At 37.4% G+C, this 121,120-nt stretch overlaps 1 protein-coding gene across 1 annotated transcript; it reads left to right on the plus strand.

The window, feature by feature from the left end:
• The first annotated feature begins 15,770 nt into the window (after window positions 1-15,770).
• LOC149829662 (actin-interacting protein 1-2-like) lies at window positions 15,771-91,625 on the plus strand. Its single transcript, XM_090015225.1, has 8 exons — window positions 15,771-15,818; window positions 24,286-24,693; window positions 27,871-28,124; window positions 58,456-58,617; window positions 62,687-62,870; window positions 74,465-74,887; window positions 87,712-88,119; window positions 91,368-91,625. Exons 1-8 carry the CDS (start codon window positions 15,771-15,773, stop codon window positions 91,623-91,625), a joined length of 2,145 nt encoding a protein of 714 aa, XP_089871351.1.
• Window positions 91,626-121,120: the final 29,495 nt, after the last annotated feature.

Genomic DNA, 121,120 nt, shown 5'->3' on the forward strand with positions numbered 1-121,120 from the left:
ATATCTGAATCTGTTTATATGTAACATATAGCGATTACGTAATGATTTATTGTGATAGGTATTATTATGTACAGTGATTACTGTGATAGCGATTACTATGCATAGTGATTATTGTGACCTATGTATAACGATTAGTACGTATAGCGATTACTTTGATATTGATTATTGTGTATATGATTACAGTGATAGCAAGTGTGCAACGATTATTATATATAGGAATTACTGTGTATAGCGACATGTAAAAGTACAAATGAGAGTAATTTTGATTTGATACAAATAATATGTTATTTTGTGCAACACAGAGGTCAGAAGATAAGTAGAGCGCCAGGTGAAAAGCTCAAAGGGCGGTGTCAGTGGCCTGCAGTTCTGTCGTAATATGGACATCTGAGTGAATATCAGAATGATCAATTATGAAATATGCACTTCAGTGGCTTTCTCGTGTTGGAACACTATGACCCACCCGGTCAATAAGTGAAATCATAAGATGAACACATTCCAGTTTGATTCTTTTGAGATCACCATGACCCTAGAAGATGTGCCACAAATTACGGGTCTTAAGTGCCATAGAATTGTTGTCCTAGCATGAGATTCAAACTATAATGCAAGGGACAAGTGCACGACCCTTCTAGGAATGTCGATGGAGGATTGGGGTCAATGTATTTTTGGTGAAAGCAATTTCACATTAATGAAAGTTTCTTCTTTTCGTAATAAATGGGAAGGCCGGTCTGCTACATGTGCATCTGAAAGAGCTGACCAAGAGTTGCGCAACTTCCTTCTTTATTTTTTTGGACTTACTCTATTTTCGGATTTGTCTGGTTCGAGGTTAAGTTACCTGTGGCTGCAGTTCTTGAAAGACTTTGATGAAGTAGACAACTATGCATGGGGTGCTACTATTCTTGCATTCTTATGCAGTCAACTTTACCGTGTGAGTAAGGGTACAAAAACCGTCGAAGGGTTTTAGCCATTTGTTAAGGTAATTATTTATTACATATTTGGTAGTTATAGACTAATGTTGTTGAAGGTTATAGTCTTACTAATATATTATTTTTGTAGGCCTGAGCATGAGAGCATATTGTCGCCTTTTGTCCAAAGTGTGGCCCTGCGATTTATGGTTTTTCCAAGATCGACCGATAGGCTACAATAAATGTCAAGGAGGATAATGCTAAGGTAAATGGTTTAAAATCGTTTATAATCGTTTCAGCATTTATCATTCATTAGTATAAATTGTTGAAATGTTTAGCATTCTTAAGTAATCATCGCTGCAAGAATTTGTCTTCGTTAGTACAAATCATTATCGCATTAGCATTTAGCATTCATATATTTGGAAGAAAATTTATATATTTAGAAGGAAATTTGTATATTTAAGAGAAAAATATCATATATATAAGAGGAAATTCATATGTTTAGAAGGAAATTTACATATTTAGGATGAAATTCGCATATTCACATATTTTTTGTAGAATAATTTTTGTTCTCAAATCTTTATTTCTCATATCCGAAGTTGAAAACCTATATTTTTATAATAGTTGGAAAGCGGAAACACAAGACTGTAACTTTTATGTTTTAAGTCAGAACCGAAAAGCCCTTTAGGGTTCCCCTTTCTCAGTTTCAAAATCAGAACAGAAATATATTCTGCAGACTGAAACAACCAAACAATCTATCTTCTAGTGGATATTTTTCTCCAACCTTTCATCAGATTAAGGTGATCTTGGTGGTGTTGGAAAGCTAAGGCCTCAATCTGTCTCTTTTCTTTTTATTATTTTTTTGGATTTTTGATGCAGGTGGGCAGAAAATAATATAGAATAATCTGGATAAACACAATCACACCTATTCATCTCTTATTTTAGGAATCGTGTCAGGGTTGTTTCTCAATGCTTGTTCATTGTTTTTTAGCGAATTAGGAATCGTTCAAAATGTGTTTTGTCAAGTTTCTTTGGTTTTTTATGTATTTTTCAAAAATCCTTCATTTTCTAAGTAAAAAATTAATGGCAAATTCTAACACATATCTTAAATGCAATACTTTGACACATATTTAGAAAAAAAATCACATATGTAGGAGAAAATCACATATTTAGGAGGAAATTCATATATTTGAGAGAAAATTCACATATTTTAAATAAAATTTGCATATTTTTTGCATGACAGTCTTTGTTCTCTGATATGTATCTCTCTGATATGATGTTGAAAATTTACATTTTTATAGTTGTTGAAAATGAGATACATGCATGTAACTTTCTTGTTTTGTGTAACAACTAAAACCCCTTTAGGATTCTCGTTTTTGAGTTCTAAAACTGAAACAAAAACATGCTCTGCAGACTAGAATAACCAAACAGTCTATCTTTCAAAGGATATTTCTCCCCAACCACTCATTAGATTAAGGTGATCTTTATGGTATTGGAAAGTTAATGCCTCGATTTGTCTTTGTCCCTTTTGTTGTTTTTTCAGATTTCTACTGCAGGTGGTCATTAGCATAGAATAATAAGGATAACCACAGTCGTGCCTTTTCATCTCCTGTTTAGAAATGTTGTAAGGGTTGTATCTCAACATTTGTTCACAATTTTTCAGCGAATTAGGTATCGTTGAAATGGTATTTATGTCTAATTTCTTTGTTCTTTTGTGTGTGTTTTTGAAATCATTTATTTTTTAGGTAAAAAATCAGTGATAAGGTCTGTCATAAATCTTTGATGCAATACTTGGGAACATATTTGGGGGAAAATTTGCATATCTGAAAGAAAACCACTCATGCAAAGGTTAAAATGGTCTTTTTAATGACAGATATTTGCAATTTTGGACATCAAACAAATTTTTGAAAATTATAAGGTTTTTCGTGAAATGCATCATTTTTGTCGTACAATACTTATGATAATTTTTCATACTTTTATTATCTCCCTTTCTGCCCCTCTTAAAACATATTGGCATCAATGCACTCTTAAAAAGTGTTTGCCATGTAGAACATTTGTCGGTCGAACAAGCAAAGCGACAAATGTTCTGGATATAAGAATCTTGAGTGAGAGACAAATGTTTTGGACTTTTGCATCCCCTCAATTAAATTGAGCACATAACACACATGATAGGTGAATCAAATGCGGGACAACACCTCAGCAGGGAGTGTGGTGTCCCTCCAAGAGATTCTTCGGTGAATCAAACACCCCCTTAACATGATTGCACATCCACAAAATCATTTTTCGAGTTGCTGGTCCATAATAATTCTACATCCACACACAAGGGCTAGTACCAAGATCTAATCAGTCACCAGCAAGGCACAATCTAATCGGTCAAACCCACCATTAGGTGTAAAAAAACTAATAAAAATATGTAAGTGTGCACAAGTCTCTTTGAGTTTGAGATTAAAGGAGCAGCTAACAACCATGACTATATGACACTAGCCAATCACACGACAGCATTGCATGGCGCCCACAACTACAAAGTTTAGACCCCACGTGAAATGTTGTCATGTGTTTGCCTGTGTCAAATAGCCATGGCACTTAGCCATTCTTTGAAATACTGCTCTAACATCTTATGAAATTGGGATCCTCAAAGGATTTTTAGCTTGACCCCCTTGCCAAAAAGCCTTGCATTTTTGGCAGTTTTGAAGATTTTAGATCCACGGATTTGAGATCTCTCATTTTAGTAATTGGAGGATTTGGCATGAGTTACCAATGGGGCTCGGCGTGGTTGGTAAGAGCTATCAGTGTACGTCTCCTTGTGGTGGGATGTTGCAGGTTAAAAAACCTTAGTGGTACATTGAACAATAACTGGTGGGGTTATGCCTAACCCCATCTTGCCTTTCTAAAAAAAAGGATTTGGCATCTGTCGAATTTGACTTCAATCCAGAGATCTGTAACAAACCAAACTCATCCCTATTGAAAAGTGGATTTTTTTTTTATAATTGTGGAAACTCTACCCAGAGATCCGGAGCCTTACAGATATAACACAATCCAAACCACAAGGGATCTTACATTAACCCAACAATCGACTAATTAACTTTATTCATCAATAATTAAAGTTTAAGAACATAATCAAATAAATGTCCTTAATTATAGAGCCACACTGTCCCAAACAAAATATCAGAAAGTAGTCATGAAGCCTCATAAGCCCCATATAGTACATGTCCTCATCATTGGGCTTCAGGACCTATGAAAAACATAAAGAGCACAGGGTCAAAATTAAAGATCCTGTGTACGAATTTTTCTAAAGATACAAATAGGCAAGAGAAGTATAAATCAATTCATATAACATTTTTAGAGGAACATGACTACAACTATCTCATAATCCAAACAACCAATCATGCATTTAATAACAATTAGCATGCAACAACAATATCTCACATGAAATGAAAATAGGTAAAGGTGCATAAACTAATTTCAGAATAGTAAATATGCATGATATCAATGCACATGCATGAATAGCTTACTAAATTCTTGTCAGAGTTTTCTTTTGTATGCATGTCGCTATTAAATGTACACAATTTTAGTTTCACTTTTCATTAAAACCTGCGGATATGAAAAAATGGGCACAACAATTCCCGAAGTTCAAGATATCCTAATTATAGCTTAACACATAATTTGTGTTTTATTAATGGGTTTCAGATTTGGCCCTCGACCGATATCAAAAATCAATGTCATACATCAGAACATTAGAAATCAACATTTAATGTCGGAACACCAGGAAAATCAACATCTACAGATATCACTTTCTTGGTATACCAATAATAACTATGTCTGCACACCACCCTCAGGCAAAGTGACAGAAACTCCCTAAATCGTGGCTGAGAGGTGAACCACCATATCATATTTAGGAGCACAATCGCACACAGAGTTTTAGTATCCTTACGGTTCTCCAAAACCGCCATCTAGGATTCCCATAATGTAAAAGGAACATTCAAGAAGAAACATTAATTACACTATTTTATCTTTTTTATCTTTTATCAAAAGACATTCTTTTCAAAAGATTTATTTTACAAATCAACATGCAAAATACAACATGTGACCTTGGCCCGTTACAAAATTTAACAGTGCAATTAATTCGGAAATCAATAGTTTCAAATGGATTTTTGCAATGCATAGAATAAACTTAGAGCAACACCTGCTCATGGTCCACATGGCCTATAGTGGATCACATCTGACCACTGGTGCATCTTATGCAAAGTGAACATGTGATCACATAATTATCCAAACATGTTCACAAATGCACATTCATTCACACACAATACGAATGTGCATGAATAAACAATTTACATATGCATATGAACACATGCTTTCAATATACATTTTTATTTTCATGATTCATCTCATGCATAATATACAGACGTACACATGATCATGCTGATGCAACAACAATGTAATTTCAGAATTCACGTGTTCACTATATGCATATTTAAGCCAACACAAAACTCAAGTTCATGAGCATATGTAAACAACCACATCTTTACCAAATTCGAGTATGCTCGGGTTACCAATCAAAACATACTGAGCCTGAAGGTATGTTAATCATACACGGCATAACACTAAGACCTCATTGGCAATCGGTTAGGCTTAGGCAAAACCATCACAGCCTCAACCGATAACCATATGCAGTCTCATATTAATTTCTCCACGTATGTGGTGTCTCTTTACGACACAACCATATAAAAATTTTGTGACATTTTTTGATACAAGAACAGTCACATAAAAGCATGCATAATCAGTCACATAACATATTTTTAGTAATATTCATAAGGCATGACAATCCTGTAAAAGTGTGCATAACAGTCATATAGAAGCACACATTATGTAACGTTTTATAAAGCATGAACAGTCTTATCATGACATACATGAACAGTCACATGATTATGTATTTAACCAGTCCGATAATTTGTCATGTAACCAGCTGAAAATCAACTATATGACAGGCTGAAATTTTTGTTATGAAACAAGCCATAAACTGACTATATAATAGGTTGAAATTTTTATTATGTAACAGGCCATAAATGAGCTATATGACAGGCTGAAAATATGTCATATATCAGGCCAAGAATTCGGTAATGTACATGCAAAAAATCAACTATATAATAGGCCAAAAAAAATCAGACTTACTACAGTTCATGTGGCAGCAACAAAACAAGCCATATTCAATCTAACAGTGGCAGCATACCTGATCTTAACTTAGAGTTCAAGATGAAACTTTAAAGGTTGTTTTGATGCTGGCCTAAATGGCAGCATCAAACAAAGTTGGATATGGGTCCTAGACGATGATAATCGACTGGGCTAAAACCCACTGACATCAGCTCCATTTCATCATTTTTTTTGTTTGAGTCTATCCCAGCTGACTGCAGTCAGCTGGAGTGCAACACATGAGATCTGCTCAGCTGACTACAGTCCGTTGGGCTTGACAGGCTTAGAAACTGCTCAGCCGACTACAGTTGGCTGGGCATAACAGATTATAAAATATGATCAGCCAACTGTAGTTGGTTGGGCACAGAAGTTTTTGAATTATACTTAGTCGACAACAGTTGGTTGGGCATATTAGTGTCTCGTATTATTTTTTGAACCCTGCTCAGCTAACAACACTTGGATGGGCCTGTGTACTAGAGAAACTGCTCAGCCGACTTTTGTCAGCTAGGTTGTTCACAGTTCATAAAAAAAATGAAATAAATTTGAAAATCAATACTAAAACCATAATTTACGAAATTTGGGTTTTGGTGACATAATGTAAAACATGAACAGTCTTATATAATGCATTAAACAATTATATTAGTATGTTATATAACCAGTCTGAACACTTATCATGCCACAGGCCGAGAACTGATCATGTACAGACCAAGAACCAGCCATATAATAGACCAATATCTTAATCATGTAACAGACCAAAAATCTAGTTATGTAACATGCTGAAAATCTATCGCATAACAAGCCAAAAAAAAAAAACAATCATTGACATCCGTAGATCCGGACCAAATTTGCACGTTTATGAGGCTTGTCAGATCTGTCCACCATTACAATAGGCAGATCTATCCACATTTGTCCATACACATGGTAGGACAGATTTATCCTTGTGAACAGTGGAACAAATCTAACTATATGCACCGAAAATCGAAACAGCATGCATAGGCTAAAAGAATAAAATTTATGAATGGTTATAATATATATATATATATATATATATATATATATATATTATAACCATATATATATATATATATAAAACTAATGTAATGTTATCTATCAATCTCTCTCTATATATATATACCTAGTAAAATCATATTCTCATTTTTTTCTTCTTTTTTCATTCCACCAAAAACATTACATAAACCTCATCTGTGCTATTTCTCTGCATTTGAATCAAGAAGGAAGCTTGTACCTTTTTTTGAAGCTCAAAAGAGACCAGAAGAAAGATCGAATGATCGGAGAGAAAAAGAGCCTTCTTCTCCTTCTTCTTTTCTTCTTATTTTTTCTTCTCTTTCTTTCTCTCCCACGGTTTCTCTCTCTCTCTCTCTTTGTTTCTTCTTTCTTTCTTTTTCAAGTTTTATATCAGAGGGGGCCTCTAGAGGGTGACGCCCCTCTAGGGCTTCCTCACATGGACAGGGGATAGAATTTTCCATATGGGATTCTATCTCCAACCTCCTTTCCTAATCTTTCTAGATTTTTTTTGTTGACTTTTCCAACTCCTTCCTCTTTCTAATTACTTACTTTTTTTTTAAAGCAACCAAAGGGGCTCTTATAGAGACTCCACTATTTGGTAACTACCATATCTAACTGAACTTTCAAATTAATTAATTTTTAATAGTTAATTAATTAATTAATAATTAATTAATAATTAATTAATTAATTAATAATTAATAATTAATAATTAATAATTATTCAAAAAATCTAGAGGGTGTCTTATCCCTCTAGGAGTCTTTTTAACCTTAAATTTTCTTAAATTAAACCTTTATACTAAATTTAAAGCTTTGATTTCGTTGGACCTAGATTTTGGATCTGAATTTGGATCCAAGATCCAAATCCATATTCAATATTCATATGGATCTTGAATTGAATCAGATCCTAATTAATATAGGTCTTCGACTGAGTCTAGATCTATATTAACTTGGATCATGCGGATCGGATCTAGTCTGATCCAACCCGAACCCGATCCTATCGAGATGGGCACTTTTTTAAAAAATGTAATTTTTGGGCGAACTATAGTTCGAATTCAGGAAAATAAAATATCATTGAATTCAATATTTCAAGGTGCATCCAATGATGCATAACTTGAATTTTGCCTCCAATTTTCACATGAATTTAACTCAATTTTTGCTTAAATTTTACTTGATTTTAAAGGTAAAAAATAAAAGTTTTTATCATATCTTGTTTAGCTCATTCAGGTCTTGTCAATGAGACTTGAGCCAAACCCAAACTCAATTGACACCACCTAAAATTGAGGATTTATCAATTTTTCTGCAACACAACCAAAATCTTTGAATTTGACTGTGTAAAAACACACGATATTACATCCCTACCTTCTTAAAAGAATTTCATTCACAAAATTAGAACGTACTGAATAGGTGTGGGTAGTGCTCATGCATATCAACCTTGGGCTCCCAAGTGCACTCGTCCAATCTGTGATGTTGCCAACACACCTTCACAAATAGAATCATCCTACTGTGCAGTGTCCTCTCCTGGCGATCCACAATTTTCATCAGCTTCTCCTATGTCATCAAGTCAGGTTGTACATCAACCGCCTCATAGTGGATCACATGTGAGGGGTCAGTCACATACTTCTTCAAGATCGAGACGTGAAAGACATTATGAATCTAAGAAAACTAAGGGAGAAGTGTCACACGGTATGCGGTCTACCCAACACTCTCAAGGATCTCTAAGGGTCCAACATATTGAGGACTCAACTTCCCCTTCTTCCCGAACCGGAAGACACTCTTCGTGGGCGAGATCTGTACAAACACGTGGTCACCCATGGCAAAGTTGAGCTTCCTACGCCGCTGATTGGCATAGCTCTTTTGCCTGCTTTGTGCTGCGACCAACCTCTGTCGGATCAACCGTATCTGGTCTGAGTAGTGCTTGATGGCCTCTGGTGACTCCACTGCTCTCACTCCAACCTTATTTCAGCACACTGGGGATCTACATGGTCTGCCATACAGAGCTTCGTATGAGGCCATACCAATGCTGGCAGGGTAACTATTGTTGTATGAAAACTCTACAAGCTTTACAGCCTATCTCACTCTCCTACCCAATCTAACGCGCATGCTCTAAGCATATCCTCTAGTATTTGTATCATGCGCTTTGTCTGACCATCAGTTTGTGGGTGAAAAGTCATGTTGAACTTCAATGTGGCACCAAGGGCCTTCTACAACTGGTGCCAAAAACGAGACATAAAATGAGGGTATCGATCTGACATGATCGAATGTGGCACCCCGTGAAGCCAGACTATCTCATCCACATAGAGGTCTGCTAGACTCTCCAAGCTTTGACTGATCCTGATCGGTAGAAAGTGGGCACTCTTCGTTAACATGTTCACTATCACCTAGATGGCATCGTGTTGACAATGGGTCCACGGCAACCCTATGATGAAGTCCATTAAGTTGTCATCCCACTTTCACTCTGGAATGTTTAATGACTGAGGAAGTCCACCAGGTCTCTAATGCTTGATCTTCACCTACTGGTAGGTAGACACCGAGACACAAACTCTGCTACGTCCTGCTTTATCTTGTTCCACCAATACATCCGTTGGAGGTCCTTGAACATCTTAGTAGAACTTGGGTGAACAAAATACCTCGACCGGTATGCCTCACTCATCAGCTCCTCCTGCAGTGCCTTTGGAACCCACCATCTGTCTTTGAACATGATGGTTTCATCCTCCTCACGACAAAACTATGCATCATGCTTATGGGCACTCATGCACAACCTCTCAAACTCTAGATCGATTGACTGAAGCTCCTCAATGTGGTCTATAATCTTAGGTTACGCCTGCATCCCCGCATAAAGGATGCATCCAGAATCATCTGCAAATGGTTGTCATCTCACAAACTCTTTGATCATATCCCAAATATGCCCTATTAAGCTAAGTATCATGACTAAAGCCTTCTGCTAAGCGTGTCTGCCACTACATTTGCCTTACCAGGGTGGTAGGTGATGGAGAACTTGTAGTCCTTCAGGAACTCCAAACACTTGTGTTGCCTCAAATTAAAATCACATTGTGTGAATATGTACTTGAGGCTCTTATGATCAGAGAGGATCTCAAACTATTTCGCATACATGTAGTGACACAAGATCTTCAGTGCAAAGACAATTGCCGCTAACTCCAAGTCATACATGGGGTAATTCTTCTCATGCACCTTTAGTTGTCAAGAAGCGTACGTGATCACCTTTCTGTGCTGCATCAAGACACAGTCCAGTCCGGTCCCTGAAGCATCATTGTACACAATGAATCTACCTGTCCCAAAAGGTAAAGTTAATATTGGGGCCGTGGTCAACCTCCTCTTCAGCTTCTGAAAGCTCTCCTCACATCGAGGTGACCAAACCAACTTTATCTTCTTCTATAAAAGTCGAGTCATTGGAGCCACTATACGAGAGAAGTTCTCAATGAATTGACAGTAGTAGCTCACCAATCCCAAGAAACTCTTGATCTCTAAAATTGTCTTCGGTTGCTTCCAAGACAACATTGCCTCCACCTTGGCTGGATCGACCTCAATGCCCTTCTTAGAGATCACGTGGCTGAGAAACATCACCCTGTGGAGCCAAAACTCACACTTCAAGAACTTAACATAAAGTTGATGTTCTCTCAGTGTCTGCAACACAATCCACAGATGCTCTCAGTGCTCCTCCACGCTCTCAGAGTAGATAAGAATGCCATCGGTGAATATAATGACAAAAGAATCCAACCATAAACTGAAGACCCGATTCATCAGGTCCATGAATGTTGTAGGGGCATTGGTAAGTCTAAAAGACATCACCAAAAACTTATAGTCCCCGTATCTGGACCTGAATGTGGTCTTTAGAACATCCTCTGCCCTGATTCACAACTGATGGTACCCGAAACAAAGATCTATCTTACAGAACCAACTCCTTCTTCAACTCAACCAGCTCTGCAAGTGCCATGTGATACGGTATTCAGGAAACTGGTGTCATGCCAGGCATTAGCTCGATTGAGAACTTGATCTTCCTGTGAGGTAGCAAACCTGACAAGTCCTCGGGAAAGACGTTCAAAAACTCATGAACCGCGTTCAACTGCTCCAAATGTGTCACCTAACTGTCTGTCGCAGACACACTGGCCAAGAACACCATACAACCTTGCTTATGGTACTTGGAGATCTTCAATGTCGAGACAATCTTCACCTCGCTCGTTGATCAAATCGCCTAAAACACCAATACAGACAAATCAGGGCGCTCTAACGGAACCTCATTTCTCCAACACTAAAGAGTAGCATTGTATTTAGACAACCAGTCTATACCCAAAATGACATCATAGAAAGTCATGTTCAGTATGATCAGGTCAGCAAACAACTCATGCCCCTCGATGATCACTCAGACTGTAGGAAAATATTTTTCGCAAGAAGAAGATATACCCATCGGAGACATCACGTAAAAAGCCTTCTCGAGGCTAGATGTAACAAGATCAAGCAAACTCGCAAAGGAGGAGGATATAAAGAATGGGTAGCACCCAAATCAAACATCACACGAGCATAGTGTTCAAAGACTACGAAAATACCTTCGAGCAGGTCATTTTGATTACCCTGTGTGGCAGTTGTTGCAGCGTACACTCTCCTGTTGGTCCTCTGTTGCGCCTATTGTTGAGGCCTATGTTGCTACTATTGTTGTCCTCCATGAGTCGTTGCCTTGTTCGGACAATAGATAACGATATGTTCGGGCTGTTGGCACTAGTAGCAGACTCCCTTAAAGAGTGGACAAGAGCCCTAATGATGACTCTTGTTGCACCTTTGACACATGAACAAAGTCTTCCCCTATTGCTTCCTCTGTTGGGGTCGATTCTTCTGATGCCCTTGTTGTGTCCTCTGCCTCTTTACCTTACCCCCTGCCACCCACAGGTGGGTTCTTCCTCGCTTCGCCACTGGTGATGCCCTGGTTACCCCCCACTCTTCTGTGATTCATCCTTGAACCTCTTCCACTCCTCATTCAAGATGGATGCAGACTTGATCACATCACTGAATATAGTAGGACAACTCGTCATCACACGAACCTGGAGTCCGTCTTTCAGCCCACGAACATACTTCGTTGCCCTTGCCTTATCATTAGTAAAAAGGTTCAAGTAGTAGAGCTCCAAACTCCTGAATTTGGTGGTATAGTTCACCAAACTAATGTTCCCCTGAACAAACCCAAAAAAATATTGCTACATACATTCTCGTGCATAAGCAGGGAACTAAGCATCTAAGAAATTCTCATTGAAAGTCACTCAAGGAATTACCTCCACTCTGTCGTATTTCACTCATCACAGGGTGTCCCACAATTTCTTGGCATCACCCTTCAATTGGAACATGCCAAAATTAGTCTGCCTATCCTCAGGCACAGGCAGGATACAAAACGCCCTTTTAGTCTCCTCAACCCAACTCTCAGCTGCCTCTGGGTCGGCCTTCACTGAGAAGGTTGGAGATTCAACCTAAGAAACTTCTTGAACATCACCACGGTGGGGTTTGGAGTGACCTCGGCAAGATAGACACACATGATCTGTTGCGCCACCTGTGCCTGGACGTATGTGGTCACTATCATTGTCAAGGTGTTCAGGGCATTCAACATGAAGTCCTTTTGCTCCTGTCAATCAGCGGGAGCACCAGAAGTCAAAGCTCGGGAGCGGGTATACATCTAAAACATGAAAAATAGTTAAAAAATTTGCACCCTTATCAAACCTACCCCCTTAGGATTGATCCCCTCAACAATCATAATTGCATATTCACATCAAATTCCTAATTCACATAAAAAGGAATTAAATTAAGCCATTCTCACAGTCTATCATATGAAATTTAAATAAATTGATATTAGCAAAAAAAAATACCAGGTAGCCCTTACTAGTGATGGAGACTGCTCTAGAATACAAGTCATGACTTTCTGATAAAATTTGGACATGGCTTGATTATCAAAAGAAAATTCTGGTACACAAAAATGATTAAAATATAATATTTTATGGTCGACTCTGATACCAAACCTGTAGCGACCCCAACTCATCCCTATTGAAAAATAATTTTTTTTAAAGCAATCAAAGGGACTCTTTTAGAGACTTCACTATTTGGTAACTACCATATATAACTAAAATTTGGAATTAATTAATAATTAATAATTAATAAATATCTAGAAAATTTCATAGAGTGCCTTATCCACCTTGGAGTCTTTTTAACCTTAAATTTCCTTAAATTAAACCTTTATACCGAATTGAAAGCTTTAATTTCGTTGGACCTAGATTTTAGATCTGGGTCCAGATCCAAGATGCAAATTCATATCCAATATTTATATGGATCTTGAACTGGATCAGATCCTAATTAATATGGGTTTTGGATTGAGTTCAGATCCATATTAACTTGGATCATACAGATTGGATTCAGTTTGATCCAATCTGGACCCGGTCCCATCGAGACAGACCCTTTTTTAAAAAATATGATTTTCGAGCAGACCATAGCCTGAGTTCAGAAAAATAAAATATAGTTGAATTCAACATTTTGAGGTATATCTAATGATGTATAACTTGAATTTAACCTGAATTTTGCTCAAATTTTGCTTGATTTTAAAGGTCAAAAATAAAAGTTTTTATCATATCTTGTTTGGCTCATTTAGGTCTTATCAATGACCCATGGGTCAAACCCAAACTCAATTGACGCTACCTAAAATCGAGGATTTATCGATTTTTTTATGGCACTTAGCCAAAACCTCAAATATCTCTAAATTTAATACACGATATTACAAGATCTCGGCACTCAAGCACACCCTCATAATTGTTAGGGAAAAGTAATATGTTTGACTCTATATAATTAGGGGTGTCAACGGGTTGGGTTTACTTCGACCAAACCCTATAGGGTTCGGGTTTGGTGACAAAAAAGAATACCCGATTAAGACTCATGTCCCGACTTGAAGAACCGATTAATATATGGACCCGAGTATAGTTTGTGAAATTTTATACCAGACCCAAGCTTGACTCAAGCTTTGATTAAGACCATAAATTTTTAATGTAAAAATGATAAAAAATTATTATTTTATCAGGTATGATCTGGGTCTGGTTCATGTAGTTCTTATTGGATCTAGGTATGATTTATCTTATAGTAGGCTCGATTAGACCTGGGTCTAGACCCAGTATCCTACCCAAAAATCTGATCCAAGTTTGGTTCCACCTAGGTCGAACCAAAGCCGACCTATTGACACCCTTACATACAATGTCGTAAGCTTAAAGTAAAAACAACCACGATCTAACATTAATGTAAAAGGCTGACATGATTCCTGAATGAGTAGATGCATCATTACGAAGGGCAATATAAGATGGGGAAAGCATTTGACCCTCTAATTGGAACTCACAGGAGAAGGTTGGTTTGAGCAAATGTATTCAACATGGTCGAATTCGTAAGAATGAACACTTAGATCATATTTTTTTATGTAAAAATATTATTTTTTGAAGGTACATTGTAGGCCGTTGATTTTTTAACCCTAAAAAAATCTCACATGCATGTTATAATAACATGTTTCAAAGGTCCTTTTCTACTAAACTAAACATGTAGATCGTGTCAAATGTGCAAAAAATAATAAAAATATTACAGTTTTTCACTGAGGGGTTCCTTACCCACGAGGGGTAGCAAATATTGTGCCATAAAACGGTCCTGGTTTTTTTGTGAGCAAACTTTCTTGGATGACATCCAATCACTAAAGTGTCATAGTGAGTTTCCACTTTCTCAGTAGGATAGAGTGTGCGCTTAATTGTTGGGTAGTTCTGGGGTAGGACCTTGTCTCTGTGTGCTGGAACAGGTCGCTAAGGACAAATTTCACCATTGTGCGCTCAAAAAGTGACTATTTAGAAAATATTTAAAAAATTTTAATGTTTAATTCTTTAGGATAATGACGGCATCTATTTTACAATTTAACAATATTTTAATCTAAACTTTATTTTTTAATGACAAGAAAACCCGTATCGAAGACCAGGTCGCTTAATGGGCTCGGCCCACTACGATATAAGACTCTCAAAGATTAAGACACAACCACCCTATTTTGTGGATTCTGATCGGGTGCAATCACATGGCACAAAATTTGTGCATTATGCACTTGACTGCCCTCCATCAGAACCTGGGCCCCACAACTGACAGGCTGTCCTCAAGATGGAGGGTGATGAGGTGCTTAATGTTGGTGCAATTATATTGTATCTGATATTTTCATTGTTTTTATGTCCCCCGTACACCTGACGCCCGAACCGGATAAGCAATTCAAATCTTGTGCAGGCCCCTGTCAATTCCTCTGAGTTTCGATCTCGCGACCCTATCGTTGAAGTAAACTTTTCAGTTCAAACTTGATAACTGACAAAATCAATATGCTTCCCAGAAAGTGAATCAACTCACCATGTCAACCAGCCATTAGAATAATTTGGCAATCAAATACTTAAATTGTAAACCATTTTAGATCTCGAATAATTTGGCAATCAAGTACTTAAATTGTAAACCATTTTAGATCTCTCTCTCTCTCTCTCTTGTAGGGGAGCAATTCTCGTGGTCAAATATGAGGTCTCGCCCTTGCTTGCGGATACTTGATCGCGTTTTTCTCTCCCCAGAACTATTTCACGCAGTTCCGGATGTCACTGCTTGTCTGTTGCCACGGACCATGTCCGATCATGGACAAATGACTGTTTCGTGGGGTGCAGGCTTCAAGGCATGTCGTAGGTTCTTCTTTGAGGAATGGTGGCTTCGGGTGCCAGACTTTCAGCAGTTGGTAGGTCAATCGTGGGCTCAACCTGCTACGGGATCTTGGGTGGCCATCCGCATCCATGTTAAGCTTCTTCGTCTTCGGAAACGTATTAAGGAATGGCTAAGTTTTAATAACCTGAACAAGTTTAGGTTCATCGGCCAGTGGGAAGCTGAGCTCTCCGATTTGGCCCAACGTCAGGTCGATCTTGTTGGTGTACCGAAGGGTCAAGTGCTTCAATTGCAGGAGCGTATCGTCGTACTCTCTACTCTCGTTGCAGAATGGAGAGCACGAGATGAGCTTAGATGGAAGTTGAGGGCTAGAGTTGCATGGTTGGCTAATAGCGATGATAATACACAATTTTTTCATATGAACGCATCAAATAAATACAGTAAGAACTGTATACTCTCGATCGAGATCGATGGATGCCAGTTTGGTCCGCATAATTGCCTGCCAGCTATTACTTCTTATTTCTCCAGGTTGTATTCGGCCGACTTAGGCGTCAGGGGGGTCATCGGCGATATGGGCTCTAAGCAGTTGGCGGCAAACCAATTTGTTTCTTTGCAGGTTAGATTCACTGAAGTGGAGATTTCGAATGCTATTAGCGAACTATCGGGATGGAAGGCACCAGGCCTTAATGGTTTTCACATTGACTTCTTTAAAGCATTTTGGTCAACTGTAAAAACTGACCTGCTCCACTTGTTCGATGAATTCTATCGTAATGCGAGGCTGTCTAAACCATATCATGTGGCAGTCATCTCTTTGATTTCTAAGAGGCAAGGGGCATCAGACATATCCAACTTTAGGCCGATTTCGGTGATGGGTGCTCTGTATCGCATTATATCTAAGGTGTTGGCTAATCGGTTGCGCGCTGTCATTGATCAACTTGTTTTGTTCGAACCAGGGTGCTTTTATTCCAGATCGAAGTTTGCAAGGATCCTTTATTTGTGCAACTGAGCTTCTTCACTCTTTACAGTCGACTGGATCACCGCACTTCATGCTAAAATTGGATTTTCACAAGACTTATGACAGAATGGCATGGGATTTTCTGATTGAATCTCTAACAAATATGGGGCTTGGCAGCCGATTTATAGCATGGGTTAAGGAGTTGGTCACAAAATCCGTATCATCAGTTTGCATCAATGGAATGAGAGGGGAAGAATTCAAGTTGGCTAGAGGTGTACGACAGGGTTGTCCTCTAGCACCTATCATTTTTAATATCGCGGTAGATGGTTTACCTATTCTCATGAAAAGGGCAGAAGAAACAGGCTTCTTGGAATCCTTGGGCATTCATGGTTTTGTTGGTCACACAATTCAATATGCAGACGATACTTTAATATTTGGACATGCGAATGTTAATCAAATGTCTAGGTTGTACTTCATTATTAAAGTCTTTGCTGCAATTTCAGACCTTCGCCTGAACGAGAGTAAGTGCGCTCTGGTCTTACTCAATGCTGACCTTCTTCTCCAATCGGCTGCTGCAAGGATCTTCAACTGCCCAATATCCGACTTCCTGTCAATTTCTTGGGTCCATCATTGCACTCTCTACAATCAGCGGGAGGCTTTGTAAAGAAGTCTGCTAACTGATATTCTGAAGTGACATATGGCAGATCAATTATCCCGTGTAGATATTCCTCTCTGACGTAGTGACAATCCATTTCGATGTGTTTGGTGCGTTCGTGGAATGTTCTGTTACTGGCAATGTAGATCGCACTTTTGTTGTCACAACACATTTGTGAAGCCTTTGTTGCTTCAGCTCCCATGTCAGCAAGCAGTCGTCGGAGCCAAACTACTTCCATGGTCATGGTTGCCATGGCTCTGTATTCAGCTTCGGTGGATGAGAGAGATACCTTCTGCTGCTTTTTACACCTCCACGAGATCAATGATTCCCCTAAAAAGACACAAAAGCCAGTGGTTGAGTGTCTGTTATTGGGATCACCTCCCCAATCAGCATCAGTATATGCAATTAAATCAAGAGAAGAGGAGGAAGATAAGAAAAGTCCTTGTGAAAGAGAGGACTTGATATATATGATAATACGCATGACTGCTCCCATATGAACAGAAGTAGGAGCATGTTGAAATTGACTTGCTGTATGAACAGCATGTGCTATATCTGGTCTGGTAATGGATAGATAGGAAAGTGCCCCGACAAGCTGTCTATAAGGAGTAGGGTCTGCAAGAAGTTCTCCCTCATCAATCTTCATTTTAACATTAACAACTTCTGGAGTGTCAACTTTCTTATCATCAGTAATACCAGACCTGAAAACAATATCAAAAGCAAATTTAGTCTGAGATAATAAATATCCTCTAGGAGAATAAGCAACTTCAATGCCTAAAAAGTATCTCAACAAGCCCAAATCAGTCATTTCAAAATGAGATTTAAGAAGTGTTTTGATTGTTTCAACTCCCTGTTTATCGCTTCCGGTGATGATCATATCATCCACATAGAGAAGAAGCACAATGATCCCTGCATCAGAATTCTTAATAAACAAAGCAGTGTCAGTTAAACAGAATTGAAAACCAATATCAATCATAACACGACTAAACCTATCATACCAAGCTTTTGGTGCTTGTTTAAGTCCGTAAAGAGTTTTTTCTAAGCGAAGGACTTTACCCTTAGGAATACTTAGACCAGAAGGGGGTTCCATGTATACTTCTTCAACTAGCTTTCCATTTAAAAAAACATTTTTGACATCCATTTGAAAAATAGACCATTTTTTGATAGAAGCTAAGGCAATTAAGGTTCGGACAGTAGTCATACGAGCCATCGGAGCAAAGGTTTCTTCATAATCAATCCCATATTCTTGGGCATAACCTTTGGCTACTAAACGGGCTTTATATCTTTCAAGAGTACCATCACTCTTGGTTTTAATTTTATAAACCCATCGACATCCTATAGTTTTCTTCCCTGAAGGAAGATCTTGAATATTCCATGTAGAAGCCTTTTCAAGTGCATCTAATTCAGTTTTCATGGCTTCTATCCATTTGATATCAGTTTTTGCTTGAAAATATGTGGATGGTTCTTCATATGAGTGAATTAATGCAATAACTGCCCTATATGTGGGTGAGAAAGACTCGTATGATACAAACCAGTGGCGTAGCTAGGATTGACGTGGGGGATGGGCAAACAGGGGTGTAGCAAAAAAAAAAATGGCGTGATAGTCGGGGGCTCGGGGGCAGCGCCCCCGAAAAAAAAAATTGAGATAAAATAAAAAATGGCTACAATTATTAATAAAAATCTATTTTATATGGACAAATCAAACTATTTGCTGCAGTCAGGGCTGAGCTGGGCTAGGACTGGGCTTTTAAAAAAAAAAAAAATTAACTGTTTCGAGAGGCAGGACTGGGCTACAGCCCATTCCTGCCCCCGCCCCCCCCAGCTCCGCCTCTGACCACCAAGATTGGCCGTAGAACCCCGAAAAAGCTTTAAGCTAAAAAATGAATACATTTTTTATGACACCGATGATGACCAACATGCACCATATGCAGAATTCAAGCAAAAAGAGTATAAAAATGCCTGTTAGACAAAAAATACAGACGCCCAATTATTAAAATCTGTCAATGGCCACAGTTACTCACTACAAGAATCCTAGACAATCGAGAACAAGCAATTCACTCACCAACTATCTGGTAGATAAAGATACGTTATCCGTTGCCTTCGTTACATTGATAGACATCCATACCTTGTTTTAGCAGCAGGCACAAAAGGAGAGTCCTATGCACGCACGATGACCAAGAAAGGATAGCAAGATTGACTCTTCCAATGAGGTTGCGCCCAAAAAGGAGGAAAGAAACTAGACCCACGTTCAGTTGTGCCCCAAAAAGAAAGGATCAAGAACCAAATTGAAGGATTGGCCTGTATTGCTCCTGTAGAATGGATAACTGGATACTGTATCACTAGAGCCACTGAACATGAACAAAACCCACCCTCAAATTTAGGAGATAAGAGGGTCTTCTTCAAACTGCTAGCGATGGTTGCCAGAGATTGGCAAAGGTCCGACTGACTGCGACACCGGTGCCTCGCGTCGCCGGAGATTGCAGCCGAGAGGGAGAAGCTCGGAGGGGGGCACCGCCACCGCGGGTTCACCGAAGGGAGGCCGGCGGCACTGCAGAGCACAAGGGTTGCTGGCGAATGGGGTTGCCGTCTTGCCTGTGACTGAAGGGGAACGCTGGAACGGAGGGGCAGAGCTTTAGAAAACTGGCTAGGGTTTTACCCCTCGCCTCTTTTGGCAGGCTCTAGACTCATCGAGAGCCCGGGTCTCGGTCGACTCGGTTTCACGAGTCCCGATTCGACTCGGTTTTCCGAGTCATGAGTCGACTCGATTTCAAATTTTAGGGTGGGCGGCCGCCCACCCATGCCCACCCCTGGCTCCGCCACTGATATAAACTTTCCTGGAGGCCTCGAGATTCGGGATGATTGTCTAGTTGGAATGTTAGAATATTTTTCAAGTGCACATGGAGGATTAGACTTTTGTCGCCTGGAATGTTGAATACTAGTATCTCTATGAACTTCTTCATTTTCAACATTAAGATCAATAATTCTTTGATCATCATCAAAGTTACAATCAAGGTCATATTCATCAGATGTTGATATTAGATCTAGCAAAAAGGAGTACTCAGTGACGTCTTTTAATTTTCTAAAATCAAAGAAGCTCTCCTTTTCAAGAAAGGAAACATTTCTAGACACATATAGTTTATTATTTTTGAAGTCAAAACATCTATAACCTTTCTGGTTTTCAGCATATCCTAAAAAGGCACAGGGAATCACACGAGGAGAAAGTTTATCATTTTTGTCAGTAAATATGAAACATTTGCACAATTTTACATTTTAACAGAGCAGTCATCTGGAATTGCCACAAGCACTTCTTGTGACAATGTAGAAGTGATATAGGCAACCAACGCCTGATCTCACTTCATCCAGGATACATACTCAGGATTTCTAACATAGGTAATAGAAAGATCTTTCTCACCATTCTTTTCTTCTTGTGGTATGAATTCTAGAGGAACAGGAACAGAAAACAGGCAAAACAGAGATGAAAATGAATTCGAAGATGAAATTATTTCAATCAAGATAGATCTGGGCGTGCAGATCACAATCTGATCTGACGTCAATATGCAAATGAGTTTGGAGTGATCCTTTTCAACTCTTGTAATCACACATAGATCAAAAAAATTGATCTTGCTTGATTATTTTGCTTATGGATGGGTAAGATCACGTGCAGCAATGTGAAAGAAGTAGTAGATATGACAGAAGAACAACAGGGAATGAAAGAAGGAGGAAATATGCCAACGTGACCAAATTTCAGTTTTGGATTTTGGAAATAAGAGAAACACGTTGGCTTAAATAAAAAAGGGGAATCAAAAGGAGGTACTTGAAGAAGACAATAAGCAGATTAATGATGTATTTCAAAAGAGCAAAAAGAAAGAGGAGAGTACGAAGAAGAGATTTCAGTCCAGACTGCAGATTTAAATACAAGAGAAATCGATAGGAAAAATGAGAAAACAGGTACCTTAGAAGGAGACAAATCAGTCATAGAAGGAACCGATCTTCAATATTGAACCTGCTGCTCTGATACCATGATAGAAATCATGGGTTCCTTTCTTCATCTACAAGCAACAACACAGCATGGGGAGAGAGAACGAGGCTGCAGCAAAAATCCCTAATCAGGGTATTCATTTTTGCTTCTCTGATTAAATACACACAGATACAATAGCTAGGGTACGAAAATACCCATTACATGTTATGATAAAATTATAGCATGTCATTAATGAAACATTAATGAGCATGTGTTTAAAATGAAAGGAATTGGGTCTGGATCCTGAGATCCAAACTTTATACTAAATGACAGTATCTTTTCATGCCTAACCCGTTTATTAAACGGGTCGGGTTCGTGTTAGGGGTATGCCAACCCAGCTGACCCGTTTAATAAACGGGTTAGGCGGGCGGGTCAACCTGCTAACCTGCCAATCCGTTTACCCGACCCAACCCGTTTATAAACGGGTTGGCGGGTCGTGTCGGGTTACCCGTTTAATAAACGGGTCGGGTTCGTGTTTGCCACAGCCGACCCGTTTAATAAACGGGTCGGGTTGAGGTATGCTGACCAGCCAACCCGCCGGGTCGACCTGCCAACCCGACCCGATTGCCACCCCTAATTGAGATAGGCAACAATGCTCCATCTTGAGGTGTTGCAAAGATATCTATCGAATTGATTTATGAAGTCAAGCCTTGAACTCTCTTGGAGAATTTGCAATTCTGTTCAGAAATTTTGAAGTGCTAAACATCTTGAATGCAACTCTTTCTTATTAAAGTGGCAGGTCACCAATATATGGTTGCTTCTTTTCATAGATATTATTTATCACCATAAAGCTTCCTAGAAGTTTCACCTGAATCTCTGCCTTTTGTAATATTGCTTTTACATGAATTCTTTTCAAATGGCCCAAAAGACATGGCTTTATAATGTGGCTTCAACATTTAAGCTTATGATCATTTGTCTCTTTTCTATTCAATGGTACGGAATTCACTCTCAAAGAAAATAAAACCAGAGGCGGTTCTTTTATGCACATACATGCAGGTCATCTATTTTGTACTTCAAAGGAATTGGCATAGAAGATTCCTTTTTGATGAGTAGCCTTCAATTTTTTGAATATTCATGGCCCATCTCAGTATCATTTCATTGTGCATGAATTGATTAATCAGGCTAATCGGATAACACATATGTTAGTTAATTCACAAGGCTCCAAACTGACTAATAACAGTATCTTCCAACATATTCTCTCTAAAAGATAAATATACTCTTTGTTGTTCTTGTAACTTCAATCTCTAAGAGGTACGTAAATGAGACCAATTTCTTGATGTCAAATTCTTGAATTAGAAACTTAAATAGCCTTTGAAATTCTATATAATATTCCATTGAAATAGTTTGACCAAAATATGCAAGTAATATCATTTTCAATACTCCTTGAGAAGAAATAAAAAATGAATTGAGATTTGTTCACGCCCATGCTTGAAATGAGCAGTACTACATCTTTTAAGCAAGTAATTCAACTTTATGTTCATGTGGTGAAGACGAAGAATAGAGAAGAGATAACAGGAGGTACCACAGGGCTGTAAAGTGCCTCATATGGTGGGTGATGTCGCAGTCAACTCTCTTGTATGTTATGTCTAACTTTAGGTTAACCTAATTACACATATACCTTTTGAAAGGTACACCTTGCCATGTAATGATATAATATGACGAGCAGTGCTTCATTGGCCTAATCATAGCACTATGGATATTGTTTTGTTCTGACATTGTTACCGTGCCAGTTGTAATTTTGACATATAAAATGTCATGAGCAGAAATTCTCTTGATCCAATGTTCACAGCATAAGGAATTGATTTGTATGTGACAGTTGACACTATTTGTTATTCATTATGTAAGTTGTACAAGTGGAATTTGATTTTCGCACGTGCATGGTATAGTCAACCTCTCTCACGCTCTCTATAAACAGGCAACTAACTACAATTTGTATTCATACATGTGCATATATGTATTGGATAAACTGGGAGCTATGTCACATAGGTACGGGTGCAGATGCGGGGGCGGCGATGTTGCACTTTAAAAGAACTTGGGTGTGGGGGTGCGGGAGGGTATATATATATATATATATATATATATATATATATATATATATATATATATATATATATATATATATATTTTAACACCACCCCTTTACCCTTTCTCGTGGTACCCCATTCTCAAGCCCCATCCCTCTTTACCCCTTCTCGAGGTACCCCTTTTTTTTTTAATTGGGGGGGGGGGAGGGGGGTGCTCGAGGTACCGTTACCCATTATCGAGCCCTGTCCCTTTTTTTAATGGACAAAGTTAACCAAGTCCATTTTGGACAATGATAACCTTGGGTGCGGGTTGACCGAATTGGGTGCCACACCCGCGTCGCGTCGACGTGGGTGCAGAGGCCTCTTTGGTGAGTCCCTGTGACATAGACTGGGAGCATGTCTGTGCTCGCTAGTATGTCTAATGGCAATAATATGTGAAAGATTTCCAAAGGCTATTCGGTTGGAGATTTTCTCCTCGTTTTTAAGTTATATTGTCCTAGTCCAATTTGATGATTTTATCAGGTGTTCTCCAAATATTTGGTCCTCTTCTTTGATGTTTGGATAGTAAATATCAGAGATAGTCCATATATTCTTGTCTGGAAAGCTTTCCAGCCAATTATAAAAGTTCAATACACGGTAGTATTGCTCACCAAGTCTGATGAATAGCATATTCCTTTAATAAGGAACAATTTCTTAATCTACCTGCCAAATTCCAATTGATGATATCCTGCTGTGGGGCTTATATTTTGCTGACTGTACAACAACTGTAGCTATGTACAATATGTTCAACTTGCTTTTGCTACAAGAGATGATCCTTTTCCCAAAATTTTACAGGTAAGGAGAATTCCGCTGCATGCTAATCAGTGTGGTGATGAAGAACAAATTGATATTGGTGCACAACCAAAGGACTTAAATATTGCACTTGATAAGCCCGAGCTGGCATTGCTTTCAACTGATTCCGAAGTAATCATGCTTCGTGGATCCAAAGTGTTGTCAACTCTGAATCTTGGGTTTGCTGTGACGGCATCTGCAATTTCACCTGATGGAAGTGAGGCCATTGTTGGTGGCCAAGATGGGAAACTCCACGTCTATTCTGTCAATGGGGACACTCTCACTGAAGAGTCAGTCCTTGAGAAGCATCGTGGTGCTATTAACGCCATTCGTTTCTCCCCAGATGCCTCTATGTTTATTTCTGGTGATCTCAATCGAGAAGCTGTTGTATGGGACCATGTCACTCGAGAGGTACCATCTCTCTCTCTCTCTCTCTCTCTCTCTCTATATATATATATATATATATATATGTGTGTGTGTGTGTGTGTGTGTGTGTGTGTGTGTGTGTGTGTGTGTGTATCAATCCTTGAACACAAGCACACACACATAACAAAAAGAAAACAAGAATTGGTGTATGTACAGAGTCTACAAACAGTATGTGAGGGAGATGCACATTATAACACTTTGCAAACCATGTAAATCCTTTTTTTTTGTCTAAGAGAAATAATTTAAGCCAGGGGATAAGAAATCTTTCAACAAGCTTACAGAATAGATCAAATTAAGATTCTTAACCACCAGTCCTATTCCGACCAATCCAAGCTAAATCCCCATCTGGCCATTTTATTGGCACAATCCAAAGCTTGTTTGAACAACCACTGAAATGCTGGATAAAACCAAAACAAATGCTCAATTGTTTCGTTCTCATCGAAACAGAAGTAGCAAGTACTTGCAAGCTGGAAACTTTTGTCTTTCAATTTGCACTGGTTATTAACCTTATCAAGTGCTAAGAGCCACACAAATATCTTGGCTGTAGGAGAGGGATGGAAACCCTGGACGGTGTCATTTGGAAAGTGGTCTACATCTTTACAGCCAAAAGCATGGCTAAATGAAGCTATAGAGAACATAACACATCCGTCACATTTCCATATAAGGAATTCTCGCTGTCGGAAATTTTCCATGGGCCTAAAAATCCAATAGCCATAACCAAAACCAATCTTCTACCTCTTGCTCCTTGAAATTCCTTCTGAATTCAGTGAACTAACTAGCTCTTCCTTTCCAACATTCACTTACAAGTATGCTGTTATCTCTGTTTATGTGAAAAAACGGTGGATATCTTTCAGCAAGAGTTACATCCCTGGACCATAAGTCAGTCTGGAACCTCAGCTTGACCCCTTTGCAAGCTTGATTTGAACCATAAACTTAATTACCAATTCAATCACCCCCCTTTGCAAGGTCGTACTCCCTTGAAGATTTGATTATTTGGTTCCAGCCAACCACACCACCAGCTGAGATAGAGCTACCATTTCCACGTACCAATCCATTTATCCCCTTCACCCAAGCCTATGGGACCAAAAAACAAGTTAGATTCCAGATTTGTTCAAAGCTAACAGTCAGATATGCCTATGATTCCAGTAAGTGTTTTAAAATTTAACATTCAAAACAAAGAAATCTTCTGAAAAATATTAAATCCATAGAGAAGAAAGAGGTTAGAAGATTAGAGGAAAAAGCATGAAGATGAGATTAATAGATCACTTCGTCATGGCTGCTCTAATTCTGTGTCAATTTTTGTCATTTCAATTTGACTCAATGAAATAAAAAAGAGAAAATGAATATTCCAACTACAACAGGTTGATGTCCCAACTCATTAATCACATGGGATGATCTCTCATAATAGATTAATCCTCACTAGGATTGAGTTAATTTTTTTTTATTAGTCAAGCTAGGTTTGCCTGAATATGGCCCGGTTGAGATAGTGTGACTCCAACTGGTACTACAAATCAATTACCCGAGCCATTGATGACAATGATACAATACTAATGCATGTTACGTAAAGCAAAAATAAAAACACATATTGAAGAAATGCCACGTATCCTTACATCTTGTCCTTAAGAGTTAATTAAACAGAAAGATGAGCACTGTCAGGGATAGAATGGGCATGTTACAAGCTGTCTGAAATTACAGAACACAAAAAATTTGACATGAAGCAAGTTGAAGGAACTGGGAAAAGGAGGAGCCCAGTAAAGATTGGAGATCAGCAATAAGCAGGAATATTACTATTGGGGACCATAAGTTTAGCTTTAAGCAACAATGGGATTACAAAGCAAATTGTGGTGCATAAGACAAATACCAGTTTTGATAATAATGGTGTACTTTGCTATTAATTGCATGTTCTGAATTTTCATGAGAAGGTGACAAAGCAATCAAGACCTAGAATGAATTGATTCGGCGCAATATCCCTGTTATGAAAAATGTAGTAGACATTCATTCTATTGTATGTCAATGGCATTCTAGATCCAAAAACCTTGAAAATTCTTAAGCATTTATGGCCTTGTGTGCGGTATTATAATTACCCTTGTTTTCCTAGACTACAAAATGCCTATGTCACACGGACTCGGCTAGGGAGGTGCCGCACCCGAGTCGACACGCCCCGACACGGGTGCGGACACGGGTGCGGCTTTGGACTCGGCCCGGACTCGGTCAATGCCGAGTCGGACTCGATCAACGAGTCCAGGCCGCGTCCGTCCACATTTTGGACTCGGTCAACTTTGACCGAGTCCAAAAATATCCATTTTTAAGACAAAAAACAAAAAAAAAAAAAATTTATATATCTTTTTTTTTAATATATAACCAGACTGTGCAATGCATGCAGTTGCACAGTCACAGACTGTGCAACTGCAACTGCACAGTCATTGCACACAGTCTGTGTGACTGTGCACAGTCTACACAGTCACAGTCTGCATTGCACAGACTGTGTGCACAGTCTGTGTGACTGTTTCACAAGTCACAACTTATGTAAAAATATGTATAAAACACGATAAAAGGTAACCCAACCATTTGAGATAGCTAAATAAATGCTTTTCCAGTTTAAAAAAATACTAGTTTCACAAGTATTAGAAAAGCTAGCTTAAGAACTACCATAAAGAAATGGGAATGCCAAATTGAAACTTTCGAAAAAATTAAGGTCATAGTTTTGGCTACTTAATTTTAATTGTTTACTAGAATTATATATATATATAGCCGAGTCCCCGTGTCCAAAATTTTTGAAATTGCGCCGCACCCGTGTCGCACCCGCACCCGCACCCATGTGACATAGCAAAATGCCATGGTTCAATTTATCAGGCACAATGTAAATCCTATATGGTTTTTTAATTTTCTTTTTGTTTCCTAAATTCTTTTTACACACATTAAAGTAGTGGAAGGCTGTCATGCTTCATCCATGTTTTTTTTTTCTTTATTTTTGATAGATTTTGTCACTATATTTAAGTTGTTCATACTTCTAACTTTTTGGTTCCCATTTGCATAGTCCATCTCTCTTTCTTCCTTTCCCTTCCGCATTAATCCTTTTTAGAAATGTAATGTTAATTACCAAGGTTTGATTTTTAACTTCCTGAACATTTGTCTCACTAACCAGTTGACTATCTTCTGCAGGTTAAGCTTAAGAACATGTTGTACCATACTGCTCGTATAAATTGTGTGGCTTGGTCTCCTGATAGCACAATGGTTGCTACGGGATCTCTAGACACAAGCATAATTATATATGAAGTTGATAAGCCAGCTTCAAGTCGTATAACCATAAAGGGTGCTCACTTGGGAGGTGTTTATGGATTAGTTTTCAATGATGATTGCACTATTGTAAGCTCTGGTGAAGATGCATGCATTCGTGTGTGGAGATTAGTGCAGCAGTAACGGGATCGTAACTGCAATTGATGGTTGATTTGGTTTTGGAAGCAAGTTGTGTGGCCTTACATTTCTTGCTCTGTGCAGTCTTCGTCAAAAGAATTCTCTGTTTTGTTTGTAGGAAAACCCTTTCCAGTTTGTCTTTGATTGAAGACTAGAAGAACATAGCAGAATGGCTCGTGTTTTGATATGATTTTGCTGATGTGAGTTTTTCGCCTTTTTTGGGTTATATTGGGTGTTTTTTTTTTTCCTTCTCCTTTTGTCGGTCTGATCAGCCATGCATACACCTAAATATTTTCCATGATCATATTTGTGTATGCAATGTTCATTGCTGGAATTGTGATGAAATAATAGAATGCTTAATCCCTTGGCCTATTCGCACTCTCTTCTTTGTTCAAGCATGGATATTGCTTTCTTTTCGGGAGGGGATTAAAGAGACACTCTTTCGTAGGAAAGAGAACTTTTACTAAGGGAGGTGAAACAAACATCTCCATGGAAAACATGTGGTGGTGTTTACATAATAAAGGCAAACAAGCATCTTTCCTGTCAAAATGGGTTCACACCACTGTTGTCTGTATCGGAATCGGACTTGTATCGTTTGGCCCAATGATTCAGGTGAATCCTCCAATATCCATTCTCAAGTGAATTATTCTGAATTGGCCAAAAAATAATTAAAAAATATTGTGTCAATCAGAACGTGACACATGTTAAAGCCATTAAAATAATATAAAAAATTAATTTTAATCTATTTTTTACATTTTATTAAAAAATAGCCAATTCAGGTCAGTATTTTCTGGTGCATCGACATTCAGGCCAATATCGACAACACTGGTTCACACCTTCCCCCCATGGGAAAGGACTTTTTCTCATGCGTCCCTTCAAGAAGTGGCTTCCCTTGGGTGGGGATGCAATAAATGCCCTCTTGATGATATTTCGATCTTAAGAATGTGAAATAAGTCTCCATATGGGAACTGGTAGTTGGAGGGAGTTTATGCATTTGACAAAGTGGCAGCAGTCCATTTCTGGATTTGGCATCTACCATTTTATGAGGTGGTAGTTGCTAAATCCAGTTTTCAATGCAAATACAAAGGCCGTCTCACCTCCTTTCTCAAATGCATAAAGTGCCTTAACATCATTCTCTGGCACAACTGCCACTCAGTGAATCATATTTTTGATCCTATATCCGACCAAATTTGATTGTTCAGTTGCATTTGATAAGCTAAAACTATTCGAGTATAATTCGATTCTGATTTTGCAATCAAATCTGATAAATATCCAAATTTGAAGGATATCTGAATCTGTTTATATGTAACATATAGCGATTACGTAATGATTTATTTTGATAGGTATTATTATGTACAGTGATTACTGTGATAGTGATTACTATGTATAGTGATTATTGTGACCTATGTATAGCGATTAGTACGTATAGCGATTACTTTGATATTGATTATTGTGTATATGATTACAGTGATAGCGAGTGTGCAACGATTATTATATATAGGAATTACTGTGTATAGCGACATGTAAAAGTACAAATGAGAGTAATTTTGATTTGATACAAATAATATGTTATTTTGTGCTACACAGAGGTCAGAAGATAAGTAGAGCGCCAGGTGAAAAGCTCAAAGGGCGGTGTCAGTGGCCTGCAGTTCTGTCGTAATATGGACATCTGAGTGAATATCAGAATGATCAATTATGAAATATGCACTTCAGTGGCTTTCTCGTGTTGGAACACTATGACCCACCCGGTCAATAAGTGAAATCATAAGATGAACACATTTCAGTTTGATTCTTTTGAGATCACCTTGACCCTAGAAGATGTGCCACAAATTACGGGTCTTAAGTGCCATAGAATTGTTGTCCTAGCATGAGATTCAAACTATAATGCAAGGGACAAGTGCACGACCCTTCTAGGAATGTCGATGGAGGATTGGGGTCAATGTATTTTTGGTGAAAGCAATTTCACATTAATGAAAGTTTCTTCTTTTCGTAATAAATGGGAAGGCCGGTCTGCTACATGTGCATCTGAAAGAGCTGACCAAGAGTTGCGCAGCTTCCTTCTTTATTTTTTTGGACTTACTCTATTTTCGGATTTGTCTGGTTCGAGGTTAAGTTACCTGTGGCTGCAGTTCTTGAAAGACTTCGATGAAGTAGACAACTATGCATGGGGTGCTACTATTCTTGCATTCTTATGCAGTCAACTTTACCGTGTGAGTAAGGGTACAAAAACCGTCGAAGGGTTTTAGCCATTTGTTAAGGTAATTATTTATTACATATTTGGTAGTTATAGACTAATGTCGTTGAAGGTTATAGTCTTACTAATATATTATTTTTGTAGGCCTGAGCATGAGAGCATATTGTCGCCTTTTGTCCTCAGTATGGCCCTGCGATTTATGGTTTTTCCAAGATCGACCGATAGGCTACAATACATGTCAAGGAGGATAATGTTAAGTTCATTTTAGATGGTCTGCAATTAAATGAGGTAAATGGTTTAAAATCGTTTATAATCGTTTCAGCATTTATCATTCATTAGTATAAATTGTTGAAATGTTTAGCATTCTTAAGTAATCATCGCTGCAAGAATTTGTCTTCGTTAGTACAAATCATTATCGCATTAGCATTTAGCATTCATTAGTATAAATCGTTCTAATGTTTAACATTCTAAAGTAATGATTGCTTATAAGATTTTGTATTCCTTAGTACAAATCGTTGTTGCTTTAGCATTTAACTTTTATTAGTGTAAATCTTTGAAATGTTTAGCATTTTTAAGTAATCATCGCTGTAGGATTTTGTCTTCGTTAGTACAAATCATTATCGTATTAGCATTTAGCATTCATTAGTATAAATCGTTCTAATGTTTAACATTATTAAGTAATGATCGTTGCAGGATTTTGTATTCCTTAGTATAAATCGTTATCGCTTTAGCATTTAACTTTTATTAGTGTAAATCGTTATAATCTTTAGCATTCTTAAGTAATGATCGTTGAATGATTTTGTCTTCGTTAGTACAAAGCGGTATCATTTTAACATTCATTATTGTAAATTGTTGTAATATGTAGCATTCATTAGTGTAAATCATTTTAATACAAAACATTCATTAGCAACAATCGTTGTAATATATTTAGCACTCGTTATTATAAATCATTTTAATATTTAGCATTCATTAGCATGAATAATTATGCCTATACCTAAACCATAATCTCCAATGTACTGGTTGTGTGGAGACTGTATGAAGATGGGGAGGACGAGGACCAAGAGGTTATTGCTGAGGCTGCGAGACTGTCTGGCTGCAATATTTGGCTATTTAGCAAATCTGAAGCCAAGTTGCAGCATGGTAGTCAAGTTCTCCTGTAAGCTGGCTTGGGACAGTCTACCCCAAAGCAGCTTGTGGAAGTGAGAAGGAAGATGAATAGTGGTGGGGTCAGGAACGAGAATTAGCACGAACGCTTTAGGAAACAATTGGATAGCTGGAACAAATGAGGTGTTTGTAACATAGCATATGATTATAAAGAACGACAATATGACCTCAACTTTTTAAAAAATATTAGGAACCCATGCATCAAAATCTGGAGATTGAGAAGAAGCAACGTGAAAATATTGGGAACCCATGCATCCCTCCCGTCCCCCAACATGTCATCTCCCAGCATAGAAAAAATGTTCATCGTGTCCCTCTACCTACAACAACGATTCCCTCAGTTGTAGTACACGGTGAGGAGCAAACACAACTCACAAAAAAGAAGGTAGTCTCTGTCACAAGGTTAGAGATGTTGGAGAGAGAGAATAAGGAGTTACGGAAGTAGGTGCAGAATTTGGAGAGATAAATGCGATCACAATATGGTACACTGGTAGAGATGATTACCAGTGGTTTGAATAAGTTCGAGGAAACCAAGAGGCCACCCAGAAAAGAGAGTCCACCAAGGAAAAGAAAGAGGCGATTTGTATATCATAGTCCATCTGAGTCGTCAAGTGCTACTGAATAAACATTATGTGATTTTTGTATCCCGATAATTATTTATTGTAATTCTATAATTCTTTGTTGTAATTCTATAATTCTTTTTTGTAATGTGACATTCTATAAATATATAATTCTTTTTTTAATAAGTTCAACACACAAGTGCTACTGAATAAATTGTTGTAATGTTCGGCCTTCATAAAAAAAAATTGAAGAAGCATTTAGCGTTGTGTACTACAGAAATTATGATTTACTTTTACGACCTTTCTTCCTATCGTGATTTACACAAAAAATGATAAAAGGCTGAAAGGATTTGTACGTATAAAGGCTACATGTTATCGCGATTTGCTTGATACCGATTGGCTTGCAATCAGTTCTATAAGAGATCGCGATTTATTTTTTATAGAAGAAGTGTTCTATCACGATCTGTACACCCATGAACATAAAGCAAAAATGATTTGTCCTATCGTGATTTGTGTTTACGAGCTTTGTCTATAAGAATGATATGCCCTATCACGATTAGGGTTTAGGTTTTTGTGTTTTAAGGGTTTAGGGTTTTAGAATTTAAGGTTTAGGGTTTAGGGTCTAGGGTTTAGGGTTTGGTGTTTAGTGTTTTATGGTTTAGGGTTTTAGGTTTTAGGGTTTGTAGTTTAGGATTTAGGGTTTGGGGTTTGGGGTTTGGGGTTTAGGGTTTAAGTTTTGGATCTATCTATATTTCAAATGGATCATCTTAAATAAAAAAAATTTGGGTTTCTTTGATACCCAAATAAATTTAATTAAAAAATATATATGTAAATGTGTATATATATATATATATATATATATATATATATATATATATATAATAGTTTAGATTGGGTTTGCCTTTACGAGCTTTGTCTAAGTGAACGACACGTCATATCGCGATTTACACAATGACTGATTCATAAAAGGTAAAAAAAGAAAAATAATAAACAAATCGAGACGATGTTTAGACTTAGTAAAGAACAAATCGAGTTAACTTCAATGATACAAATCAATGTAACTTTATAAATACAAATTGATTTCGTTCACAAAGACATATCATTGTCGCGGTAACTTCATAACTACAAATCGATGTGATTTACAACCACATTCATTTACAAAAAATATGAGTATTTAGTTATAATACATCATAATCAATGGTTTGGCTTAGATACAATACATGACCATCATGGATATGGAAATAGTTTAGACTCAGATCAGGGTTTGGACTGGACCTATAAGAGATTTGGATCCGTTTAAGACCCAAATAAATCTAATCTAATGTAAAAGTATTTTAGATCCATTTAGAGACCAAATTGGATCCTACTAAGAAAATAAGATATCGAATCTACTTAAAGTCTCAATTTGATCTCATTATGTATATTAACATTTAGACCCATTTGGAGATCCAATTGGATTCCAGTAAGTAAATAAGGCTTTTGGATCTACCTGAGACCTAAATGGTTTTCATGAAGGTAAAATGAATTTGTTTAAATCTGAATTCAATTCGAGGTCCAAATAACTCCTACTTAAGAAAAAAAGAATTGGATTCACTTATGATCTAAATGAATCATTTTAGTGTACTGTGAATTTTACTAAAATATAATAAGTTTTTGATCTATCTAAATTCCAAATGGATCATACTTAAATATAATAACTTTTGGGTTCATTTGAGACCCAAATAAATTTAATTAAAATATATATATGTAAATTTGTATCTCTCTCTATATATAATAGTTTAGATTGGGTTTAAATTTGATGAGAGCTAAATAGGTCTCACATCCAACCCAATCCAATCACTCCCCTACCTAAACCCATCTGACAATCAAATACATCTCATCCCACCAAATCCATTTGAATATCCTATTACGATTTGCCTTTACGAGCTTTGTCTATATGAATGATATGTCCTATCGCGATTTACAAAATGACTGATTCATAAAAGGCAGAAAAGAAAAACAACAAACAAATCGACACAATGTTTAGACTTAGTAAAGTATAAATTGAGGTAACTTCAGCGATACAAATCGAGGTAACTTCATAAATACAAATCGATTTCATTGAGAAAGACAAACAAAGGCATATTGTTGCTTGATATTGATTGACTTGCAATCAATTATAATTCATTTTTGCAAAAGGCAAATGAAATGATGTTTTTTAATTAATGTGCAATGCAATTTATTTGTGTGTGCTTTTTTAAAATGAGCGGTATGTGAAACGATGTTTCCTTTATAAATGAATGACAGGTCGCACAAGTTTAGGAGGGTGTCGCTTCGCTTTGCTTCGTCAGTAAAGAATAGACGAAGTGACATTTCCTTTATAAATGATGAGTTTGTGGTTTGAACATATAACAGACAAATTATGTAAATCTCTCTAGGTTGAAATAAAAATTAATTTACTAAACACGTCAATAAGTTGGACTGTTATTTGTAGCAAAGGTAAATCGTTGTCTCCGACATAGATGTCATTGTGTAAATCACTTAAGGACATTATCTGGTATAACGATTCAAATACAATATATGTACAACAATTTGAAGAATTTTGCAAAAGTTTTGAGAAGAAACTTGGAGAAAGAATGGCAATTTTTGTGTTTTGAGCCAAACTTGGAGTATTCGAGCTTGGAGGAACCGAGTAGGATGCCTTCCATCCTCATGGTATCGTGATGGACATGAAGGGCATCCACCATTGGTGTTTTAAGTGCATCTCTGCTACTGTTCGTGACCCATAATGTTGCATGTGTTCCTTGGTGGCAATTTTAGATTACACTTCTTATCTTGTGACCACTAGGATTGAAGAAGCATGTTTGTGGCTTGAACTGGCCAATTTTTGTCTCCATCAGTTTGGCTAAAACCCAATTGCTCTATTAAATTTGTGTTGTGGATGTTGTTATTGCTTCTTAAATCTGTCATCTCATTGTTAGAGTTGGATTGTGTTGCACCATATTTGAAACATGCATGTCTTTTGAATGAATACAGATTTGTTAAGTTATTTTCTTGAAAGCTTGTGTGGTTGATTATCTTTCGTGTTTGAGTTGAGCATTGTCTAACCGGAGTTGGGTTTCAGAGAAAGGGCAGTTGAAAATTTGATAAATCACCATTGGAAGTATATTTTTTGTGCAGGTCAAATTTTAACCACCAAAAAATTAAAATCGAAAATCAAAACTTGTGCATTTGTGCTTGATGTGTGTTTATGCATTTTGGTTTGTCTGACCCAGTCCTGATAATCAGAGTGTATCTTCGTAGATATAGGTCTATTTTGTGCTTACTTAGATTTGTTGAAAATCTAATGAACTCTCCTATATTTCCAGTGTTCAGTCCGCTGACAGATTTTGTATTTGCAGTCACCAAAAATAGATCTGAACAAAGAGTACAGTCATTCGAGTGACTGTATTTCTGGTGCATCATTCAGACCGGTTATTCATACCATATCATGGCACCCCGATATCAAAAAATTACAATTATTGATTCGTTGGAAAGATATTTTTGTTTTCTGTGTTTTCTCTGTTAATCAGTTTTTTCAAATTTAGTGACCTACTAAGTCAAATTCTAGTAGTATCAGTCATTGTCATATTCCATAAAATTTCACTTTGACTGCTTTTACAATAGAATTTTATTTTGATGTCTTGATCACGAACTGACTTATTGTCGGTGTGCACCATATTCCATAAAACTAAATAAAAGGATAAAGAAACTACACAAAAATACCTTTTCAACGATACCTGATTTGCAGAAAAACTACGAACGAGATACAACCCTGACAACATTCTTAAAACAAGAGCTGAACAAGCATGGTTATTCCTATCCCAATTATTCTATACTATTTTTTAGCCATTTATACTAGAAACCCAAAAACATAATAAAAAGAATAGAGGCATATCGAGGTGTTATATTTCCAATGCCACCAAGGTTACCATGATCTAATGAGTGGTTGGAGAGAAACATCCTTTAAAAGTTAGACTATTTGGTTGTTCCAGTCTACAAAGCATGTTTCGTTTCCAATTTTGTAACTCCAACGAGAACCTTAGAGGGGTTTTCAGTTCTGACTCAAAATAGAAAACTTATTGACATGTATCTTAACTTTCCAACAACTTAAAAATATATGTTTTCAACGTTGAATCAGAGAGATACATATCTGAGAACAATGAATGTTCAACAAAAATTTGTAAATATGCGAATATGCGAATTTTCTCCTAAATACACGATCTTCCTCTTAAATATGCAAAATTCCTCCTGAATATGTGATTTTTCTTTCAAATATTTAAATTTTCTCTTAAATATGTGTCTAAGTATTGCATCCAAGATTTGCTACAGACTTTACCACTTATTTTTTACCCAAAAAATGAAAGATTATGAAAAAATATAAAGAAGAACAAACAAACTAGGCATAAATACATTACCAACGATACTTGATTTGCTAGAAAATGATAAACGGATGCAGGGATACAACCCTGATAACATTTTTAAAATAAAAGATGAACAAATGTGATTGTGCCTATCCTGATTATTCTATGCTATTTTCTAGCCACGTGCCAAAAATCTAAAAAAATAATAAAAAGTGCAGAGAGATCATGTTGTTCGCTTTTTAATGCCACTAAGATCAGCTTGATCAGATTAGTGGTGGGGAAGAAACATTCTTTGAAAGATAGATTGTTCAATTATTCTAGTTTGTAGGGCATATTTCTGTTCTATTTTTTAAACTCAAAAACATAAACCTTAGAAGGGTTTTCAGTTCTTAATAAGAACAGGAAAGTTACAGGCCTATATCTTCTTCTAACGACTATAAAAATATAGGTTTTCATTATTAGATCAGAGAGATACAGATATGAAAAAAAAATGGTTTTGCAGAAAATACGTGAATATGCAAATTTCTCTTAAACATGTGAATTTTCTCCTATATATGTATTTTTTTCTCTCAAATATGAAAATATTCTCCTAAATATGTGAATTTCTTCTTAAATATGAGAAATTTCTCTTAAATATGTGAATTTTCTCTTATATATGCAATTTTTTTTCCAAATATATAAATTTTCTCCTAAATATTTATTTTTTCTCTCAAATATATGAATTTCTTCCTAAATATGCAAATTTCCTACCAAATATGTGAATGTCCTCTCAAATATATGATTTTCCTCCTAAATATGTGAATTTCTTCATAAATATGTGGGTTTCTTTCAAATATGCGATTTTTTGCTTAAATATATGATTTTCTTCTCAAATATTTAGGAGAAATCACATATTTAAGAGAAAATTCACATATTTGGAAAACAATTTGTATATTTGAGAAAAAATGCATATATTTGGAAGAAAATTTATATATTTAGAAGGAAATTTGTATATTTAAGAGAAAAATATCATATATATAAGAGGAAATTCATATATTTAGAAGGAAATTTACATATTTAGGATGAAATTCGCATATTCACATATTTTTTGCAGAATAATTTTTGTTCTCAAATCTTTATTTCTCATATCCGAAGTTGAAAACCTATATTTTTATAATAGTTGGAAAGCGGAAACACAAGACTGTAACTTTTCTGTTTTAAGTCAGAACCGAAAAGCCCTTTAGGGTTCCCCTTTCTCAGTTTCAAAATCAGAACAGAAATATATTCTGCAGACTGAAACAACCAAACAATCTATCTTCTAGTGGATATTTTTCTCCAACCTTTCATCAGATTAAGGTGATCTTGGTGGTGTTGGAAAGCTAAGGCCTCAATCTGTCTCTTTTCTTTTTATTATTTTTTTGGATTTTTGATGCAGGTGGGCAGAAAATAATATAGAATAATATGGATAAACACAATCACACCTATTCTTCTCTTATTTTAGGAATCATGTCAGGGTTGTTTCTCAATGCTTGTTCATTGTTTTTTAGCGAATTAGGAATCGTTGAAAATGTGTTTTGTCAAGTTTCTTTGTTTTTTTATGTATTTTTCAAAAATCCTTCATTTTCTAAGTAAAAAATTAATGGCAAATTCTAACACATATCTTAAATGCAATACTTTGACACATATTTAGAAAAAAAATCACATATGTAGGAGAAAATCACATATTTAGGAGGAAATTCATATATTTGGGAGAAAATTCACATATTTTAAAGAAAATTTGCATATTTTTTGCATGACAGTCTTTGTTCTCTGATATGTATCTCTCTGATATGATGTTGAAAATTTACATTTTTATAGTTGTTGAAAATGAGATACATGCATGTAACTTTCTTGTTTTGTGTAACAACTAAAAACCCCTTTAGGATTCTCGTTTTTGAGTTCTAAAACTGAAACAAAAACATGTTCTGCAGACTAGAATAACCAAACAGTCTATCTTTCAAAGGATATTTCTCCCCAACCACTCATTAGATTAAGGTGATCTTTATGGTATTGGAAAGTTAATGCCTCGATTTGTCTTTGTCCCTTTTGTTGTTTTTTCAGATTTCTACTGCAGGTGGTCATTAGCATAGAATAATAAGGATAACCACAGTCGTGCCTTTTCATCTCCTGTTTAGAAATGTTGTAAGGGTTGTATCTCAACATTTGTTCACAATTTTTCAGCGAATTAGGTATCGTTGAAATGGTATTTATGTCTAATTTCTTTGTTCTTTTGTGTGTGTTTTTGAAATCATTTATTTTTTAGGTAAAAAATCAGTGATAAGGTCTGTCATAAATCTTTGATGCAATACTTGGGAACATATTTGGGGGAAAATTTGCATATCTGAAAGAAAACCACTCATGCAAAGGTTAAAATGGTCTTTTTAATGACAGATATTTGCAATTTTGGACATCAAACAAATTTTTGAAAATTATAAGGTTTTTCGTGAAATGCATCATTTTTGTCGTACAATACTTATGATAATTTTTCATACTTTTATTATCTCCCTTTCTGCCCCTCTTAAAACATATTGGCATCAATGCACTCTTAAAAAGTGTTTCCCATGTAGAACATTTGTCGGTCGAACAAGCAAAGCGACAAATGTTCTGGATATAAGAATCTTGAGTGAGAGACAAATGTTTTGGACTTTTGCATCCCCTCAATTAAATTGAGCACATAACACACATGATAGGTGAATCAAATGCGGGACAACACCTCAGCAGGGAGTGTGGTGTCCCTCCAAGAGATTCTTCGGTGAATCAAACACCCCCTTAACATGATTGCACATCCACAAAATCATTTTTCGAGTTGCTGGTCCATAATAATTCTACATCCACACACAAGGGCTAGTACCAAGATCTAATCAGTCACCAGCAAGGCACAATCTAATCGGTCAAACCCACCATTAGGTGTAAAAAAACTAATAAAAATATGTAAGTGTGCACAAGTCTCTTTGAGTTTGAGATTAAAGGAGCAGCTAACAACCATGACTATATGACACTAGCCAATCACACGACAGCATTGCATGGGGCCCACAACTACAAAGTTTAGACCCCACGTGAAATGTTGTCATGTGTTTGCCTGTGTCAAATAGCCATGGCACTTAGCCATTCTTTGAAATACTGCTCTAACATCTTATGAAATTGGGATCCTCAAAGGATTTTTAGCTTGACCCCCTTGCCAAAAAGCCTTGCATTTTTGGCAGTTTTGAAGATTTTAGATCCACGGATTTGAGATCTCTCATTTTAGTAATTGGAGGATTTGGCATGAGTTACCAATGGGGCTCGGTGTGGTTGGTAAGAGCTATCAGTGTACGTCTCCTTGTGGTGGGATGTTGCAGGTTAAAAACCTTAGTGGTACATTAAACAATAACTGGTGGGGTTATGCCTAACCCCATCTTGCCTTTCTAAAAAAAAGGATTTGGCATCTGTCGAATTTGACTTCAATCCAGAGATCTGTAACAAACCAAACTCATCCCTATTGAAAAGTGGATTTTTTTTTTATAATTGTGGAAACTCTACCCAGAGATCCGGAGCCTTACAGATATAACACAATCCAAACCACAAGGGATCTTACATTAACCCAACAATCGACTAATTAACTTTATTCATCAATAATTAAAGTTTAAGAACATAATCAAATAAATGTCCTTAATTATAGAGCCACACTGTCCCAAACAAAATATCAGAAAGTAGTCATGAAGCCTCATAAGCCCCATATAGTAGATGTCCTCATCATTGGGCTTCAGGACCTATGAAAAACATAAAGAGCACAGGGTCAAAATTAAAGATCCTTTGTACGAATTTTTCTAAAGATACAAATAGGCAAGAGAAGTATAAATCAATTCATATAACATTTTTAGAGGAACATGACTACAACTATCTCATAATCCAAACAACCAATCATGCATTTAATAACAATTAGCATGCAACAACAATATCTCACATGAAATGAAAATAGGTAAAGGTGCATAAACTAATTTCAGAATAGTAAATATGCATGATATCAATGCACATGCATGAATAGCTTATTAAATTCTTGTCAGAGTTTTCTTTTGTATGCATGTCGCTATTAAATGTACACAATTTTAGTTTCACTTTTCATTAAAACCTGCGGATATGAAAAAATGGGCACAACAATTCCCGAAGTTCAAGATATCCTAGTTATAGCTTAACACATAATTTGTGTTTTATTAATGGGTTTCAGATTTGGCCCTCGACCGATATCAAAAATCAATGTCATACATCAGAACATTAGAAATCAACATTTAATGTCGGAACACCAGGAAAATCAACATCTACTGATATCACTTTCTTGGTATACCAATAATAACTATGTCTGCACACCACCCTCAGGCAAAGTGACAGAAACTCCCTAAATCGTGGCTGAGAGGTGAACCACCATATCATATTTAGGAGCACAATCGCACACAGAGTTTTAGTATCCTTACGGTTCTCCAAAACCGCCATCTAGGATTCCCATAATGTAAAAGGAACATTCAAGAAGAAACATTAATTACACTATTTTATCTTTTTTATCTTTTATCAAAAGACATTCTTTTCAAAAGATTTATTTTACAAATCAACATGCAAAATACAACATGTGACCTTGGCCCGTTACAAAATTTAACAGTGCAATTAATTCAGAAATCAATAGTTTCAAATGGATTTTTGCAATGCATAGAATAAACTTAGAGCAACACCTGCTCATGGTCCACATGGCCTACAGTGGATCACATCTGACCACTGGTGCATCTTATGCAAAGTGAACATGTGATCACATAATTATCCAAACATGTTCACAAATGCACATTCATTCACACACAATACGAATGTGCATGAATAAACAATTTACATATGCATATGAACACATGCTTTCAATATACATTTTTATTTTCATGATTCATCTCATGCATAATATACAGCCGTACACATGATCATGCTGATGCAACAACAATGTAATTTCAGAATTCACGTGTTCACTATATGCATATTTAAGCCAACACAAAACTCAAGTTCATGAGCATATGTAAACAACCACATCTTTACCAAATTCGAGTATGCTCGGGTTACCAATCAAAACATACTGAGCCCGAAGGTATGTTAATCATACACGGCATAACACTAAGACCTCATTGGCAATCGGTTAGGCTTAGGCAAAACCATCACAGCCTCAACCGATAACGATATGCAGTCTCATATTAATTTCTCCACGTATGTGGTGTCTCTTTACGACACAACCATATAAAAATTTTGTGACATTTTTTGATACAAGAACAGTCACATAAAAGCATGCATAATCAGTCACATAACATATTTTTAGTAATATTCATAAGGCATGACAATCCTGTAAAAGTGTGCATAACAGTCATATAGAAGCACACATTATGTAACGTTTTATAAAGCATGAACAGTCTTATCATGACATACATGAACAGTCACATGATTATGTATTTAACCAGTCCGATAATTTGTCATGTAACCAGCTGAAAATCAACTATATGACAGGCTGAAATTTTTGTTATGAAACAGGCTATAAACTGACTATATAATAGGTTGAAATTTTTATTATGTAACAGGCCATAAATTGGCTATATGACAGGCTGAAAATATGTCATATATCAGGCCAAGAATTTGGTAATGTACATGCAAAAAATCAACTATATAATAGGCCAAAAAAAATCAGACTTACTACAGTTCATGTGGCAGCAACAAAACAAGCCATATTCAATCTAACAGTGGCAGCATACCTGATCTTAACTTAGAGTTCAAGATGAAACTTTAAAGGTTGTTTTGATGCTGGCCTAAATGGCAGCATCAAACAAAGTTGGATATGGGTCCTAGACGATGATAATCGACTGGGCTAAAACCCACTGACATCAGCTCCATTTCATCATTTTTTTTGTTTGAGTCTATCCCAGCTGACTGCAGTCAGCTGGAGTGTAACACATGAGATCTGCTCAGCTGACTACAGTCAGTTGGGCTTGACAGACTTAGAAACTGCTCAGCCGACTACAGTTGGCTGGGCATGACAGATTATAAAATATGATCAGCCAACTGTAGTTGGTTGGGCACAGAAGTGTTTGAATTATATTTAGTCGACTGCAGTTGGTTGGGCATATTAGTGTCTCGTATTATTTTTTGAACCCTGCTCAGCTAACAACACTTGGATGGGCCTGTGTACTAGAGAAACTGCTCAGCCGACTTTTGTCAGCTAGGTTGTTCACAGTTCATAAAAAAAATGAAATAAATTTGAAAATCAATCCTAAAACCATAATTTACGAAATTTGGGTTTTGGTGACATAATGTAAAACATGAACAGTCTTATATAATGCATTAAACAATTATATTAGTATGTTATATGACCAGTCTGAACACTTATCATGCCACAGGCCGAGAACTGATCATGTACAGACCAAGAACCAGCCATATAATAGACCAATATCTTAATCATGTAACAGACCAAAAATCTAGTTATGTAACATGCTGAAAATCTATCGCAAAACAGGCCAAAAAAAAAAAAACAATCATTGACATCCGTAGATCCGGACGAAATTTGTACGTTTATGAGGCTTGTCAGATCTGTCCACCATTACAATAGGCAGATCTATCCACATTTGTCCATACACATGGTAGGACAGATTTATCCTTGTGAACAGTGGAACAAATCTAACTATATGCACCGAAAATCGAAACAGCATGCATAGGCTAAAAGAATAAAATTTATGGATGGTTATAATATATATATATATATATATATTATAACCATATATATATATATATATATAAAACTAATGTAATGTTATCTATCAATCTCTCTCTCTATATATATACCTAGTAAAATCATATTCTCGTTTTTTTCTTCTTTTTTCATTCCACCAAAAACATTACATAAACCTCATCTGTGCTATTTCTCTGCATTTGAATCAAGAAGGAAGCCTGTACCTTTTTTTGAAGCTCAAAAGAGACCAGGAGAAAGATCGAATGATCGGAGAGAAAAAGTGCCTTCTTCTCCTTCTTTTCTTCTTATTTTTTCTTCTCTTTCTTTCTCTCCCACGGTTTCTCTCTCTCTCTCTCTTTGTTTCTTCTTTCTTTCTTTTTCAAGTTTTATATCAGAGGGGGCCTCTAGAGGGTGACGCCCCTCTAGGGCTTCCTCACATGGACAGGAGATAGAATTTTCCATATGGGATTCTATCTCCAACCTCCTTTCCTAATCTTTCTAGATTTTTTTTGTTGACTTTTCCAACTCCTTCCTCTTTCTAATTACTTACTTTTTTTTTAAAGCAACCAAAGGGGCTCTTATAGAGACCCCACTATTTGGTAACTACCATATCTAACTGAAATTTCAAATTAATTAATTTTTCATAATTAATTAATTAATTAATAATTATTAATTATTAATTATTAAAAAAATCTAGAGGGTGTCTTATCCCTCTAGGAGTCTTTTTAACCTTAAATTTTCTTAAATTAAACCTTTATACTAAATTTAAAGCTTTGATTTCGTTGGACCTAGATTTTGGATCTGAATTTGGATCCAAGATCCAAATCCATATTCAATATTCATATGGATCTTGAATTGAATCAGATCCTAATTAATATAGGTCTTCGACTGAGTCTAGATCTATATTAACTTGGATCATGCGGATCGGATCTAGTCCGATCCAACCCGAACCCGATCCTATCGAGATGGGCACTTTTTAAAAAAATGTAATTTTTGGGCGAACTATAGTTCGAATTCAGGAAAATAAAATATCATTGAATTCAATATTTCAAGGTGCATCCAATGATGTATAACTTGAATTTTGCCTCCGATTTTCACATGAATTTAACTCAAATTTTGCTTAAATTTTACTTGATTTTAAAGGTAAAAAATAAAAGTTTTTATCATATCTTGTTTAGCTCGTTCAGGTCTTGTCAATGAGACTTGAGCCAAACCCAAACTCAATTGACACCACCTAAAATTAAGGATTTATCAATTTTCTGCAACACAACCAAAATCTTTGAATTTGACTGTGTAAAAACACACGATATTACATCCATACCTTCTTAAAAGAATTTCATTCACAAAATTAGAACGTACTGAATAGGTGTGGGTAGTGCTCACGCATATCGACCTTGGGCTCTCAAGTGCACTCGTCCAATCTGTGATGTTGCCAACACACCTTCACGAATAGAATCGTCCTACTGTGCAGTGTCCTCTCTTGGCGATCCACAGATTTCATCAGCTTCTCCTATGTCATCAAGTCAGGTTGTACATCAACCGCCTCATAGTGGATCACATGTGAGGGGTCAGTCACATACTTCTTCAAGATCGAGACGTGAAAGACATTATGAATCTAAGAAAACTAAGGGAGAAGTGTCACACGGTATGCGGTCTACCCAACACTCTCAAGGATCTCTAAGGGTCCAACATATTGAGGACTCAACTTCCCCTTCTTCCCGAACCGGAAGACACTCTTCGTGGGCGAGATCTGTACAAACACGTGGTCACCCATGGCAAAGTTGAGCTTCCTACGCCGCTGATTGGCATAGCTCTTCTGCCTGCTTTGTGCTGCGACCAACCTCTGTCGGATCAACCGTACCTGGTCTGAGTAGTGCTTGATGGCCTCTGGTGACTCCACTGCTCTCACTCCAACCTTATTTCAGCACACTGGGGATCTACATGGTCTGCCATACAGAGCTTCGTATGAGGCCATACCAATGCTGGCAGGGTAACTATTGTTGTATGAAAACTCTACAAGCTTTACAACCTATCTCACTCTCCTGCCCAATCTAACGCGCATGCTCTAAGCATATCCTCTAGTGTTTGTATCATGCGCTTTGTCTGACCATCAGTTTGTGGGTGAAAAGTCGTGTTGAACTTTAATGTGGCACCAAGGGTCTTCTACAACTGGTGCCAAAAACGAGACATAAAATGAGGGTATCGATCTGACATGATCGAATGTGGCACCCCGTGAAGCCAGACTATCTCATCCACATAGAGGTCTGCTAGACTCTCCAAGCTTTGACTGATCCTGATCGGTAGAAAGTGGGCACTCTTCGTTAACATGTTCACTATCACCTAGATGGCATCGTGTTGACAATGGGTCCACGGCAACCCTATGATGAAGTCCATTAAGTTGTCATCCCACTTTCACTCTGGAATGTTTAATGACTGAGGAAGTCCACCAGGTCTCTAATGCTTGATCTTCACCTACTGGTAGGTAGACACCGAGACACAAACTCTGCTATGTCCTGCTTTATCTTGTTCCACCAATACATCCGTTGGAGGTCCTTGAACATCTTAGTAGAACTTGGGTGAACAAAATACCTCGACCGGTATGCCTCACTCATCAGCTCCTCCTGCAGTGCCTTTGGAACCCACCATCTGTCTTTGAACATGATGGTTTCATCCTCCTCACGACAAAACTATGCATCATGCTTCTGGGCACTCATGCACAACCTCTTAAACTCTAGATCGATTGACTGAAGCTCCTCAATGTGGTCTATAATCTTAGGTTACGCCTGCATCCCCGCATAAAGGATGCATCCAGAATCATCTGCAAATGGTTGTCATCTCACAAACTCTTTGATCATATCCCAAATATGCCCTATTAAGCTAAGTATCATGACTAAAGCCTTCTGTCAAGCGTGTCTGCCACTACATTTGCCTTACCAGGGTGGTAGGTGATGGAGAACTTGTAGTCCTTCAGGAACTCCAAACACTTGTGTTGCCTCAAATTAAAATCACATTGTGTGAATATGTACTTGAGGCTCTTATGATCAGAGAGGACCTCAAACTATTTCGCATACATGTAGTGACACAAGATCTTCAGTGCAAAGACAATTGCCGCTAACTCCAAGTCATACGTGGGGTAATTCTTCTCATGCACCTTTAGTTGTCGAGAAGCATACGCGATCACCTTTCTGTGCTGCATCAAGACACAGTCCAGTCCGGTCCCTAAAGCATCATTGTACACAATGAATCTACCTGTCCCAAAAGGTAAAGTTAATATTGGGGCCGTGGTCAACCTCCTCTTCAGCTTCTGAAAGCTCTCCTCACATCGAGGTGACCAAACCAACTTTATCTTCTTCTATAAAAGTCGAGTCATTGGAGCCGCTATACGAGAGAAGTTCTCAATGAATTGACAGTAGTAGCTCACCAATCCCAAGAAACTCTTGATCTCTAAAATTGTCTTCGGTTGCTTCCAAGACAACATTGCCTCCACCTTGGCTGGATCGACCTCAATGCCCTTCTTAGAGATCACGTGGCTGAGAAACATCACCCTGTGGAGCCAAAACTCACACTTCAAGAACTTAACATAAAGTTGATGTTCTCTCAGTGTCTGCAACACAATCCACAGATGCTCTCAGTGCTCCTCCACGCTCTCAGAGTAGATAAGAATGCCATCGGTGAATATAATGACAAAAGAATCCAACCATAAACTGAAGACCCGATTGCTTTCGCACTTCCTTTGGTCTGGGAATGTGTCGCACAAAAAGTACCTGCTTGTTTCTTGTCAACAGATCGTGCTTCCGAGGCACCAAGGTGGCTTAGAGATTCCAACTATGAGAAAGAGGAGCATCGTTTTAGTCTTGAAGTGGGCTTGGGAAGCTTCCACATCTCAATCTTCTTGGGCTATGATTGTTAGGCAAAAATATGGTAGTCTACATGAATCCCTTCTTTCCACGCCCAGTTCAGTGTGTCATTCGTCCCTCTGGCTAGAGTGGCGGAAGACACTTCGATCCTTCAGTGGCAGAGATTTTAGGCCTGTCCATGGCATGACATGGCTTCACTGGGCCATGGCGAGCGGAGATAGGTTCTCCATTAAGCAAGTTTACCATTCCTTGTTGCCATCCGGGATGAACTGGTTTCCCAGTGATTGTATGTGGGGTAAGGGGCCAGCTCCAAGGGCAAAAGCTTTGGCGTGACTTGTGGCTCTGGATCGTGTTCAAACCCAAATTAATGTCAGGAAACGGGGGATTCAATTTCCAAGCATGTGTGTTCTTTACGAGAAGGTTGTAGAGGACACGACTCACCTATTTTGGCTCTGCCCGGTCATTCTAGACTTATTTTTTCAAACTTGGGGTGCGCCACTTGTTCAAACTCGTTCGTGCTCCGTTATTCGGGACCTCTTGCTTGGTCCCAGGATTGTACGACACAAAAAAAATGGAGATTACTGTGGCGGGTTTGGTTGCTTTCAGCATGGTGGGTCATATGGACTGAAAGAAACGACATCTTCTTCAGGGGCATCAAATTCGATTTCGGAAGGCTTCGACAATGGGTCATGTCTGATGTGTATCTGGCTCTTAAATTACATAGTAGGGGGGAGGGGCTGATCGGCTTGTACTCTGAACTATGTACAATCGCCATCTAGATTGTGGCTGTTTTGCTGTTATGTTTCTCTTTTGTCTCTCCCATCCAATATTCTGTTGGATGTATTTTGGTAATGTTGAATGGTGAATGTTCTCTCTCTTTCTCTCTCTCTTGTACATGCACTACAGAGTTTGTAACCCAAACTGAAACTACAACACCACACGTATATTTGTGCGGATGCATAAACATGAAATTTTGCCCATCCAAATGGATGGGTTTCATAGATTTAGGCGATGTTTGGAAACTAGTTGTCAGAAGTAGCCAGAGTGGGAATACCAACACCAGAATTGTTGGTGATGGATGGAGTTGTAAGAAATGATGCAAGTGAGATGGTATTTGACACGTCCAATTCCACATTTTACATCCCACTTACATGAGGTGGTAGTTACCAAATACTACACCAGATCTCACACAGGTGACTGCTTCAACAACCTTCCTAACGTTCTTTCAGTATTATTTCCAACTTTTTAGTTGCATTCCAAACAGATGCACATGTGGAAGTGGTAAATCTCCCGTAAAATCAAAGTGGGCGATAAAGTAGTCAGAAGTCATAGGAAAAAAGGTTTCATTTCAAAAAAATTGCCTAGACCGGATATGTCTTATTTGCAAAATGGGACACCAGTTGATATGGCATTCAATCCATTAAGAGTACCTTCACGAACGAATGTGGGACAAATATTTGAATGCTCACTCGAGTTAGCGGGAGACCTGTTGGGCAGATATTATAGAATAACACCCTTTGATGAGATATATGTTGGGTTTCCCTCCTTTGTGGGATCCATTGGTTCGATGCACATTCAGTATCACTGCAGAATTTCAAGCACGATGCTTGATCTTTTCGAAGATGATTTGGAGTATTTGATGGATAGCGATTTGTAGAAGTCCTCTCAGCTAAATGACTATTCAACTGTTCAGAGTTTGAGGTTCAGCGAGTTGTCGATGACGATTTGTGGTGAGTGCCTTCAGTTGCATAGCGATTTGTGGTTAGCGTTATGTGTTTCAGTCGGATGACGATTTGTGGTTATCGTTGGATAGCGATTTGTGGTATCGCTGGATAGCGATTTGTGATAAGGTGCATCGTAAGTTATGCAAGATATTTAGTCTTCCGCATTTAATGTGAGTCTTGTCTTCTATTTAGGGATGGATGAGAGAGCAAAAGCAATGGGAGAGAGCAAAAAAGGCAGAATATTAGGGAGAGAGTGTGAGAAACACTTTTAGTGCACCGAAAGGGTGCGGAGGAAAAAAAAAACAAGAAGTGTTGCGACACTTCTTTCAAGACAGCTTCGTCAAGCTAGTTCTTCAAATCATTCGTTCTTTGTTCCTCAGTGAGGCATATCCTCTTGTTCATTTCGTTACACCTTGTGTGTTTGTAAGGCTTATGCCTTTTGGCCACTTTGTAATCTTTGTTTGAAGATAGTGGAAGTTGTTGACCTATTGGTCGTCGTGGACATACCTCAGTTGAGAGGGAACCACGTAAATCGTTGTGTGCTATTTTTATTTTCGCAGCTAGTTTGTTTTGGTTTATTTTTCTACCACTATCATCATCGTATTGTTTTCATCAATTCACACTTGTGGGGAGACCCGGTACGTCCATTTTAACCCCAACATATGGTATCAGAGATTTGGTTAGTATATTTGTGTGTGAAGTCATGGAGAATAACATTGGGCGTATGATCAGTTTGAATGGCACAAACTGGATGGCATAGAAAACTAAAATAGAAGACCTCTTGGGTTATAAAGATTTGGATGGACCCATAGACGGTGTGAGAGGCAAACAAGAAGAGATAAAAGATGTCGAATAAAAAAAACTAGACCGAAAGGCGATCAGTTTCATTCGACAATGGATAGATGATAGTGTCTTTCATCATGTATCCATAGAAACTTTGACGCATGGTCTTTGAACCAAACTAGAGAGCCTTTATGATAGAAAGGCAGCAGTGAATAAGGCCTTTCTATTTCGAAAGCTTGTGAACCTCAAGTATAAAGAGGGCGGCTCTATTGCAGAGCATTTGAATGAGATCAAAAGCATTGTAAATCAGTTGGCCACAATGAAAATCACTTTTGATGATGAGTTACAAACTTTGTTGCTCTTATTTCCCTTCCTGAGAGTTGGGAAACCTTGGTGGTCACAGTCAGTAACTTTGCACCTGATGGAATGGTAACGATGAGCCAAGTTACCAGCAGTCTGTTGAATGAAGAGTCCAGGAGAAAGTCATTAGGTCCTTCTACCTCAAAGGCGCTTGTGATTGAAAACAGGGGGAGAAGCAGAAGTAAGAGCAGGGCTTTGCACTACCATGGCAAATCCAGAGGCCACTCACATTCGACCTCAAAGAAAGACGTCGAGTATTATTATTGCCACAAGAAGGGGCATATGAAGCGACAGTGCAGGAAGCTCAAGCTTAAGGAGTAGAACAGAGAGAAGAGCTCAGAAGAAAAATAAGGTGCCACAGTCACAGATGGAGAGCTCATGGTTGTCTGTGATGGCACTAGCATAAATTTGATCGATCAGGAGACCGATTGGGTGATTGACTCTGGAGCTTCATTTCATGTTACCTCACGGGTTGATTTCTTCACTTCCTACTCGCAAGGTGATTTCGGTAATGTCTGAATGGGAAATGAAGATGTGTCAAAGATTGTTGGCATGGACAACATTTGCTTGAAAACAAGTGTTGGCTGTAAGTTGTTGCTGAAAAATGTGAGGCATGTACCAGACATCCGACTGAATCTGATCTCTGCTGGAAAGTTAGATGATGAGGGCTATAACAACACCTAAAGTGATGGAAGGTGGAAGCTAACCAAAGGCTCATTGGTGATAGCCAGAGGAACAAAGGCTCGTTCCCTTTACACTTTGTAAGCGAAGATCTGGAAGAGTGTTGTGAATGTTGTGGAGACAGGGCTCGTCCACAAAATTATGGCATAGAAGGCTTGGGCATATAAGCAAGAAGGGGCTGCAAGTCGTAGTTAAGAAAGAGTTCCTGACAGGTGCAGTAGGTACATCTTTGGAACCTTGTGTTCATTGCTTCCATGGTAAACAAAATAGAGTTTCTTTCCATAGATGCATTGCATCTAGAAAATCTCATGTTCTAAATCTTGTACATTCTGATGTGTGTGGACCTTTAAAGGTCAAGACACTTGGTGGTGCATTGTACTTTATGACTTTCATTGATGATCACTCTAGGAAAGTCTGGGCTTATACACTGAGGACTAAAGACCAAGTTCTAGATGTATTCAAGCACTTTCAGGCCATGGCTAAATAAGAAACTGGCAGGCAGTTGAAGTGTGTTCGCTCGGATAATGGTGGCAAATACATTGGGCCATTTAATCAGTATTACACCAATCATGGCATCAAGCATGAAAGAACTATAAGGATGACACCTCAACAGAATGGGGTTGCTGAGAGGATGAAGCACATCATTCTTAAGAGAGTCAGATGTTTGCTGTCACACTCTAAATTGCCAAGATCTTTCTGGGGTGAGACAATGAGGACAACAATTGATCTTATCAACTTGTCTCCTTTTATTCCCTTGAAGGGAGATGTTCCAGAGAAAGTTTGGATAGGAAAAGAACCTTTCTATGGACACTTAAGAGTGTTCGGCTGTAGAACATTTATTCACATTCCGAAGGAAGAGAGGTCCAAGCTTGATCCAAAAGTCAAGCAATGCATATTCATTGGCTATGGACATGAAGAATTTGGCTACAGACTGTATGACCCTATTGATAAAAAGGAGGTCAGAAGTCAAGATGTTGTCTTATTGGAAGATTAGACCATTGAAGACATTGGTGGGTCTGAGCCATCAGAGTCCAGTACAGGTGATCTTATTGATTTAGATCCCCTAGATGCGCCGACTGTTCATGATTTCGTGGAGGAGATTCCACCTCCTCGCAATGATGCAAAGGAAGGAAGTGTTGAGTCAGAAATTGAGGGGGAGCCAACACCCCAAGAGTCACTTCCTCAGACTCCGATAAGGAGATCCACTAGAGAAAAACAGTCATCCAGAAAATACTCATCAAATGAGTATGTGATGATTACAGATCAAGGTGAGCCAGAAACTTTTGAAGAAGTTTTGGAGGATGAAAACAAGTCTGAGTGGTTTAAGGCAATGAAAGAAGAAATGGATTCATTGCATGCGAATCACACCTTTGATCTGGTAAAGACAACTAAAGGGAAGAAGGTGTTAAAGAACAAATGGGTCTTCAAGTAGAAGACTGATGAAAACAACTCTCAACCTAGATACAAGGCACGTCTTGTTGTGAAAGGTTTTGCTCAGAAGAAAAGAGTTGACTTTGATGAGATCTTCTCACCACTTGTGAAGATGCCCTCCATCTGAACTGTGCTCGATATAGCTGCAAGCATGAATTTGGAAGTTGAACAGCTTGATGTGAAGACTGCATTTCTATATGGTGACTTGGAAGAAGAAATTTATATGGAGCAACCTGAGAGTTTCATTGACAAGGGTAAAAAGCACCTAGTTTGCAAGTTGAAGAAGAGCTTGTATGGATTGAAGCAAGATCAAGGCAGTGGTATAAGAAATTTGATTTCTTTATGAATGAGCATGGATACTCAAGAACCTCCACAGACCATTGTGTGTTTGTGAAGAAATTTCCAGATGGTAATTTTATCATTCTCTTGCTTTATATGGATGATATACTGATTGTGAGCCAAGACATCAGCAAGATTAGCAAGTTAAAGTTGGAGCTAAGTGAGACATTTGCCATGAAGGATTTAGGTCCAGCAAAGCAGATTCTTGGGATGAGAATCGTTCATGACAGATCACATGAGATGATATGGTTATCTTAAGAAAAGTATATCAGAAAGGTTCTTGAGAGGTTCAACATGGACAAAGCAAAGCCTGTTAATTGTCCACTTGCAGGCCATTTCAAACTTAGCTCAAGACAATGTCCTACAAATGATGAAGAAGGAACAAAGATGCAGAAAATTCCCTATGCTTCGGCAGTAGGTTCGTTGATGTATGCTATGGTCTGTACTCGACCAGACATAGCTCATGCTGTTGGAGTTGTTAGTCGATTTCTGTCAAATTCAGGGAAAGAACATTGGGCAGCAGTGAAATGGATTCTAAGGTATCTTCAGGGCACATTAAAGATGAGTCTGTGTTTTGGAAAGGGTGAACCCATTCTTGATAGATTCACAGATTCTGATATGGCTGGTGATGTAGATAGTAGAAAGTCTACTTCTGGGTATTTGATTACTTTTGCAGGGGAGCAGTTGTATGGCAGTCAAAATTACAGAAATGTCTAGCTCTCTCCACTATAGAAGTTGAGTTCATTGCCATTATAGAAGCCAGTAAAGAATTGTTGTGGGTGAAGAAATTCTTGCAAGAGTTGGGCTTGAAGCAAGAAGAGTATGTTCTTCATTGTGATAGTCAAAGTGCTATTCATTTGAGTAAGAATTTCTCGTTTCATTCAAGATCGAAACATATTAATGTTTGATACCACTGGATTCGATATGTCTTGAATAAAAAATTGCTGCAACTAGAGAAAGTGCATACTGATGACAATACATCAGATATGCTGACCAAGGACAAGCATGAGAAGTGTCGATTCCTAGCAGGAATGGAAGAAGCTTCCACATAAGTCGGGAAGGGGGAGAATTGTTGGGGTTTCCTCCTTTGTGGGATCCATTGGTTCGATGCACATTCAGTATCGCTGCAGAATTCTAAGCACGATGCTTGATCTTTTCGAGGACGATTTGGAGTATTCGTTGGATAGTGATTTGTAGAAGTTCTGTCAGCTGAATGATGCTTTAGTTGTTCAGAGTTTGAGGTTCAGCGAGTTGTCGATGGCAATTTGTGGTGAGTGCCTTCAGCTGCATAGCGATTTGTGGTTAACGTTATGTGCTTCAGCTGGATGACGAATTGTGGTTATCACTGGATAGCGATTTGTGATAAGGCGCTTCAGGCACATCGTAAGTTATGCAGGACGTTTAGTCTTCCACATTTAATGCGAGTCTCGTCCTCTATTTAGGGGATGGATGAGAGAACAAAAGCAGCGGAAGAGAGCAAAAAAGGCAGAACATTAGGGAGAGAGTGTGAGAAACACTTTTAGGGCACCGAAAAGGTGCGGAGGGAACAAAAAGCAAGAAGTGCTACGATACTTCTTTCAGGACAACTTTGTCAAGCTGATTCTTCAGATCATTCGTTCTTTGTTCCTCAGTGAGGTATATCCTCTTGTTCATTTCGTTACACCTTGTGTATTTGTAAGGCTTATGCCTTTTGGCCACTCTGTAATCTTTGTTTGAAGATAGTAAAAGTTGTTGACCTATTGGTCGCTGTGGACGTACCTCAGTTGAGAGAGAACCATGTAAATCGTTGTGTGCTGTTTTTATTTTCGCTACTGGTTTGTTTTGGTTTATTTTTCTACCAGTGTCATCGTCGTATTGTTTCCATCAATTCACACTCGTGGGGAGACCCAGTACATCCGTTTTAACCCCAACAATATACACACAAAAATTTCCATTCCTGCCACATACTGACAGCTTCCAAACAGGGCCTTACTCAAGTTTATAGAAAAAAAAATCTACCAAATAGAGAGAGAGGCATGGAAATATAATATTAGTAAGAAAGTGAAAGAGGTCGATTTGACATACGCAGGCATGGCTTAGTGATGTATTGGGAGCAAAATTAAAGGCTGCCCTTTTGTATCATATATTAGAATTTTAGTAGGAAATTATCACTTTAAAGTGTAAACATAATGTATACATGTATGCCTTCAACCGTTTCTAATGTGATTGTGATTTTTTCCCATTAATTGCAAGTTACAACAACAATAAAACCCTATGATCTAGAGCTACGACCTTACTTTCTATGCCTCGGTTGTTTGACAATAGATTTCAGTGCACCAAACAGTAGGGGATAAATTGTGAAATTTAATCAAACAAGAATTACTTAAGCCAAAGCCCAGCATAGGCGCGACGGCGAAAGTCTTGACCTCAGAATTTTACCCCATTGGTGGTTGATCTATGATCTACCTGCGAATGGAACCAAGGTTATATATATATATATATTAATGAGTTTGTGCTAAACTCATTTGATGCTAAACCACATGCTAAATGGGTTTTTTTGTCCTTTTTTTCATTTTACTTTTAAATTCTGACCGTAATGTGATCTATGTACTTGATTTATAGGGATCAGCTCTTGAAGCATTTGATTCCAATATATGGGTGGGTTTTTATAAGGTTCAAAAAAACAACGGTCCAAAATCTTTGTAAAATTTTTAGGCTCCAAACATTATTGAAAACACAAGAGCCAGGTGTGGATCCTTAGTAAATCCACCATGCCCAACACATTTATAGAGCTAAAACTGCATAAAAAGCACCGAAGAAGCCCAAAAACCCATTTAGCATGCGGTTTAGCACCAAATGGGTTTAGCACGGACCCATCTTCCTATATATATATATATATATATAAAGTAATGCTAAGCTGCTTCGGGATTACCTACACACATAGTAAAATCATAGATGTAGTATCTTCTCAATCGGACTCCGTGTTCAACATAGTTATTTGATAAGAATCATGTCCGGATCATATTTTTGGACATAAAATAAGATTTTTTAAATCATGAAACTTTGCTACATTTTAGGCGGTTGATTTTTTTAAGGTCTTAAAAAACCTATACAATGATTACAATCGCATGATCTAAAACTTGTTTTCTGTTTAAAAATGCATATAGATCACATTTATAAGGTCTTATCAACAAAAAAAAAACTACAAGATTTGGAAAACCCAAACCTTTTACTAGATGGGAGTAGGTGCTCTATATATAGGAAGAGGGACCGTCCAACTAAAAGAAGGTCCAAAATCTACAACCCATGATAATCCACGGTGTTCTTTTTCTAACAACCGAGTTTTATATCGATCACATTTTTTCAACAAAAGAAACTTTTTTTAAGCTATGAAAAAATTGAGCATTTGTGACCATTGATTTTTGAATCACCAAAAAAAAACACTTGCATAAACTGGATTCCCATGAAACAAAAAATTTGATCCCAACCAAATAGACCATGTAGATCATATCTATAAAGATTCACATAAAATAACACGAGCTATGAGATATTGCTCATTTCAACTCATTAATATTGTATGCACATCCCCACTAACTAACTAACTAACTATGTATATATTGTATGCACATCTCCACTAACTAACTAACTAACTAACTATATATATATAAAAGGAAGACTCTATTAAACATCAAGAAGTCTTTTTTTTATGAGGAATGTTGAAACCACCTGCGAAATCAGACCCTGCGCTGGCTATGCATATCGCACATTCAGCCGTTGATACCACGGTGTAAACCCCCTGAGACACACCTTGTCTTTAGGGAGTCGTCTTGCTTCGGCACGAGCTAAAGGCATGATACCCTTACCCTTCATAATGCAAGGGGCTGACATTTGTGAGAAACTCTAACCACCCGCCTAGCAGCCAAGGGCCCTTCCATTACACAAAACCCTTTGGGGCTACCAATCCACGTCTCCATGACTTGCTACTTACTATATTTGTATCCATGACTTACCACCCAAGGAATTGGCATCCACGCCATCTTGTCCGTTGAAGGGCATGACCAGTCTCCCTAAGGTTATAAATTAATGAGACATGATCAACTATGCTAAGAGACTAATGGCTCTCACTTCTTTTTTTTGAAAGGCAAGGTGGGGTTTGGCCGACCCCATCAGTTATTCAACCTACCATTGGGTTTTGAACCTGCAACTTCCCACTACAAGGAGACATGCACTGACAGCTCCTACCAACAACACAACTTTGGCTACTAATGACTCACTTAATTAGGAGCAAATATGTATTTTGGCAACGTCTTAACATAATCTTACTTAGGACAAGAAATAAATAGGAAGAGTTTGACTAGCCCTGAACCCATCATCTAGCTTGACTTGACCCATTGCTTGGTTAACTTTGAGTTTCTCATAGCTACATTTACAAACATAAAAAATGAACCAGAAGAGACAAATAAGCTGTGTTGATTGAGGGAGAATTGTCTTTTTCTTTTTATTTTTTTTTGCTGTTTGATGAGCAAGTTGAGGGATAACGCCATGAACTTGAGACCCCAATTTGTATATATTACATAATAATATTTTGTCAAAAAATAATGTTTTTTATATTTCAAAGACCTGTTTGTTCCATTTTCATGGATGGGAATGATCTATCATACAAAAATAGGCATCGATTTTTAAAAGCTCTTGCCAGTTCAATTTAATTGAGAGAAGTATGAAAGGATTAATAAAAGGTAACCAACGGGGGCTCTGCTTGTTTGGTAGGAGCTGTTAGTGCAAGTCACCATGTGATGGAACGTTGCAAGTTCAAAACCCAATGGTATGTAGTGTAACGGGTGGAGTCGGCCTAACCCCATCTTGCTTATTAAAAATAAGAAAGAAAAGGTAACAAAAAAAAAACTGAGACTCACCGATGCCAACATGACAATTTTAACTGTGATGTTTAAGGGGGTGTTTGTGTGTCATGGAAAATTCAAGTTTTTTCGCAAAAAATGCATCGATGGGCGTGCGTTTCTGCAGAACTTACAATGCCAAAACAAACATGGCGTATGGAAAAATGCCTCGACGGGTGTGTCATTTTACACACTTAACTCTCATTTTTCTCGAAAAACTGTTCTCATGTGGGTCCCATTTAGTTTCCGCCGCAGAGGAATCCACTAAAGAAGTGCCGCAGAACCCTATTCCTTGACAAGAAAACGCCGCTAAATGTTTGTTTCATCGTAGCCAAAAGACTAGAAAAAGAGGCGTCACATTTTTTAAATGCGGCCCAACTTTGACAATCCATGCAGCAAACGTCTGGTCGACTCGGAATCGTAGCTTTCTCAAAAGCCAGTCTGGTAAAAGGTCCCTCAAGGACAGAGTAGGACGCCGGACCCACTTGAATCCAGACCGAGTTCGTCCTATCGTTTATGAATGCCAATGGATTCACATAAATGAATGCACCATCTAAATCTAACCCATGGCCTAGTCTCAGAGTGCAAGCAAAATATGAGGGACCGACAATCTGCCGTCGGTGATGATTTTTTATTCTTCTTTGGATTATAAAAAAATATAATAGAAAAAAAATAGATACCAACGGGAGATCCGCTTATCTGGCAAGAGCAGTTAGTGCATGTCACTTGTGTTGGTTGTAAGTTCGAATCCCAATGGTACTGTCGAAAAAAAGGGAAAAAAAAAGTAAATGCGTGTGACCCTGTCCACTAATAACCTAACAGGCTTACACGTTTGGCACTCAGAACCGAACAAACTTTTTTCTCTTAAACAGTTTAATGTTGCTAATTCCATTTAGTGCACGTCACATGTAGTTTTTTTATTATTTATAATTGAATCATTTGCACACAATTAAAAAATGACAAAGCAAGCATGCATAATGTTGCTAATTCCATTTTCTTTTGATACCTCAAAGAGTAAGGAAAGGGTGATTTTTTTGTCTTTCTATCATTGACATTCTGTTTATGATAGAGATAATATCTTTTTTTTTTCTAGCATTATTTACCATATGTGAAGTTTGATTGAGATTGCCTTGATATTTTACATTTAAATTTGTTTCGGTTGTATTTTGTGCTTTGCACAATTTATAGTTTAATCCATCTTTGTCATGGTGATCTCCTTCTCTTTGTTGTATTTTTTGTTTTTGTTTGTAGGTGGGATTCAGGATCAACTGTTGGTGAGTTTGACGGTCATTCAAGACGTGTCTTAAGTTGTGCATTCAAGCCTACAAGACCTTTTCGTATTGTTACATGTGGAGAAGATTACTTGGTGAATTTCTATGAGGGACCACCATTTAGGTTCAAACTGTCACAAAGGTTAGTCTTGTTTATGGTTTTAAGAGATTGATTTATACTATATTAGGTCAAGGATAGTGCAAATTTGCTAAAGGTTCAGCTGTTTTAACATAATTGTTTTGTATGAAGAATCCTTTGGTACATTGTCTTTCTTTTTTGGTAAAGGTATGAGGATGCAATGCAGGAACTGAAGCGTGACATGTTAGCCTGTCGAAGCAAATGAAATTCTAATAGCTATTCAGTATATGATGTGTTAGCTTTTAAGTAAATAATGACCATTCTCAAACTTTAGGAGTGCACTCTGGCTTGAAACATTACTATAACGTTTAACTTGCAATGGAATATAAAATCATGGTATAAATAAGTGTTCCTAGTATCTTCATGCTTGAATGACATTTTCCAAAAGCAATGCACATGATGTAAATAATATTTTCTCCAAATTGTAAGGAATTATGTGCTCTAGTGAGGGAGATGTATACCTGCCCTTTATCTGATGTGTAGTCTGTTTAAAACTAGTAAGAGAATTAACTAATAACATCCAAGGGGAATATATCAGGGTATTGAAGATAACATTTAAACTATTATTCCTAAAATGGCCAACACAGGTTTAAATTAACTGCACCGTCTAGGTAAATGTTTTAATATAATTGATCTTTGTTCTTGTAGGGACAGGACTACCACTTTTTCTACCAAAAATCTAAACAGATTTTTCAAGCCATAACTAGAGAGCTTTTCTGTCCTAGAGAATGGGCCCTGCTGGTTTCCAGATCACAGTTCATATCTTGATAATATTGCTTCAAAATACATTATAACTGCCAAGCCCCCTTCATGAGAGCGATATAGTTATGAATCTAGTCTGAGCACATCAGGAACACTTACTAATTTAGGTCTCTCTCCCTCTGTGTTTAAGGCTGGAAGGTTATAAAAATGGCAAAAAGCAGAAAATATGACAAGAACATGAGGGGCTTGGCAAACTTTCTTTTTCTTAACAGTTAACATAGGTTATGGATATATAAATGATAAAAGAGTAAGTTAACCGATAAGGGAAAAGGCTACTAACAAATGACGCTTCTCTAGAAAATCTAATTGCACATTCATAAAGGTTTAAGTTTCATATATACATATGGATTCATACAGTTTGAGGATTTGATTAACATATTTGTTAGATTTGAAATTAGATCAAACTAGATTAGCTTTCTATTCAAAGTAATTTAAACATGTATCTCTATTTGAATCTTTATGGCTATGGCCACATATGAGAAAAAATGGAAAGAATGGAGAATGGGGCATGCCAAGATTATGTCTTGGGTCATTAGTAGTCTTGATATCAAGAAGTGCTTGAGTCTAGCTAAATTTGAACATGCAAATAAATATTTGCATGAGACTATCTTAAGAAAATGTATTCTCTTAAATCTATGTCACATGGGTGCAGGGGCAGGGGTGCGACACTTTAAAAAAACTTGGGTGCGGGGATGCGGCAAAAAGTTGGACATAAATGACCCTGGGTGCATTGACTGCACCCAGGGTCAGGTTGATCGCATCGGGTGCGGGTGCGATGTGAGTGCGGCACCTAGTTGAAGAGTCCCTGTGACATAGTCTTAAAGATATTACCCACATTTGCAACTTGTAAGACAAGGTACACACTATGATTCAAGGAGAAAAATGTATTAGAGAATATTTTAGTAAGTTGTTCGACCTTTGGAATGAGTTTGCTCTTCTTGAGTCACAATGACATTATCCCAAAGACATAGAACTCCGTCAAAGACAAATTGATGTGAAACATTTCTATCAATTCATCAATGGTCTAAGACCGGAGTTTGAGTCTACTAAATCGGCTTTTCTTCATAAAGGAGAAGTTCTCTCTATTGAAGAGCTAAGTATGAAAGAAAATAGACTAAAAAAAAGACATTTAAAGATGATGATAATTCGGTCATAGCCGTGTCTAGGCTGAGAAACCATGTCCATGCTTACCAACTACTACATTATAACTATCACATTATAAGAGACCAAACAATTATAGCTATGGAAAGCAAGACAATGAGTTTGAAAAAAAAATAAATTATTTGCTATTATTGTCGTGAACCGGGGTATGTCAAGATATATTGTCCTAAACTAAAGATACCCTATGAGAAGAAGGTAGCCTCCGTTGCTCAAGAGTCAAGTGAATTCAAAGCTACACAAGAATCAACTATTGAGAGCATGTCCTTGACTCAAATTGTAGAAGCTCTTCAACATCTATTCAAAGGAGCTTCACCAACCGAAGCTACGGTCTCTTCTGTTGGCATCTTTGATCCCAGTAAGTCTCTTTGGCTTCTTGGCTCATGTGCCTCATTTCATATGACACTAAATTGTGATATTTTATCTGGATGTCATAACTCAAGCGAGTCAAATGTTTTTTATTGTTGATAGAATATCTCTTGAGATAAAGGGAATAAGAAATTTTGAAAATATTTTAAAGAGATTTTTTATTCAAAAAATTAGATATATTCCCAAGTTAAGCCTAAATCTTTTATTTGTCTCTTAATTATGTGACCTTTGGTATAATGTTTCTTTCTCTTCTATTGGTTTATGAGTGCGGGATCGTCTCTCAGGGAAGCTGATTGGAGAAGGCTGTAAAGAAGGAGGTTTATACTACATAGATTTTTTGGAAATACCTAAGAATACTTTTTGTTATAATGTTTAAAAACTGAATTTTGGATTTTGGAGCTCCCTAACCAAAATCTTCTGAAATATTATCTGCATGAATGCAACCAAAACTGATTGGAGCTCCCATGTGGCAGGTCATGAATCCCCTTGTCATTTTGTGGTTGATGTATGCTTCAAAATTTCCCTTCATATCTTCATTTGGTCTGATACCATCTTCAGATTGATGGTAACATGATTATGTTCCTTTGATGTGTGAAAGAATATGTGGTGTGTGCGAACTGTGAAACAAGGTGAGAGAAATGAGTGAGTGAGGAGGAAGAAGAAGATATAGGAAAAGAGAGGAAGTGAGAAAAGACAAGGGAGAAAGAGAATAGGGGCTGGAATCGTGCCCTATCCCTCTCATATTGACCCTTATAAAGGTAATTTAAGTCAGTTTACAAAAATGCCCTTCATAACTATATCTTTTGACCTATTGGGTCTTGAATACAAAAAAGGACTTCACTAGCCAATCAATTTTGACTCTCATGTAATGCTTCCTTATAACATATTGTACTTCAAAGGATAAACCAGAGTTGCCAGTTGGGGAAGCGATTCGGGTAGCGGAAGCGGGAAGTGAGGGGGAAGCGAAAAAAGGAAAAAACAAAAAAAGGAAAAAACAAAAAAAGGAAGAAAAGATACATTTTGGAAGCGCCACGTTTCGCGCCTCCGAAATACGCTTCGGAGAAGCATGCTTCCCCATGTCCTATGGTACTTCCGGTAACCCTGGGATAAACCTCTAAACTGGTCATCATGATGTATATGAACCCTTTATTTTTGTTACCTCATTAATTCACTGGTCTGCACTCCAGTTAAGCTAACCAAAACAGAAAAAGTGAAAAAGTGGAAAACTTCCCTTAAGTATCCACTAAACCTGCCATCTTCTGATCGATGCAATTGGATTGAGTGTTAGATGTTTTCATCCTTCTAAGATTTTAATTCATGGTAGCCTCTTGGTTCAAGATAGAACGCAGAAACATAACATTTATTCAAGTTTCCTTGCATTGCTTGTTTGGCCCATCAAATATTGTGCATTGGTGTGATTTGGCTACATTGTTTACAAGATGCCTTTCCCCATTAATTGTTGAAGCATACTCTTTATTTTGGAGCAACAGTCGTGTCCTTGATTTGCAGAGTCCAATGCAAAACTTCTGGAAAAATGTTCTAGGGTTCATATTAATTAACATCGAGTGCTTGGTATTTTTTCTTTTTTTTTTTCAAAATTTCTTGTAGGAGAAATGTAGTCATTATTTTAATTTTATGTCAATGATAAAAAACTCATTCATGGCATTGTAGCAATGTAGGCTTGTGGCCATAATAAAATATAATGTGCTGAGGAAGATGTTCTTGATTGTGTCTTACCGAACAGAGGTAGTATGTAAAGGAAAAATTATTGTTTGAAGTGCAGGGAACATTCCAACTTTGTCAATTGCGTAAGGTTTTCTCCTGATGGAAGCAAGTTTATCAGTGTAAGTTCAGATAAGAAAGGTATACTATATGATGGGAGGACAGGAGAAAAGATTGGGGAGCTATCTGCTGAAGGTCACAATGGTAGCATCTATGCTGTTAGTTGGAGTCCTGACAGTAAAGCGGTATTTATGATATTCCTATGCTATTTTCATTATTGATTAATAATTATACTTCCAGTGGTGGACTTAGGATGCAAATATCTACATTGAATGATATCTACTTTTTCCTTTTTCAGATTCTTAGATTGATAATATGAACATTTTAATTGGAACACAATTAAATTTAAATGTTACTTATATAATCAAATGCCTGACTAATGGAGAGTTTTTCTTCTACTTTTTTGTTTTTTGGTTGATCGAAGAAGCACATTCATTTATCTGTTGAATGAAAGTTTTATACAATCTGGTTTACCTATATTCTAATGGTCTCCAGCACCATACTGGTTCTGATGGGGCTGTACTTGTCTGTATTACAGGTGTGAGTGGAAGTGTTAATCCAAAGTTTCATTGTGTGCTTTAGTCTGCTTTACTTTGGTATTGATAGAAAATTCTTTCATATTTTCTGTGCAGTTGGATAAACCTGGTTGAGGTTATATTTGTCACAAAATGGCACGGATCCCAATACCCTCCATAATGGACTCCGAGGGTCAAAACATAATGCATTTGAACAAAAACATAAGAACTAAAATGAAACACAATAGAATGTGAGTAAATAACTTCATTAATAAAGAACAGTAAAAATACAAAAAAAATACATTTTAATCCTCATTACAATACACTAAAAAACACACAAGAAGCCTAAAACCATGGTTGCTAGTCGAGGAAGCGGGAAGCGATATGTGAAGTGGAAGCGGGAAGCGTGGCACTTTCAAAATTTTAGGAAGCGGGAAGCATGGGATGACTTAAAAGCGAATCAAGAATCGTCTCGAAAGCGAACCAGAAGCGAATCTGGAAGCGACCTAGGAAGCGAGGGGGAAGCGAAAAATAAAATAAAAATAAAAATACAAAAAAAGGGAGGAAATGCAGGGAAAGCGAAGGAGAAGCGTGCTTCCCATAAATGGGAAGTGTGTTTCCTATAAATGGGAAGCATGTTTCCCATAAAAGAGAAACGCGCTTCCCATAAATGGGAAATGCGCTTTTCAAAAAAATTGGCGCTTCTCAGTGCATTTTGGAAGCGCGACGTTTTACGCTTCTGAAACATGCTTCCCCACTAGGCTAGGTGCTTCCAGTAACTCTGCCTAAAACTACTCATCACTCCCTCACCTTACAAAGGCACCCACCCACCCATATTTATAGAGAAAAGAAGGAAGAAGAGAGAGATTAAAGGAGAGAAAAAGGGAGACCACACTAACCATTGGACCATAAGTCAAACAACTAGTCCAAGTCAACCAAAGTTGACTTAACTTTAAAGTATATATATCAGAGTTACCGAAAGCACCTAGCCTAGTGGAAGCACGAAATGTTGTGCTTCCGAAACGCGTTGAGAAGCGCCATTTTTTTTGAAAAGCGTGCTTTCCCGTTGCTTACCCCGCGCTTCTCCTGCGCTTCCTCCCTTTTTTCATTTTTTTTTATTATTATTTTTTCACTTCCCCCTCGCTTCGTAGGTCGCTTCTGGTTCGCTTCCTAGGTCGCTTCCAAGATGATTCTTGATTCGCTTTTAAGTTGTCTCACGTTTCTCGCTTCCTAAAATTTTGAAAGTGCCACGCTTCCTGCTCCTGCTTCCTCGACTGGCAACCATGATATATGTTAACGCCCCCGCTCAAACTTACATTGACTCACTATAAGTTTGCAATTACAAAAGGAATCCCATTACACAAGATATCGACATGTTCTTCTATAATACAAATTCTTGAAGGAGCTTCTAGATCTTCCTTGATATGCTCGAAAGGTCTCTAGAATCATCAATAATGCCAATATTTTAAAGAGTGCAAAAGGAGCAATCCAACTAAAAATAACTATATATATATATATATATAGAGAGAGAGAGAGAGTAATGGGTACGTGCTAAATAAAATATGCTAGATGAAACATGCTAAATGAGTTTTTCAGGGTTTTTTTGTTTTATTTTTAAATTCTAATCGTACAAATGTGATCTATGTACTTGATTTTATAGGGTTCAACTCTTTAAGTGTTCGATTCTGACACATGAGCGGGTTTTTATAACGTTTAAAAAATCACCATTCCAAAATCTTTGTTAATTTTTAGGCTCCAAATATCATTTTTTTCATCAAAAACACATGATCCAAGTGTGGATTCCTCGTAAATTGACCATGCCCAACACATTTATGGGGTCAGAACTGCAAAAAAAAAACCCACACCAAAAGAGCAGAAAAACCCATTTAGCACATTTCATTCACATATTTCATTTCGTACACACCCATCTCTCTGTGTCTCTCTCTCTCTCTCTCTCTCTCTCTATATATATATATAAATGACCAAACACGCCAAAAATACAATACATATTTAATAAGACATTTTAATAATTTTCAAAATCTTTTAATAGTAAGAAAATTTTTCAACATCAATTTTGAAAGTCATTAAATTTTTATACACAATATTCATTGAGAGTCTCACCTCAATAGATAATTTTATGAAATCATAGTTCTTGATTTATAAGAGAACACAATTGCATATTATCAAAAGAAGAGATGCATGCATAAAATATCTCAAAGATAAACGTATAAATCATTCATCACTTTAAACATTCATGAAAACATGCATTATTGAAAGTCAATACACACATCTATCTCGAAAAGCACATTAATGCATGAAATATGAATTTTCAAACAACATCAATACCATGAATAAATAACTCACAAAAGAGTTTAACCCACACAAAAAATATTCATAAAGCAGGGTTTTTCAAAACAAGTAGCCATATTGAATGTACAACAGAAATAATGGGGAAGTTCAAAATCCCACGTACAAATCATAACAAGAGATATTTTGTAATAATGACAAATATTAATAACAATTTAAATCTCAACAATAGAAACAATATCTATAAATACACTCAAAATATTGTATCCTATGCAACCAAGGCATATCATGATGTAAATCACCCAAGATAACTAATCATGGAACACATTTAAAATATCTTTAAGCATGCAATTAAAACATATTCAATGCAAAATGCATGAAGAATTTTCAATAACCATTTCCCAGACAAGGGTAAATGAGTGATTTTTTTTTAGAAATTTTGTGGAGAGATTTGAAAATCCCACAAATATCAAGAAATGATATTTTGCAAACCTTCACAATAGTTCGACCACCATAAGCAATTTACCTCGCTTGACCTTCAAACCTCAAAATTCAAGTGTAATAGCTGCTAGAACAAGAGATCAATGACAATGCCACTTATGAGCTTAACAAACACACAAAAAGTGTGAACATCTCATCTATATAAAATAACACTTAAATAAGAGACAAACCTCAATGTTTCAGCTACTAGAAAAAGAGCATAATACAAACACACAAAAAGTATGAATAACCAATGGGTGCACCTAACTCATTGCAAACAAATCTTTCTTGTCTACGTAAAATGACACTTAAATAAGAGACAAACCTCAATATTCAAGTGCATCAGCTACTAGAATAAGAGTATAATACAAACACACAAAATGTGAATAACCAATGGGTGCATATAACTCACCACAAAAATATCTTTTAAATAAGAGACATAATAGGAGAAGACACGAAGTAAGAGAGCTTGTAATAAAAACAAACTAATGTCATCAAGAAGGATAAATGTATCGATTTTAACAATCTTTCAAACACCATATTTTCAAAATAGATAACCATCACAGATAAACATAATTATAAGTATTCATAATAACATTGTCCAAATAAACAAATGAGTGATATAACACACTCATAGAACTAGAGATCAAACAACCGTCAATTAGAGCCAAACTATAAGGCGACAATCTATACTGATAAGAAAACCAAGGTGCACACAACTCACCCCAACAAGAATCTCTTGTTCAACAAAAGCAACATGGATGTAGATACCAATCAAACCCAAGACAAGTGACAACACATCACTCATAACCTTTGGGAATCTAGACTAGTAAGATGACATGAGGTGCACACATAACTCACCTCAAAGGCTAACTCTGACCCAACAACAAGGCCAAAAATAAATGGCGCATCCTAGAAAAATCTATGATGGACAAAAAACAATGCCAAAAGAAGGCAAAAAATACTCACGGAAATTGATTTTCAAATAAGTGAGTTCATATATAAAAGTACCGATTTGAAAAAACAAAGTTTTAAATCAAATCCAATAAAGGTAGATGAAGACTTAGAATGAATATAGTTCAATCATATGCACAACAATATGTCAATTGATGCAATCACTTCCAACACAAGATGTCTCATGACAAATTTTACAAACTTTGACAAGCAAATAATGGACAAGAATCATGCCCAATATAAATAATCTACATAGATGTGATGAAATTATGATGTTAGAGTATCTTTCAAAAGATAATAGAATCATGAATCCACCAATCAAGAAACAAGTGCACTAAGGCACATCATATACAAAAGATCCAATAAATCTCAATAAAAAGACAAAAGTATATGATTTTATTAAAGAAAAGCTTCTAAGAAGCTAGATCTAAATCATTAGTCTACTATTAGACAATTGATGACAAACATATAGAGATTCACAAAGAGCTATATAACTATCAACAACCATGAACTCATATATATCATACAAAGAATTTTATCACAATGTAACAAATATAAAATCTTTAAGAAACATGAAATGAAGTATCAATGCACAAGAAAGAAACCACTAAGGGTTACAAAAGTGCACAAACACTCAAGTCACTAAGCTACCAAAAAGCACATAAAACTACTATGGGCTAAGCAACAATCATACAAGAGTCTTTTAAAAAATATAAGTTTTATTCATAAAATGCTCAAGAAGCATACACAAGAACCCACTAAAAAATATAATGCATAATAGAGAAATTAAAATATGCATTCGAGTTCATGATGACAAATCATGCTTATGCCATCCAATAATAATCACAAAGGCTACATAATTAAAATCATGCATGGTCACATAGTTAGAATCACCAAAGAAACATCACTATATATTAAAAATCCCAAAGATAATCTATGTAAATACATACATTAAGAGACACAAAAAAAAAATGTAAAAAATTAATATTTTGCAAAACATGAAACACATAAGATTTTAAGAAACCACATATTTTTGCAAAATATAATTTTTTCAATATACATATCCATAATCTAAAAAATATATTAAAAGACAATAATTTCTATTGAGAATGTAGGGTACGGGTCTGGTTCTAGACCCAAAATGATTCTTTTGTATTGTATTTACATGGTTGGTGTTATCGGGTCTGGGTTGACAGACCCGATCCAACTTGTATCATATATATTACATTGAATATAGGGCACAACTTCTCATTGAGAATCGTGTCAGTCATTGCTGCCTCTCCTTCTTGCAAATCCCTTTCTCTTCTGCTGTGGATGAAGATCTGGTCGAAGGTGCGTGACTTCTAACATGGTATCAGAGCAGGCTGAGAAGTAAATACTAGGTCGAGTTCTCTTCTTCCTTTCTTTGATCCAAGATCTGATCTTATCAGATCAGATTCTATTCTCCTTCTGTCCTGAAAATTGATCTTATCATATTGGGTTAAAAATCTCTTTCTTAAAATTTTTAAACATCTTTCTTCCTCTCTAAGTTTTCGATCTCTTAAAACTGAATCTGTTTACGTCAAACAGTCTGGTCACGTCAAACCAGATCTGTTTTCTTAAATCTTGATTATTTTTTTTCCTCTTTGATGCTGGATCGGATCGTTCCAGATCTAGTGTTTTCGTTCCAAGCCAGACTAAATTAGATCTGGCCATGGCATATTGATTCTTCCCTTCAGCAGCGTTAAATCAAATCTGATCGTATCAGATCAGATTTGTGTTTCCATTTAAACTTAGATCTCTCTTTTGTCTTTCAAGTCAAATCTTATTCTCCAAAACCAAATCAAAGTTTCGGTCCATACAAAAAAAAAATTCAGATCATTAATTTGTCGTGTTCTACTGATTATTTGTTTCCCTGCAATATTATTTTCGTAGCAAAAAGAAAAAAAAACAGATTTACATTGCTGGTAAATCAAACTGCTGGTTAGAGTGTTCTTTTGTTGTCCTTTCACATGGATTCTCCCTTCCAGTTTCCTTGGACAACTCATATAACTACTTGACCTGGAAGCGACAAAGTTTTCCTTTTATTAAGAGTCTGGATCTCTCTGGATATCTTGATGGAACGATCCATGCACCACTAGAATTCGTCCTGCAAGAAGAGCGAGATGATAAAGGGGAGGTTTCCAACAAATTGATTCATAATTCAAAATTTGTAACATGAAGAAGAAAAGATCAGGCAGTTGTGGCTTACATTACCTCTATGCTTTCCCATGAGATATTAGTGGCCATCCTAGATGAATGTTCAGCCAGAGAGTTGTGGCAAATATTGGCGCAGACTTATTCACAGATTTCATAAGCTAGGATTTTGCATTTAAAGAGAGAATTTCAGCTTTTGAAGAAATAGAGTTTATAAGTGACATAATACATGAACAAAATCAAGAGTATTACATATCAACTAGCCATGGTGGGTTGCGTAATTCTTAACAAAGAAAAGGTTCAACAGGCACTGAATGGTCTGGGTTCTGACTACCACATGTTAGTCACCTCTCTTCTATGCCTCCCTTCATTGCCCAGTTTTGAAGATCTACGGACTAAGCTACTACAATATGAAGTTACCATTAGGGGCGAGAAGATGACCCTGAATTCCAACAACCATGAGGTACTTGTCACATGAGTAGTATTAGGGCGAGGACATGGGGGATTTTGAGGCGGGCGTGGACATAGAAGAGGTAATCAAGGAGGCCGTGGGCTTTTTCCCATACCCTACATGTCACCTAACTTGTATCCAGGGAACCCTATAAACATCCCAACATGTTTTCAGTGTAATAAAATTGAGCACATTAAAGCAAATTGCTGGCATAATCCGCAAAACAAAGGCAAGTTTAATGGTGCTGGGCCTTCTACTAGGGGACAAGCAGGAGACGACCGTAAAGGAGATGAAAAGAAAAATGTGAAGAATCTTTTGATTTTCGCTCTTTCAGAATTGAGCTTCAAGCAAACTGAGTAGGAGACTTGGTACATTAACTCCGGGCTGCTGCACATGTGACATGTGATATTGGTAAGATTTATTAAAACCGGAGATGGTGTTCTTCATCCTATCTCTCATGTTGGAAATATTTTCCTTCTACTCCCCAATTCCTCATTACCTTTATCTGATGTTTACCATTCTCCTAGTATTGTTAAAAACATTGTTTCTGTTTCTAAACTTGTCGATGATACTAATTCTTTTGTCGAATTTACTCTTTCTGTATGTGTCAAGGATCTTCTCACAAAGAAGACACTCGTTGAAGGAGAACGACAGGGAAACATGTATGTCTTCAAGGAGTCTCTTCTAGTTCATGATGCATCAATAAATTCACAACCAGTTCGTCCAGTGTCATTCAAAGTTTGTTTTAGTCTATCTCAATGTAATAAGCCAGAGATTTGGCATCGTCGTCTTAGTCATTGTAATCATTCATTTATTGAGAAGCTTGTGTCTAGTGGACTTGTTCCGCAGTCTAGTTTGAATGTCGAGGCTGATTTTCTTCTTTGTTTCCGTTGTCAATTATGTAAAAGTCATGTTCTTCCATTTCATTCAATAAATCAAAGAGATTTTGTGCTTTTTGAAATTGTCTATTCTGATGTCTGGAGACATGCCCCACAGTCTTCTTTATTGGGCAATCATTATTACATTACTTTCATTGATAGTTACTCTAGATACACCTGTATTTATTTTATCAAATATAAATCTGAAGTTTTCAAGCTTTTTTGCTCATTCTGTGCTTTAGTTTGTAATCAATTTTCAACTAAAATTCAATATTTTCATTGTGATGGTGGATGAGAGTACTTATCAAAGGAATTTACTGAATTTCTCTAAGATAATGGAATAGGTCGTCGAATATCTTGTCCACACACACCACAACAAAATGGTGCGGCTGAAAGAAAATACTGGCACATTGTAGAGAGTGCGTTGAGTATGTTGCATAACACTCACATTCCTTTAAACTTGTGGATGAAAGTTTTTCATTCAGCTGTCTATGTCATAAATCGACTGCCAATGAAATTGTTAGCAGATCAATCCCCTTATTTTACGCTATTTACACTATTTGGGGTTCATCCTGACTATAATGAGTTGCGAGTGTTTGGCTGCATATGCTATGTTCATATTGACAGTTCTTAACGTGATAAGTTTCAGAAAAAGGCATGCAGGTGTAGGTTTGTTGGATATGTTGATCAATATAGAGGATATCACTGCTATGACTCCACTACCAGTCGCATCAGAGTTTCATGGAATGTCGTGTTTGACGAGACTCATACTGATGATTTAGGAAGTACAGAGGGACACTGTAAGGATGCTAAAAGTTATCAGCCATGGCTTGTTGCTGAGGTGCTTGATCAAATGGTGATGCATGACGTACCCTCATGTCATACACTATCTGCAGAACAAAATAGTACAGTTGTACACCTAGAAAAGGAAATGTCGACAAACACACAAGATATTACTATGCCTGTCATTTCAGATGTTACAAAGTTTTAAGGGATTACCTATGTGCAGTGAAACAAAGACAAAGTTCAACGACCTATTGTGCAACCCAGGAGGCTTGAGAGGATTCACCATCCTATTGAAAGATGGGTAAGTTATGACAACTTCTCTACAGACTTACAACTGTTCATCTCCCAGATTGAAAAGCATGATGAACCTATCAGTTTCTCACAAGCATCTATGTCAATCAAATGGGTTGAGGTCATGAATGAGGAAATGAAAGCTTTACATGAGTGTGGGACTTGAAAGATTGTTCCTAGACCATCGAACAAGAATGTTGTAGGATCTAAATAGGTCTATAAAATCAAGTATAAACTCGATGAATCCATTGAACGCTATAAGGTGAGGCTAGTAGCGAAAGGGTTCACTCAAGAATACGGGCAAGATTATGCCGAAACATTTAGTTCTGTGATCAAGATGGAAACTATTCGATTAGTTCTGTCCTTGTCAGTTCAGTATGGATGGACTCTAAGTCAACTTGATGTCAAAAATGTATTTTTTGCATGGCACTCTCAAGGAAGAGGTGTATATGGAGCAACCCTCTAGTTATACCAAACATAGCCCCAACACACATGTTTGCAAGCTACAAAGAGCCATCTATGGGCTAAAGCAGGCCTCCCGCTCATGGTTTGATAGTTTCTCTATTGAAGTTCAGAGACATGGGTTCGATCTCATCTTGATCATTCGCTTTTTATTTTTCGAGATTGTCAGGTACGCACCTTAATTCTTATATATGTGGATGATATTATTATTACTGGGAACTCCGATGAACACATAGAAGCTACCAAGATCTTATTGAGTCGACAGTTTAAGATGAAAGATTTGGGGGTTTTGCGTTATTTCTTAGGGGTTGAGGTGGATCGACAGGATGAAACACTTCACTAACCCAACACAAATATACTTTGGATTTGTTGGATAAGGCAGGCATGAAGGATTATAAACCTCTATCCACCCCTAGTGTCCTTAATCATAAACTCGGATCCCGGGATGGGGAAGCATATGAAGATTCCAAGAAATATCGGAGTCTTGTGGGTATGTTCCAATATCTCACCTTCACTAGACCAGACATTGTGTATGCAGTGAATCAAGTTTCACAATTCATGCATGACCCACGAACAAAGCATATGAATGTTGTCAAGAGAATCCTTCGATATTTAAAAAGAACTCTTGGAGATGGTCTAGTTTATCATCAATCCAAGACTAAAGGGGAGCAACATCGACTGGATGTATACACAAATGCAGATTGGGCTGGAGTTCCAGATGACAGGCAGTCGGTTTCTGGATATTGTGCTTTTCTTGATGGGAACTTGATGGCGTAGAGTAACAAGAAACAACGTGCATTTGCACGATCTAGTATTGAAGCTGAGTATCGATCTATGGTGGCTGCTACAATAAAGGCCACATGGCTGAGACATCTTTTGACTGAAGTTGGAGAATCTATGCTACCCGCCACTCTCTTGCGCGATAATCAAGGTGTCATACAAATTGCTTTTAATCCTATTCACCATAGTCGCACAAAGCATATAGAGATTGATCAATACTTCATTCGGCAAAAGATTGAAGATAGAGAAGTTGCACCTACTTATGTTCCTACGGCTGACCAAGTGGCAGATTTGTTCACTAAGGGCCGTACCAATATGCGTTTTTGGTTCTTGAAGAACAAGTTGTCCATGTTGCAAAACCATGCACAACTTGAAGGAGGGTACTGAGAATGTAGTGTACAGGTCTAGTTCTAGACCCAAAATGATTCTTTTGTATTGTATTTACATGGTTGGTATTATCGGGTCTGGGTTGACAGACCCAATCCAACTTGTATCATATATATAACATTGAATATAGGGCACAACCTCTCATTGAGAATCGTGTCAGTCATTGCCGCCTCTCCTTCTTGCAAATCCCTTTCTCTTCTGCTGTGGATGAAGATCTGGTCGAAGGTGCTTGACTTCTAACAATTTCTACATATTCTAATTTCAAAAGAAGACATTCATTTTTAATATAACCCTTTCAAAACACCTACCATACATATGAAGATAGAAAAGCTAAAGATACATACCGGAATGCAAAATCCTTGAATCCATGCTATTCATTAATACGAATCTTTTTCAAGACCATGATGCCTTGCTCTGATACCATGTCACAAAATGGCATGGACCTCAATGCACTCTATAATGAACTCCAAGAATAAAAACACAATGCATTTGGATAAAAACATAATAACTAAAATAAAACACAATAGAATGTGAATGAATAACTTCATTAATAAAGAACATTAAAAATACAAAGAAAAATACATTTTAATCATCATTACAATACACTCAAAAACACACAAGAAGCTTAAAACTACCCATCACTCTCTTACCTTACAAAGGCACCCATATTTATAGAGAAACGGAGGAAGAAAAGAGATTAAAGGAGAGAAAAAGGGAGTCCACATTAGTTTGACTAGCTGTTGGACCTAGTCCAATGGCTAGATTTCTAGCCGTTGGACCAGCAGTCCAACAACTAGTCTAAGTCAACCACAGTTGACTTAACTTTAAAGTATATAATATATATACAAGTATATATATATGTATATATATATATATATATCTTAACAATATTTGGGTTATATCATTTGAACATCTAAGACAAGTAGTTTGCATTGTATGCTATATCTTAATAGCCTTTAGTTTGCAAACTTAATCTGTTGAAGTGATTATGTCACTATGAGAAATAGAGATGGTGAAAAGCCCTTCATTTTCCTTGTTAGCTTCGAATCACATCGGCTACTGCTGGATTTCTGGTTTTGACTGAATTGCCTGTTGCAATTTTACAGGTGGATTAAAGGAAAGTGTTAATGCAATATTTGATACATTGTTTTTTCTTATTTTTAGGTCTTCAAAGAGAATGCACTTGCTGATTATGATTTTTTCTTTTGGTGTGACTCAACAGAAAGATACCTATTCATTCTTTGTTTTATATATTTATTTCTCTAGTAGCCAACTCTCATATCTTACTGCAAAAGCTTATCCTGCTGTTTCAGGTGCTAACAGTGTCTGCAGATAAAACTGCAAAAGTGTGGGAGATTGATGAAAATGGAAACGGTAAGGTGAAGAAGACACTTACTTCATCTGATTCTGGACTGGATGGAATGCTAGTTGGTTGCCTGTGGCAGAATAATCATCTTGTCACTGTTTCCCTTGGTGGCACTATTAGTATATATTCAGCCAATGACCTAGAAAAGATGCCAGTATCATTTTCTGGGCACATGAAGAGCGTCACTGGTTTGGCAGTCACCTCTGAAGGCAGCCAGAATATTATTCTATCTAGCAGTTATGATGGGGTGATTGTCCGATGGATGCAAGGAGTTGGATGTGCAGGAAGGTTACAGAGAAGGGAGAACTCTCAAATTAAATGTTTTGCAGTGGTGGAAGGAGAGCTCACCACATTTGCCTTTGATAACAAGGTAGCACCATTTCTTCATGTACATGTAGTAGTTGCCTTTATTTTTATATCTTGTGGTTTGTGTGCTTGCACCATCTTTTTGAAGCTGATTTTCTTGATGACTTATGATTGCAACTAGGCTGGAGAACATGATGATGTGTCTTTCTATTATCCAATATGATCACTGAAATGAATATATTTCAATTCAATCTTGCACCTTGATGGGGTAGGCAATTTACACACTAGCTAAAATTACTACTCAATGTTGAGTCAGGCATAGTAAGCCAACAAGATCTTGTGTTCTAAATAAAACATGTCTTGAGGGAAAAGACTGACTAGATGTTCATTGCAATTGAATAACAAGAAAATGAAATCTTGCGTTGATGGAGAAATGTTAGATCCCTCAATATAGAAATGGTACAAGAATGTGCTTCACAAAATGCCCTTATGTGATATTACAGAAGTAATTTTGGCATTTTAGAGAACAATGGAGTGAAAAATATAAAATATATAAAGAATATGAAAAGTGAAGTTATTGATGACTAGTATAGTTTTGTGAACTCCATGTATAGTGAACTGTGATAGTGTTAATAATTTTCTCCGGTGGTAAAGGAGCTTGATTGTAAATTATATTTTTATCAATAAAAAATGTCACTGCCTTTAAAAGTAGAACTACAAACTGCAAAGATTTTGTCATAAAATATGACAAATATTGAGATTAAGGGTGGCAAAACCTGACACGACCTCCCAACCCGACCCGCCAACCCGCCTTTTAGGCGGGTTCAGGTTGGGCTTAAACTAACCCGTTTAATAAACGGGTCGACCCACCTTGATAGAAATCATGGGTTCCTTTCTTCATCTACAAGCAACAGCACAACATGGGGAGAGAGAACGTGACTGCAGCAAAAATCCCTAATCAGGGTATTCATTTTTGCTTCTCTGATTAAATACACACAAATACAATAGCTAGGGTATGAAAATACCCATTACATGTTATGATAAAATTACAGCATGCCATTAATGAAACATTAATGAGCATGTGTTTAAAATGAAAGGAATTGGGTCTGGATTCTGAGTTCCAGACCTTATACTAAATGACAGTATCTTTTCACCCCCCCTCCAGTTGTACATGGTTTTGGACCATGAACATCCAAAATCTGTCCTTGATAAGTCCTTTTGTAAACAAGTCAACAACTTGATCAGCAGTCCGCACGTATTCTGGTTCAATTTCCTTCTCTTCAACCTTTTGTCTTACAAAATGTTGATCAATTTCAATATGTTTGGCACGACTGTGGTAGATAGGATTGAATGACATGTTGATAGCACTTTGATTGTCACACAAGAGAATACTTTTAGAAATCGATTCTCTTCTGTCAACAGGTGTCTGATCCATGTTACTTCGGCTGTAGTAGCTGACATTGATCTATATTCATCTTCTGTGCTCGACCTGGCTATGGCTTTTTGTTTTCTACGGCTCCAGGAGACAAGATTTAGCCCAATGAAAATGCAGTATCCTGAGACAGACCTACGTTCATCTGGATCTCCTGCCCAATCAACATCTGTGTAAGTAAGGAGTTCATGCATGTGATGACCAGGCATACTCTTTCTGTACAGAAGACCATCTCCAATAGTACCCTTCAAATATCGAAGAATGCGTTTAACGGTTTTTATATGCCCAATATGTGGTTCATGCATGAACTGAGATACCTGATTGACAGAATAGACAATGTCAGGCCGAGTGAAGGTAAGATATTGAAGCATTCCTACTATCCTGCGATATCCTGAAAGATCCTCGTACAAATCTCCATCTTAGCAACTGAGTTTCTGATGAAGTACATTGGGTGTGCTGAGGGGCTTACAATCTGTCATACCTGCCTTGCTAAGAACATCAATGGTATACTTATGCTGAGTAAGCATCATGCCTTAAGGAGTCCTGTCAACTTCTACTCCAAGAAAGTATCTCAGTTTACCAAGATCCTTCATCTTGAATTTATGATTCAAAAGTTCTTTAACCTGTTCAATATGTTCATTAGAGTTACCTGTAATGATAATGTCATCAACATATATCAATAACAGGGTAATTATATCTTTGCATTTAAATATGAAAAGAGAATGGTCAAGAAGAGACCGACTAAACCCATATTTTTCTACTTCAAGAGCGAAACTCTCAAACCAAGATCGAGATGCCTGCTTTAGACCATATATAGCTATCTTTAACCTGCACACGTATTCTTTAGAGTTCCCTTTTGCATACCCAGTGGGTTGCTCCATGTATACTTCTTCCTTCGGAGTTCCATGTAGAAACGCATTCTTCACATCCAATTGGTTGAGAGTCCACTGGTGCTCAACAGCCAATGATACTATGATGCGGATAGTTCCCATTTTCACAACTAGAATAAAGGTCTCATCATAGTCTTGTCCTTGCTCCTGTGTGAATCCTTTGGCAACCAGCCTTGCCTTATATCGCTCGATAGCACCATCTAGCTTATACTTTATCTTATAGACCCATTTTGACCCAACCACATTCCGATTATGTGGTCTGGGAACAATATCCCAAGTGCCAGACTCATGAAGAGCCGCCATTTCGTTGTTCATAGCTTCAATTCATCTCTTAGAATTTATTGCTTGATAAAATGTTGTCGGTTGATCTTCCTTGCCCAAAGAGGTTAAGAAAAGTTGAAAATCCATCGTGAAGTTCTCATAACTGACCCACCTATCAATAGGATGCCGAGGTCGGGTAGACCTTCTGTGAGCAAGTGATTGAGTGGAAACATAAGGAGAATTATGCTCCTGATTAAAGCTGGGAGGTATCTCCTTCTCACGTCGAGAATAACCAATGCCTTTATACCTTTCGGGGGCCAATAGTGATTCAGACGTTACACTTTCTTGATTTCTTTGCGCAACAGTAGATACGTTTCCCTAGTCTCTTTGATTACATTAAGAAGAACATACATTATCAATACTAGAAAAGAGATCTGAGTTCAACCAAGGGTGATAAACTTCAATTTCAGGAGGAGTGCTAGCATTATGACCAAAATTTGATTCGTCAAACACAACATTTCTGGATATTTTTATGCGCTTGCTCACGGGATCATAGCATTTGTAGCCTTTGTAATCATCAGCATACCCCACAAATCTGCACTTTAAGGCCTTATCCTGAAACTTGTGCCGCATTGAACTGTCAACATGAACATAACATACACCCGAATACACGCAAATCGTGATAATTTGGATGCACACCATGCAAAGAGAAATAGGGTGATTTGTTCTCTAAGATGTTCATAGGCAATCAATTTATGACATAGACAGTTGTGTGAAAAGCCTCTGCCCAGAAGGTAACTGGAAGGTTACTATCATGCATCATGCTCATTGCACTCTTGACAATATGACAATGCTTCCGTTGAGTAATCCCATTCTGTTGAGGTGTGTGAGGGCAAGACACATATCTACTTATTCCATTTGTTTGGAGGAAATTTATGAAGTCATTTGAAGAGAATTCACCCCCTCCATCACATTGGAAACAAATAATATTCTGAGAGAATTGGTTTTGAACAAAAGAATGAAAATTCTGAAATAACTTGAAGGTTTTAGATTTACTTTTCATAAAGAAGATCCATGTATATCGAGAATAACTGTCAACAAATATGAGATAATATCTAGTGCCATACATGGAAGGAACTGGAGCCGGGCCCCAAACATCAGAACATATAATTTCAAATGGTCTTGAAGCTCTTTTATTAATGGAATGAAAAGGAAGAACATGACTCTTACACTGAAGACAACTAGAACACTTTTTATTATTGACACTTAAGTCTAGACTTGACTTGGGAATAAGACTACTTGAAACAAGCTTATCAATAAAGCGACTACTACAATGACCCAGACGACCATGCCAAAGATTCGACTCAATACATTCAGAAAGATTAAAAACACTCTCAGTAGAAACTGAAGATGATGATGTGAGCTTCAAGATGGAATCAACAGGTTGAACACGAGAGGAAGGATTCTCTTGGAACACGTACATATTTCCTTGACGTTTTCCTTCAGTGAATGTTTCTCTCGTTTGAAGGTCCTTAACACAAACAGAAAAAGGAGTAAACTCAACTGAAGCATTAATGCCATCTACAAGTTTAGAGACAGAAACAATATTTTTCTTGATATTAGGAGCATGAATGACATTTGAAAGTGCAAGAGAATAGTTGGACATGGGGATTACAAAATTTTCAATGTGCGAAATATGGTGGTGAGACCCATCTCCAGTGACTATACTATTTCTACCAACATAAGAAACAAGATTTAGGAGCTTACCAGCATCACCAGTGACATGAGTGGCTGCACCCGAATCAACATACCAAGTACCTTGATTATTCTGTTTGATATTCAATTCAGCCAAGGCAAATAATAGTAACTCTTTGACTTCTCCACTATTTTTCAATGTATCTGTTCCCTTTCTTGTCTCCAATTGCTTTCCTCTATTTTGCGGGTTAAACCAGCAATTTGCCTTTATGTGTCCCTTTTTGTTCCAGAGAAAGCAGGTAGGTATTGTCCTTTGCCTTTGCCCATTGGGAGGAACATTGGGTGTAGGTAGTATTCCACGACTTCCTTGTCCATTTCTTTCTTGACCCCATTTGTCTCGAAAATCATACCTACCACGTCCTCGCCCATAGGCAACTCCTGTGGCAAGAACATTGTGTGCTCCAACATGAGCATGAGTATCTTCAGAAAATCCTTTCAACGTCATCTCATACTGTAAAAGCTTGACACGAAGATCTTCAAATGTAGGTAAATCTGGCAAACACAATAAGGAAGTAACCATCATATGATAGTCCGACCCCAGCCTACTCAAAGTTTGTCGCACCATATCTTTGTCACTAACAGGGCATCCCACAATGGCCAATTGATCTGTAATAGTCTTCATTTTGTTCAAATACTCCATAATAGTCATGGAGTCCTTTCTTAGCATTTGAAACTCTTTCTTTAAAAATAATACTCTGGCCTGAGAAACTTGAGAATATGTCTGAACCAGTCGATGCCATAATTGCATTGTTGAGCATGAAATGAAATGGGGATCTTCGAAACACGAGCTTAGATTAACAAGGGCAAGTGTCAAGAATGACACTAAAGCATAACCCTTAAAAAGGGTATAACCGGAAACAAAATAAAAACAAAAATGTATTATTTATTGATATGAAAAACCAATTGCTTAAGAAGCATTGGAATGAAATACAAGAGGGGCTGCACCCCTTTATATACACAGCTGAAAGAGGACTCAATAGAGCTGTTGGACACAGTCCAACAGCTCTATTAAGAGCTGTTGGAATGTGTCAGTCCAACAGCTCTATTGCTAGTCAAGTCTGGACAGGACTTGACTAGCAACAGTCATTCTAGTTCAAACTGAACTAGATGACATAAAGACAAAAAATAAAAATAAAGGAAAAAAAATACAGAAAAGAAAGAAATGAAAAATGTATTTATATATATATAATAATAATATAATATTATTATATATACATATGTGTACAGTTTTACATTTTAACACTCCCCCTCAAACTTACGGTACAATGAGCGAAAGTTTGTCTAAGAGAAAGTGAAATCGGGGAGCAGCGAGAGGCTTTGTAAAGAAGTCTGCTAACTGATATTCTGAAGTGACATATGGCAGATCAATTATCCCGTGTAGATATTCCTCTCTAACGTAGTGACAATCCATTTCGATGTGTTTGGTGCGTTCGTGGAATGTTCTGTTACTGGCAATGTAGATCGCACTTTTGTTGTCACAACACATTTGTGAAGCCTTTGTTGCTTCAGCTCCCATGTCAGCAAGCAGTCGTCGGAGCCAAACTACTTCCATGGTCGTGGTTGCCATGGCTCTGTATTCAGCTTCGGTGGATGAGAGAGATACCTTCTGCTGCTTTTTACACCTCCACGAGATCAATGATTCCCCTAAAAAGACACAAAAGCCAGTGGTTGAGTGTCTGTTATTGGGATCACCTCCCCAATCAGCATCAGTATATGCAATTAAATCAAGAGAAGAGGAGGAAGATAAGAAAAGTCCTTGTGAAAGAGAGGACTTGATGTATATGATAATACGCATGACTGCTCCCATATGAACAGAAGTAGGAGCATGTTGAAATTGACTTGCTGTATGAATAGCATGTGCTATATCTGGTCTGGTAATGGATAGATAGGAAAGTGCTCCGACAAGCTGTCTATAAGGAGTAGGGTCTGCAAGAAGTTCTCCATCATCAATCTTCATTTTAACATTAACAACTTCTGGAGTGTCAACTTTCTTATCATCAGTAATACCAGACCTGAAAACAATATCAAAAGCAAATTTAGTTTGAGATAATAAATATCCTCTAGGAGAATAAGCAACTTCAATGCCTAAAAAGTATCTCAACAAGCCCAAATCAGTCATTTCAAAATGAGATTTAAGAAGTGTTTTGATTGTTTCAACTCCCTGTTTATCGCTTCCGGTGATGATCATATCATCCACATAGAGAAGAAGCACAATGATCCCTGCATCAGAATTCTTAATAAACAAAGCAGTGTCAGTTAAACAGAATTGAAAACCAATATCAATCATAACACGACTAAACCTATCATACCAAGCTTTTGGTGCTTGTTTAAGTCCGTAAAGAGTTTTTTCTAAGCGAAGGACTTTACCCTTAGGAATACTTAGACCAGGAGGGGGTTCCATGTATACTTCTTCAACTAGCTTTCCATTTAAAAAAACATTTTTGACATCCATTTGCAAAATAGACCATTTTTTGATACGAGCCATCGGAGCAAAGGTTTCTTCATAATCAATCCCATATTCTTGGGCATAACCTTTGGCTACTAAACGGGTTTTATATCTTTCAAGAGTACCATCACTCTTGGTTTTAATTTTATAAACCCATCGACATCCTATAGTTTTCTTCCCTGAAGGAAGATCTTGAATATTCCATGTAGAAGCCTTTTCAAGTGCATCTAATTCAGTTTTCATGGCTTCTATCCATTTGATATCAGTTTTTGCTTGAAAATATGTGGATGGTTCTTCATATGAGTGAATTAATGCAATAACTGCCCTATATGTGGGTGAGAAAGACTCGTATGATACAAACCAGTGGCGTAGCTAGGATTGACGTGGGGGATGGGCAAATAGGGGTGTAGCAAACAAAAAAATGGCGTGATAGTCGGGAGCTCGGGGGCAGCGCCCCCGAAAAAAAAAATTTGAGATAAAATAAAAAATGGCTACAATTATTAATAAAAATCTATTTTATATGGACAAATCAAACTATTTGCTGCAGTCAGGGCTGAGCTGGGCTAGGACTGGGCTTTTAAAAAAAAAAAAATTTAACTGTTTCGAGAGGCAGGACTGGGCTACAGCCCATTCCTGCCCCCGCCCCCCCCAGCTCCGCCTCTGACCACCAAGATTGGTCGTAGAACCCCGAAAAGCTTTCAGCTAAAAAATGAATACATTTTTTATGACACCGATGATGACCAACATGCACCATATGCAGAATTCAAGCAAAAAGAGTATAAAAATGCCTGTTAGACAAAAAATACAGATGCCCAATTATTAAAATCTGCCAATGGCCACAGTTACTCACTACAAGAATCCTAGACAATCGAGAACAAGCAATTCACTCACCAACTATCTGGTAGATAAAGATACGCTATCCGTTGCCTTCGTTACATTGATAGACATCCATACCTTGTTTTAGCAGCAGGCACAAAAGGAGAGTCCTATGCACGCACGATGACCAAGAAAGGATAGCAAGATTGACTCTTCCAATGAGGTTGCGCCCAAAAAGGAGGAAAGAAACTAGACCCACGTTCAATTGTGCCCCAAAAAGAAAGGATCAAGAACCAAATTGAAGGATTGGCCTGTATTGCTCCTGTAGAATGGATAACTGGATACTGTATCACCAGAGCCACTGAACATGAACAAAACCCACCCTCAAATTTAGGAGATAAGAGGGTCTTCTTCAAACTGCTAGCGATGGTTGCCGGAGATTGGCAAAGGTCCGACTGACTGCGACACCGGTGCCTCGCGTCGCCGGAGATTGCAGCCGAGAGGGAGAAGCTCGGAGGGGGGCACCGCCACCGCGGGTTCACCGAAGGGAGGCCGGCGGCACAGCAGAGCACAAGGGTTGCCGGCGAATGGGGTTGCCGTCTTGCCTGTGACTGAAGGGGAACGCTGGAACGGAGGGGCAGAGCTTTAGAAAACTGGCTAGGGTTTTACCCCTCGCCTCTTTTGGCAGGCTCTAGACTCATCGAGAGCCCGGGTCTCGGTCGACTCGGTTTCACGAGTCCCGATTCGACTCGATTTTTCGAGTCATGAGTCGACTCGGTTTCAAATTTTAGGGTGGGCGGCCGCCCACCCATACCCACCCCTGGCTCCACCACTGATATAAACTTTCCTGGAGGCCTCGAGATTCGGGATGATTGTCTAGTTGGAATGTTAGAATATTTTTCAAGTGCACATGGAGGATTAGACTCTTGTCTCCTGGAATATTGAATACTAGTATCTCTATGAACTTCTTCATTTTCAACATTAAGATCAATAATTCTTTGATCATCATCAAAGTTACAATCAAGGTCATATTCATCATATGTTGATATTAGATCTAGCAAAAAGGAGTACTCAGTGACGTCTTTTAATTTTCTAAAATCAAAGAAGCTCTCCTTTTCAAGAAAGGAAACATTTCTAGACACATATAGTTTATTATTTTTGAAGTCAAAACATCTATAACCTTTCTGGTTTTCAGCATATCCTAAAAAGGCACAGGGAATCACACGAGGAGAAAGTTTATCATTTTTGTCAGTAAATATGAAACATTTGCACAGTTTTACATTTTAACAGAGCAGTCATCTGGAATTGCCACAAGCACTTCTTGTGACAATGTAGAAGTGATATAGGCAACCAACGCCTGATCTCACTTCATCCAGGATACATACTCAGGATTTCTAACATAGGTAATAGAAAGATCTTTCTCACCATTCTTTTCTTCTTGTGGTATGAATTCTGGAGGAACAGGAACAGAACCATCCAGATGTCCAGAAAGGTCTTGACTTCTTATGAATGGTATGATTTGTTGCTTCCAAGTTAGGAAATTGGAATTGTTCAGTTTCTCAGACACGAGTTGGCTGAGAAAGTTTGTGGAAAGACCAGACTGAGAATCAGGGAATGAGTCCATATTCTTTTGAAGCCAAAAACAAGAAGGAATAAGATCCAACCAAGAGAAGGAATAAAAAACAAGAAATGGCCTTACGACAAAGACCCAACCATAATTGAATTCTAGTATAATTCAGAACATAAATTTTAATATCAGAGAAGTCTAAAGACCAGACTAGTTTTTTTTTTTAACTGATGAACACGAGGCAGAAAAACAGGACTGCACAGTAAAGAATCTGTTCTGAATAAAATTCAATCAGTAATAGGTACGTTATTTTGAAAATAATGTGTTTTCCTTTTAGAATAATGAGAAAACAGGCAAAACAGAGATGAAAATGAATTCGAAGATGAAATTATTTTAATCAAGATAGATCTGGGCGTGCAGATCACAATCTGATCTGACGTCAATATGCAAATGAGTTTGGAGTGATCCTTTTCAACTCTTGTAATCACACATAGATAAAAAAAATGATCTTGCTTGATTATTTTGCTTATGGATGGGTAAGATCACGTGCAGCAATGTGAAAGAAGTAGTAGATATGACAGAAGAACAACAGGGAATGAAAGAAGGAGGAAATATGCCAACGTGACCAAATTTCAGTTTTGGATTTTGGAAATAAGAGAAACACGTTGGCTTAAATAAAAAAGGGGAATCAAAAGGAGGTACTTGAAGAAGACAATAAGCAGATTAATGATGTATTTCAAAAGAGCAAAAAGAAAGAGGAGAGTACGAAGAAGAGATTTCAGTCCGGACTGCAGATTTAAATACAAGAGAAATCGATAGGAAAAATGAGAAAACAGGTACCTTAGAAGGAGACAAATCAGTCATAGAAGGAACCGATCTTCAATATTGAACCTGCTGCTCTGATACCATGATAGAAATCATGGGTTCCTTTCTTCATCTACAAGCAACAACACAGCATGGGGAGAGAGAACGAGGCTGCAGCAAAAATCCCTAATCAGGGTATTCATTTTTGCTTCTCTGATTAAATACACACAGATACAATAGCTAGGGTACGAAAATACCCATTACATGTTATGATAAAATTATAGCATGTCATTAATGAAACATTAATGAGCATGTGTTTAAAATGAAAGGAATTGGGTCTGGATCCTGAGATCCAGACTTTATACTAAATGACAGTATCTTTTCACGCCTAACCCATTTATTAAACGGGTCGGGTTCGTGTTAGGGGTATGCCAACCCAGCTGACCCGTTTAATAAACGGGTTAGGCGGGCGGGTCAACCTGCTAACCTGCCAATTCGTTTAACCGACCCAACCCGTTTATAAACGGGTTGGCGGGTCGTGTCGGGTTACCCGTTTAATAAACGGGTCGGGTTCGTGTTTGCCACAGCCGACCCGTTTAATAAACGGGTCGGGTTGAGGTATGCTGACCAGCCAACCCGCCGGGTCGACCTGCCAACCCGACCCGATTGCCACCCCTAATTGAGATAGGCAACAATGCTCCATCTTGAGGTGTTGCAAAGATATCTATCGAATTGATTTATGAAGTCAAGCCTTGAACTCTCTTGGAGAATTTGCAATTCTGTTCAGAAAATTTGAAGTGCTAAACATCTTGAATGCAACTCTTTCTTATTAAAGTGGCAAGTCACCAATATATGGTTGCTTCTTTTCATAGATATTATTTATCACCATAAAGCTTCCTAGAAGTTTCACCTGAATCTCTGCCTTTTGTAATATTGCTTTTACATGAATTCTTTTCAAATGGCCCAAAAGACATGGCTTTATAATTTGGCTTCAACATTTAAGCTTATGATCATTTGTCTCTTTTCTATTCAATGGTACGAAATTCACTCTCAAAGAAATTAAAACCAGAGGCGGTTCTTTTATGCACATACATGCAGGTCATCTATTTTGTACTTCAAAGGAATTGGCATAGAAGATTCCTTTTTGATGAGTAGCCTTCAATTTTTTGAATATTCATGGCCCATCTCAGTATCATTTCATTGTGCATGAATTGATTAATCAGGCTAATCGGATAACAGATATGTTAGTTAATTCACAAGGCTCCAAACTGACTAATAACAGTATCTTCCAACATATTCTCTCTAAAAGATAAATATACTCTTTGTTGTTCTTGTAACTTCAATCTCTAAGAGGTACGTAAATGAGACCAATTTCTTGATGTCAAATTCTTGAATTAGAAACTTAAATAGCCTTTGAAATTCTATATAATATTCCATTGAAATAGTTTGACCAAAATATGCAAGTAATATCATTTTCAATACTCCTTGAGAAGAAATAAAAAATGAATTGAGATTTGTTCACGCCCATGCTTGAAATGAGCAGTACTACATCTTTTAAGCAAGTAATTCAACTTTATGTTCATGTGGTGAAGACGAAGAATAGAGAAGAGATAACAGGAGGTACCACAGGGCTGTAAAGTGCCTCATATGGTGGGTGATGTCGCAGTCAACTCTCTTGTATGTTATGTCTAACTTTAGGTTAACCTAATTACACATATACCTTTTGAAAGGTACACCTTGCCATGTAATGATATAATATGACGAGCAGTGCTTCATTGGCCTAATCATAGTACTATGGATATTGTTTTGTTCTGACATTGTTACCGTGCCAGTTGTAATTTTGACATATAAAATGTCATGAGCAGAAATTCTCTTGATCCAATGTTCACAGCATAAGGAATTGATTTGTATGTGACAGTTGACACTATTTGTTATTCATTATGTAAGTTGTACAAGTGGAATTTGATTTTCGCACGTGCATGGTATAGTCAACCTCTCTCACGCTCTCTATAAACAGGCAACTAACTACAATTTTTATTCATACATGTGCATATATGTATTGGATAAACTGGGAGCTATGTCACATAGGTACGGGTGCAGATGCGGGGGCGGCGATGCGGCACTTTAAAAGAACTTGGGTGTGGGGGTGCGGGAGGGTATATATATATATATATATATATATATTTTAACACCACCCCTTTACCCTTTCTCGTGGTACCCCATTCTCAAGCCCCATCCCTCTTTACCCCTTCTCGAGGTACCCCCTTATTTTTTTAATTGGGGGGGGAGGGGGGTGCTCGAGGTACCCTTACCCATTATCGAGCCCTGTCCCTTTTTTTAATGGACAAAGTTAACCAAGTCCATTTTGGACAATGATAACCTTGGGTGCGGGTTGACCGAATTGGGTGCCACACCCGCGTCGCGTCGACGTGGGTGCAGAGGCCTCTTTGGTGAGTCCCTGTGACATAGACTGGGAGCATGTCTGTGCTCGCTAGTATGTCTAATGGCAATAACATGTGAAAGATTTCCAAAGGCTATTCGGTTGGAGATTTTCTCCTCGTTTTTAAGTTATATTGTCCTAGTCCAATTTGATGATTTTATCAGGTGTTCTCCAAATATTTGGTCCTCTTCTTTGATGTTTGGATAGTAAATATCAGGGATAGTCCATATATTCTTGTCTGGAAAGCTTTGCAGCCAATTATAAAAGTTCAATACACGGTAGTATTGCTCACCAAGTCTGATGAAAAGCATATTCCTTTAATAAGGAACAATTTCTTAATCTACCTGCCAAATTCCAATTGATGATATCCTGCTGTGGGGCTTATATTTTGCTGACTGTACAACAACTGTAGCTATGTACAATATGTTCAACTTGCTTTTGCTACAAGAGATGATCCTTTTCCCCAAAATTTTACAGGTAAGGAGAATTTCGTTGCATGCTGATCAGTGTGGTGATGAAGAACAAATTGATATTGGTGCACAACCAAAGGACTTAAATATTGCACTTGATAAGCCCGAGCTGGCATTGCTTTCAACTGATTCAGGAGTAATCATGCTTCGTGGATCCAAAGTGTTGTCAACTCTGAATCTTGGGTTTGCTGTGACGGCATCTGCAATTTCACCTGATGGAAGTGAGGCCATTGTTGGTGGCCAAGATGGGAAACTCCACGTCTATTCTCTCAATGGGGACACTCTCACTGAAGAGTCAGTCCTTGAGAAGCATCGTGGTGCTATTAACGTCATTCGTTTCTCCCCAGATGCCTCTATGTTTATTTCTGGTGATCTCAATCGAGAAGCTGTTGTATGGGACCATGTCACTCGAGAGGTACCATCTCTCTCTCTCTCTCTCTCTCTCTCTCTCTCTCTCTCTCTATATATATATATATATATATATATATATATATATATATATATATATATATATATATATATATATATATATATATATATATATATATAGATATGTGTGTGTGTGTGTGTGTGTGTGTGTGTATCAATCCTTGAACACAAGCACACACACATAACAAAAAGAAAACAAGAATTGGTGTATGTACAGAGTCTACAGACAGTATGCTAGGGAGATGCACATTATAACACTTTGCAAACCATGTAAATCCTTTTTTTTTGTCTAAGAGAAATAATTTAAGCCAGGGGATAAGAAATCTTTCAACAAGCTTACAGAATAGATCAAATTAAGATTCTTAACCACCAGGCCTATTCCGACCAATCCAAGCTAAATCCCCATCTGGCCATTTTATTGGCACAATCCAAAGCTTGTTTGAACAACCACTGAAATGCTGGATAAAACCAAAACAAATGCTCAATTGTTTCATTCTCATCGAAACAGAAGTAGCAAGTACTTGCAAGCTGGAAACTTTTGTCTTTCAATTTGCACTGGTTATTAACCTTATCAAGTGCTAAGAGCCACACAAATATCTTGGCTGTAGGAGAGGGATGGAAACCCTGGACGGTGTCATTTGGAAAGTGGTCTACATCTTTACAGCCAAAAGCATGGCTAAATGAAGCTATAGAGAACATAACACATCCGTCACATTTCCATATAAGGAATTCTCGCTGTCAGAAATTTTCCATGGGCCTAAAAATCCAATAGCCATAACCAAAACCAATCTTCTACCTCTTGCTCCTTGAAATTCCTTCTGAATTCAGTGAACTAACTAGCTCTTCCTTTCCAACATTCACTTACAAGTATGCTGTTATCTCTGTTTATGTGAAAAAATGGTGGATATCTTTCAGCAAGAGTTACATCCCTGGACCATAAGTCAGTCTGGAACCTCAGCCTGACCCCTTTGCAAGCTTGATTTGAACCATAAACTTAATTACCAATTCAATCACCCCCCTTTGCAAGGTCGTACTCCCTTGAAGATTTGATTATTTGGTTCCAGCCAACCACACCACCAGCTGAGATAGAGCTACCATTTCCACGTACCAATCCATTTATCCCCTTCACCCAAGCCTATGGGACCAAAAAACAAGTTAGATTCCAGATTTGTTCAAAGCTAACAGTCAGATCTGCCTATGATTCCAGTATGTGTTTTAAAATTTAACATTCAAAACAAAGAAATCTTCTGAAAAATATTAAATCCATAGAGAAGAAAGAGGTTAGAAGATTAGAGGAAAAAGCATGAAGATGAGATTAATAGATCACTTCGTCATGGCTGCTCTAATTTTGTGTCAATTTTTGTCATTTCAATTTGACTCAATGAAATAGGAAAGAGAAAATGAATATTCCAACTACAACAGGTTGATGTCCCAACTCATTAATCACATGGGATGATCTCTCATAATAGATTAATCCTCACTAGGATTGAGTTAATTTTTTTTTATTAGTCAAGCTAGGTTTGCCTGAATATGGCCTGGTTGAGATAGTGTGACTCCAACTGGTACTACAAATCAATTACCCGAGCCATTGATGACAATGATACAATACTAATGCATGTTACGTAAAGCAAAAATAAAAACACATATTGAAGAAATGCCACGTATCCTTACATCTTGTCCTTAAGAGTTAATTAAACAGAAAGATGAGCATTGTCAGGGATAGAATGGGCATGTTACAAGCTGTCTGAAATTACAGAACACAAAAAATTTGACATGAAGCAAGTTGAAGGAACTGGGAAAAGGAGGAGCCCAGTAAAGATTGGAGATCAGCAATAAGCAGGAATATTACTATTGGGGACCATAAGTTTAGCTTTAAGCAACAATGGGATTACAAAGCAAATTGTGGTGCATAAGACAAATACCAGTTTTGATAATAATGGTGTACTTTGCTATTAATTGCATGTTCTGGATTTTCATGAGAAGGTGACAAAGCAATCAAGACCTAGAATGAATTGATTCGGCGCAATATCCCTGTTATGAAAAATGTAGTAGACATTCATTCTATTGTATGTCAATGGCATTCTAGATCCAAAAACCTTGAAAATTCTTAAGCATTTATGGCCTTGTGTGCGGTATTATAATTACCCTTGTTTTCCTAGACTACAAAATGCCTATGTCACACGGACTCGGCTAGGGAGGTGCCGCACCCGAGTCGACACGCCCCGACACGGGTGCGGACACGGGTGCGGCTTCGGACTCGGCCCGGACTCGGTCAACGCCGAGTCGGACTCGGTCAACGTCGAGTCGGACTCGGTCAACGAGTCTAGGCCGCGTCCGTCCACATTTTGGACTCGGTCAACTTTGACCGAGTCCAAAAATGTCCATTTTTAAGACAAAAAACAAAAAAAAACAATTTTTATATATCTTTTTTTTTAATATATAACCAGACTGTGCAATGCAGTTGCACAGTCACAGACTGTGCAACTGCAACTGCACAGTCATTGCACACAGTCTGTGTGACTGTGCACAGTCTGCACAGTCACAGACTGCATTGCACAGACTGTGTGCACAGTTTGTGTGACTGTTTCACAAGTCACAACTTATGTAAAAATATGTATAAAACACGATAAAAGGTAACCCAACCATTTGAGATAGCTAAATAAATGCTTTTCCAGTTTAAAAAAATACTAGTTTCACAAGTATTAGAAAAGCTAGCTTAAGAACTACCATAAAGAAATGGGAATGCCAAATTGAAACTTTCAAAAAAATTAAGGTCATAGTTTTGGCTACTTAATTTTAATTGTTTACTAGAATTATATATATATATAGCCGAGTCCCCGTGTCCAAAATTTTTGAAATTGCGCCGCACCCATGTCGCACCCGCACCCATGTGACATAGCAAAATGCCATGGTTCAATTTATCAGGCACAATGTAAATCCTATATGGTTTTTTAATTTTCTTTTTGTTTCCTAAATTCTTTTTACACACATTAAAGTAGTGGAAGGCTATCATGCTTCATCCATGTTTTTTTTTTCTTTATTTTTGATAGATTTTGTCACTATATTTAAGTTGTTCATACTTCTAACTTTTTGGTTCCCATTTGCATAGTCCATCTCTCTTTCTTCCTTTCCCTTCCGCATTAATCCTTTTTAGAAATGTAATGTTAATTACCAAGGTTTGATTTTTAACTTCCTGAACATTTGTCTCACTAACCAGTTGACTATCTTCTGCAGGTTAAGCTTAAGAACATGTTGTACCATACTGCTCGTATAAATTGTGTGGCTTGGTCTCCTGATAGCACAATGGTTGCTACGGGATCTCTAGACACAAGCATAATTATATATGAAGTTGATAAGCCAGCTTCAAGTCATATAACCATAAAGGGTGCTCACTTGGGAGGTGTTTATGGATTAGTTTTCAATGATGATTGCACTGTTGTAAGCTCTGGTGAAGATGCATGCATTCGTGTGTGGAGATTAGTGCAGCAGTAACGGGATCGTAACTGCAATTGATGGTTGATTTGGTTTTGGAAGCAAGTTGTGTGGCCTTACATTTCTTGCTCTGTGCAGTCTTCGTCAAAAGAATTCTCTGTTTTGTTTATAGGAAAACCCTTTCCAGTTTGTCTTTGATTGAAGACTAGAAGAACATAGCAGAATGGCTCGTGTTTTGATATGATTTTGCTGATGTGAGTTTTTCGCCTTTTTGGGGTTATATTGGGTGTTTTTTTTTTTCCTTCTCCTTTTGTCGGTCTGATCAGCCATGCATACACCTAAATATTTTCCATGATCATATTTGTGTATGCAATGTTCATTGCTGGAATTGTGATGAAATAATAGAATGCTTAATCCCTTGGCCTATTCGCACTCGCTTCTTTGTTCAAGCATGGATATTGCTTTCTTTTCGGGGGGGGATGAAAGAGACACTCTTTCGTAGGAAAGAGAACTTTTACTAAGGGAGGTGAAACAAACATCTCCATGGAAAACATGTGGTGGTGTTTACATAATAAAGGCAAACAAGCATCTTTCCTGTCAAAATGGGTTCACACCACTGTTGTCTGTATTAGAATCGGACTTGTATCGTTTGGCCCAATGATTCAGGTGAATCCTCCAATATCCATTCTCAAGTGAATTATTCTGAATTGGCCAAAAAATAATTAAAAAATATTGTGTCAATCAGAACGTGACACATGTTAAAGCCATTAAAATAATATAAAAAATTAATTTTAATCTATTTTTTACATTTTATTAAAAAATAGCCAATTCAGGTCAGTATTTTCTGGTGCATCGACATTCAGGCCAATATCGACAACACTGGTTCACACCTTCCCCCCATGGGAAAGAACTTTTTCTCATGCGTCCCTTCAAGAAGTGGCTTCCCTTGGGTGGGGATGCAATAAATGCCCTCTTGATGATATTTCGATCTTAAGAATGTGAAATAAGTCTCCATATGGGAACTGGTAGTTGGAGGGAGTTTATGCATTTGACAAAGTGCCAGCAGTCCATTTCTGGATTTGGCATCTACCATTTTATGAGGTGGTAGTTGCTAAATCCAGTTTTCAATGCAAATACAAAGGCCGTCTCACCTCCTTTCTCAAATGCATAAAGTGCCTTAACATCATTCTCTGGCACAACTGCCACTCAGTGAATCATATTTTTGATCCTATATCCGACCAAATTCGATTGTCCAGTTGCATTTGATAAGCTAAAACTATTCGAGTATAATTCGATTCTGATTTTGCTATCAAATCTGATAAATATCCAAATTTGAAGGATATCTGAATCTGTTTATATGTAACATATAGCGATTACGTAATGATTTATTGTGATAGGTATTATTATGTACAGTGATTACTGTGATAGCGATTACTATGTATAGTGATTATTGTGACCTATGTATAGCGATTAGTACGTATAGCGATTACTTTGATATTGATTATTGTGTATATGATTACAGTGATAGCGAGTGTGCAACAATTATTATATATAGGAATTACTGTGTATAGCGACATGTAAAAGTACAAATGAGAGTAATTTTGATTTGATACAAATAATATGTTATTTTGTGCTACAAAGAGGTCAGAAGATAAGTAGAACGCCAGGTGAAAAGCTCAAAGGGCGGTGTCAGTGGCCTGCAGTTCTGTCGTAATATGGACATCTGAGTGAATATCAGAATGATCAATTATGAAATATGCACTTCAGTGGCTTTCTCGTGTTGGAACACTATGACCCACCCGGTCAATAAGTGAAATCATAAGATGAACACATTCCAGTTTGATTCTTTTGAGATCACCATGACCCTAGAAGATGTGCCACAAATTACGGGTCTTAAGTGCCATAGAATTGTTGTCCTAGCATGAGATTCAAACTATAATGCAAGGGACAAGTGCACGACCCTTCTAGGAATGTCGATGGAGGATTGGGGTCAATGTATTTTTGGTGAAAGCAATTTCACATTAATGAAAGTTTCTTCTTTTCGTAATAAATGGGAAGGCCGGTCTGCTACATGTGCATCTGAAAGAGCTGACCAAGAGTTGCGCAGCTTCCATCTTTATTTTTTTGGACTTACTCTATTTTCGGATTTGTCTGGTTCGAGGTTAAGTTACCTGTGGCTGCAGTTCTTGAAAGACTTCGATGAAGTAGACAACTATGCATGGGGTGCTACTATTCTTGCATTCTTATGCAGTCAACTTTACCGTGTGAGTAAGGGTACAAAAACCGTTGAAGGGTTTTAGCCATTTGTTAAGGTAATTATTTATTACATATTTGGTAGTTATAGACTAATGTCGTTGAAGGTTATAGTCTTACTAATATATTATTTTTGTAGGCCTGAGCATGAGAGCATATTGTCGCCTTTTGTCCTCAGTGTGGCCCTGCGGTTTATGGTTTTTCCAAGATCGACCGATAGGCTACAATAAATGTCAAGGAGGATAATGCTAAGTTCATTTTAGATGGTCTGCAATTAAATGAGGTAAATGGTTTAAAATCGTTTATAATCGTTTAAGCATTTATCATTCATTAGTATAAATTGTTGAAATGTTTAGCATTCTTAAGTAATCATCGCTGCAAGAATTTGTCTTCGTTAGTACAAATCATTATCGCATTAGCATTTAGCATTCATTAGTATAAATTGTTCTAATGTTTAACATTCTAAAGTAATGAGTGCTTATAAGATTTTGTATTCCTTAGTACAAATCGTTATTGCTTTAGCATTTAACTTTTATTAGTGTAAATCTTTGAAATGTTTAGCATTTTTAAGTAATCATCGCTGTAGGATTTTGTCTTCGTTAGTACAAATCATTATCGTATTAGCATTTAGCATTCATTAGTATAAATTGTTCTAATGTTTAACATTATTAAGTAATGATCGTTGCAGGATTTTGTATTCCTTAGTATAAATCGTTATCGCTTTAGCATTTAACTTTTATTAGTGTAAATTGTTATAATCTTTAGTATTCTTAAGTAATGATCGTTGAATGATTTTGTCTTCGTTAGTACAAAGCGGTATCGTTTTAGCATTCATTATTGTAAATTGTTGTAATATGTAGCATTCATTAGTGTAAATCATTTTAATACAAAACATTCATTAGCAACAATCGTTGTAATATATTTAGCACTCGTTATTATAAATCATTTTAATATTTAGCATTCATTAGCATGAATAATTATGCCTATACCTAAAAGAGAGTCCACCAAGAAAAGAGAGTCCACCAAGAAAAAGAAAGAGACGATTTGTATATCATAGTCCATCTGAGTCGTCAAGTGCTACTGAATAAACATTATGTGATTTTTGTATCCCGATAATTATTTATTGTAATTCTATAATTCTTTGTTGTAATTCTATAATTCTTTTTTGTAATGTGACATTCTATAAATATATAATTCTTTTTTTAATAAGTTCAACACACAAGTGCTACTGAATAAATTGTTGTAATGTTCGGCCTTCATAAAAAAAAATTGAAGAAGCATTTAGCGTTGTGTACTACAGAAATTATGATTTACTTTTACGACCTTTCTTCCTATCGTGATTTACACAAAAAATGATAAAAGGCTGAAAGGATTTGTACGTATAAAGGCTACATGTTATCGCGATTTGCTTGATACCGATTGGCTTGCAATCAGTTCTATAAGAGATCGCGATTTGTTTTTTATAGAAGAAGTGTTCTATCACGATCTGTACACCCATGAACATAAAGCAAAAATGATTTGTCCTATCATGATTTGTGTTTACGAGCTTTGTCTATAAGAATGATATGCCCTATCACGATTAGGGTTTAGGTTTTTGTGTTTTAAGGGTTTAGGGTTTTAGAATTTAAGGTTTAGGGTTTAGGGTCTAGGGTTTAGGGTTTGGTGTTTAGTGTTTTAGGGTTTAGGGTTTTAGGTTTTAGGGTTTGTAGTTTAGGCTTTAGGGTTTGGGGTTTGGGGTTTGGGGTTTAGGGTTTAAGTTTTGGATCTATCTATATTTCAAATGGATCATCTTAAATAAAAAAAATTTGGGTTTATTTGATACCCAAATAAATTTAATTAAAAAATATATATGTAAATGTGTATATATATATATATATAATAGTTTAGATTGGGTTTGCCTTTACGAGCTTTGTCTAAGTGAACGACACGTCATATCGCGATTTACACAATGACTGATTCATAAAAGGTAAAAAAAGAAAAACAATAAACAAATCGAGACGATGTTTAGACTTAGTAAAGAACAAATCGAGTTAACTTCAATGATACAAATCAATGTAACTTTATAAATACAAATTGATTTCGTTCACAAAGACATATCATTGTCGCGGTAACTTCATAACTACAAATCGATGTGATTTACAACCACATTCATTTACAAAAAATATGAGTATTTAGTTATAATACATCATAATCAATGGTTTGGCTTAGATACAATACATGACCATCATGTATATGGAAATAGTTTAGACTCAGATCAGGGTTTGGACTGGACCTATAAGAGATTTGGATCCGTTTAAGACCCAAATAAATGTAATCTAATGTAAAAGTATTTTAGATCCATTTAGAGATCAAATTGGATCCTACTAAGAAAATAAGATATCGAATCTACTTAAAGACTCAATTTGATCTCATTATGTATATTAACATTTAGACCCATTTGGAGATCCAATTGGATTCCAGTAAGTAAATAAGGCTTTTGGATCTACCTGAGACCTAAATGGTTCTCATGAATGTAAAATGAATTTGTTTAAATCTGAATTCAATTCGAGGTCCAAATAACTCCTACTTAAGAAAAAAAGAATTGGATTCACTTATGATCTAAATGAATCATTTTAGTGTACTGTGAATTTTACTAAAATATAATAAGTTTTTGATCTATCTAAATTCCAAATGGATCATACTTAAATATAATAACTTTTGGGTTCATTTGAGACCCAAATAAATTTAATTAAAATATATATATGTAAATTTGTATCTCTCTCTATATATAATAGTTTAGATTGGGTTTAAATTTGATGAGAGCTAAATAGGTCTCACATCCAACCCAATCCAATCACTCCCCTACCTAAACCCATCTGACAATCAAATACATCTCATCCCACCAAATCCATTTGAATATCCTATTATGATTTGCCTTTACGAGCTTTGTCTATATGAATGATATGTCCTATCGTGATTTACAAAATGACTGATTCATAAAAGGCAGAAAAGAAAAACAACAAACAAATCGACACAATGTTTAGACTTAGTAAAGTATAAATTGAGGTAACTTCAGCGATACAAATCGAGGTAACTTCATAAATACAAATCGATTTCATTGAGAAAGACAAACAAAGGCATATTGTTGCTTGATATTGATTGACTTGCAATCAATTATAATTCATTTTTGCAAAAGGCAAATGAAATGATGTTTTTTAATTAATGTGCAATGCAATTTATTTGTGTGCGCTTTTTTAAAATGAGCGGTATGTGAAACGATGTTTCCTTTATAAATGAATGACAGGTCGCACAAGTTTAGGAGGGTGTCGCTTCGCTTTGCTTCGTCAGTAAAGAATAGACGAAGTGACATTTCCTTTATAAATGATGAGTTTGTGGTTTGAACATATAACAGACAAATTATGTAAATCTCTCTGGGTTGAAATAAAAATTAATTTTACTAAACACGTCAATAAGTTGGACTGTTATTTGTAGCAAAGGTAAATCGTTGTCTCCGACATAGATGTCATTGTGTAAATCACTTAAGGACATTATCTGGTATAACGATTCAAATACAATATATGTACAACAATTTGAAGAATTTTGCAAAAGTTTTGAGAAGAAACTTGGAGAAAGAATGGCAATTTTTGTGTTTTGAGCCAAACTTGGAGTATTCGAGCTTGGAGGAACCGAGTAGGATGCCTTCCATCCTCATGGTATCGTGATGGACATGAAGGGCATCCACCATTGTTGTTTTAAGTGCATCTCTGCTACTGTTCGTGACCCACAATGTTGCATGTGTTCCTTGGTGGCAATTTTAGATTACACTTCTTATCTTGTGACCACTAGGATTGAAGAAACATGTTTGTGGCTTGAACTGGCCAATTTTTGTCTCCATCAGTTTGGCTAAAACCCAATTGCTCTATTAAATTTGTGTTGTGGATGTTGTTATTGCTTCTTAAATCTGTCATCTCATTGTTAGAGTTGGATTGTGTTGCACCATATTTGAAACATGCATGTCTTTTGAATGAATACAGATTTGTTAAGTTATTTTCTTGAAAGCTTGTGTGGTTGATTATCTTTCGTGTTTGAGTTGAGCATTGTCTAACCGGAGTTGGGTTTCAGAGAAAGGGTAGTTGAAAATTTGATAAATCACCATTGGAAGTATATTTTTTGTGCAGGTCAAATTTTAACCACCAAAAAATTAAAATCGAAAATCAAAACTTGTGCATTTGTGCTTGATGTGTGTTTATGCATTTTGGTTTGTCTGACCCAGTCCTGATAATCAGAGTGTATCTTCGTAGATATAGGTCTATTTTGTGCTTACTTAGATTTGTTGAAAATCTAATGAACTCTCCTATATTTCCAGTGTTCAGTCCGCTGACAGATTTTGTATTTGCAGTCACCAAAAATAGATCTGAACAAAGAGTACAGTCATTCGAGTGACTGTATTTCTGGTGCATCATTCAGACCGGTTATTCATACCATATCATGGCACCCCGATATCAAAAAATTATAATTATTGATTCATTGGAAAGATATTTTTGTTTTCTGTGTTTTCTCTGTTAATCAGTTTTTTCAAATTTAGTGACCTACTAAGTCAAATTCTAGTAGTATCAGTCATTGTCATATTCCATAAAATTTCACTTTGACTGCTTTTGCAATAGAATTTTATTTCGATGTCTTGATCACGAACTGACTTATTGTCGGTGTGCACCATATTCCATAAAACTAAATAAAAGGATAAAGAAACTACACAAAAATACCTTTTCAATGATACCTGATTTGCAGAAAAACTACGAACGAGATACAACCCTGACAACATTCTTAAAACAAGAGCTGAACAAGCATGGTTATTCCTATCCCAATTATTCTATACTATTTTTTAGCCATTTATACTAGAAACCCAAAAACATAATAAAAAGAATAGAGGCATATCGAGGTGTTATATTTCCAATGCCACCAAGGTTACCATGATCTAATGAGTGGTTGGAGAGAAACATCATTTAAAAGTTAGACTATTTGGTTGTTCCAGTCTACAAAGCATGTTTCGTTTCCAATTTTGTAACTCCGACGAGAACCTTAGAGGGGTTTTGAGTTCTGACTCAAAATAGAAAACTTATTGACATGTATCTTAACTTTCCAACAACTTAAAAATATATGTTTTCAACGTTGAATCAGAGAGATACATATCTGAGAACAATGAATGTTCAACAAAAATTTGTAAATATGCGAATATGTGAATTTTCTCCTAAATACACGATCTTCCTCTTAAATATGCAAAATTCCTCCTGAATATGTGATTTTTCTCTCAAATATTTAAATTTTCTCTTAAATATGTGTCTAAGTATTGCATCCAAGATTTGCTACAGACTTTACCACTTATTTTTTACCCAAAAAATGAAAGATTATGAAAAAATATAAAGAAGAACAAACAAACTAGGCATAAATACATTACCAACGATACTTGATTTGCTAGAAAATGATAAACGGATGCAGGGATACAACCCTGATAACATTTTTAAAATAAAAGATGAACAAATGTGATTGTGCCTATCCTGATTATTCTATGCTATTTTCTAGCCACGTGCCAAAAATCTAAAAAAATAATAAAAAGTGCAGAGAGATCATGTTGTTCGCTTTTTAATGCCACTAAGATCAGCTTGATCAGATTAGTGGTGGGGAAGAAACATTCTTTGAAAGATAGATTGTTCAATTATTCTAGTTTGTAGGGCATATTTCTGTTCTATTTTTTAAACTCAAAAACATAAACCTTAGAAGGGTTTTCAGTTCTTACTAAAAACAGGAAAGTTACAGGCCTATATCTTCTTCTAACGACTATAAAAATATAGGTTTTCATTATTAGATCAGAGAGATACAGATATGAAAAAAAAATGGTTTTGCAGAAAATACGTGAATATGCAAATTTCTCTTAAACATGTGAATTTTCTCCTATATATGTATTTTTTTCTCTCAAATATGAAAATATTCTCCTAAATATGTGAATTTCTTCTTAAATATGAGAAATTTCTCTTAAATATGTGAATTTTCTCTTATATATGCAATTTTTTTTCCAAATATATAAATTTTCTCCTAAATATTTATTTTTTCTCTCAAATATATGAATTTCTTCCTAAATATGCAAATTTCCTACCAAATATGTGAATGTCCTCTCAAATATATGATTTTCCTCCTAAATATGTGAATTTCTTCATAAATATGTGGGTTTCTTTCAAATATGCGATTTTTTGCTTAAATATATGATTTTCTTCTCAAATATTTAAGAGAAATCACATATTTAAGAGAAAATTCACATATTTGGAAAAAAAATTGTATATTTGAGAAAAAATGCATATATTTGGAAGAAAATTTATATATTTAGAAGGAAATTTGTATATTCAAGAGAAAAATATCATATATATAAGAGGAAATTCATATGTTTAGATGGAAATTTACATATTTAGGATGAAATTCGCATATTCACATATTTTTTGCAGAATAATTTTTGTTCTCAAATCTTTATTTCTCATATCCGAAGTTGAAAACCTATATTTTTATAATAGTTGGAAAGCGGAAACACAAGACTGTAACTTTTCTGTTTTAAGTCAGAACCGAAAAGCCCTTTAGGGTTCCCCTTTCTCAGTTTCAAAATCAGAACAGAAATATATTCTGCAGACTGAAACAACCAAACAATCTATCTTCTAGTGGATATTTTTCTCCAACCTTTCATCAGATTAAGGTGATCTTGGTGGTGTTGGAAAGCTAAGGCCTCAATCTGTCTCTTTTCTTTTTATTATTTTTTTGGATTTTTGATGCAGGTGGGCAGAAAATAATATAGAATAATCTGGATAAACACAATCACACCTATTCATCTCTTATTTTAGGAATCATGTCAGGGTTGTTTCTCAATGCTTGTTCATTGTTTTTTAGCGAATTAGGAATCGTTGAAAATGTGTTTTTTCAAGTTTCTTTGTTTTTTTATGTATTTTTCAAAAATCCTTCATTTTCTAAGTAAAAAATTAATGGCAAATTCTAACACATATCTTAAATGCAATACTTTGACACATATTTAGAAAAAAAATCACATATGTAGGAGAAAATCACATATTTAGGAGGAAATTCATATATTTGGGAGAAAATTCACATATTTTAAAGAAAATTTGCATATTTTTTGCATGACAGTCTTTGTTCTCTGATATGTATCTCTCTGATATGATGTTGAAAATTTACATTTTTATAGTTGTTGAAAATGTGATACATGCATGTAACGTTCTTGTTTTGTGTAACAACTAAAAACCCCTTTAGGATTCTCGTTTTTGAGTTCTAAAACTGAAACAAAAACATGCTCTGCAGACTAGAATAACCAAACAGTCTATCTTTCAAAGGATATTTCTCCCCAACCACTCATTAGATTAAGGTGATCTTTATGGTATTGGAAAGTTAATGCCTCGATTTGTCTTTGTCCCTTTTGTTGTTTTTTCAGATTTCTACTGCAGGTGGTCATTAGCATAGAATAATAAGGATAACCACAGTCGTGCCTTTTCATCTCATGTTTAGAAATGTTGTAAGGGTTGTATCTCAACATTTGTTCACAATTTTTCAGCGAATTAGGTATCGTTGAAATGGTATTTATGTCTAATTTCTTTGTTCTTTTGTGTGTGTTTTTGAAATCATTTATTTTTTAGGTAAAAAATCAGTGATAAGGTCTGTCATAAATCTTTGATGCAATACTTGGGAACATATTTGGGGGGAAATTTGCATATCTGAAAGAAAACCACTCATGCAAATGTTAAAATGGTCTTTTTAATGACAGATATTTGCAATTTTGGACATCAAACAAATTTTTGAAAATTATAAGGTTTTTCGTGAAATGCATCATTTTTGTCGTACAATACTTATGATAATTTTTCATACTTTTATTATCTCCCTTTCTGCCCCTCTTAAAACATATTGGCATCAATGCACTCTTAAAAAGTGTTTGCCATGTAGAACATTTGTCGGTCGAACAAGCAAAGCGACAAATGTTCTGGATATAAGAATCTTGAGTGAGAGACAAATGTTTTGGACTTTTGCATCCCCTCAATTAAATTGAGCACAGAACACACATGATAGGTGAATCAAATGCGGGACAACACCTCAGCAGGGAGTGTGGTGTCCCTCCAAGAGATTCTTCGGTGAATCAAACACCCCCTTAACATGATTGCACATCCACAAAATCATTTTTCGAGTTGCTGGTCCATAATAATTCTACATCCACACACAAGGGCTAGTACCAAGATCTAATCAGTCACCAGCAAGGCACAATCTAATCGGTCAAACCCACCATTAGGTGTAAAAAAACTAATAAAAATATGTAAGTGTGCACAAGTCTCTTTGAGTTTGAGATTAAAGGAGCAGCTAACAACCATGACTATATGACACTAGCCAATCACACGACAGCATTGCATGGGGCCCACAACTACAAAGTTTAGACCCCACGTGAAATGTTGTCATGTGTTTGCCTGTGTCAAATATTCATGGCACTTAGCCATTCTTTGAAATACTGCTCTAACATCTTATGAAATTGGGATCCTCAAAGGATTTTTAGCTTGACCCCCTTGCCAAAAAGCCTTGCATTTTTGGCAGTTTTGAAGATTTTAGATCCACGGATTTGAGATCTCTCATTTTAGTAATTGGAGGATTTGGCATGAGTTACCAATGGGGCTCGGCGTGGTTGGTAAGAGCTATCAGTGTACGTCTCCTTGTGGTGGGATGTTGCAGGTTAAAAAACCTTAGTGGTACATTGAACAATAACTGGTGGGGTTATGCCTAACCCCATCTTGCCTTTCTAAAAAAAGGATTTGGCATCTGTCGAATTTGACTTCAATCCAGAGATCTGTAACAAACCAAACTCATCCCTATTGAAAAGTGGATTTTTTTTTTTATAATTGTGGAAACTCTACCCAGAGATCCGGAGCCTTACAGATATAACACAATCCAAACCACAAGGGATCTTACATTAACCCAACAATCGACTAATTAACTTTATTCATCAATAATTAAAGTTTAAGAACATAATCAAATAAATGTCCTTAATTATAGAGCCACACTGTCCCAAACAAAATATTATAAAGTAGTCATGAAGCCTCATAAGCCCCATATAGTAGATGTCCTCATCATTGGGCTTCAGGACCTATGAAAAACATAAAGAGCATAGGGTCAAAATTAAAGATCCTGTGTACAAATTTTTCTAAAGATACAAATAGGCAAGAGAAGTATAAATCAATTCATATAACATTTTTAGAGGAACATGACTACAACTATCTCATAATCCAAACAACCAATCATGCATTTAATAACAATTAGCATGCAACAACAATATCTCACATGAAATGAAAATAGGTAAAGGTGCATAAACTAATTTCAGAATAGTAAATATGCATGATATCAATGCACATGCATGAATAGCTTACTAAATTCTTGTCAGAGTTTTCTTTTGTATGCATGTCGCTATTAAATGTACACAATTTTAGTTTCACTTTTCATTAAAACCTGCGGATATGAAAAAATGGGCACAACAATTCCCGAAGTTCAAGATATCCTAATTATAGCTTAACACATAATTTGTGTTTTATTAATGGGTTTCAGATTTGGCCCTCGACCGATATCAAAAATCAATGTCATACATCAGAACATTAGAAATCAACATTTAATGTCGGAACACCAGGAAAATCAACATCTACTGATATCACTTTCTTGGTATACCAATAATAACTATGTCTGCACACCACCCTCAGGCAAAGTGACAGAAACTCCCTAAATCGTGGCTGAGAGGTGAACCACCATATCATATTTAGGAGCACAATCGCACACAGAGTTTTAGTATCCTTACGGTTCTCCAAAACCGCCATCTAGGATTCCCATAATGTAAAAGGAACATTCAAGAAGAAACATTAATTACACTATTTTATCTTTTTTATCTTTTATCAAAAGACATTCTTTTCAAAAGATTTATTTTACAAATCAACATGCAAAATACAACATGTGACCTTGGCCCGTTACAAAATTTAACAGTGCAATTAATTCAGAAATCAATAGTTTCAAATGGATTTTTGCAATGCATAGAATAAACTTAGAGCAACACCTGCTCATGGTCCACATGGCCTACAGTGGATCACATCTGACCACTGGTGCATCTTATGCAAAGTGAACATGTGATCACATAATTATCCAAACATGTTCACAAATGCACATTCATTCACACACAATACGAATGTGCATGAATAAATAATTTACATATGCATATGAACACATGCTTTCAATATACATTTTTATTTTCATGATTCATCTCATGCATAATATACAGACGTACACATGATCATGCTGATGCAACAACAATGTAATTTCAGAATTCACGTGTTCACTATATGCATATTTAAGCCAACACAAAACTCAAGTTCATGAGCATATGTAAACAACCACATCTTTACCAAATTCGAGTATGCTCGGGTTACCAATCAAAACATACTGAGCCCGAAGGTATGTTAATCATACACGGCATAACACTAAGACCTCATTGGCAATCGGTTAGGCTTAGGCAAAACCATCACAGCCTCAACCGATAACCATATGCAGTCTCATATTAATTTCTCCACGTATGTGGTGTCGCTTTACGACACAACCATATAAAAATTTTGTGACATTTTTTGATACAAGAACAGTCACATAAAAGCATGCATAATCAGTCACATAACTTATTTTTAGTAATATTCATAAGGCATGACAATCCTGTAAAAGTGTGCATAACAGTCATATAGAAGCACACATTATGTAACGTTTTATAAAGCATGAACAGTCTTATCATGACATACATGAACAATCACATGATTATGTATTTAACCAGTCCGATAATTTGTCATGTAACCAGCTGAAAATCAACTATATGACAGGCTGAAATTTTTGTTATGAAACAGGCCATAAACTGACTATATAATAGGTTGAAATTTTTATTATGTAACAGGCCATAAATTGGCTATATGACAGGCTGAAAATATGTCATATATCAGGCCAAGAATTCGGTAATGTACATGCAAAAAATCAACTATATAATAGGCCAAAAAAAATCAGACTTACTACAGTTCATGTGGCAGCAACAAAACAAGCCATATTCAATCTAACAGTGGCAGCATACCTGATCTTAACTTAGAGTTCAAGATGAAACTTTAAAGGTTGTTTTGATGCTGGCCTAAATGGCAGCATCAAACAAAGTTGGATATGGGTCCTAGACGATGATAATCGACTGGGCTAAAACCCACTGACATCAGCTCCATTTCATCATTTTTTTTGTTTGAGTCTATCCCAGCTGACTGCAGTTAGCTGGAGTGTAACACATGAGATCTGCTCAGCTGACTACAGTCAGTTGGGCTTGACAGGCTTAGAAACTGCTCAGCCGACTACAGTTGGCTGGGCATGACAGATTATAAAATATGATCAGCCAACTGTAGTTGGTTGGGCACAGAAGTGTTTGAATTATACTTAGTCGACTGCAGTTGGTTGGGCATATTAGTGTCTCGTATTATTTTTTGAACCCTGCTCAGCTAACAACACTTGGATGGGCCTGTGTACTAGAGAAACTGCTCAGCCGACTTTTGTCAGCTAGGTTATTCACAGTTCATAAAAAAAACGAAATAAATTTGAAAATCAATCCTAAAACCATAATTTACGAAATTTGGGTTTTGGTGACATAATGTAAAACATGAACAGTCTTATATAATGCATTAAACAATTATATTAGTATGTTATATGACCAGTCTGAACACTTATCATGCCACAGGCCGAGAACTGATCATGTACAGACCAAGAACCAGCCATATAATAGACCAATATCTTAATCATGTAACAGACCAAAAATCTAGTTATGTAACATGCTGAAAATCTATCGCATAACAGGCCAAAAAAAAAAAAACAATCATTGACATCCGTAGATCCGGACCAAATTTGCACGTTTATGAGGCTTGTCAGATCTGTCCACCATTACAATAGGCAGATCTATCCACATTTGTCCATACACATGGTAGGACAGATTTATCCTTGTGAACAGTGGAACAAATCTAACTATATGCACCGAAAATCGAAACAGCATGCATAGGCTAAAAGAATAAAATTTATGGATGGTTATAATATATATATATATATTATAACCATATATATATATATATATATATATATAAAACTAATGTAATGTTATCTATCAATCTCTCTCTATATATATATACCTAGTAAAATCATATTCTCATTTTTTTCTTCTTTTTTCATTCCACCAAAAACATTACATAAACCTCATCTGTGCTATTTCTCTGCATTTGAATCAAGAAGGAAGCCTGTACCTTTTTTTGAAGCTCAAAAGAGACCAGGAGAAAGATCGAATGATCGGAGAGAAAAAGAGCCTTCTTCTCCTTCTTCTTTTCTTCTTATTTTTTCTTCTCTTTCTTTCTCTCCCACGGTTTCTCTCTCTCTCTCTCTTTGTTTCTTCTTTCTTTCTTTTTCAAGTTTTATATCAGAGGGGGCCTCTAGAGGGTGACGCCCCTCTAGGGCTTCCTCACATGGACAGGAGATAGAATTTTCCATATGGGATTCTATCTCCAACCTCCTTTCCTAATCTTTCTAGATTTTTTTTGTTGACTTTTCCAACTCCTTCCTCTTTCTAATTACTTACTTTTTTTTTAAAGCAACCAAAGGGGCTCTTATAGAGACCCCACTATTTGGTAACTACCATATCTAACTGAAATTTCAAATTAATTAATTTTTAATAATTAATTAATTAATTAATTAATTAATAATTAATAATTAATAATTATTGAAAAAATCTAGAGGGTGTCTTATCCCTCTAGGAGTCTTTTTAACCTTAAATTTTCTTAAATTAAACCTTTATACTAAATTTAAAGCTTTGATTTCGTTGGACCTAGATTTTGGATCTGAATTTGGATCCAAGATCCAAATCCATATTCAATATTCATATGGATCTTGAATTGAATCAGATCCTAATTAATATAGGTCTTCGACTGAGTCTAGATCTATATTAACTTGGATCATGCGAATCGGATCTAGTCTGATCCAACCCGAACCCGATCCTATCGAGATGGGCACTTTTTAAAAAAATGTAATTTTTGGGCGAACTATAGTTCGAATTCAGGAAAATAAAATATCATTGAATTCAATATTTCAAGGTGCATCCAATGATGTATAACTTGAATTTTGCCTCCAATTTTCACATGAATTTAACTCAAATTTTGCTTAAATTTTACTTGATTTAAAGGTAAAAAATAAAAGTTTTTATCATATCTTGTTTAGCTCATTCAGGTCTTGTCAATGAGACTTGAGCCAAACCCAAACTCAATTGACACCACCTAAAATTGAGGATTTATCAATTTTTCTGCAACACAACCAAAATCTTTGAATTTGACTGTGTAAAAACACACGATATTACATCCCTACTTTCTTAAAAGAATTTCATTCACAAAATTAGAACGTACTGAATAGGTGTGGGTAGTGCTCACGCATATCGACCTTGGGCTCCCAAGTGCACTCGTCCAATCTGTGATGTTGCCAACACACCTTCACGAATAGAATCGTCCTACTGTGCAGTGTCCTCTCCTGGCGATCCACAATTTTCATCAGCTTCTCCTATGTCATCAAGTCAGGTTGTACATCAACCGCCTCATAGTGGATCACATGTGAGGGGTCAGTCACATACTTCTTCAAGATCGAGACGTGAAAGACATTATGAATCTAAGAAAACTAAGGGAGAAGTGTCACACGGTATGCGGTCTACCCAACACTCTCAAGGATCTCTAAGGGTCCAACATATTGAGGACTCAACTTCCCCTTCTTCCCGAACCGGAAGACACTCTTCGTGGGCGAGATCTGTACAAACACGTGGTCACCCATGGCAAAGTTGAGCTTCCTACGCCGCTGATTGGCATAGCTCTTCTGCCTGCTTTGTGCTGTGACCAACCTCTGTCGGATCAACCGTACCTGGTCTGAGTAGTGCTTGATGGCCTCTGGTGACTCCACTGCTCTCACTCCAACCTTATTTCAGCACACTGGGGATCTACATGGTCTGCCATACAGAGCTTCGTATGAGGCCATACCAATGCTAGCAGGGTAACTATTGTTGTATGAAAACTCTACAAGCTTTACAGCCTATCTCACTCTCCTGCCCAATCTAACGCGCATGCTCTAAGCATATCCTCTAGTGTTTGTATCATGCGCTTTGTCTGACCATCAGTTTGTGGGTGAAAAGTCGTGTTGAACTTCAATGTGGCACCAAGGGCCTTCTACAACTGGTGCCAAAAATGAGACATAAAATGAGGGTATCGATCTGACATGATCGAATGTGGCACCCCGTGAAGCCAGACTATCTCATCCACATAGAGGTCTGCTAGACTCTCCAAGCTTTGACTGATCCTGATCGGTAGAAAGTGGGCACTCTTCGTTAACATGTTCACTATCACCTAGATGGCATCGTGTTGACAATGGGTCCACGGCAACCCTATGATGAAGTCCATTAAGTTGTCATCCCACTTTCACTCTGGAATGTTTAATGACTGAGGAAGTCCACCAGGTCTCTAATGCTTGATCTTCACCTACTGGTAGGTAGACACCGAGACACAAACTCTGCTACGTCCTGCTTTATCTTGTTCCACCAATACATCCGTTGGAGGTCCTTGAACATCTTAGTAGAACTTGGGTGAACAAAATACCTCGACCGGTATGCCTCACTCATCAGCTCCTCCTGCAGTGCCTTTGGAACCCACCATCTGTCTTTGAACATGATGGTTTCATCCTCCTCACGACAAAACTATGCATCATGCTTCTGGGCACTCATGCACAACCTCTCAAACTCTAGATCGATTGACTGAAGCTCCTCAATGTGGTCTATAATCTTAGGTTACGCCTGCATCCCCGCATAAAGGATGCATCCAGAATCATCTGCAAATGGTTGTCATCTCACAAACTCTTTGATCATATCCCAAATATGCCCTATTAAGCTAAGTATCATGACTAAAGCCTTCTGCTAAGCGTGTCTGCCACTATATTTGCCTTACCAGGGTGGTAGGTGATGGAGAACTTGTAGTCTTTCAGGAACTCCAAACACTTGTGTTGCCTCAAATTAAAATCACATTGTGTGAATATGTACTTGAGGCTCTTATGATCAGAGAGGACCTCAAACTATTTCGCATACATGTAGTGACACAAGATATTCAGTGCAAAGACAATTGCCGCTAACTCCAAGTCATACGTGGGGTAATTCTTCTCATGCACCTTTAGTTGTCGAGAAGCGTACGCGATCACCTTTCTGTGCTGCATCAAGACACAGTCCAGTCCGGTCCCTGAAGCATCATTGTACACAATGAATCTACCTGTCCCAAAAGGTAAAGTTAATATTGGGGCCGTGGCCAACCTCCTCTTCAGCTTCTGAAAGCTCTCCTCACATCGAGGTGACCAAACCAACTTTATCTTCTTCTATAAAAGTCGAGTCATTGGAGCCGCTATACGAGAGAAGTTCTCAATGAATTGACAGTAGTAGCTCACCAATCCCAAGAAACTCTTGATCTCTAAAATTGTCTTTGGTTGCTTCCAAGACAACATTGCCTCCACCTTGGCTGGATCGACCTCAATGCCCTTCTTAGAGATCACGTGGCTGAGAAACATCACCCTGTGGAGCCAAAACTCACACTTCAAGAAATTAACATAAAGTTGATGTTCTCTCAGTGTCTGCAACACAATCCACAGATGCTCTCAGTGCTCCTCCACGCTCTCAGAGTAGATAAGAATGGTATCGGTGAATATAATGACAAAAGAATCCAACCATAAACTGAAGACCCGATTCATCAGGTCCATGAATGTTGCAGGGGCATTGGTAAGTCTAAAAGACATCACCAAAAACTTATAGTCCCCGTATCTGGACCTGAATGTGGTCTTTAGAACATCCTCTGCCCTGATTCACAACTGATGGTACCCGAAACAAAGATCTATCTTACAGAACCAGCTCCTTCTTCAACTCAACCAGCTCTGCAAGTGCCATGTGATACGGTATTCAGGAAACTGGTGTCATGCCAGGCATTAGCTCGATTGAGAACTTGATCTTCCTGTGAGGTAGCAAACCTGGCAAGTCCTCGGGAAAGACGTTCAAAAACTCATGAACCGCGTCCAACTGCTCCAAATGTGTCACCTAACTGTCTGTCGCAGACACACTGGCCAAGAACACCATACAACCTTGCTTATGGTACTTGGAGATCTTCAATGTCGAGACAATCTTCACCTCGCTCGTTGATCAAATCGCCTAAAACACCAATACAGACAAATCAGGGCGCTCTAACGGAACCTCATTTCTCCAACACTAAAGAGTAGCATTGTATTTAGACAACCAGTCTATACCCAAAATGACATCATAGAAATTCATGTTCAGTATGATCAGGTCAGCAAACAACTCATGCCCCTCGATGATCACTCAGACTGTAGGAAAATATTTCTCGCAAGAAGAAGATGTACCCATCGGAGACATCACGTAAAAAGCCTTCTCGAGGCTAGATGTAACAAGATCAAGCAAACTCGCAAAGGAGGAGGATATAAAGAATGGGTAGCACCAAATCAAACATCACATGAGCATAGTGTTCAAAGACTACGAAAATACCTTCGAGCAGGTCATTTTGATTACCCTGTGTGGCAGTTGTTGCAGCGTACACTCTCCTGTTGGTCCTCTGTTGCGCCTATTGTTGAGGCCTATGTTGCTACTATTGTTGTCCTCCATGAGTCGTTGGCTTGTTCGGACAATAGATAACGATATGTTCGGGCTGTTGGCACTAGTAGCAGACTCCCTTAAAGAGTGGACAAGAGCCCTAATGATGACTCTTGTTGCACCTTTGACACATGAACAAAGTCTTCCCCTATTGCTTCCTCTGTTGGGGTCGACCCTTCTGATGCCCTTGTTGTGTCCTCTGCCTCTTTACCTTACCCCCTGCCACCCACAGGTGGGTTCTTCCTCGCTTCGCCACTGGTGATGCCCTAGTTACCCCCCACTCTTCTGTGATTCATCCTTGAACCTCTTCCACTCCTCATTCAAGATGGATGCAGACTTGATCACATCACTGAATATAGTAGGACAACTCGTCATCACACGAACCTGGAGTCCGTCTTTCAGCCCACGAACATACTTCGCTGCCCTTGCCTTATCATTAGTAAAAAGGTTCAAGTAGTAGCGCTCCAAACTCCTGAATTTGGTGGTATAGTTCACCAAACTCATGTTCCCCTGAACAAACCCAAAAAAATATTGCTACATACGTTCTCGTGCATAAGCAGGGAACTAAGCATCTAAGAAATTCTCATTGAAAGTCACTCAAGGAATTACCTCCACTCTGTCGTATTTCACTCATCACAGGGTGTCCCACAATTTCTTGGCATCACCCTTCAATTGGAACATGCCAAAATTAGTCTGCCTATCCTCAGGCACAGGCAGGATACAAAACGCCCTTTTAGTCTCCTCAACCCAACTCTCAGCTGCCTCTGGGTCGGCCTTCACTGAGAAGGTTGGAGATTCAACCTAAGAAACTTCTTGAACATCACCACGGTGGGGTTTGGAGTGACCTCGGCAAGATAGACACACATGATCTGTTGCGCCACCTGTGCCTGGACGTATGTGGTCACTATCGTTGTCAAGGTGTTCAGGGCATTCAACATGAAGTCCCTTTGCTCCTGTCAATCAGTGGGAGCACCAGAAGTCAAAGCTCGGGAGCGGGTATATATCTAAAACATGAAAAATAGTTAAAAAATTTGCACCCTTATCAAACCTACCCCCTTAGGATTGATCCCCTCAACAATCATAATTGCATATTCACATCAAATTCCTAATTCACATAAAAAGGAATTAAATTAAGCCATTCTCACAGTCTATCATATGAAATTTAAATAAATTGATATTAGTAAAAAAAAATACCAGGTAGCCCTTACTAGTGATGGAGACTGCTCTAGAATACAAGTCATGACTTTCTGATAAAATTTGGACATGGCTTGATTATCAAAAGAAAATTCTGGTACACAAAAATGATTAAAATATAATATTTTATGGTCGACTCTGATACCAAACCTGTAGCGACCCCAACTCATCCCTATTGAAAAGTAATTTTTTTTTAAAGCAATCAAAGGGACTCTTTTAGAGACCTCACTATTTGGTAACTACCATATATAACTAAAATTTGGAATTAATTAATTAATTAATTAATTAATAATTAATAAATATCTAGAAAATTTCATAGAGTGCCTTATCCATCTTGGAGTCTTTTTAACCTTAAATTTCCTTAAATTAAACCTTTATACCGAATTGAAAGCTTTAATTTCGTTGGACCTAGATTTTAGATCTGGGTCCAGATCCAAGATGCAAATTCATATCTAATATTTATATGGATCTTGAACTGGATCAGATCCTAATTAATATGGGTTTTAGATTGAGTTCAGATCCATATTAACTTGGATCATACAGATTGGATTCAGTTTGATCCAATCTGGACTCGGTCCCATCGAGACAGACCCTTTTTTAAAAAATATGATTTTCGAGCAGACCATAGCCTGAGTTCAGAAAAATAAAATATAGTTGAATTCAACATTTTGAGGTACATCTAATGATGTATAACTTGAATTTAACCTGAATTTTGCTCAAATTTTGCTTGATTTTAAAGGTCAAAAATAAAAGTTTTTATCATATCTTGTTTGGCTCATTTAGGTCTTATCAATGACCCATGGGTCAAACCCAAACTCAATTGACGCTACCTAAAATCGAGGATTTATCGATTTTTTTATGGCACTTAGCCAAAACCTCAAATATCTCTAAATTTAATACACGATATTACAAGATCTCGGCACTCAAGCACACCCTCATAATTGTTAGGGAAAAGTAATATGTTTGACTCTATATAATTAGGGGTGTCAACGGGTTGGGTTTACTTCGACCAAACCCTATAGGGTTCGGGTTTGGTGACAAAAAAGAATACCCGATTAAGACTCATGTCCCGACTTGAAGAACCGATTAATATATGGACCCGAGTATAGTTTGTGAAATTTTATACCAGACCCAAGCTTGACTCAAGCTTTGATTAAGACCATAAATTTTCAATGTAAAAATGATAAAAAATTATTATTTTATCAGGTATGATCTGGGTCTGGTTCATGTAGTTCTTATTGGATCTAGGTATGATTTATCTTATAGTAGGCTCGATTAGACCTGGGTCTAGATCCGGTATCCTACCCAAAAATCTGATCCAAGTTTGGTTCCACCTAGGTCGAACCAAAGCCGACCTATTGACACCCTTACATACAATGTCGTAAGCTTAAAGTAAAAACAACCATGATCTAACATTAATGTAAAAGGCTGACATGATTCCTGAATGAGTAGATGCATCATTACGAAGGGCAATATAAGATGGGGAAAGCATTTGACCCTCTAATTGGAACTCACAGGAGAAGGTTGGTTTGAGCAAATGTATTCAACATGGTCGAATTCGTAAGAATGAACACTTAGATCATATTTTTTTATGTAAAAATATTATTTTTTGAAGGTTGAAAGTTTGGTACATTGTAGGCCGTTGATTTTTTAACCCTGAAAAAATCTCACATGCATGTTATAATAACATGTTTCAAAGGTCCTTTTCTACTAAACTAAACATGTAGATCGTGTCAAATGTGCAAAAAATAATAAAAATATTACAGTTTTTCACTGAAGGGTTCCTTACCCACGAGGGGTAGCAAATATTGTCCCATAAAACGGTCCTGGTTTTTTTGTGAGCAAACTTTCTTGGATGACATCCAATCACTAAAGTGTCATAGTGAGTTTCCACTTTCTCAGTAGGATAGAGTGTGCGCTTAATTGTTGGGTAGTTCTGGGGTAGGACCTTGTCTCTGTGTGCTGGAACAGGTCACTAAGGACAACTTTCACCATTGTGCGCTCAAAAAGTGACTATTTAGAAAATATTTAAAAAATTTTAATGTTTAATTCTTTAGGATAATGACGGCATCTATTTTACAATTTAACAATATTTTAATCTAAACTTTATTTTTTAATGACAAGAAAACCTATATCGAAGACCAGGTCGCTTAATGGGCTCGGCCCACTGCGATATAAGACCCTCAAAGATTAAGACACAACCACCATATTTTGTGGATTCTTATCGGGTGCAATCACATGGCACAAAATTTGTGCATTATGCACTTGACTGCCCTCCATCAGGCCCTAGGCCCCACAACTGACAGGCTGTCCTCAAGATGGAGGGTGATCAGGTGCTTAATGTTGGTGCAATTATATTGTATCTGATATTTTCATTGTTTTTATGTCCCCCGTACACCTGACGCCCGAACCGGATAAGCAATTCAAATCTTGTGCAGGCCCCTGTCAATTCCTCTGAGTTTCGATCTCGCGACCCTATCGTTGAAGTAAACTTTTCAGTTCAAACTTGATAACTGACAAAATCAATATGCTTCCCAGAAAGTGAATCAACTCACCATGTCAACCAGCCATTAGAATAATTTGGCAATCAAATACTTAAATTGTAAACCATTTTAGATCTCGAATAATTTGGCAATCAAGTACTTAAATTGTAAACCATTTTAGATCTCTCTCTCTCTCTTGTAGGGGAGCAATTCTCGTGGTCAAATATGAGGTCTCGCCCTTGCTTGCGGATACTTGATCGCGTTTTTCTCTCCCCAGAACTATTTCACGCAGTTCCGGATGTCACTGCTTGTCTGCTGCCACGGACCATGTCCGATCATGGACAAATGACTGTTTCGTGGGGCGCAGGCTCCAAGGCATGTCGTAGGTTCTTCTTTGAGGAATGGTGGCTTCGGGTGCCAGACTTTCAGCAGTTGGTAGGTCAATCGTGGGCTCAACCTGCTACGGGATCTTGGGTGGCCATCCGCATCCATGTTAAGCTTCTTCGTCTTCGAAAACGTATTAAGGAATGGCTAAGTTTTAATAACCTGAACAAGTTTAGGTTCATCGGCCAGTGGGAAGCTGAGCTCTCCGATTTGGCCCAACGTCAGGTCGATCTTGTTGGTGTACCGAAGGGTCAAGTGCTTCAATTGCAGGAGCGTATCGTCGTACTCTCTACTCTCGTTGCAGAATGGAGAGCACGAGATGAGCTTAGATGGAAGTTGAGGGCTAGAGTTGCATGGTTGGCTAATAGCGATGATAATACACAATTTTTTCATATGAACGCATCAAATAAATACAGTAAGAACTGTATACTCTCGATCGAGATCGATGGATGCCAGTTTGGTCCGCACAATTGCCTGCTAGCTATTACTTCTTATTTCTCCAGGTTGTATTCGGCCGACTTAGGCGTCAGGGGGGTCATCGGCGATATGGGCTATAAGCAGTTGGCGGCAAACTAATTTGTTTCTTTGCAGGTTAGATTCACTGAAGTGGAGATTTCGAATGCTATTAGCGAACTATCGGGATGGAAGGCACCAGGCCTTAATGGTTTTCACATTGACTTCTTTAAAGCATTTTGGTCAACTGTAAAAACTGACCTGCTCCACTTGTTCGATGAATTCTATCGTAATGCGAGGCTGCCTAAACCATATCATGTGGCAGTCATCTCTTTGATTTCTAAGAGGCAAGGGGCATCAGACATATCCAACTTTAGGCCGATTTCGGTGACGGGTGCTCTGTATCGCATTATATCTAAGGTGTTGGCTAATCGGTTGCGCGCTGTCATTGATCAACTTGTTTTGTCCGAACCAGGGTGCTTTTATTCCAGGTCGAAGTTTGCAAGGATCCATTATTTGTGCAACTGAGCTTCTTCACTCTTTACAGTCGACTGGATCACCGCACTTCATGCTAAAATTGGATTTTCACAAGACTTATGACAGAATGGCATGGGATTTTCTGATTGAATCTCTAACAAATATGGGGCTTGGCAGCCGATTTATAGCATGGGTTAAGGAGTTGGTCACAAAATCCGTATCATCAGTTTGCATCAATGGAATGAGAGGGGAAGAATTCAAGTTGGCTAGAGGTGTACGACAGGGTTGTCCTCTAGCACCTATCATTTTTAATATCGCGGTAGATGGTTTACCTATTCTCATGAAAAGGGCAGAAGAAACAGGCTTCTTGGAATCCTTGGGCATTCCTAGTTTTGTTGGTCACACAATTCAATATGCAGACGATACTTTAATATTTGGACATGCGAATGTTAATCAAATGTCTAGGTTGTACTTCATTATTAAAGTCTTTGCTGCAATTTCAGACCTTCGCCTGAACAAGAGTAAGTGCGCTCTGGTCTTACTCAATGCTGACCCTCTTCTCCAATCGGCTGCTGCAAGGATCTTCAACTGCCCAATATCCGACTTCCTGTCAATTTCTTGGGTCCATCGTTGCACTCTCTATAATCAGCGGGAACTTCTACTTGGATGTCTACCATAGAGCGGGTGCAAGGAAGATTGCAGGCTTGGAAGGCTCAATATTTATCTTTTGCGGGACGAGTGATGCTCATTCGCCATGTTTTAGCCCGATTACCAGAGTTTCGAATGAGCATGTCTATTATACCGACGACAGTAGAGCAGACGATCAATCGTTTGCTTTCGCACTTCCTTTGGTCTGGGAATGTGTCGCACAAAAAGTACCTGCTTGTTTCTTGTCAACAGATCGTGCTTCCGAGGCACCAAGGTGGCTTAGAGATTCCAACTATGAGAAAGAGGAGCATCGTTTTAGTCTTGAAGTGGGCTTGGGAAGCTTCCACATCTCAATCTTCTTGGGCTATGATTGTTAGGCAAAAATATGGTAGTCTACATGAATCCCTTCTTTCCACGCCCAGTTCAGTGTGTCGTTCGTCCCTCTGGCTAGAGTGGCGGAAGACACTTCGATCCTTCAGTGGCAGAGATTTTAGGCCTGTCCATGGCATGACATGGCTTCACTGGGCCATGGCGAGCGGAGATAGGTTCTCCATTAAGCAAGTTTACCATTCCTTGTTGCCATCCGGGATGAACTGGTTTCCCAGTGATTGTATGTGGGGTAAGGAGCCAGCTCCAAGGGCAAAAGCTTTGGCGTGACTTGTGGCTCTGAATCGTGTTCAAACCCAAATTAATGTCAGGAAACGGGGGATTCAATTTCCAAGCATGTGTGTTCTTTACGAGAAGGTTGTAGAGGACACGACTCACCTATTTTGGCTCTGCCCGGTCATTCTAGACTTATTTTTTCAAACTTGGGGTGCGCCACTTGTTCAAACTAGTCCGTGCTTCGTTATTCAGGACCTCTTGCTTGGTCCCAGGATTGTACGACACAAAAAAAATGGAGATTACTGTGGCGGGTTTGGTTGCTTTCAGCATGGTGGGTCATATGGACTGAAAGAAACGACATCTTCTTCAGGGGCATCAAATTCGATTTCGGAAGGCTTCGACAACGGGTCATGTCTGATGTGTATCTGGCTCTTAAATTACATAGTAGGGGGGAGGGGCTGATCGGCTTGTACTCTGAACTATGTACAATCGCCATCTAGATTGTGGCTGTTTTGCTCTTATGTTTCTCTTTTGTCTCTCCCATCCAATATTCTGTTGGATGTATTTTGGTAATGTTGAATGGTGAATGTTCTCTCTCTCTCTCTCTCTCTCTTGTACATGCGCTACAGAGTTTGTAACCCAAACTGAAACTACAACACCACACGTATATTTGTGCGGATGCATAAACATGAAATTTTGCCCATCCAAATGGATGGGTTTCATAGATTTAGGCGATGTTTGGAAACTAGTTGTCAGAAGTAGCCAGAGTGGGAATACCAACACCAGAATTGTTGGTGATGGATGGAGTTGTAAGAAATGATGCAAGTGAGATGGTATTTGACACGTCCAATTCCACATTTTACATCCCACTTACATGAGGTGGTAGTTACCAAATACTACACCAGATCTCACACAGGTGACTGCTTCAACAACCTTCCTAACGTTCTTTCAGTATTATTTCCAACTTTTTAGTTGCATTCCAAACAGATGCACATGTGGAAGTGGTAAATCTCCCGTAAAATCAAAGTGGGCGATAAAGTAGTCGGAAGTCATAGGAAAAAAGGTTTCATTTCAAAAAAATTGCCTAGACTGGATATGTCTTATTTGCAAAATGGGACACCAGTTGATATGGCATTCAATCCATTAAGAGTACCTTCACGAACGAATGTGGGACAAATATTTGAATGCTCACTCGAGTTAGCGGGACACCTGTTGGGCAGATATTATAGAATAACACCCTTTGATGAGATATATGTTGGGTTTCCCTCCTTTGTGGGATCCATTGGTTCGATGCACATTCAGTATCACTGCAGAATTTCAAGCACGATGCTTGATCTTTTCGAAGATGATTTGGAGTATTTGCTGGATAGCGATTTGTAGAAGTCCTCTCAGCTAAATGACTATTCAACTGTTCAGAGTTTGAGGTTCAGCGAGTTGTCGATGACGATTTGTGGTGAGTGCCTTCAATTGCATAGCGATTTGTGGTTAGCGTTATGTGTTTCAGTCGGATGACGATTTGTGGTTATCGTTGGATAGCGATTTGTGGTATCGCTGGATAGCGATTTGTGATAAGGCGCATCGTAAGTTATGCAAGATATTTAGTCTTCCACATTTAATGTGAGTCTTGTCTTCTATTTAAGGGATGGATGAGAGAGCAAAAGCAATGGGAGAGAGCAAAAGAGGCAGAATATTAGGGAGAGAGTGTGAGAAACACTTTTAGGGCACCGAAAGGGTGCGGAGGAAAAAAAAAACAAGAAGTGTTGCGACACTTCTTTCAAGACAGCTTCGTCAAGCTAGTTCTTCAAATCATTCGTTCTTTGTTCCTCAGTGAGGCATATCCTCTTGTTCATTTCATTACACCTTGTGTGTTTGTAAGGCTTATGCCTTTTGGCCACTTTGTAATCTTTGTTTGAAGATAGTGGAAGTTGTTGACCTATTGGTCGTCGTGGACATACCTCAGTTGAGAGGGAACCACATAAATCATTGTGTGCTATTTTTATTTTTGCAGCTAGTTTGTTTTGGTTTATTTTTCTACCACTATCATCATCGTATTGTTTTCATCAATTCACACTTGTGGGGAGACCCGGTACGTCCATTTTAACCCCAACACATGGTATCAGAGATTTGGTTAGTATATTTGTGTGTGAAGTCATGGAGAATAACATTGGGCGTATGATCAGTTTGAATGGCACAAACTGGATGGCATAGAAAACTAAAATAGAAGACCTCTTGGGTTATAAAGATTTGAATGGACCCATAGACGGTGTGAGAGGCAAACAAGAAGAGATGAAAGATGTCGAATGAAAAAAACTAGACCGAAAGGCGATCAGTTTCATTCGACAATGGATAGATGATAGTGTCTTTCATCATGTATCCATAGAAACTTTGACGCATGGTCTTTGAACCAAACTAGAGAGCCTTTATGATAGAAAGGCAGCAGTGAATAAGGCCTTTCTATTTCGAAAGCTTGTGAACCTCAAGTATAAAGAGGGCGGCTCTATTGCAGAGCATTTGAATGAGATCAAAAGCATTGTAAATCAGTTGGCCACAATGAAAATCACTTTTGATGATGAGTTACAAACTTTGTTGCTCTTATTTCCCTTCCTGAGAGTTGGGAAACCTTGGTGGTCACAGTCAGTAACTCTGCACCTGATGGAATGGTAACGATGAGCCAAGTTACCAGCAGTCTGTTGAATGAAGAGTCCAGGAGAAAGTCATTAGGTCCTTCTACCTCAAAGGCACTTGTGATTGAAAACAGGGGGAGAAGCAGAAGTAAGAGCAGGGCTCTGCACTACCATGGCAATTCCAGAGGCCACTCACACTCGAGCTCAAAGAAAGACGTCGAGTATTATTATTGCCACAAGAAGGGGCATATGAAGCGACAGTGCAGGAAGCTCAAGCTTAAGGAGTAGAACAGAGAGAAGAGCTCAGAAGAAAAATAAGGTGCCACAGTCACAGATGGAGAGCTCATGGTTGTCTGTGATGGCACTAGCATAAATTTGATCGATCAGGAGACCGATTGGGTGATTGACTCTGGAGCTTCATTTCATGTTACCTCACGGGTTGATTTCTTCACTTCCTACTCGCAAGGTGATTTCGGTAATGTCTGAATGGGAAATGAAGATGTGTCAAAGATTGTTGGCATGGACGACATTTGCTTGGAAACAAGTGTTGGCTGTAAGTTGTTGCTGAAAAATGTGAGGCATGTACCAGACATCCGACTGAATCTGATCTCTGCTGGAAAGTTAGATGATGAGGGCTATAACAACACCTAAAGTGATGGAAGGTGGAAGCTAACCAAAGGCTCATTGGTGATAGCCAGAGGAACAAAGGCTCGTTCCCTTTACACTTTGTAAGCGAAGATCTGGAAGAGTGTTGTGAATGTTGTGGAGACTGGCTCGTCCACAAAATTATGGCATAGAAGGCTTGGGCATATGAGCAAGAAGGGGCTGCAAGTCGTAGTTAAGAAAAAGTTCCTGACAGGTGCAACAGCTACATCTTTGGAACCTTGTGTTCATTGCTTCCATGGTAAACAAAATAGAGTTTCTTTCCATAGATGCATTGCATCTAGAAAATCTCATGTTCTAAATCTTGTACATTCTGATGTGTGTGGACCTTTAAAGGTCAAGACACTTGGTGGTGCATTGTACTTTATGAATTTCATTGATGATCACTCTAGGAAAGTCTGGGCGTATACACTGAGGACTAAAGACCAAGTTCTAGATGTATTCAAGCACTTTCAGGCCATGGCTAAATAAGAAACTGGCAGGCAGTTGAAGTGTGTTCGCTCGGATAATGGTGGCAAATACATTGGGCCATTTAATCAGTATTGCACCAATCATGGCATCACGCATGAAAGAACTATAAGGATGACACCTCAACAGAATGGGGTTGCTGAGAGGATGAAGCATATCATTCTTAAGAGAGTCAGATGTTTGCTGTCACACTCTAAATTGCCAAGATCTTTCTGGGGTGAGACAATGAGGACAACAATTGATCTTATCAACTTGTCTCCTTTTATTCCCTTGAAGGGAGATGTTCCAGAGAAAGTTTGGATAGGAAAAGAACCTTTCTATGGACACTTAAGAGTGTTTGGCTGTAAAGCATTTATTCACATTCCGAAGGAAGAGAGGTCCAAGCTTGATCCAAAAGTCAAGCAATGCATATTCATTGGCTATGGACATGAAGAATTTGGCTACAGACTGTATGACCCTATTGAATAAAAGGTGGTCAGAAGTCAAGATGTTGTCTTATTGGAAGATTAGACCATTGAAGACATTGGTGAGTCTGAGCCATCAAAGTCC

This window comes from Nuphar pumila, chromosome 8 (assembly GCF_984573655.1).
Source record: "Nuphar pumila chromosome 8, dmNupPumi1.hap1.1, whole genome shotgun sequence".
In the NCBI taxonomy this organism is placed as follows: Eukaryota; Viridiplantae; Streptophyta; class Magnoliopsida; order Nymphaeales; family Nymphaeaceae; genus Nuphar; species Nuphar pumila.

Excerpts from the sequence above, each read along its gene's own strand:
- LOC149829662 (XM_090015225.1), top strand. The coding sequence starts at position 15,771 with ATGTCCGATCATGGACAAATGACTGTTTCGTGGGGTGCAGGCTTCAAG. Across the intron at positions 15,819-24,285 it reads CGTGGGGTGCAGGCTTCAAG|GTAAGGAGAATTCCGCTGCA; the intron begins GCATGTCGTAGG and ends AAAATTTTACAG. Across the intron at positions 74,888-87,711 it reads CATTTGCCTTTGATAACAAG|GTAAGGAGAATTTCGTTGCA; the intron begins GTAGCACCATTT and ends AAAATTTTACAG.